The 144,179-nt window shown below is 43.5% G+C and overlaps 1 protein-coding gene and 1 long non-coding RNA gene across 12 annotated transcripts; both read right to left on the bottom strand.

Moving 5' to 3' along the window:
* Positions 1-44,876: 44,876 nt before the first annotated feature.
* On the bottom strand, positions 44,877-131,168 carry FBXW11 (F-box and WD repeat domain containing 11). 11 transcript variants are annotated; one of them, XM_088665534.1, is made up of 15 exons: positions 130,963-131,168; positions 117,833-118,090; positions 103,360-103,461; positions 81,337-81,399; positions 78,537-78,762; positions 69,229-69,415; positions 68,166-68,256; positions 59,476-59,613; positions 57,428-57,546; positions 56,235-56,484; positions 54,954-55,072; positions 53,966-54,076; positions 53,773-53,851; positions 52,792-52,979; positions 44,877-47,364 (listed from the first exon to the last, which is right to left on the bottom strand). In XM_088665534.1, the coding sequence occupies exons 3-14, from the start codon at positions 103,408-103,410 to the stop codon at positions 52,818-52,820; spliced, it is 1,596 nt and encodes a 531-aa protein (XP_088521660.1). In that variant the 5' UTR covers positions 103,411-103,461; positions 117,833-118,090; positions 130,963-131,168; the 3' UTR covers positions 44,877-47,364; positions 52,792-52,817. The 11 variants fall into 11 exon arrangements, with proteins under 11 accessions (XP_088521660.1, XP_034966047.1, XP_088521659.1 ...); XM_035110156.3 differs by having other exon boundaries at positions 117,833-118,077; XM_088665533.1 differs by having other exon boundaries at positions 117,833-117,990.
* On the bottom strand, positions 94,039-97,288 carry LOC148686158 (uncharacterized). The gene is made up of 2 exons (XR_015948845.1): positions 97,163-97,288; positions 94,039-95,767 (listed from the first exon to the last, which is right to left on the bottom strand). It is a non-coding gene; the product is annotated as an uncharacterized LOC148686158 (long non-coding RNA).
* Positions 131,169-144,179: the final 13,011 nt, after the last annotated feature.

The following is a 144,179-nucleotide window of genomic DNA, read 5'->3' as shown; positions in this document are numbered from 1 at the left end:
TTGGAGAGAATGAGATTATTAACATATGTGGTGGAAGTGCAATTTGATAAAGGAATTATGAGGAAAGATTATAGATTTCATATTTTTAAAAAATGGGATATGAAATTACACCTGGAAAAAATTATTAGTAGTATTAATATTATTAAACTCTATGGATGACTTAATAAACAAAGGATGCAGAAAATTATTTTCTTATATACCGTGTTTCTCAAAAAATAAGTCACCGTCTTATATTTATTTTTCCTCAAAAAACAACAACACCGTGGCTTATTTTCAGGGGATGTCTTTTATTATTATTCACTATGGCTTATTTGGGGGGTATGGCTTATTTGGGGGGTATGGCTTATTTTCGGAGAAACATGCAAATATGCAGCAATATGCAGCTTCCACCAGCATATTGCTTGCAAAGAACTGGAGGTCTCAGTGACTGCCAAGTGTTAATGACTGGAGAAAGAAAAGGGGCTTTTGCTTTAATAATCCCACTTACATGGGAACATTCCCCACTGAAATCAGTAGGGTTAGCTTCTAAGTAGACTTGGTTAAGGAGGGATGGGCGAAAACGTCAGTTTCGGTTTCTCTCCGTTTTCATATCGCAAATTCAGATCTCCACATTTCCACATCAGTTTCCCTTTTCTTAGAAAAGTCTCCATGAAAATTCACCAGCATCTGAGTGCAAGTCCAAGGGTATCTCCTAAGATACACATTTTTTGCGTGCAACCTTGCCTAATATACAACATTTTTGCATATTCTTTTTCACCAACGGACGATTTTTTATCCACATCTTCATGCGCGATGCTTGGCTGGAGAAATGCACTGCAGAAAATACAGTGAAGTGAGAATTTCAAAGGAAGGCTATGCTTTGGTTCACGTATTGTTTCGGAAAAACGTGAATTAGGTAAGTACACCTTTAAATGGAACCTGAATCTAATTGCTTTCCCATCCCTACTGGTGAATGATGCTGCGAGTTTAGAGGAATTGAGGTGAGAGATCAAATCAGAAACTAGGATGACTTTTGTAAATCTGGGACTGTCCCTGGAAAATAGGGACACTTAGCACAACTGTCATACTCTCCAACATTTCTTCAATAAAAATAGGGGTGTCCTATTCAATGATGATGATGATGATGATGATGATGATGATGATGATTTATTATATATATAGACATTTAAGAAACTTCCCAATACAGGGCTGACTTTAGATGTTCTTTAAAGGTTGTAAAGTTCCTTATTTCCTTGGCTGGGGGGTTGCAAAACTCCATCCCCTCCAACATTTCTCTGATGAAAATAGGGACGTCCTAGGGAAAAGCGGAACATTCTGGGATCAAATCAGAAACCGGGATGGTTTCTGTAAATCCGGGACTGTCCCTGGAAAATAGGGACACTTGGAGGGTCTGTGGAAAAAGGCCTTTAAGACATGCATTTCATTTGCTAACCTGATCCTGTTTTGCATTGAGTGGAGTGAATACTCACAGAAATCAGGTCTTTGAGTGGTCCAAAGCATAATGAAGATGCTTGTGGGCCTTGCCCTTGTTTCTGTGCAAAGTGTAGCCACCAGATCCAGCATTCCAAAACCGGAATCCTAAACAGGGATGAGTAGAGCAATCCATAAACATTGTTATCAGTGGGAAATTGATGGGTGATTTTAATGTGATGTGGATTCTGCTCAAGCACACAAAAGAGTAACAGACACAGCAGCATTGTAGGAAATCTTGGGACCACAAATGGAAATATTTTTTCAGGCTGCTGGGCCGTAACTCACTGGTAGAGCAACTGCTTTCTCTGCAAAAGGTCCCGAGTTCAACTCCTTCCAGGGCTGAGAAATTGCTGCCAATCAGTGCAGACAATACTGGCCTAGACGAACCCAGCGGCCTGACTCAGAATCAAGCAGCTTCCTAGCTTCCTACTTGTGGCAGAATGGAAATGAAAGAAAGTGGAACGAAGTTGCCGTTCCGTCTGAACCCACATCTATAAATCCAATGTTCTACTGCCGCGAGAACACTTAAGATGCCTCAGGGTGAGTTTTCACATCTTAAGCTTCTATACAAGTGATTATTAACAGCAAATTATGACATTTCTTTTCTGGAGTTTCTTTAAACTGTCGTCTTTTCTGTTTGCTGCTTGCTGTTAAGTGCTGAGTGGTAACTTTTATGACTTTATAGGAACCTGGAGCTCTTTTTTTTTTTTTTGAGCTGGCTGACACATGCCTGGAAAGATTTAAATGTATCAAGCTCTGATCCCACTGCTGGGAGTTTAACAAATTCTTCTCTGACTTAAAAAGGGTCAGAATCGTTGGTATCGTTGTAGTGCCTGATTAAGAAGCAAATATAACCTCTCCCCCCTCCAAAAGAAGATGATTATATGAGACTTTTGGCCTGCAGGTTAGCATTTTCCGCCTCCCCCTCTTAATAATTGTTGTAGAGCTATTATTACATCACTGACATTTGGGCCCTAAGGAAGAATTTGATGTAAATACCTCCAGTCAACAAGCCATTGTGTCATAGGGGACTCTCAAAGATGTTCAGCGCCGTAATTAGCAATGCCAGCCTGGAACAAATGCCCGTGATTTATAAGCGACAACCATGAAGTCTTTAGGAAAAAATGGCAAAGTACTTAATGGGTCACCTTTATTATTTTTCCTACCATAGATACCCTTGACTCGGGAGTTATGTCACTCTGCCCATATGCCTAGGTATTATTTACACGGAATAAAAATGTCACTGTGCCTTTGGCCGACTAGCATTCTTGGATGTGTTTTCTGGTTCTCGGTCTCAGAGGAGGCAAATGGAAGAAGCAACTGGGCAAAAGAAAATTTCAGCAGTGATGAGGGCACCAGAAAGTATTTACTCAAAGGTACCTGGAAACGGATAAAGGTCAAGGGCCAGCCCTTATTCCCTTTGAGGACAATCCAACATTCAGGAGGGATGCATCTTGTAATGTAGTTGTGTGCCTACTCATAAACCAGAAATATACTACAGGTTTGGTTGAGGGAACCTAATATTCGCCAGACATTGAATTCACAGTCACTCAGGCCCAGGGTTAGCAGCTGGCACCATTGAGCCTTAATATAGCACAGGCCACACACACTGTGCTGATGCTTGTCCTGCCCCCACACCGCAGGCCAGGGATCTGGGTCTGCAACCTGTATTTTAAAGTTTCACAAAGTGCTTCTGTTTGCACCCGTGAGGAGCAGTGTTAAAGTTACAAGCTTAATTTTCATAAAATGTAATGTCTGTATGCGCTGAAGTTAAAACTTGTGTACAGGTTTGCATTTGCAAAGCAGAGAAGTTTGTATCGAGAGAGAGGTTCCACTCTAGGTGAAAGCGGAAATCTAGCATTTTTCCATTCCAGAGGTAGGTTTGGTAATATTTCAAAAGCTTGCCGGAACCATTTGACCAGAGGCTATACAGGACAAAGGAGATCTGCATATACCATGCGGCCCTCCAGATGTTTTGGCCTACAACTCCCATGATCCCTCACTAACAGGAGGGATGATGGGAATTGTAGTCCAAAACATCTGGAGGGCCGAAGGTTGGGGATGCCTGCCATGGGGGAAGCAAAGCAGCTCTCAGCTGTCTTAAAAGATTGTCTGTCTCCAGCCTCTTACAAATAAACACCTGTATCAAATATAGGCCACGGATATTTGGCAGAATATTCATGGAATTTCTGCAAATCACTCGTTTAATAAAGTAATCTGCAGTAATCTTTTTTAAAAATAAAATAAAAAGCTCTTACTATGGAAAGATGTAAAGGAAATATGCCCCATGGTGTCCCCCCACCCTATTGGACTGTTTTTCAGACGCGAAGGAAACAGTAAAATGTTAAGCCAATGAACACGAAAAGAAGTGTAGAAGAGTGATGGCAGATGATAATAAATAGCTTTAGGAAAATAAACTAACGACAGCAATCTTTGGGTCTGCTCCATTTTAGAGATTGTTTGCTACAACCCCCCTCATTTTCCTGCTCCCCCTGTTCCAATGTGAGTGGGACAGTCAAAATTGTACATACAGCACACACACCCCAATGTGCCTTTAATGCTGTCACTGGTTGCTTCCTTCCATCGACATGCTTGAACCGCTCCCCACATGCAGCTCACCTGTTGCAGTGTCATCAAAACCCATTGTGACAACTTGCCCCTTCTCAAACAGTTGGAAGTTTTTTAAAAAAAAGAGGTAGCCAACAAGAGGCCATTGAGATGGGTGGCTTGAAGCCATGGCATGCAGCAGTTTGGAAGCCAAGACCAGATCCACATGGACCTGACTTCCAGGTTTTTGCTCTCTTGATTTGCTGTTTAGTCAACCCATCCACTGGAGAACATCCAACCAATCCTCTTGGGCTTCTCCACGTCTCTCTGGCCGTCCTCTTGACAGTCTTAGTGCTAGCAGAGACAGGGAAATGTGGTCAGCCTCAATCACTGTGCTATTGGCAAGTAAGTGACAATACTTACATCACCTCTTCTCTGATTTTTTTTCACTTCCTGTGTTTAGTTTAATGTGACATGTCCAGAGTCCATTTCAGATGAGAAGAACCAACTTTTTACACATTTACTAGTTCTCTCTTTCTCTCCCAATCTCTCCATCTCTCTCTCCTGCCATGACTAGGGATGAGGGAGCAAATTTGATTTAGAAGTCTCATTTGAAGTCAAATCTACCAAATCCACAGTTTCCAAAACAACATATGAACTGAACACACGGCTATCCCTCAAAATGTGTGCACTTTCCCAAATTTTGCTGTTTGGTTTGCCAGTTAAACCATCTTTACAAAAAGAAACCAAGCACAAACAGTTCTTCAGAATTCAGAACATCTCAAAACCATATTACATCTTGGGAAGAAGGATGTTTCTTTTGACCTCAGAATGTATGTCACTAATACTGTTGTCAGACTGTTGTCAGAGTTAGGTTCTGGGCAGCAACTGGAGGTGAGCTGGAAACTGGAAACCACGAGACCAGCCAGTAGTCAGGACTGAAGAGCCAGCCAGGACCAAGGGAGAAGCCAGGAGGCAGGAGAAAGAAGCAAGCCAGGATTCAGGACCCGAGGATAAGCAAGGAACACGACAAAGCTCAGAGATACTTGTTACTTGAGCAAGGTTTGGCTGGGACAGGAAGCCCTCGCATACCGTTCTTGCCTGAGGTCAGGTGGGACGAGTCAGTTTGGGAACTGAATAAATACTTAACCGAGAAGCTTAACCCTGCAGTTCAGTGGTTCTTTTTTGGCGATCGCTTGTCGTATTTCATGAACATAGTTTTAACAGTGAGTCCGTAAGTGACTACGGAGGCCAATTCTGGATCCACACGTCCTTCCAAAGTGGGGACATAGGTTTCCGGGCGGGAGTTGATCATGGCGTGGGTTTGCCAAGCGTGCCTTCCTCTTAGTGCTTTTCCCCCTTTCCTCCTGAGTTCCAGCATCTTCAAAACCCACGACACCTTTGGTAAAGGCTGTTCTCCAATTGGAGAGCTCACAGGCCAGTGTTTCCAAGTTGTCAGTGTTTATACTAAGTAAAGACCCTGATGTTGGGAAAGATGGAGGGCACTAGGAGAAGGGGACAACAGAGGACGAGATGGTTGGCCAGTGTTCTCGAAGCTACGAACATGAGTTTGACCAAACTGCGGGAGGCAGTGGAAGACAGGAGTGCCTGGCGTGCTATGGTCCATGGGGTCACGAAGAGTCGGACACGACTAAACGACTAAACAACAACAACATACTAAGTACATTTTTTAAGATTTGCCTTGAGAGAGTCTTTGAACCCCTCTTGTTGACCACCAGCGTTACGCTTTCCATTTTTAAGTTCGGCGGTGCACTACACTGGGTAGCCACAGAGGGACCCAGCAGTTCCCGACGACAACCTGGGATGGAGAAGTTTGGTGGGGGCCATAGGCAAAAGCTTTTGCCGTGTGACTGCACTCATACGCGCCTGCCATAATACGAGATGCATCTTTGCATAAACAACAAGGTCATGGAATAGCAGAGTGACAGACTGCAAATTCAACACTAATCCTCGACTATTAAAAACACCATTGTGGCATCTATTTGAAACCAGCCTAACATCTGGAGATCAAGTTGTAAGAGAAGCTGTCAGGCTGGTGTCATTTCACAAGGAACAGCTAGGATGGTTGCCAGGTTTTTTTTGTTTTTTGGTTTTTTGGGGTTTTTTGAGGCATTAAAAAGTATTACAGAGTTTGGCCTCTTCCAAGGGGCAGGAAAGTCACTCCCACCTGTCAGCTCCCATTAACCAGGAGTGCAACCTTTCTTCTCCCATCTCTCAGCTATGTGTTCTAGCTGGGTTTCAGGGGACCCCTTGAAATGGTGAGTAATTTGGGAATACTAATCGAAAGCCCACATCTGCCAGCAATTACACTAATTCGCCGAGGCACAGGGAAATTTTGCTAGCTTGCGTAAAAGGGTAAATGCAACATGGCACTGGGAATTGAAGCCTACAGATAAGTCTGTCGTTACTTCAGTCCTGCAATGCGCATTGTCAACGATGTCTGAGCGATCCAGCAGCGTGTTTGCCTCGACGGTGCTCTTTGCTACTTCCCGACGTTCTACCTGCAACTCAGAGGGGGGCCCATTGCTCAGTGGCAGAGAGCACATTCCTTTGCACGCAGAAGATCCCGGGTTCAAGTCCCAGCACATCTTTCAAGGTTCTGTGGTAGCAGAACAGGGAACAGTCTCTGGCTGAGATCACGAAAAGCTGCTCTGAGAGCCGACAGTACTGGGCTATTTTTGTTTTATTTCTCGACTGAGGAAGACTCATATAGCACTTCATCGACAACAAAAAAATCTAAGTAGTTAGCATAAAGCCCACCACTCCCTAGCTGTCACAGGAGTGTGCCAGTCAGTAATCACACAGTTCAGAGTTGGAGCTAACTCTTTATTAACAAAAACATGATCTCCACAGACTTGGTTGTCAGGCCTAATGAGCGGAGCAGCTCATTCCTGGTGGGTCCTACTCCGTGAAAATCAGTTGCCACCTCAGGGCCAAGGAGGGGCAGGAATCCTTGCTCTGACAGAACGATCAAAAGAGTGTTATATTGAATTCCTCCCTTAATGATAAAAGAGAACCAGTTAGAGAGAAGGGCTTTTTCAGCTGCCAATTTCAGAACTGTAGAATGGACTTCTAGAACTTCCAATCTGGCCATTAAAGGTAAAGGTAAAGGGGCCCCTGACCATCAGGTCCAGTCGTGTCCGACTCTGGGGTTGCGGCGCTCATCTCGCTCTATAGGCTGAGGGACCTTCTGATCAGCAAGCCCTAGACCTGGCATCCCCAAACTTCGGCCCTCCAGATGTTTTGGACTACAATTCCCATCATCCCTGACCACTGGTCCTCTTAGCTAGGGATCATGGGAGTTGTAGGCCAAAACATCTGGAGGGCCGCAGTTTGGGGATGCCTGCCCTAGACTCTGTGGTTTAACCCACAGCGCGACCTGGGTCCCATTACATAAAGGCAACTCCCCATCCCATATCAGATGAGCCCTAACACCCAGAAGCATATGCATGTGCAGGGTGTGTGCCAGATGTTCCCAGATACACCCTACTGTTTCCCCAAAAGAAAGGCGGCCAAGGGAAGCAGATGGAGAGAGGCAGAGGCAGCGTAAAAAGACTGGAATGGACCCGCAGCTTCTGCCTGCATCTGTCTCCAGAAGCGACGGTAGGGAGCAGTAAAAGAGAAGGAACACTGGGATGAACTGACCTCCTCAGTTTCATTTGCTTTAAATGCTGCATGTTTCTTATCCTCAGTAGAGGAAACCACACAAGTCTAATGTGATCCAACACAATCACCCAGCGGGTTAAAATGCACGTGTCCATGGATAGGTGAAGATTGCACTCTGCCTGCAAAGGAAGTGCGGAGGGAGTTTCCCGGTGGCCATCAGGCCTCCTTTCATACCTGCCAAGTTGCTGTCAGAGAAATAAGGGAAATAGCAGACCGGAAGTAGCGCTGCCGCCATTTTGGAACTGGGCGGAGCATGCTCAGAAGTGACTTTTGATGCTGCTTTGCCCAGTTCCAAAATGGCCGTCGTGCCAGAAGTCGCACTGCAGCCATTTTGGAACTGGGCAGAGCAGCATCAAAAATCGCTTCTGAGCATGCTCCGCCCAGTTCCAAAATGGCCGTCGTGCCAGAATAAACCAGGGAAAAACAAAAAAATCCATTTTTTCAGCTAGGAACAGCTGGAAAAACGGGGATTTCCCAGGGAAAACTGGAGACTTGGCAGCTATGCCTCCTTTAACAGAAGATCCATCTGCAAAAGGGCACGGGGCAATTCCTGGCTACTCTTTGCCAGCTTCGGCCAAGGAGGGATTAGTCCCACAATGCATTTCATAGAAATGCTAGCTGAGCATTAATAATGTGGCCGAATGAGAAGCACATGTGGCAGGGAAGACGTGTGATATAATTGGCATGACAGAGACTTGATTAAAGCAAGACATTGACTGAGAGATTAAATTACAAGAGTGTCGAGTACGGAGGAGGAACAGAGGAAAGAGCAGGAGGAGGAAAGGGAGAACATTGTGTCAGCAGAAGAAGCAAAACAAGGAAAGCAGAGTCAGCAAAATCTGGGAATATTAAGCAAGGGAGGAATAGTAAGCAAAGGAGGGCTGCATCATACACTTGTAGCTCAGTCAGGATGAAAAAGAGACTGGAGGTGGCAGAATCATTGCAGATCAAGCAGCTTGGCCATCTTCATTTGCAATGTAGACAAACCATTAGGTCCAGTCGTGACCGACTCTGGGGTTGTGCGCTCATCTCGCATTATTGGCCGAGGGAGCCGGCGTATAGCTTCCAGGTCATGTGGCCAGCATGACAAAGCCGCTTCTGGCAAACCAGAGCAGCACATGGAAACACCGTTTACCTTCCCGCTGTAGCGGTTCCTATTTATCTACTTGCATTTTGACGTGCTTTCGAACTGCTAGGTTGGCAGGAGCTGGGACCAAGCAACGGGAGCTCACCCCGTCACAGGGATTCGAACCGCCGACCTTCTGATCAGCAAGCCCTTGGCTCAGTGGTTTAACCCACAGCGCCACCTGGGTCCCCACAAAAGGGAATAGCCACTATCTACTACATAAGGATTTCTGATCATGCAAATGACCATGTATACATTAGGAGAGGATGGCTAGTAAAAAGGAAGCAGCAGCACTCTTTAGGTTTCACAACTCCTTCAATTACGACCCACTTTGTGCTGTATTATTTGTACATGCGCGTGCATGCAAAATTGTTGTGTGTTTTAAGAAATGCTGAGTGGGAAACTCAAATGACCTCAAGAAAACAGAGGGGGAAACCAACTACGGTAGTGCTCTGCCACCATGGGAGTAAATTCCTAGGGGCCAAGATCCCTTTGCCCCCTCCCCCTTATTATTATTATTATTATTATTATTATTTTATTTATACCCCGCTCTTCCCAGTCAAGACCGGGCTCAGGGTGGCTAACAACAAGAATATCAAAGCAAGCATAAAAGAAACAATTCAATTAAAATGCAGATTAAATACAATGTTAAAATTCAATTTTAAAATTAGGAATCTATAAGTGCAACCTCATTTAAATATCCGTAGGATAAAGCCTTAGGGGAGGGGAACACTGGGGTCAGACTGAGTCAGTCCAAAGGCCAAGCGGAACAGCTCTGTCTTGCAGGCCCTACGAAAAGATGACAACTCCTGCTGGGCCCTAGTCTCCTGAGAGAGAGCGTTCCACCAGGTCGGGGCTAATACTGAGAAGGCCCTGGTCCTGGTCAAGGCCAGTCTAACCACCTTGTGACTCGGGATCTCCAGTATGTTATTATTTGTGGACCTTAATGTCCTCTGTAGGGCATACCGGGAGAAGTGGTCCCGTAGGTACGAGGCAATAAAATATTCGAGGAGGTTGGGCCTCAAATATATTTAGAGGAGGGGTGGGAGGAACTAGCTGGGGAACCACCAAGGCAAGAAGGCTCAGTGCCCAGGGAGTGGTGGTGGGACAATGATGAGTGGTCAGAAGGAGAAGAGGGAGAAGACGGGGAGATGTCGGAAGCTGAAGAGGTAACAGGGCTTAGTGAGCTGGGAGAGTCTAAGCCAGGCATAGGCAAACTCCCGCCCTCCAGATGTTTGGGACTACAATTCCCATCATCCCTAGCTAACAGGACCAGGGAGAAGCCCAGAATCAGAGGTAGAAGCTGAAGCAGGAAAGGAGGGAGACCAAGAGGCAGAGATGAGTCAGACTGGTGAAGAGGCACAGGTGTCTCCCCCTCTTGCTGCGACAAGCTTCTCTCCCTGCTGGTCCCAAAACCAGAAGAGGCATGAAAAGGATGGAGGAGAGATTTAGGAGGGGAGTTAGACTGCTCTGGAGAAGCAAGGACCTTCTGTCTCAGCAACTGCTTTATGGGGGCCAGCTATACCAGGGAGGAGATCCTGTCATAGCTGCCAAGTACCCCGTTTTCCCTGGGAAACCCCCGTTTTTACTTACCTTTTCCCGGTGGTCCCCCGTATCACTTCGTCTCCCGTTTTTCTCCGTTATTTTCTCCTGCTGGCTGCCATTTTTTTCCTTTCTGATTTGCCCTTCTATGGGCACAAAAAATGGCCACCGGCGGCTTCAAAAGTCGCATCTACACATGACCGGAAGTGTGTAGACGCGACTTCCGGTGTTGGCGGCAGCCATTTTTGGTGCCCATAGATGGGCGGGGCGACACCGGAAGTTGCATCGACGCACTTCCGGTCATGTGTAGAAGCTACTTTTGAAGCCGGCGGTGGCCATTTTTGGTGCCCATAGAAGGGCAAAGCGACACTGGAAGTTACGTCGACGCAACTTCCGGTGTCACACGGCTGCCGGTCCCAGATTCTGCAGTCCGGGACTTGGAAGGTAAGGTTCCTGTGCTCATTAGGCCTGACAATCAGCAGGTCATGTTTTTGCTAATAAAGAGTTGACTCCAGCTTACTCAGTTTGATGTTCCTGATGCAGCCTAGATTTAAACACCTCTTGGTCTAATAACAGTTGTTGCTTTCCTTCTTGCTTATTTCTTGCTCTCTCTGGGACCAGCATGGCTATGAAGACTTTGATCCTTCAAAGAAATTCTCTTTCTGAAGAATCTCTTACATTTTGTAGCAGTAAAGGGTTACTTCCAGTTCAGGAACCGAGATGGGTGATGTCAGCAGGAGGGGACACCGACATTTGTGCAGTTAGCGGAAATGCAGCACTTAGCAAAGCCAAACCTGTCTTGGCTCACTTAATCATACTCACTGTCAGCATGGCCAAATCCTGCCACCAACGGTATAGACACACAGATCAGATCCTTTGAGTTTAGTTTTTCTAATCTATTAGAGAAATTTTCCTTCCTCGGAACAGGCTCGCTACCATGAACAAATTGTTTGTGCCGCCCGGGTTTGGTTTTTATCGCAAAGGCAAATCAGCACCTTTCTATTTTTCTCTCCCAAACTAGCTGTCTTCATTTAATCTATATAGTTATAAATCAATAGGCTCAGCTGCTAAGTGACAATGATGCATTTACAACGTTCAGGCACTTAAAAGAAAGGAAATGAATAATTACCAGCGTCATCATCAATCTTTCGCAAACCACATAGTAAGTAACAGACTCATTATTCTTAAAACCAAGCGCAAAGGAAGGCCCACTTAGACCATTCCTCTAATGTTGCCCTTGAAAGGTTGTGATCAGCTGATGGTTTGAGTGTAACGCAACCCCTTTGGGACCTTAGCATCCATGGTATCCAACACATTTCTGAACTAACCAATGTGCTGATGCAGGCATCTTATCAAGTTCATGGGCGCACTGGAGGATTTGAGATAGCCAAACATTTTCAAAACAGAGTTTCAACCAATTAGATTTCTGGCGTCATTCAAACTGGGTTCCCTTTGCTCAGGCATCCCCAAACTTCAGCGCTCCAGATGTTTTGGACTACAATTCCCATCTTCCCCAACCACTGGTCCTGTTAGCTAGGGATTATGAGAGTTGTAGGCCAAAACATCTGGAGGGCCGCAGTTTGGGGATGCCTGCCTTTACTTATATCCTCTTTTTTTTAAAAAAAAAGGGAACCCCCCACCCCGGTTATTTCTTGTTTAATAGCACTGGGAGAAATTCAGTGCTGCTCTAGAGGAATTGTTTCATCATTTTGGCTTACAAGGTGGCATGACCCCCCTTGCTTCCCCCCAGCACGATGTCCCAGGAGATCTTCTGACAGACGCACCCGAGCCACTTTGGGGGGGTATGGGAGGGAGGAGGTGGAGGGAAGCCCATTGAGCAAGTGGAAATCCTTGTGCAACCGTAGGTTGGCTCCATGAGCTGAATCCTGTCCATTAAGGTGTAACCAAGTATTGCACTTGTTTGGAGAAGAGCCATAGCTCAGCAGCAGTATGTGCCTTGCAAAGGCCGGAGCTGAGAGTTGCGTTACAGAAGCCAGAAGGCTGCAGGCTGGGCAGATGGGAGACAGAGCCATGCCTGATTTCTGGCTATGGCTATGGGAGAAGCAAGACTATGGGGTATTAGTGCTGTGAGCCCCTCCATTGCAGGCTCAGCTTGTATATATGTGTAAATAAACCATATATCCCAAAGACACCACAGTCTCTGCTGTTCCTCATTCCGAAGAAAACATGAGCCTTGGGTGAATGCCTGGAACCCCTGGAATCTCGCCCTGCTGGAGACTGGAATCGTACAGCAACACTGAGCTTAGATGTCTTGATGGTCCGACGCAGTGCAAGGCAGCCCCCTACGTCCATATGTTAGCAATTCCGGAATGGGTAGCGTACGTTACGTCACCTGAGCTGCTGGGTTTCTTTTGGAAGAAAAGATGCCAAGTATTGAAAAGCTCACCAGAAATCCAAGCGAAAATTGTAGCAGCGAGTGACATGGCAACAGCTGAAGTAATAGAGTGGCTTCATTAAACCAGAGAGAAGGGAAAATGGTAACATGAAGGCAAAAGAGACGTGAATTATTCTATTGAGTCTTACCATAACAAACACCAGTCACGGTATCTTGGCTCTCTAACAGCGCTTAATAAAAACCTTTTTAGCAAAGGGCAGCGGTTGCTTGTTTTTTGCTCCTCGGATTTCTTTTATTTGTTCATGTGACGGGCTCGACAAAGCAGCTCCCATAGCACCAGTTGTTTAGATTACATCTGGAGCGTTAATCCTAAACGGGGCAACTGTCCCAGGATATCTATTCCATTTGCAGATTGCCTCTGCAAGCAGGGATGTTTTCAGCTGCTTTCTGATCTTGTACTTATTCAGCAGTTTCCAGATACAAAGAGAACTTCGCTAAATGCCAAACACTGTCCTCAGCCAGGGAAAAATATACAGCCAATTTGGAGCCCGACACCGTAGCCGATCTCGGTCTCTCTCAGCAACCCTACAGGAGCTTTCCTGGAGCTTTGCCAGGCCTTAGATAGCCAGTGTCACTGACAAAAGAAAACTCTGGAGGACATCGTGCACTTGTGCCTTTTGCCCATTTTTAATTTGGATCACGGCTCAGGCTCAAGACAATCCTTTCTGGATCGACCAGAGCAGACGTAAAAATACACAAACCTTTTGGAGATGAACAGATACAGTAAAAGGAAATAGACACTAAAAATAGCTGGAAACCTGCTCGATCCTAGACGTTATAGATTGCTTTCACTGCAGTTCAGCGTGACAGAAATTAATTATCCGTGTAGTGAGGTTTCTGAGGGAGCAGGCTGACTGGCATCTAAAAGGTGGAATGGTGTGATTTGGGGGTTGCCAACATGGCTGCCAAGAACACAAGGGCATCTTGAGGTCTTCCCCTGCCACTGACGAAGTCTCTGAGCCTTCACACCACACTCCTCATGAAGTGGTGAGGATGGCTGCCATTTTCTCTCTTCACTCGCATCGTTTACCACAGGTGCTACTGCCTGATTTCTTCTCTTCCCTGTGCTTCTCAACCTCCACTGCCCTGGGGAATGCCATGCTTGCTCTGCTAGGAAGCTTTTGCAAACAGGCAGGAGATTCACCAACATTGTTGGCCAGGGCCTTTTCAGTATTGGCCCCAACTTGGTGGAACGCTCTTTCACAGGAGACCAGGGCCCTGCGGGATTTGCCATCTTTCCGCAGGGCCTGCAAGACAGAGCTGTTCCGCCTGGCCTTTGGGTTGGACTCAGTCTGACCCCTGTGTTTTCCTCCCTCATGGTTTGGATTTATGGACGACTTAAAATGAGGCTGCATTTTAAATTTTAATATTGTATTTTAATCTGTATTTTAATTAATTGTTTTCTTTTCTTTTATGTCTTATTGTAATTTTATTGGTGTTAGCCGCCCTGAGCCCGGTTTTGACTGGGCAAGGCGGGGTATAAATAAAATGTTGTTGTTGTTGTTGTTGTTGTTGTTGTTGTTGTTGTTGCCTGCTCAGGCTGCCAACTATTCCCAGTCCCCCATCTTCTGCCAGAGTGCCTAGCTGTCTCCTGCCCATAGCTGCCAAGTTCTCCCTTTTTTTAAGGGAAATTCCCTTGTGCTGAATAGGCTTCCTCGCGAGAAAAGGGAAAACTTGGCAGCTATGCTCCTGCCTGCTTCCCCCCCCCCCAATGGTGATATTAACTCACCATTGCTCACCTCTCTCCCCTCTGTTTTCCCAGGACAACCTCTCCCCACCCTTGCCTTTAGAACCTGGGAAAACAGCCAGTGAAAACAGAGTGACGACAGACTCGTCCAAATATTATATAGACACACACACCAGTTGGCGTGTGCTGGGCTGATGGGAGTTGTAGTGCAAAACATATGGAGGGCACTAGATTGGGGAAACCTGCTAGAAGTATAACTAGATCCACTGTGAGTTAGAAACATGTCATAAATACACTTAAAACAGGAAACTCTTCTGGGCAGTTTACAAAAACACCTGCTGCAAATGTCAGTGCAGGACAGGCTCCTGCGAAGTAAATGAATATAGCAGGTAGCGGGATTGGGGGAAGTCTTCAGAAATGTATAACTGTGAAAATGTGAGCATTAAAATGTCCCTGTTTTCATCCGTAAGATGTAGGAGGGTACGCAATGTTAGGTCATTTAAATTAAGTGACATAATCCTAAATAATAATAATAATTTATTATTTATACCCCGCCCATCTGGCTGGGTTTCCCCAGCCACTCTGGGCAGCTTCCAAGAGAAAAATAAAACACAGTGATCTATTAAACATTAAAAAGCCTCCCTGAACAGGGCTGCCTTCAGATGTCTTCTAAAAGTCTGGTAGTTGTTTTCCTCTTTGACATCTGATGGGAGGGCTTTCCACAGGGCAGGCGCCACTACCAAGAAGGCCCTCTGCCTAGTTCCCTGCAACTTGGCTTCTCGCAATGAGGGAACCGCCAGAAGGCCCTCGGTGCTGGACCTCAGTATCTGGGCAGAACGATGGAGGTGGAGACGCTCCTTCAGGTATAAATGCCGCATCTGATCCCAAAATTAAACAACCAGGGACTGCAATAATCAATCCCCCCCCCCCCCCGCTGACTAACATGCACACACTCCCTCCTTTCGGAACAAAGAGATCTTAGTCAATTATGCATATTATTTTTAATCAACTAATCAGCCAATTAAATCTGCTCAAATCTGAATGAAGAAGGAGAAATCTATACATTGTTTTTCGATTGCCCTGTTGTCTCCCATGTGGAACAGAAGGGAGGGTGTGTGTGTGTGTGTGTGTGTGTGTGTGTGTGTGTGTGTGTGTGTGTTCAGCTACATTTGATGACAAATTTTATTTTAAATTCTCTATACCCTGCTACCCAGTTAGCCAGGTCAGTTATAAGTTTTTTTAATCATAAAAGTAGCTGATGAATTGTCTAAGCATTGCAGCCCTTATTTCAAGGTTTTGGAGGAGCTTCGCCAACTATCTCTGGATCCATCAGTCCTACAGATAGGTCATTGGTCACCAACAGAACACCCGTGGGCACCAAGATGGTCTTGAGGTCTTCACTTGGCACCCACGAAACCTCTGAGCCACCCCACTTTCTGCCCTCTAGTCATCAGCTGGTGTGGGTGATTACTTTTTTATCCCTTGAAAAGTACATATGGCACTCACTCAAAAATCCAAATCTGCCCCTGATCCTAAAGTGTCTGGCAATCTCTGAGGTTGGTACATGCAAGGGTGGCGGAGGAGGCAGGTATCCAAGAAATAACGTAAGCATAAAAGGTGAGACTATGTTTTGCTCTCCCAGCAAGCAAAACATCCCCTTGAAGTTATACTTCCCCAAAAAAATCCCTGCCCAGGGTCAAAATTAGCACATCGTGGGAAAGTCTGCTGCGAACCATGACACTCTAGTTGTCTGCATGCAGGGAGATTCTCATATAAGAAAGCATTCAGATATGTAATCCCCATCTCTGTAGCCTAAAGTGGTACATTCCAGGAAAAAGGACTTGCCACTTGATTCTTCCTGGACTCTGCCAAGTGTTCGGGGGGGGGGGGTTGAACAAGAGGGAAGCCTGCATATAGGGACAGATTCGGGGATACAGGGATATGTATGGAAAAGGGGAAAGTGAAAGGAGACATGATAGCCATCTTCAAATATCTCAAGGGCTGTCACGTGGAAGAGGGAACAAGCTTGTTTTCTCCTGCTCTGGAGGGTAGGACTCAAACCAGTGACTTCAAGTTACAAGAATGGAGACTCCGGCTAAACACCATGAAGAACTTTCTGGCCATAAGAGCTGTTTGAGAGTGGAATGCTCTCCCTCAGGAAGTTGTGGACTCTCCCTCCTTGGAGGTTTTTAAGCAGAGGTTGGATGGCCATCTGTCATGGATAGGGTTGCCAGACTCAATAGAAGACAGGACTTCTGTGCCTTTAATTGCCCTGCTCTCTTTTGAATCTAGAAACCTTAAAGAGAAACCAGCAGACCCTTTGTTTAATTTCCAAGCAAAGGGTCTGCTGGTTTCTCTTTAAGACTTCCAGACTCAAAAGAGAGCAGGGCAATCAAAGGCACAGAAGCCCTGTCCTCTATTGAGTCTGGCAACCCTAGTCATGGATGCTTTAGTTGAGATTCCTGCCTTGCAGAGGGTTGGACGACCCTTGGGGTCCCTTCCAAGTCTATGATTCTATGGAATGGAGGAGACAGTAAGTCACATGCTAGGAAGGAAAAGGGAGAGGATGGAGCATGTTTTCGGAAGGATGAGGAAGGAATACACACACACACACAAAACAAAAAATCTGTTCATCTGGAATCAATAGCCACAGCTGCAGCCGCTCTTAATGCTGGGTTTACACCTGCTGAGGATTTGGGCCAAGTGATAGAACTTCAGTAATGTCAGTACTGCAAACCCCCTTCCCCACCCTAAGCAAACAAGCAGCATAACCTGTTTCCTGAGCTGGCTTCAGCCAAGTGGAAAAGGTGCCAAACACCTGAAAATGCCGTGTGCTAAATACTGAGCTAATAATATGCCTTCGTCAAGCCAAACATATTGCCGGTAAAAATCCCTGGCCCCCTTTCAGTAGCGAAACAATGACATCCAGCGGAGAGTTCTGTTAATCACAGGGGTGTTGCAGAAGGGGGAGGGGGTGTTTGATGAATGCCTTCTAATTATAAAATAAAAAAATAGCCCCACCTAAGCCTGTTCCCGAAAAGGAAGTTTCCACCCATTCCCAGCTCTGCTTCATCCCTTGCAAAACTTTAAGACTTTTGTGCTGCCCGAAGTTGACTCTTTAAGAAACACCTCCCCGCTTTGCCCATTATTATCTTTGTCAGCTGGGTGGTTAACTAGGGAGCACCACTAAACCCACATTTAAAGAGGTCCGTCCTCAGTTGCCGGTTAGCTCCCAGCTGCAATTCTGAGTCTTACTCACCTTAAAGCCTTAAATAGCCAAATTGTCTTGCTGCAAATGACCATGTAGTCCAGCCATCTGTTTCTGATGGTACCCAACTAGGTGCTTCAAGGAAGCCCCAAGCAGGATATGAAAGCAACGGCCTTCCTCCTGCAACTCCTCTTCAGCAGCAAGCCTTCTGGACCCCTGAACACAAAGCTTTTTCATTTAGCTGTCATCATAGTCCTCTATTTCCAATGTTTGGAGGTGAGTGCCATTTCTTACATGGTTAAAACACCACTAGGTAAAGGTAAAGGGACCCCTGACCATTAGGTCCAGTCGTGACCGACTCTGGGGTTGCACGCTCATCTCGCATTATTGGCCGAGGGAGCCGGCGTATAGCTTCCAGGTCATGTGGCCACAGCATGACAAAGCCGCTTCTGGCAAACCAGAGCAGCACACGGAAACACCGTTTACCTTCCCGCTGTAGCGGTTCCTATTTATCTACTTGCATTTTGACATGCTTTCGAACTGCTAGGTTGGCAGGAGCTGGGACCAAGCAACGGGAGCTCACCCCGTCACAGGGATTCGAACCGCCGACCTTCTGATCAGCAAGCCCTAGGCTCAGTGGTTTAACCCACAGCGCCACCCAATAAAACACCACTACTAATGCACAAAAAGTATCAGCAGGCTCAGAAAAAGCAAAACTACAAAAACTAACGCTTTCCGGTGACTAACGCTTTCCGGTTCCTATCTTCATGTCTCCTGCCGTAGAATTCACCAATCATGGAATGCTTACAGGCTAAATCGGAATTTCCCAAACTTGGGTCTGCAGCTGTTTTTGGACTACAACTGCCATAATCCCTGACCACTGGTCCTGATAGCTAGGCGTGATGGGAGTTGTAGTCCAAAAACAGCTGCAGACCCAAGTTTGGGGAACCAAGGACTAAACATTGGATCAGGAATATGAAAAACCGGGTGGTTGTGTTGGAATGACATGGAGTATCCTGCAGGACAGCACGGCTGGCAGACTGGAACAGGGAGCAAGTGCACTCCACGCTGCAACTCTTTGTTGTGGCAGTACATGGAACTCGCTCCCTAGTGACACACATCAGGCCTGTTTTGCATCTGCTTTTAGACATCTGGTAGAGACTTTTAAAACATTGGTTAACTCTACTGTGTGCTGCTGCTGCTGGGCTTATTTCTTATTTCCAGCTTATTTTTTATTTCCAGCTTTTTAATTTTATTGTTCTTTTACACTGATGGTTTAATTGTCCTTCTTGGGGTTCTTTTTCTTTTAATGCTTTAAGTTTATGGTATTTATGGGTATTTTTTATGGAGCAAACAGCCTTGAGGCAGATTCAGAGCAGTGCCAGATTACCAAATAGGCAGGGTAGGCACTGTGCGTTATAGAGCTCCCGTGATAATGGATCAAAACAATATCAATTTGATCTTGAAAGAAAATTGCAATCCAGCTTTCTTAGTTCAATGTTATCCACTAGACCACATGCATGTAGGTGTCCCCGAGATTTTGACTGCTACAGGGTTTAATCCAGCACTGATTCAGGGTTTGTGGAGGGGGACTATGGGTGATCTCCAACATTAGTCAGAGTAGACCTATTGAAATCAATGGTCTTATATAACTCAGCCCCCCCCCAAGTGTCCCTATTTTTCCAGGGACAGTCCTGGATTTACAGAAGCCGTTCCAATTTCTGATCTGATCCTTAGGACATCCCTATTTTTTATCAGAGAAATGTTGGAGGGTATCTGGCCCCCGAGCCATCTGAAGGCAGCCCTGTTTAGGGAAGTTTTTTTAAAAAAAAAAATTTCATGTTTTATTGTTTTTTTACATATGTTAGAAGCCACCCAGAATGGCCGAGGCAACCCAATCAGATGGGCAGGGTATAAATAGTAATTGTTGTTGTTGAATAAAAAGGTAAAGGTCCCCCTGATCGTTACGTCCAGTTGTGGACAACTCTGGGGTTGCGCACTCATCTCGCTCTATAGGCCGGAGGGAGCCGGCGTTTGTCCACAGTCAGCTTCTGGGTCATGTGGCCAGCATGACTAAGCCACTTCTGGCGAACCAGAGCAGCGCACGGAAACGCTGTTTACCTTCTTGCCAGAGCGGTACCTATTTATCTAGTTGCACTTGACGTGCTTTCAAACTGCTAGGTTCGCAGGAGTGTTGTTGAATAGGACACCCCTATTTTTACAGGGGGACATGGGTAGCACTGTGGTCTAAACCACTGAGCCTTGGGCTTGCCGATCAGAAGGTTGGCGGTTCGAATCCCCGCGATGGCGTGAGCTCCCATTGTTCAGTCCCTGCTCCTGCCAAATCCTGGTCTCTAGTGCTCTGCAATTTAAAAGGAACACATCGCAGTAGCACTTTTCTGGAATTTCTCACTGCACAGAAGTCAGGGGCACATGACAGTAGAGGAACGTAATGTGCACAGTGAACACTGAATTGACACCTTCTCATTGCATGAGACTTATTTCAGAGCTGTGATGGGGACCTTAAGAAGATCTCTGGTGTGTCAAACCAAACGCCTGTCTAGCAGCCCGGCCTTCTGTTCTCACAGTGGTCAGCCTATGAGAAGCCCACAAGCAAGATGTGAGTACAATGGCACTCTGCTGCTCATGATCTCCAAAAGGAATCCTGTGGCCCTCCAGATATTGCTGGACTCCCAACTCCCATTAGCCCCAACCAACATGGCTAATAGGGATGATCAGTCTCACAATCCAGCAACAACTGCAGGGTCTCCTCTCCTGGGTTAGAGCTGCCTATCACTCTGAGCTTCCCATTTGAGCAAACAATCACAAGTCACTGTTATATAGCTACATGCACACACACACACCCCAAGTATTATCTGAAGTGTAGGTGGGTTCCTACGAGGCAAGACACAGTGGTAACAGCAAGAACCTTTATTGAACGACATGACTGGGAAACAGGGGCAAAGCAGCTGCTTATATACATTCCTGAAAGCCTGGGCCACTCCCACTCCCAACGTGATTGGCTGTCTAAACTTCCAAGCTGCGAATCATGACTCAGAGTTCAAGGGCCGATGGCAGAGGCCCAAATCCTGAAATGTTCTGTGGTTGGACATCATGTATCGAATCAGAAGACAGGGGCTCAGAATCCCTTAGTCCAGACTCAAGCTCAGGCAAACCCAGACCACTGAATACATAACATTATCCACAACTTCCATGTCATTCCTCCAGAATCCTTGGGTGTACTTTTTCACACAGCACACAGTTGAACTGTGAAATTTGCTCCCACAAGATCTAATGATGGCCATCAATGTAGATGGCTTTAAATGAGAACTAGGTAGATTCATGGAGGGTAAGACTATTGATGGCTGCTAGCCATTGTCCAGTTTCAGAGCAATATGCCTCTGAATACTAGTTGCTGGGAATCACAGATGGGGCAATTAGGTCCTGCTTGATGGCCTCCCAGAAGCACCTAGTTGACCTCTGTGAAAATAGGATGGTGGCCTCTATGGACCTTGGGGCTCCTCTTGTGTACATTATTTGCAGTTGCCTAACTCCTCAGACCCCTTCATGGATCAATGCCTTGTCGTGGTGAAGGGGCTTGAATAACTCAGAGAAGCTATGAGCTATGCCATGCAGGGCCACCCAAGATGGACAGGTCATAGTGGAGAGTTTTGACTAAACGTGATCCACCTGGAGAAGGAACTGACAAGCCACTCCAGTATCCCTGCCAAATATGGTGCTGAATTATGAATTATGGTGCTGGAGGAGACTCTTGAGAGTCCCATGGACTACAAGAAGATCAAACCTATCCATTCTGAAGGAAATCAGCCCTGAGTGCTCACTGGAAGGACAGATTGTGAAGCTGAGGCTCCAATACTTTGGCCACCTCATGAGAAGAGAAGAATCCTTGGAAAAGACCCTGATGTTGGGAAAGATTGAGGGCACTAGGAGAAGGGGACGACAGAGGATGAGATGGTTGGACAGTGTTCTCGAAGCTACGAACATGAGTTTGACCAAACTGCGGGAGGCAGTGGAAGACAGGAGTGCCTGGCGTGCTATGGCCCATGGGGTCACGAAGAGTCGGACACGACTAAACGACTAAACAACAACAAACTCCTCAGACCCCAGTTAATAGGTACAGAAGATGGGGTCTCTTGTCCTTAACTTAAGCACCCCACATATTAGTTCAACCATTCCCCCCCCCAACTTCCTTCCTGACTTGAGAGAGAGCCCATGATGAATTGATGGTGTTGGGTGCCACTTTGGGACAGTTTTAAAACCAAGGGATTTGATGGTTTACACGTTTTCCCTGCTAGCTTTTTAAGCAGTCCATAACTTCCCATCGAAGCCTCTCTCTCTTCCCAAGCAAAACAATCCTTAGCCTCTGCAATTTATCCCCATACATCAACCCCGCCCAGACCTCTAACCATCCTGTGGCAAACTCTTGTCCAATTTCCAAGCCAAGAAAGGTTTCCAGAACAAACCTCCAAAACGTCTGAGGTTTCCCCCATCTCTGCAAAAGCCACTTTCCAAGAGCACACTCCCAGCAATTTTGGACACAGCCTTATAAACTAACCATCATGTAGTCAGGAACATGTCTGGTTATATTTTATAATGAACATCTATGTTCTTGGGAAGTATTAAGCAGTGATGCGCAAACCTCAAACGTATTAGAAGTGCTCTGTTTTGATCTGAAAGGCTGGCAAAATGGCAGCGGGGGGCAATTGCTTCCATGCTGCAACAAGACTTTTTTTATTATTCATTTGACAGTGTTGAAAGCCTCCTCTCAATTAATGCTGCCCACAAGTCTTGTCCTTGGAAGGCTGATACCATTGCTCCAAATGGTACTGTATAAACTGGAACGGAATCCACCAAACCCTTATGTATATTCAGAGGGTGGGGGGTGGGGGTGATGGGAATGGGTGATGGGCTGATGGGAGTGGTAAACCTGTAGATGGCTGTTAACGACTGCTGATGACTGCAATTGGTCCGGGGGGGGGAGCAAGGGCTGAGGCGCTAAAGAAAGCTTGATCATGCATAATGAGATAAGAATCCAATGTCTTTATTCATCCCAGGTGGCTCCATGGTTTTAAGCTTGGTAATGAGTTCCAATTCAGCATTACCAAGCTTAAAACCATGGAGCCACCTGGGATGAATAAAGACATTGGATTCTTATGCATGATCAAGCTTTCTTTAGCGCCTCAGCCCTTGCTTCCCCCCCCCCCAGGACCAATTGCAGACATCAGCAGTCGTTAACAGCCATCTACAGGTTTACCACTCCCATCACCCCTTCACCCATTCCCATCACCCCCACCCCCCACCCTCTGAATATACATAAGGGTTTGGTGGATTCTGTTTCAGTGTATCTGACGAAGTGTGCATGCATACGAAAGCTCATACCAAAATAAAAACTTAGTTAGTCTTTAAGGTGCTACTGAAGGAATTTTTTTTATTTTGCTTCGACTCAGACCAACACGGCTACCTACCTGTATAAACTGGGAAAGAAATACCCCTTGCCATTTTTTCTAAGGGAGCATGTGTGTTTTCCTATACTCAGTAGAAGGTATTCTTGTCACTTGCAACAGTCCCAGAAGATCTCGTGGCTTGGATTTTTGCACAAACATTTCCAGATCTTGTTTCTATATATATACAGTACAGTGGTACCTTGGTTCTCAAACTTAATCCGTTCCGTGAGTCCATTCCAAAACCAAACAGTTCCAAAACCAAGGCGCGCTTTCCCATAAAAAGTAATGCAAATTGGATTCATCTGTTCCAGACTTTTAAAAACAACCCCTAAAACTGCAATTTAACATGGATTTTAAAGGAGACAATTGATCCATAAAATGAAAGCAACAAACAATGAACTGAAGTCACACAGTCAATCAATCAATCAATCAACTGGGTTCCACACAGTTGCACACAAAAAGAGCTGCAAAAACAAAAACGCAAAATAAATAGCAAAGACAGACAGAACTCAGCGTAACACTCAAAACAGAAGTGTGGCACTCAAAACGGAAGCATAACACTAAAAACGGAGCACATTCGGCTTCCGGGAAAAGTTCGCAAACCGGAACTCTTACTTCCAGGTTTGCAGTGTTTGGGTTCCAAGTCGTTTGAGTAAACAAGGGATTGAGAACCAAGGCACCACTGTATATTGTTTGTCTTAAAGATGTGTGCAAACTAAGACATAACTCTGTGTAAGGTTGCCATATTTTGAAGAGCAAAAAAGAGGACCAATTAGCTGACTTCTACGTTTAACTATAGGGACGTGGGTGGCGCTGTGGGTTAAACCTCAGAGCCTAGGGCTTGCCAATCAGAAGGTCAGGGGTTCGAATCCCCGCGACGGGGTGAGCTCCCATTGCTCCGCCCCAGCTCCTGCCAACCTAGCAGTTCGAAAGCACGTCAAAGTGCAAGTAGATAAATAGGTACCGCTACAGCGGGAAGGTAAACGGCGTTTCCGTGTGCTGCTCTGGTTCTCCAGAAGCGGCTTTGTCATGCTGGCTACATGACCTGGAAGCTGTACGCCGGCTCCCTCGGTCAATAGAGCGAGATGAGCTCCACAACTCCAGAGTCGGTCACGACTGGACCTGATGGTCAGGGCTCCCTTTACCTTTACCTTTACTTTATACTATGGATCACTATGATGCCTCTCATTTTGCATTCCCGTGAAAAAGAGGATGTTGTCCTGGAAAAAGAGGGCCTATGGCAACCCTACAGAACCATAGATGGGGCAATTGGGCATAGTGAGTATATATATTTTTTAAAAAAATTACAGAGATGCAGTTACATATAGCAAAGTTTTCAAGAGGAGTCTATATAACTCAACCCCATATTGCTGCTGTCTGAACTTTGACTTTGCAGAGAAACACCATGCTCATTCCTGAAAAGATCCCATATAAAGTTTTGGCACTTTTGGGTTGAGTGAGCAAAAGTACCACGGTACCTGAGATGGATGGGAGTCCAACCCATCTGGAAGGCCAAAGGGTTAACTATCCTGATCCACCTTTTGTCTAACACTTTGCACAGTGTACTTGATACACGCCATTACCTACCAGCAATGCCTTTCTTAATTCATACAACAAACATGCCAGACTCTGTGCACTAGTTGCAAGTTCTGGTTCATCTTCAAGGGTAGTGACATCCAAAGTACACTCTAACCAACCATCCTGGAGGCTACTAGACCATCGATAGCTGTAGGCATGCTATCCCTGTCCAGAAAAGGTTATCGTTTACAAAAAAAAAATGCATTGTCTCTTTTTTCAACTTGTGTTTTCTACAGATCAGTTTCATTTGTTGTAAGACACCTACAGTGTTAGGTTAGGAAGAAAAGGGGGGTCAGATGGTTATGCTTCTGTTCTTCTACCTAGTGTATGTGTGGGGTTTTGTGTCAGCGTTCTTGTGTCAGTGTCTTACTACTCACTACTTGTATTTCCTTGGTGGTGAGAGAGGTTGGGGGTGGCTTAGGGTGTGGTTGGTTGTCTTTGGTTAGCTATAGTGAGAATTGTTTTTGTGTGAGAGCGGGGTGTGTGGGTGTGTGTATTTTTGAATCAGATTAGCCAGATTGATTCGTATGCTGTCGGCAGATTCTTGTCATTGTCTTGTGGGGCTGTGTATGTGATGAAGGGGAGCCATGCCAGGGTGAAGGTGTCTTCTATTTGTCCCCATGTCAGTTTCAGTTCATTGCTTAGTGTTTCTAATAAGGCTCTTTCCCATACTTTTTGATACCACTGGTCCACACTTACTCCTGACAGGTCTCTCCAGTATCTGGCTGTGATATATCTGGCTGCCGACAGTAGGTGGGTTATGAGCTCTTTATGATGTGAGTGGGCATTATTATCTTGGAAGATGTTTAGTAGGGCCACTTCTGGAGAGAAAAAGCTATAGTTGATGCCATAGCTGCCAAGTACCCTGTATTCCCCGGGAAACCCCAGTTTTTCCTTACCATTTCCTGGCGGTCTCCCATTTGAGCTCCTCTCCCGTAAATCTCCCTTAAATACGCTCCTGCCGGCAGCCATTTTTCTGGTGCCGGTTTGCCCATCTATGGGCACCAGAAAATGGCCGTCGCTGGCGCCGGAAATAGCTTCTATGCATGCCCGGTGGCCATCTTAGGGGTGGCCACATGGCGGTGGCCATCTTGGAGGTGGCCGCATGGCACCCCTAAGATGGCCACCGCCATGTGGCCACCCCCAAGATGGCCGCCGGACAACTTCCGGTGCCGCTGCTGCTGCTAATCCCGTATTTTTCTGCGGGAGACTTGGCAGGTATGGTTGATGCACCAATCGAAGACGGACCTAGGCATGCTTCCCCACTTGGGCCATCTGAGCTTCAGGTGATCATGAGGGGTCTAGGAGCACCCCAGAAATACAAACCTGCTCCCTTCAGGCACCAATTTGGGGCCTTCAATGCCTCTCCTGATAAGGATGGAACAAAGAGAGAAAGCTGGGTGTCATCAGCATATTGATGGCCTTTCTTTCCAGAGCCCTGATCCATCTGTATGTACACATAGTCCTGTTTTTAAATCTGTTACCCAGGATCCAGTCTATGAGCAATTTTTACTATCGTGAAGTCCAGCTGAACAATATCTGGTTTCTAATTTTAACTTCTGAGAAGAACTTTTCTGTTTGGCCTGGCCTGGGTGGACAGGCATTGGCCAATGACTGGCGGTGGTGTTAATATGTCAGGAATTTAGGCTGGCATCCCACATCCTCCTGGAGTTGGTGAGGAGATTTATTGCTTCTCGGTGAACTCTCGCTTTTCCTGTCTGCTGCAGAAGATGGTCTGCAAGGAGGTCAGAGAACAGGAGACTTCGAGGGTCAGGGTTTGGAACCATTCCCAAACTATGGGCAACTGGTGAATGAACTTGGTTGCCTGCGATTGAGCCACTTCCCAGTTCTCAGGTGAAGCCAAGGTCATGTTGGAAGACAGCTATCTGGGAAATGTCAGGTTGTTTAATTTTGTGTCAGAGGTCAGGCAAATGTTCATCTGGAACGTTGCAAAACACAAATGGAACTTCTCTTTTCAAGGTATGTGTGTGTGCCAATGGTGAGGGAGAGTTCAGCATCCTTGTTCTGGCTGGGGTGTTTTCTGCCTCAAGGCAGATAAACACAACCACTCCCCCCCCCTTAAACTGTGTTCAGGCAGAAGCATGTCGAGTCCCTTACAAAATCAGAAAGGGTTTGGGGTCTCCTGTATGAAGTTAAATAGAATGGGTGGGAGCAATATTAGATAAAAACCTCAATTGCATGCAAATATCAGTTGCTACAGGATGAGGGCTGCTCTGAGGGACAAAATACTTCCTTTTGTTGATGCACACCTACAAATGGAAATACTGTTTTCCCTAATCATAATGGTTTCAAGCTATTTCTGCTACTTACACTTGCACAGGGGTTAAACAATACATATCTTCTGCCAACCAGTAGAGGTTGCCTGCCTAGGGGGATAGGGGATACAGCCTTACTCTGGCATTTAAAGGGTAACAGAAGATTGTAAGAGATCCAGGCCAGGGGGCTTTATAAAGATTTTTAAAGTCTTGATACTCTAGAAAGTGGTGTGGACATTGATGGTGCTAGGAAATTAATTCTGAAAGGTGCAAGATGGTGAGGCAGTAACAATGGCTTCAGTTGTTTAGTCATTTAGTCGTGTCCGACTCTTCGTGACCCCATGGACCATAGCACGCCAGGCACTCCTGTCTTGCACTGCCTCCCGCAGTTTGGTCAAACTCATGTTCGTAGCTTCGAGAACACTGTCCAACCATCTTGTCCTCTGTCGTCCCCTTCTCCTGGTGCCCTCAATCTTTCCCAACATCAGGGTCTTTTCCAAGGATTCTTCTCTTCTCATGAGGTGGCCAAAGTATTGGAGCCTCAGCTTCACGATCTGTCCTTCCAGGGAGCACTCAGGGCTGATTTCCTTAAGAATGGATAGGTTTGATCTTCTAGCAGTCCATGGGACTCTCAAGAGTCTCCTCCAGCACTGGCAAGTTTGGCCTTGGAGTTCAAAATGAAGCAGGGCAAAGGCTAATGGCTTCAGACACAGTCTGAATTCATCCAACGACTTTCCTCAGCAACTCCACACTTCCCCAGTGGTCCTTCTGCCATTGTTCCCTACTGGAAGACACCTTGTTAAACAACAACAACAACAACATTATTTCATGACAAGTTGACTTTCATTTGCAGGCCTGCCCCGATTTCCTTAGTATATACATCATTAGAGATGACATTTGGGGAGTTCTCTTTCTTTTCTTCCAACAAAGTCTTGATTTAAGTATGCAGAGACACAAATAGAGTGTTCAAATTCCAGTGCAAATGATGATTCTTGGCTACTTTGAGCCACAAATAATTTCACCCTCACTTTCTCAGAAGCTATCTCACAGCATTATCAACAGTCCAGCCCTAAGGTTCTTCTCTCAAAAAAATTTTGCACAATGCCTTTATCTGTAGTGAGACCACACCAAAATGATCAAGGCAATGGAGCAACTCTACAACATGGAAAGGTTGGAACACTTAGGGGTTTGTTTTTTTTGTTTAGAGATAACTAAGTGAGTAAAAGGAAATATAAAAGAGGTGCCTAAAGTTATGCATACAAGTCTTTCTCCCTTTTTCATAACTCTAGATCTTGTGGACATCCAATGATGCTGGACGTTGGGAGATTCAGGACAGATAAAAAAAGAGTAGCGTAGTACCTCTGGTTACGAACTTAATTCGTTCCGGAAGCTCATTCTCAACCTGAAACAGTTCTTAACTAGAGACGTGCTTTTGCTAACGGTGCCTCTTGCTGCCGCTGCACCGCCGGCACACAATTTCTGTTCTCATCCTGGGGCAAAGTTCTCAACTCGAGGTAACTCTTCCACCACCCTTCCCCACCCTTTCTCTACATATAAGCATCTGGGGATTTCTAATTCAGTGTATCTGAAGAAGTGTGCATGCACACGAAAGCTCATACCAAAATAAAAACTTAGTTGGCCTTTAAGGTGCTGCTGGAAGGAATTTTTTTATTTTCTTCCAGGTTAGTGGAGTTTGTAACCTGAAGTGTTTGTAACCTGAGGCATTTGTAACTCGAGGTACCAGTATACATATTCACATGGTGCATAGTTAAATCAGTGCTATTTTTCTATTAAAAGAGGTGCCAGAACTCGCCATCAACAGCTCCCTCGTTGTCTCAGAATGGCAATGGCACCCACCTGAGAGGTGCCGGAACTGATTTCCGCTGAATTCTGGCTGAAAACAAAGCCCTGAGTTAAACTGTGAAATTTGCAATGATGGTCACCAACTTGGATGACTTTAAAAGAGGATTGGGCAATTCATGGAGCAAAAAGCTACTAATGACTTCTAGTAGCCATTAGTAGTCATTCAAAGTGTTGGTGTTGACCAGGCACCCCCAAACTTCAGCCCTCCAGATGTTTTGGACTACAATTCCCATCTTCCCCAACCACTGGTCCTGTTAGCTAGGGATCATGGGAATTGTAGGCCAAAACATCTGGAAGGCCGCAGTTTGGGGGTGCCTGGTGTTGACCTTTAAAGCCCTAAACGGCCTCAGTCCTGTATACCTGAAAGAGCGCCTCCACCCCCATCGTTCAGCCCAGACACTGAGGTCCAGCTCTGAGGGCCTTCTGGCGGTTCCATCCCTGCGAGAAGCAAAGCTACGGGGAACCAGGCAGAGGGCCTTCTCGGTAGTGGCGCCCTGTGGAATGCCTTCCCATCAGATGTCAAGGAAATAAACAACTATCTGACTTTTAGAAGACATCTGAAGGCAGCCCTGTTTAGGGAAGTTTTTAATGTTTGATGTTTTATCGTGTTTTTAATATTCTGTTGGGAGCAGCCCAGAGTGGCTGGGGAAACCTAGCCCGATGCGTGGGGTATAAATTATTATTATTATTATTATTATTATTATTATTATTATTATTGTTGTTGTTATTATTATTATTGCCACAATTGCTATGTTCTGCCTGTACTGTTGGAAGTAGTAGGCCTATGAAGACCAATTGCTGGGACTCTCAGGTGGGGAGAGGGCTGTGAAGCTCAGGTTCTGCTTTCAGGCTTTCCATGGCTATTTGGCTGACTGCTCTGAGACCAGAAGGTGCTGGACCAAATGGGCCTTTGCCCTGATCCAGCAAGCTCTTTTTAAGCTTGTCAATTTAGCAGAGACTCCCTCTTCCCTATCAGCCAGAAACAGAATTCAGAAATGGCATCATAACTTCATTTGTAACGCAGAGGAGCGCCAGATGACTCAGTTGCAATCCTGACTTGGTGCAGTGGGAGGGCAGGATCTTGCAGTTAAATAGAAGCATTTTGCGATCCCCATGTTTCGTTCTTGGAGGTTAGCAGCTCTGCAACGCTCGTTGCACACAAACCCCGGTTGTGGCCATTGTCATCTACAGCTACAGGGAAACTGTCGCTGAATTGCGAAGTTGTGCCAAAAGAGACCAAGGGAACGAAGCATCCAGTTTTTTTTATTAAAAAAAATGTACGGAAACAAGTGGGAAGACCGGTGAGAGCGAGTCGGCAGGAGAAGCAGGTTCTAGAGTGGACAAAGGGGAGTGGGGACGAGGAAACAGGAAGGAAGAAGGAAAGCTCCCACTATGGTTTCTCGCAACACGCCCCACAAGAAACGCTTGCCATGTTTCCCTTGTGGTATTCTAGCCACCATTAACACAGTCCTGGAACTGCATCTGCCATTCTGAGCCGAGAGACTGCAATGGATCCAGGAAATATTAAATCCAACTGCTGTGGAGAAAATGTGTTTTATCAACAAAACCTTTTTACAAAAAAACCCATTTGATTTATCGTCTAGACTCACAGCTCAGACGAAGGCACTAAGCTGTGCTATCTCATGTGGTCAGACATGGACTTCTGTCTGGGCATTAGTCACTGTGTTTACTTTTCCCCCCTTCCACCGCCTTACTCATGTGACCCCTCCCTCCTCATTATTGCTTTAGTCTACTTGATAGATCATAATTTATGTATTATGGGGTGAGGCTTTCATGCCTTTGTCTGTAACCTGAGCTGAGGAATAGAGTTGTGTTTTTTCTTTCTTTCCATTTTTTTTTTGCCTGTCCCTCCTTGCCCGTCTGGTGCTCCCATCAGCTGGAATCTTAACGTACATTTAGAACGTTACAGCCGCAAAGCCAACGCCAATAGCTAAGCAGGGCCATTTAATCATCGGCTTCACTTCCTCCCATTGACAAAGTGTGAATGTGTTAGTGTTGGATCTGTCTCATCGGCATGACTTAGCAACTCCCATCCAGGAGAGAGGGGAGGGTGCACCCGTCTGTGAAATGTGCGGAGTTGCACGCGCACACACACACACACCAAAAAATAACTCTGTAACTCTAGGTGCAGACTGTGTACAAAGCACACACCATACCTACCAAGTTGCTGTCGGAGAAATAAGGGACCGGGCCGGAAATAGCAGACCGGAAGTAGCGCTGTCGCCATTTTGGAACTGGGCGGAGCATGCTCAGAAGTGACTTTTGATGCTGCTTTGCCCAGTTCCAAAATGGCCACCGCGCCAGAATAAACCGGGGGGAAACAAAAAAATCAGTTTTTTCAGCTAGGAACAGCTGGAAAAACGGGGATTTCCCGGGGAAAACGGGAGACTTGGCAGCTATGGCACACACTGAAAGCACATGGCTTCCTCTGAAGAACCCTGGAAACTGTAGTTTGTTGAGGGTGCTTGGAATTGTAGCTTGGTAATTTACAGGCCTCTGGATTCTTGTTGGGGTGGGCGGGGGAGATTGACTCAGTACCATTGTCTTCACTGTCTGGCTTCATAGAACTGTAGAGTTGGGGGGGGGGACCCCAAGGGTCAACATGTCCAACCCCTGCAATGCAGGAATCTCAACTAAACCATCCATTGAACAGATGCCTCTGCTTGAAAACCTCCTAGGATGGAGATTCCCTCACCTCCCAAGGAAGTCTGTTCCACTGTCAAACAGCTCTTACTGTCAGAAGGTTCTTTCTGAGTGGGAATCCTTTCTTGTAACTTGAAGCCATTGGTTCAGGTCCTAGCCTCTGGAGCAGGAGAAAAAGCAGCTTGCTCCATCCTCCATGTGACAGCCCTTGAGATATTTGAAGATAGAATCATAGAATCATAGAGTTGGAAGAGACCACAAGGGCCATCCAGTCCAACCCCCTGCCAAGCAGGAAACACCATCAAAGCATTCTTGACATATGGCTGTCAAGCCTCTGCTTAAAGACCTCCAAAGAAGGAGACTCCACCACACTTCTTGGCAGCAAATTCCACTGTCGAACAGGTCTTACTGTCAGGAAGTTCTTCCTAATGTTTAGGTGGAATCTTCTTTCTTGTAGTTTGAATCCATTGCTCCGTGTCCGCTTCTCTGGAGCAGCAGAAAACAACCTTTCACCCTCCTCTATATGGCATCCTTTAATATATTTGAACATGGCTATCATATCACCCCCTTAACCTTCTCTTCTCCAGACTAAACATACCCAGCTCCCTAAGCCGTTCCTCATAAGGCATTGTTTCCAGGCCTTTGACCATTTTGGTTGCCCTCCTCTGGACACGTTCCAGCTTGTCAGTATCCTTCTTGAACTGTGGTGTCCAGAACTGGACACAGTACTCCAGGTGAGGTCTGACCAGAGCGGAATAGAGTGGTAATATTCTGCAGAATACAGAATATGATGGCTATCATATCATATCTCCTCTCCGTCTCCTCTTTCCCAGGCTAAGCATACCCAACTGGGACCTTCTCCAAGCAAAGCAGATGCTGTACGTCACTGAATCACAACCCTTCCTCAACACACTGCGTAGACAAAACTGAATCGATGGGAGAGAGTCAACATGGTGAGCTGGCAGTCGTTCTGTTAGTGAGCTTGCCCGATGGAACAATCCCTCCTCTCCTTTCCCCCACAGGCTGTCGTGTTCTCCTGACCCTCCCCAAGCCAATTGGGCAGGTACAGAACATACCATGCAACTGTCCTCTTTTAAGCAGGACATCCCAGGTTGACAGGAACCACCGCAGCTTCTGATCCCAATCCTGGATGTTCTGTTTTGGGACCAAAAGATGGGCATTTGACCCTTTAGCTGATTTGTAAATTAATGAATTGTTTATTGGTTGATTATTAAGCCGTGTTTGTCACTTCTTACCCCAAGGTCTCCAAGTGACTTACAACACATTTTGAAATGTAAGCAGGGTTCATTTAACCAGCCCCATCACTGGAAGCTCTGCATAAGAACTGGCTCTTGTGGAATGGAGCTTTCTCCGGTCTCCTTCACCTGTGACCATAGCTGCCAAGTCTCCCGTTTTCCCCGGGAAATCCCCGTTTTTCCAGCTGTTCCAGTTCCATTTTGGAACTGGGCAAAGCAGCATTAAAAGTCACTTCTGAGCATGCTCCGCCCAGTTCCAAAATGGCGGCAGCGCTACTTCCAGTCTGCTATTTCCAGCCCGGTCCCTTATTTCTCTGACAGCAACTTGGCATGTATGCCTGTGACCCCCCAAAATAGGCTGGCATGATAGGAGAACCCCTAGAACAACATACAGGGGGATGGGAGATTGTTCCATCTGGGAGGATAAACTCAAGTAATATGCAACCCAGTCATTTAAGGAAAATCTGCTTTACATCTGATGAAATTGATTTGTCAATGTTAGAGTTTGTATGGATGGTTTCATTTTTAGAGTTTGATGAATTTTGTTTTTAGAACTTTCCTTTGAGCATTTGAATTGTGTGCATCCATTCAATAGCTTTATGCTCTGAAGCAGCCTATAAAATTATTATTATTATTATTATTATTATTATTGACAACACTAATAGTTAATTACCATTAGCACCACCCAGCATATGGCCTTTGAGCAACCTGTGGAGAATTAAATAGATATTTTTTTATTAATACCCTGTGGCTGAAAATTGCTTCAGCCTAAAAAGACACACAGATAATGCTTCCTGCTTGAAAATAACAATGATGTTGAAATTTACACAAAAGTGTTCCGTTTTAAAGTTCTCTCTCCTGAGGAAAAACCTCACACATGTTTTTTTCACTCGGAAGAGGAAAACTAGCTTTCCCATTGCTAATATCCAGATTCCTTTAAAAAGAAAGAAAGAAAGAAAGAAAGAAAGAAAGAAAGAAAGAAAGAAAGAAAGAAAGAAAGAAAGAAAGAAAGAAAGAAAGAAAGAAAGAAAGAAAGGGAGACTCTCCACATTATGGAAATCCCGTGCAAACTCTAGATTCTTCTGCAGAATGAATATTTCTTCTCATGGATAAGTCACAAACAAGCAAGCACAGCTTTTTCTATGCTTCTAACGATGCTGCCTTTTCTGTTCCAAGGCACACAGAATAAAGAGAGGCATGCGGAACAGAACTAGATACAGTGACAGACCCGTGCTAAAATGCTCTCTAATCCATCTCAACACTGGTAACAGAAGCAACAGCAAAACACCTCCACAAACAGCAGATACAACTCAGGGTATGTGTGCCAAAACAGATTGCAAAATACTGCAGTACAATCCTGAACATGTTTACTTGGAAGTAGACCCCTCTGTGTGTAAGATCACAGCATTAAGCACTGCAGGCAGGAGAAAAGGGGGGTAGATTAAGCAGCCATCCCATGGGATGCTATTATTTTACTACATCACAGCTGAAAACATCCCTCCAGGCACATGGTTTTTCACAGACAGCACATCAGCTGGCAAAGAGCTTATTAGTAGGGCCCCAGTGAAGATGTTGAGCTTGTTCCTATAGAACAGGGGTGGCCAACTCCCAAGAGACTGCGATCTACTCACAGAGTTAAAAACTGGCAGTGATCTACCCCCTTTTGGGGGGTTCAGGTCAAGGTTGTTGACCTTTTTCTATGAAGGAAAGCCCTGTTTTTTGGGGTTCAGGTTGAAGTTGTTGAGCTTTTTAGGGAGGAGGAAAGCCCTGTTTTGGGGGGTTTAGGTCAAAGTTGTTGACCTTCTTTTAGGGAAGAGGAAAGCCACATTTTTGGGGGGTGCAGGGCAAAACTGTTGAGCTTTTTTTTAGGGGAGCTAAAGTTGTTGAGCTGCTTTGGGGGGGAGCCAGTGATCTACCACAGACGTCCAGTGATCTACTGGTAGATAACGATCTACCTGTTGGACGTGCCTGCTATAGAAGGCAGGAATCCTAGAGATCGCCTAGTCCCAAGCCATTTTAAGGCTTTGGCATTCAGAGCTCTAGGGCGCTCTCCTGAAAAGGGCACCTGAGCACAAGACAATTGACCACACAACCCCACCCTCGCTAGTTCAGTGGGGGATTCTGCAAGATGTGACGGGCACCAGTTAAGATGGCTTTAAAAGGGGGGTTGGACAAAGTCAGGTGCATCCTAACACCAGTCACTGAGGATCTTGAGCAGGAAAGGGCTCCTGTGCTCTATTCCTTTATTCACTATTCATCTGAATATTGATATACCATCTGTTTACGTTATGGTACCGTATATTCCAGCGTATAAGGCGACTGGGCGTGTTATGTACTGATCTGAATCATAGAACAATAGGATCCAGAATCAGCAGTCTGATTGGTCCGCCTGCAGGAGCAGCCAATCAGGCTGCTGGCAGAAGTCAATCCACAAACTGATTGGCCCCCAGGTGTAGCCCTGAAGTAGCCAATCAGGCAAAGCCCATTGTGTAAATAATGTATATAAGCAGACGGTTTTGGGAAAAGGGGATTCTTCTCTTCTTCTCCTTGATGACTACGAGCTGAATAAAGAGCATGAAATTCACTCTCGACTCCGAGTATATTTCAGGGCATATAAGACACCCCCACCCCCACTTTTCAAGTTAAAATATAGGGTTTGGGACATACTCTATATTTTATGTACTTGCAGCCGCAGACAAGCCCCGGCTGACTCTCTGGCAAGCGAACGGCTCCTGAGCAACAGCACCGGCAAAGCTGCTCCTCTCCCTCCTCCCCGGCTCGCTGTCAAACCTCGCTGTGTCTTGATCTCCCTTTCCTCTGCGATTTCGGGGACTCGCCGACCACCAGAAATCGCTTCTGCGGAGCCGCGGATGCGATTCCGGCGCCGCTTGGCGAGTCCCCGCACCAGTTTAGCGCAGCACGCAGGGGACTTGCCGAGCGGGCAGCTGAGTTCACGGACTGGCGGGGCAGTACCCGGCGTATAAGACGACCCCCGACTTTGGAGAAGATTTTCGGGGGTTAGAAAGTCATCTTATACGTCGGAATATGCGGTACATCTGCAGCAGCATAATTGGGTGCCTTCATCTGCCCCACCTGCAACAAAACATGTCTCTCCTGTGTCAGTCTCTTCAGCCACAGCAGGTGCTGTAAGCTTCCCACAGTTTGACTTCACCCCCGAAGGCGCACTCGTCCATTGTCTCCCGAGAAAAGACGGGTGCCAACTTTATGGTCACAGGGCAGTGTAGAAAAATAAAACAAGTACACTCTTGATAAAAAGCTACAAAAATTTAGGTAAAACTGCAGGAACGAAAAAAGAGCAAAATCCAATCCAAACCAAAACAGGACAACAGAGGGAGATGCATCATAATCTTCCAACCCACCCTAAATTCTTTTGAAAAATTATTTGAAAAATTATTTGAAAAAAATCTGTCTGTCTGTCTATCATCTATCTTACCCATCCTTTACCATAAGGTCCCAAAGCAGACTGTAACAATTTTAAAAAATAAAATATTAAACTAGTTAAATTAAAATCAAGAGTATAGGGTCTCAACCACCAGAATTAAGAGGCACGTCTTCATCATATGATGAAAACTCCATTATGAAGGTGCCACATGCACGTCTGTGGTGATGTGTGTCTGAGAATGAGGTGTGCCCTCTCTAGGCTTGTCATCAACCCACTCTGAAGTTTTTTTAAAAAAATAATAATTAAGGATTTTCTTGGCTTACATAGGTACATGCATCGTTTCTACTGATTAGTTACATTCAATGTGAGACATTGATGTTGTATACAGTATAAGGCTGGGGAATAATAATAATAATAATAATAATAATAATAATAATAATAATAAATTTATTATTTATACCCCACCCATCTGGCTGGGTTTCTCTAGCCACTCTGGGTGGCTCCCAACCAAATATTAAAAACACAATACAGCATTAAATATTATAGGTAAAGGGACCCCTGACCATTAGGTCCAGTCGTGACCGACTCTGGGGTTGCGCGCTCATCTCGCATTATTGGCCGACGGAGCCGGCGTACAGCTTCCAGGTCATGTGGCCAGCATGACAAAGCCGCTTCTGGCAAACCAGAGCAGCACATGGAAATGCCATTTACCTTCCCGCTGTAGCGGTTCCTATTTATCTACTTGCATTTTGACGTGCTTTCGAACTGCTAGGTTGGCAGGAGCTGGGACCGAGCAACGGGAGCTCACCCCGTCACAGGGATTCGAACCGCCGACCTTCTGATCAGCAAGCCCTAGGGCTCAGTGGTTTAACCACAGCACCACCTGGGTCCCTATTAAACATTATAAACTTCCCTAAACAGGGCTGCCTTCAGATGTCTTCTAAAAGTAAGGTAGTTGCTTATTTCCTTGACATCTGATGGGAGGGTGTTCCACAGGGCAGGCGCCACTACCAAGAAGGCCCTCTGCCTGGGGAAGGGGAGAGGGGAGTGAGGTGGTGAACTTGCATCCATTTACTTAGGGGGGCTTTGTGTCAGTGTCACTTGGGTAGGTTCTCTTTCTATTCGTTTATTATATTTCCTTGGTGATAAGAGAGGTTGGGAGGGCAGGGTGTGGTTGGCTGGAACCCACTCTGAAACTTACCTACAGGTGGTACCTAACGCTACGGAAACTAGCACTGATACACCCAGGAACCTCACCTAAATGCTGGAGAGGATGCACCTCTACAGGCACATACATCCCCATGTGGTGGGAATGCCCCCCGAATCCAACCCTTTTGGACAGCAGTCCTACAAGATATAAGCAACATAACTAAACAGGTATTTGGGAGTCACCCTAGCACTGGCGCTGGAGTTCTGGGGAGAGTGGAACTACCAAGAGGGCCCCAAGAAGATGTAGGGAAGGTGGTGGTTTTTGAAAGACACACCTCAGTAGGGAAGGTGTTCCATATGCAGGGAGCCACCAATGAAAAAGGTCCTCCTTGTGGGTACCCCATTTAGCACAAGAGCTGGGGAACTTGGGATCTTGCACTAGATTGGGCTTGGGTCTGATTCCCCAGAGCTCTTCATAAATGTGCATTTGACTGCAGCCTTGTTGTTGTTGAGTCGTTTAGTCGTGTCCGACTCTTCGTGACCCCATGGATCAGAGCACGCCAGGCACTCCTGTCTTCCACTGCCTCCCACAGTTTGGTCAAACTCATGTTCGTAGCTTCGAGAACACTGTCCAACCATCTCGTCCTCTGTCGCCCCCTTCTCCTAGTGCCCTCAATCTTTCCCAACATCAGGGTCTTTTCCAGGGAGTCTTCTCTTCTCATGAGGTGGCCAAAGTATTGGAGCCTCACTTTCAGGATCTGTCCATTTGACTGCAGCCTTGTTGTTTAGTCGTTTAGTCATGTCCGACTCTTCGTGGCCCCATGGACCAGAGCACGCCAGGCACTCCTGTCTTGCACTGCCTTCCGCAGTTTGGTCAAACTCATGTTCGTAGCTTCGAGAACACTGTCCAACCATCTCGTCCTCTGTCGCCCCCTTCTCCTAGTGCCCTCAATCTTTCCCAAAATCAGGGTCTTTTCCAAGGATTCTTCTCTTCTCATGAGGTGGCCAAAGTATTGGAGCCTCAGCTTCACGATCTGTCCTTCCAGTGAGCACTCAGGGCTGATTTCCTTCAGAATGGATAGGTTTGATCTTCTTGCAGTCCATGGGACTCTCAAGAGTCTCCTCCAGCACCATAATTCAAAAGCATCAATTCTTCGGCGATCAGCCTTCTTTATGGTCCAGCTCTCACTTCCATACATCACTACTGGGAAAACCATAGCTTTAACTATACGGACCTTTGTAGGCAAGACTGCAGCCTTAATCCAAGCTAAATCCCTGAGCTCCTGATTCAGAATGCAAGAGGACCCTGGTTCTGCCTGAATATCTGGTAGCAGGAGAACACTATAAACTACACATCCTACTTGTGTGATTCCTATAAGCGTCTGACTAACCTATGTGGGAAACAGGATGCGAGACCAGATAGACCCTTTGTCTGATCTAGCATGGTTTTGCTTATGTTTTGCAGTTCAAGGTTTTTTCAGTTCAAGGTTTTTTGCTTATGTTCATGGTTTTGCTTATGTTTTTCAGTTCAAGGTTTTTTCAGTACAAGGTTTTTTACTTTATAAAAGGCCACCATTTCTTATAAAAGGCTAAATCTTTGGGAGGGTTTAAAACAAAATTGCAAGGGGGTGGGGATTGTGAACATTTTGTTTAACTCCTATATATGTGCATTTGTTCATTTGTTGGAGCATTTCACTTTTAAGACTGAAAGCCTGGTATGTGTTCTTGAAAATATTTCCATATGCTAAAGGTATGCAAGCTTTTGCCAAAAAAGCTGGCTATTAGAACAGCAGGCCAGAGTGGTGCTCTCTCTCTCTCTCTCTCTCTCAAATGGGGGAACTGCTGCAGAGACTAGGTATTCACAGAGGAACTAAACCAACCCTAACTACAGTCACCTCGAGATGACCTACAACTCCTCAGATTACAAAAATGAAAAGGTTGTTAGTAAATCTGAGGCCAATTAGGGGTTCTTTTTCCTGGAGACATGATGAAATTTCCTGAAACAAAAAACTTTTTGCAAACTCTATAAAATATTTCTAACTTTGGTGGAAAAATAAATAATCTCCCTTTTTATCTTCTCATTCCTGAGGTGCAAAGCTAGCCCGTTTCTGTTTGTGCAGATGGAGGGGAAACACCCCAAGAAAGAGCCAAACGACGAGGTTCTTGGCAGGAGGGAATCGAAATGTGAGTCTCGCTTTTTCTTTTCTTTCTGGCTGTCCATTTGTCACTGAAGCAGGAACCATTAAACTATGCATTATGTGGGTGCTATTGGAAGAAACCAACAGGATGAGATGGGAACATTACATGAACGCAAAGTTTCTTAGGGTTGGAGGTTCCTCAAGTCCAACTCTCGCCCTCATCCCCTTTTGCCAGTAAGCCACACTTCTCCTGAACTTGCTTCATTCTCACAACCTGTGAGAGTAGGTTGGGTCTATAGCAGACATAGGCAAACTCAGCCCTCCAGGTGTTTTGGGACTACAACTCCCATCATCCCTAGCTAAGAGGGCCAGTGGTCAGGGATGATGGGAATTGTAGTCTCAGAACATCTGGAGGGCCGTGTTTGCCTATGCCTGGTCTGTAGTGATTGACTCAAGCTCACCCGATCACTTTTTTGGGGCAGAATGGGGATTTAAGCCTAGATCTCCTCAGCTCTCGCCTGGCACCCAGGTTCTCAGTGGTGCCACCAGGACAAGGCTTTGGGGGCAAACATCAGGGGACCCACTCAGAATGAAGCGGACGGGCCCCAAATGCAGCAGGGCTGGCTTACCACATTGTGAAGAGCCAGCCAAACAGTGCCCCTCATTCATTCCCCGCCCCCGCCCCCCACAGAGGACCAGGAAGTCCAGTGTCTATCATGGTCTTATTAAACTGAAAACTATGGAGAGACCTGGTCTGAATAGAGATTGCATTCTTTTCTCATTACATAAAGGTAAAGGTAAAAAGACCCCTGACCGTTAGGTCCAGTCGAGGACGACTCTGGGGTTGCAGCACTCATCTTGCTTTATTGGGCGAGGGAGCCGGCGTACAGCTTCTGGGTCATGTGGCCAGCATGACTAAGCTTCTTCTGGCATAACCAGAGCAGCATACGGAAACGCCATTTACCTTCACGCCGGAGCGGTACCTATTTATCGACTTGCACTTTGATGTGCTTTTGAACTGCTAGGTTGGCAGGAGCAGGGACTGAGCAGCGGGAGCTCACCCCGTCGCAGGGATTCGAACCGCCGACATTCTGATCGGCAAGCCCTAGGCTCTGTGGTTTAACCCACAGCACCACCAGCGTCCTGTATCATTACATATGCTAAAGCTATTTTTTGTCATCTATCCCTTGCTTTTTCCTGTAGGACTAATTGCAGTTGTTAACAGTCGTCAACAGGTTCACCATACCCTTTGAGTCCACCACCCATCTCCTACTTCCCTTGTGAGAAAAAACCCACCCCACCCTCTCACTATATCTAAGGGTCTGGTGATTTCTGTTTCAGTGTATCTGAAGAAGTGTGCATGCACATGAAAGCATATACCCAGAACAAACTTAGTTGGTCTCTAAGGTGCTACTGGGCAATTTTTTATTTAGCATGGTCTAGTTATAGTACTAGGGACCCAGGTGGCGCTGTGGTTGAACCACTGAGCCTAGGGCTTGCTGATCAGAAGGTCGGTGGTTCGAATCCCTGTGATGGGGTGAGCTCCCGTTGCTTGGTCCCAGCTCCTGCCAACCTAGCAGTTCGAAAGCACGTCAAAATGCAAGTGAATAGGAAACGCTACAGCGGGAAGGTAAACAGCGTTTCCATGTGCTGCTCTGGTTTGCCAGAAGCGGCTTTGTCATGCCGGCCACATGACCTGGAAGCTGTACGACAGCTCCCTCGGGCAATAATACGAGATGAGCGCGCAACCACAGAGTCGGTCACGACTGGACCTAATGGTCAGGGGTCCCTTTACATTTACCTATAGTACTGCTGGATCTCCCGCCATATTTATCACAGACCATCCCACAAACACACACCAACCATAGCCCAGGAGTGCCACAAGAGGCGTCAGGGGGGAAAGGTTCCTTGTTTCGGCTGTTAAGTCACGCTAGCCTGCTTGGCATGGTGTCTGTCAATGACGAACTAAACGCCCTAAGAAAAAGCCCAACCAGGTGAAGACAATGTAGCCATCAGATATCAAACAAACAATTTCACAACGTTCTGAAGGTAGCCCTTTATTGGGGAGTTTTTTTAATATTGGATGTCTCACTGTGTTTTTATATTGTGTTGTGAGCTACCCAGAGTGGCTGGGGCAAATCAGTCGAATGGGCGGCACCTCTCAAAGGCACCTCTTCTGGCACCTCTCAAAGGGCAGCATTGTGGGCCAGAGCTCCCATCCTCCCCAGCCACTGGCTGAGAAAATGGGAGTTGTGGTTCAACACCTGAAGAACCAACTGGAGAGCACTGCTCTAATACCCACTGCCTGTTCACTTAACCCTCTCTATCCAACTTTCTACCTTTGACAAGGCAGGTCATCCAATGGGGGAGGAGGGGTTGATTCTTTTTGGGGCTCAACTGTGATTAAAGCTGTCCCTGGTTTGGTTCCACTTGAAGCCCATTAAGGTTGGATAAGTCTATCCGGCAGGTGTGCCATATTTTGCCATGCCAGTAACATATTACTTTGCTGCTCACCGATATCCAAGGGCTTTTGCTGGACCAGCTGTGCTGATGAAGGAACAATGCAAAGAAACTTAAAAGTGCTTCTCGCTGGATGTTTAGTTCCCTGCAAAACATTTACTGTTGTGAAAGACCAAGTGCCCCCAGGTGCCTTTCTTAGCACCCACAGGGTCCTTCCTCCTGCTGAAATTAGGCTTTAAAGAAACATTAAATTGTACCCAGTATAAAAGCAATGACAAACCTAGACAGCATCTTAAAAAGCAGAGACATCACCTTGCCTACAAAGGTCCGTATAGTTAAAGCTATGGTTTTCCCAGTAGTGATGTATGGAAGTGAGAGCTGGACCATAAAGAAGGCTGATCGCCGAAGAATTGATGCTTTTGAATTATGGTGCTGGAGGAGACTCTTGAGTCCCATGGACTGCAAGAAGATCAAACCTATCCATTCTGAAGGAAATCAGCCCTGAGTGCTCACTGGAAGGACAGATCCTGAAGCTGAGACTCCAATACTTTGGCCACCTCATGAGAAGAGAAGACTCCCTGGAAAAGACCCTGGTGTTGGGAAAGATTGGGGGCACAAGGAGAAGGGGACGACAGAGGACGAGATGGTTGGACAGTGTTCTCGAAGCTACGAACATGAGTTTGACCAAACTGCAGGAGGCAGTGCAAGACAGGAGTGCCTGGCGTGCTATGGTCCATGGTGTCACGAAGAGTCGGACACGACTAAACGACTAAACAACAACAAGTATAACAGGTTGCAGCGTGAGTTTGGTTGCATAGTATGTGGTGCCCACAACAGCTTCTCTGGTTTGTATATACAATGGTACCTTGGTTCTCTAACGCTGAAAACGCAGAAGTGTTCCGGTTTTCGAACATTTTTTTCAGAAGCCGAGCATCTGATGCGGCTGTTGGCTGTTGTTTCTGGGGTACCTGCACCAATCAGAAGCTGTGCCTTGGTTTTCGAACATTTCGGAAGTCAAACGGACTTCCGGAATGGATTAAGTTGGCGCTTTTGTTTTTGCTATTTGTGTTTTTGAGGCTTTTTCACTTAATTTGTATTTGTGACTGTGTGGAACCCAGTTCAGCTACTGATTGTGTGACTGCGGACATGGATAAAAGCCCCCCATCCAAACAATGACTATCATCAGTGCAGTAAGGATTTTTTAAATATATTATTTATCATCTACAATACTGCCTTACTCATTTCATAGTACAGTACATTGATTATTGCTTTCATTTTATGGGTCAATGGTCTCGTTAGATAGTAAAATTAATGTTAAATTGCTGTTTTAGGGGTTAAATCTGGAATGGATTAATCCATTTTGCATTACTTTCTATGGGAAAGTGCGCCTTGGTTTTGGAACAGACTTCCGGAATGGATTAAGTTTGAGAACCAAGGTACCACTGTATGCCCAAAGGCCCCCTAAAGTCTCATAACTTGTAGGAAAGCACTTTCTAAAATTATTGTTCAGACCCGTCACATGGACACTTTTTGTAAACAGTAACTTCGAATTTAATACAACCCCCATGAAAAATGAAGATAATCGTTTTAGCAATGCTTCAGTGCATGTGGGATTGTGAAGTTGCCATTTGGCTCAGATCTACCAATGTTTTATAACTCTACTTTTACTATCATTTGTGTATATTGGACATGGTAGGATTGATGACAGAAGCCCATTCAAAACTACACAGGAAACACAAATACCTTATTTAAGCCATTCAGAATAATAATAATAATAATAATAATAATAATAATAATAATAATTTATTTATACCCCGCCCATCTGGCTGGGTTTCCCCAGCCACTCTGGGCGGCTTCCAACCGAATATTAAAAATAGTACAGCATCAAACATTAAAAACTTCCCTAAACAGGTCCGTCTTCAATTGTCTTCTAAAGTAAAATAGTTACTTATTGCATTGACATCTGCTGGGAGGGCGTTCCACAGGGCGGGTGCCACCACCAAGAAGACCCTCTGTCTGGTTCCTTGCAACTTGGCTTCTCGCAACGAGGGAACCGCCAGAAGGCCCTCGGTGCTGGATCTCAGTGTCCGGGCTGAATGGTGGGGGTGGAGACGCTCCTTCAGGTATACAGGATCAAGGCCGTTTAGGGCTTTAAAGGTCAGCACCAACACTTTGAATTGTGCTCGGAAACGTACTGGGAGCCAGTGTAGATCTCTCAGGACCAGTGTTATGTGGTCCCGGCGGCCGCTCCCAGTCACTAGTCTAGCTGCCGCATTCTGGATGAATTGCAGTTTCCGGGTCACCTTCAAAAGTAGCCCCATGTAGAGCGCATTGCAGTAGTCCAAGCGGGAGATAACTAGAGCATGCACCACTCTGGTGAGACAGTCTGCGGGCAGGTAGGGTCTCAGCCTGCGTACCAGATGGAGCTGGTAGACACCCGCCCAGAATTAACCTGTGCCTCCATGGACAACTGTGAGTCCAAAATGACTCCCAGGCTGCGCACCTGGTCCTTCAGGGGCAGTTACCCCATTCAATACCAGGGAGTCCTCCACACCTGCCCGCCTCTTGTCCCCCACAAACAGTACAGCGGTACCTCTACTTACGAATTTAATGCGTTCCAAACGCACATTCGTAAGTAAAAAAAAAAAAGTAAGTCGAATCCCATAGGAATGCATTGGGAGAAAAAATTCGTAAGTAGAAGCAACCCTATCTAAAAGTTCGTAAGTAGAAAAAATCCTATCTAAACCGCATCCTGGATGGCGGACGGAGCTCCATTCGTAAGTAGAGGTACCACTGTATTTCTGTCTTGTCAGGATTCAACTTCAATCCATTAGCCGCCATCTTCAATCCATTAGCCGCCAACTTCAATCCATTAGCCGCCAGAATTAGAACTTGGTTAAAGTATAATAATGCTGGGTTAGTAATATGGACAAAAAGGTGTTTAGAATTTTTTTATTAAGCACATTCCACAGTACAAAGCCTTATATCATGAACAATATCTGTACAATTCAACAGTTGTCCAATAAGCTGTTCATACACAAACTTTCCAAACAGGTAACTGGCAAACATAATTACAAGTTAGAATAAGACTATCCCAGTGCTTTGAAACATTAATCTAGCAGTAACATACAGCTGCTCAGTAATGATTAGCGAAACAAAGTCCAGAATACAGCCAGGATCACTATCATTAAATCCCAGGAGCCAAGCTCCTTGGGTGCCAGTCACAAACTCCACAGCTATGTTACACCAAGCACAATCAAAAGTAGTTTAGGCTGAATCTTCAAATACCATTATTTCCCATGGAAAAAAAACCCCATGAATATCATCTTACACATGCATTAAAAAAGGATAGTTTTCCATAAATACCTTTTTACTTCAGGGCTGCAATAGAAAGTCGTTCACATGACAGCCATTCAATGACATCGGGGGCGGGGGGGAAGGGTCATTCATATTACAGCTATCAAGACAGTTGTGTGACTGTCAACCATATTAAAAACAGAGAACATGGGAAAGGCATCCTCTGATGGATTTGATCATATCCATGTCTTAAGTCTTTGAAGCAGTGCTCCGAGGGGGGAATTCATGAATGCAAAAGCAGTTGATTTGTAACACCTAGGGAGGCAAAGAGTGGAATACCAGAAGCAGCTCAAAAAGTTGCGCCTTTTGTTCACATCTCACGTGTGCTTTCTTTTGACTGACAAGCTGGCAGGTGTGCAAGTGAAATATCCAGCCATAGCTGTTCCACTAAAATAAGCAATATTCATTCATTGGTCTTTTTTTTTTTAATATTGGTTATCAACATTCCTTGACCCCTCAACCAAAAGAAAAAAAGGGAGAGGGAAAGAGAAAAATCAGGAGTGGCAGCAAAGGGGGAAAAAAACAAATACAAAACCATATGACTAAGGAATGACAGTATCCATATCCATGCCAACTACACAGTTCTTAGACCATCCAGTATTATGTTTTATTAGTTAATAATTTTCAAAACTAGCATTAAGAAGAAGCCACTAAACAATATTGCCCAGCAATAACTTAAAAAGATGAGAGAGACTAGGAAGTTTGCTTTTGTACAGGGAAGCGTACGACTAACTGCCACCACCAGTCATACTTTTAAAGGAGAAGATATTCCAATGATGCGATGCCATAATCCGCCAGGTTTTCTCAGCAAAACTGTTAAGGAACACAAACCATCTCTCTTACAAGATCACAGTGGAATTGCAGTTTCTGCTTCAGTTCAACAAATAAGCACGGTAGGATCAAGGACTATCTGAATGGATTGTTATAAAGTTGTTTCCAGGTATGCAACTTTGGCCAACGGCTTAAGATGGTTTGCAAATATTGCGGCGTGGAAAATCAGAACCACTTTTAACTTTTAATTTTATTTTATTTTCTTGAATAATAAAAAAAAGTTCGGAGTTTTAAAATTAAGATGTTTCACCTCATTTTTCTTTTTCTTTTTTAAAAAAATCCCAATGGATACCAAAATCCTCCTATTCACAGAGAAGTATTTCTAAAGCAATTCGTCCCAACCCCATTATGGTGCCAGTAGTAAGAATGCCTTTGCTGCTTAAAAACTTATGCCTTGGCATCTGCATACAGTATCAGGAGACCCTGACTCCCAGCACTTGGAGGTTACAATGTTTATGTACAATATATCTACATGCTTATACAGCTACGGGTATTGGAAATTATGAGGCAAGCACACATGGAGGATTCGACTATACCAAACATGAGGAGGAGGAGGAGGAGGACGGCTGTAGTACAAAGCACAATTAAAAGAAAGGACAGTGCTGTACACCTAGTTTAGATACTCTAACCCAATTTACAATCGTTAAATTAAAAGCAAATTACTGTTGCAGAAATAAGTAAACAATCATCCAAAATATTACTGATCCATTCAGAAATATCTCTATCAGTCCAATTGATACTCCTAGCCAACAGAACGGGATCCGCATCAGTCGTGAAACGTAAAGTCTACAGGAGGAGGGTGGCTTTGTGAGCAAAGCCCTGTACATTCTGGGTATGTTTGGCACCCACATTTCACCGAGAATGTTTTTCTTCTTCAGAGTCAGATAAAAGTGCAAAGCAAATATAAATTAGGTCAAGTCCTTCCTTGACATCTGATTTACTCCTGGAAAAACAAGCCATCAGTTCAGTGTACATGGGCAATTTACTCATGAAGCTTTGGGTCTTGCGTTGCCGTGAAGGACAGACTGAATTTCTTCTAGCTGGACTCGGCGAATTCCTAGTCAATTTCTCAGCGGAAACCAGACTGAGTGAAGGAGGACTGGAAAAGGTAAGTTTAGATATAGACTTGTGCTGCTTTGCATCTACACAGCATCTAGAACCACTTCTGACTTTAGCGGTGGCTGATGTCTTCAAGTGCGTAATTGCCAAATGTCCAGTAGTTCAAAGACTGTGGAATCCTGAAAAGAAGAAGTCTGAATTAATTTCAACAGTCTATAGTTGCTTACTGTCAGATTTTAGGCAACGGTGCACACAAACACCAGTGGTCACAGTTGTCATTTAGGGAACTCTTGGCTACGGATGTTCTGCTTTTTCAGAGGTATTTCACCATTCTTCAAAGACATAGTTTGTCAAGAGTGAGGGGTACAGATAACAAATGATATATGAGAGTCAAGTATAAAATCAACAGTAATAGCCTCTATGGATCTAAGACTCTAAGACTTATCCAACAGAAAATAATATTCAGGGTCCACTGGACTCCGTCAAAACTACACCAGAAGAAAATAACAAGTGCAGACAATTGCTGGAGATGTGGAAGTAAAAATGCTAACTTAATACATATGTTGATTAACTGCCCGATGATAAGATTATTTTGGTGAGGATATTTATAGCAAGAGTAATAAAAATAAACTGTTATTTAGGGGAACTGAATTTAATTCTAAATTATATTCCGGAAACGTGGGAGATTTCGGGGGGGGGGTGGATGTACCGTGGTATATTAGAAGCAAAAAAACTTGTTTTGATTAATTGGAAGAGCCGCAAAAAGATTCCATTGAGCACATGGATTGATAACATGGACAGATTAGCTTCATACGAACGAATTGCATGTCAATGCAAAATAAGAATGGATAAATATGAAGTAATCTGGAATGAATATTTAAGTGATAAGGCGGATAGTGGTGCAAAGTAGAGGGAGGAGAGAGAGGTGGGGAAATATTGTTTGAAAAAGGTGTAGTCATAGGTATATCAGTGTATCCAAATCTGAATTGTCAAATTGTGTTATTACTGTCATTATGGTTTTTGTTGTATGTGTCTTTTGTGGTTGATGTTTGTATCGAAAAATCGATTAAATAGTTTTTTTTAAAAAAGACATAGTTTGTCTGGCAAGTATTTTTAAATTCCCTGGGGCTGGCTTGTTTTTGGTACTTTATTTGGTTATTTGCCATTCTGTTCACTTCCAACCAATACATTCTGTGGCTGATATTTGGCTGGTGAGATGGTTTCTTTCCCCGCCCTCCAGCCATGCTCACCTGCCCTGCAACTGATGTCGTATGACGTCAGGTGTGAGCCAGGTAAAGCTGTGGCTGCAAAGCAACAATGTGCTCCCAATTTTTCCTCTGCAAGCCTAGCAGGGACCAGCTCCCCTTGGCAGCTCCTGAGCGGAGCCAATCCCTGTCAAAAGCAGGAATGGTGTGTGATGAGGAACAAAAAGCTACAGTGGAAGGGGGAAGTCAGGAGACATCTATTGGGCTATCTTGTATAAAGGTATCTTTGTGTCCGCCCAAGACAGCTCTGGATCTAGGGCATTATCAAGAAAGATTCAACTTATTTAAAGGAAGACCTTTTAATGCAGGCAAGAGTTAAGTTCTCTCTGCAATATTACAGTTATACAAGTGCAGTGCTTTATCGGCTCTCCTAAAACTAATGCAACTTTTACTGCAATTAAGCACAAAGTAATTAAACCTAATCTTCTATTTCTTTCTTCCCAAGAGAGGCACGCTCTGGTGCTCAGTTTTGGACATGGGAGTTTTGCCGCTATGAGGCTAAAACATTTTTTATTTTATTTTCCACTAAAGTGTTTAAATAGCGGATTATATTAAGATTATCATATGGTAACAATTTTGATCCTGTTACAATAAAAAAGGAATTCAACAGAAGGCAGTAAAATTCTCTTATGGCCAAGAGCGCCAGGGTTGTCAGAAATGATCGACTTTAAAAGGCATATTCATTTGGGACACTGAGAAGGGAAAAGGTGCAGGATTTGGTTAAAAAGTTAGAAACCTCCATTACTTGAGCAGAGCACATAAAACGGCTCCTCTATCATTAGTAATATATTTGTTATTTTACAGCTTTATAAAACGGAGCAACATTTCTGCCCTGTGATGTGGGAAACACTGCAGAGTATAGGAAGCTGCTTTAAACAGAGCCTGATCACTGGCAGTCCGGCACAATCCATTTGGATTGGCAGTGGCTCTTCCCTCCAGGGTGGGGAAACCTGTGACCCTCCAAATGTTTTTGGACTCTAACTTCCATCAGCGCCAGCTAGCATGGACAGCAGGCAAGAATGGTTTGTTTTTATTTATTTCTATACAACCCTTCATCTGAGGATCACAGAGAAGTTTACAATATAATAACACAAAAGTAGGTAATATATAATAACATATTATAACATAATAGCATAAAAGTAGGGACCCAGGTGGCGCTGTGGGTTAAACCACAGAGTCTAGGGCTTGCTGATCAGAAGGTCGGCGGTTCGAATCCCTGCAACGGGGTGAGCTCCCGTTGCTCGGTCCCAGCTCCTGCCCACCTAGCAGTTCGAAAACACATCAAAGTGCAAGTAGATAAATAGGGACCGCTCCGGCGGGAAGGTAAACGGCGTTTCCGTGCGCTGCTCTGGTTCGCCAGAAGCAGCTTTGTCATGCTGGCCGCATGGCCCGGAAGCTGTCTGTGGACAAACGCCGGCTCCCTCGGCCTATAGAGTGAGATGAGCGCCGCAACCCCAGAGTCGGACATGACTGGACCCGATGGTCAGGGGCCCCCTTTTAGGTAAGATGTTAACAAGCAAAAACATTACCCCCACCCCAACAGTTTTAAAGACCATAGACTGTTTAATTAGCCAAAAGCCTGGGAGAAGGGGAATGTTTTTGCCTGGCACCCATTGGAAGTTACAGTCCGACATCTGAAGGGTCAGTTTCTCCTCCTCTACTAAGTGAAGATGCCAAGGATCAGAAACTGAAACCTCCAGCTTCCAGGGGACGTTGTTTTGCTACAGGGTTTTGCACTTTTCAGATAGCTATTCAATGACTTGCCTACCTCTCTCTCTACTTAAGGGAGACACGGCTTTATGTTTCCAGGGCAACTCAAGCGTAAGCTAGGGTTTGGAAATTGTCCAAGGCCTGTAACAGCAAAGAGGTATTGCCTACAACTGCCCACCCCCATTCACAATTATCTCCTGTTGTACGTGATCCCCACAATCATGGCAGATCACGCCTCTCAGCTGACTGGTGCCCAATAGCAAAGCATGGGAATTAAATCCCTTCACTGGTGATTGCTCCCTCCTCCAACACGTGCCTCTAGCCCATGGGTAGGCAAACTAAGGCCTGGGGACCGGATCCGGCCCAATCGCCTTCTAAATCTGGCCCGCGGACAGTCTGGGAAACATTGTGTTTTTACATGAGTAGAATGTGTCCTTTTATTTAAAATGCATCTCTGGGTTATTTGTGGGGCCTGCCTGATGTTTATACGTGAGTAGAATGTGTGCTTCTATTTAAAGTGCACCTCTGGGTTATTTGTGGGGCATGGGAATTCGTTCTCTTCCCCCCCCCAAAAAATAATATAGTCTGCCCCCCCCAAGGTCTGAGGGACAGTGGACCGGACCCCTGCTGAAAATGTTTGCTGACCCCTGCTCTAGCCAAATAGCACACTGTCTCAAGGAGCCTAGGAAGGGAGCATTAGATCCCCATTCCTTACAATTACTGTCCTCAAAGAAGTATGCCTCTCATTTGAGGCATATACTCCTCTTTGGTGAAAGGTGGGGTAGAGAGAAGGAGAGTTGTGTTTATCACTCACAAGTTTTTTTGCTTTGCCCTAGGGACAGTGCCTATTCAAGTTATGCTGGTGGTGAGTGAAGTTGCAATTATCGTGGATAATCTGCTTCCAGCCACTACTTTATAAAAAATGGTTGTGGAAACACCAGCCAAAGGTGGCCTACCCACAGCACGGAATGCATCAAACAAGCAAGCAGCACTTTAGAGAACAGAAATGGCGCCATGATGATGGTTTTCCAGTTGTCCATCTCAGCCTTCCCCAAGCTGGAGTGCCCCAGATGTTAGGACAAACAGCCAGAATCTCCACCCATTGGGAATAGTAGGGCACAGAGGACAAAAAAACAGAAAATCAGAAAGAGGAAAAGACTGCCTCTTTTAGAAAGACCACTGCTTCAGGTATCTTTTGGGTAAATGAGGGGGGAAAGGTTTATTTAAAAAATATGGAGTGACTGCTGTTATCCAATATAATAATAATAATTTATTATTTATACCCCGCCCATCTGGCTGAGTCTCCCCACCACTCTGGGGACAATATATTAATTATTATTATTTATTAATTTATGCCTCACAATTCCACAAAAGTATATCCAGAGACTTGCATGAAACTGGGAACAAGTCACATTAAGCCTATTTCCTTTCTCTTCCTTAACAGAACTAGATTAGCAGATAAAATGAATGCAAATACACTAATCATACCTGCCAAGTTGCTGTCAGAGAAATAAGGGACCGGGCCAGAAATAGCAGACCGGAAGTAGCGCTGCCGCCATTTTGGAACTGGGCGGAGCATGCTCAGAAGTGACTTTTGATGCTGCTTTGCCCAGTTCCAAAATGGCCGCCGTGCCAGAAGTCGCACTGCAGTCATTTTGGAACTGGGCAGAGCAGCATCAAAAGTCGCTTCTGAGCATGCTCCACCCAGTTCCAAAATGGCCGCCGCGCCAGAATAACCCGGGGGGAAACAAAAAATCCGTTTTTTCAGCTAGAAACAGCTGGAAAAACGGGATTTCCCGGGGAAAACGGGAGACTTGGCAGCTATGACACCAATTTTATCTGCCATGCTTAGCTAGTGCAAAACATTCTCATGAGCATACTTATAACAACTGGAAGATGTGTGAAATTGTTTGTGCACAATAGCATCAGTGGCAACCCTTGAAGACCTAACTTGAGAAATATCAATATAACTCTGACTGTATAAGCATTTTCACAGCACATACCTGGAAAATCGCTAACACAAATATTTACATGTGCCTATCTAAAGATGCAGGTAGGTAGCCATGTTGGCATGACGCAGTCGAAATATATCTATAATTTTCCAATAGCACCTTACAGACAAACTAAGTTTGTTCTTGGTATAAGCTTTCGTGTCCAGGAGAGACCTGGTCTTAATAGAGATGTTGGATTCCTGTCTCATTATATATGTTAATCATCTGTATACTACCCTTGCTTTTTCCTGTAGGACTAATTGTGTAGGACTAATTGCAGTAGTTAACAGTCATCAACAGGTTTACCATACCCATTGAGTCAATCACCCACCTCCTACTACCCTCCTGAGAAACACACACACACACACCCCACTATACAGTATATAAGGGTCTGGTGACTTCTGTTTCGGTGTATCTGAAGAAGTGTTCATGCACACGAAAGCTTATACCCAGAACAAACTTAGTTGGTCTCTGAGGTGCTACTGGACAATTTTTTTATATATATTTTTTCAATCTAAAGATGGTTTGCACTTGTTCTACTGAAAAATCTCACTGAAAGCATGAACTTTTGCCAGGCCCACTACCAGGGATGGTGGTATAGTGGATACAAAAAGGGCATCCTTAAGATAGCAAGGCTTACCTTGGAGAGCAGTACATTGCAGACTGTTATCTGGAGATGTAAGTGTATGTTCTTGATGGAGAGCGGGTCTCATTTTGTGCATTGGGGGGCACATTTAAAAAATCCCAAATCAAAATGGTATCATCATGGGAACTACTAATGATCTGAAATTCATCAAATTGGAGTCTAAACACACGTCCTGAGTGTTCCTGAAAAGAATGGCAAAAGAGTTTGCGGTTAGGAGGGCAAAAGACTTTGTTCATACTTGCACTCAAATATTCATTTCTACTCGTAGCTGGAAGGAAATATGAATGTGACAATCATGAGTTTTATAAAATGTTAGTCAAACTCAGAGAAGGCTCCATTGAATTTAATGTTAAGTTAGTCACATTCATTCCTGCACTGCAGGGGGTTGGACAAGGTGACCCGGAGGGTCCCAATTCTACAATTAATTTCAATGGGTCTACTCTGGGTTTGACCAACGTCAGAAAGAGCCCCGTGTCGTGAAGGATTTCTTAAAGGAAGCATGTAGATCATCATTCAAAAGACAAAGGAACTGGAGTAATTTAGCACAATAGTGACACCTTGGGACGTTTTAGAAACTAATTAGGAAGAGCTGAATTTCACACGGACAACATGCCAAATATTTGCTTTCAACAATTACTGCGTCCATTTAATTAGTTTATTTAATTTGTGTACCACCCTGCATGTGAAGATCACAGGGCAGTTCACGATCTAAAATGATAACAAAAATGCACAATAAATGCCTGCCTACAAAACATGTTTTAAAGGGTTTAAAAGGTGAGTCTCCCCGGAGAGGGAATTAAAGAAAACAGAGAGCCACCACAGAAAAGGCCCATTCTGGTGTTGCCATCTTCTGGCAAAAAAACCCACCAAATTTCCACTCCATTACAAGTTAGTAGATTAAGAAACAAGCAGACAAAAGTATGGTCAACATGTACTACTGTTGTACGATAATATCTGTATAGTTAATGTACATACCACCAATGTACGTAAGCATAGTGTACTTGCTGGGGCACGGGGGTCAAGAGCAGCTTGCAAGTCCCAAACTTTGATTTTGCTATGAAGCGGAGAGAGAAAAGGCAATGAGAAAACTACAACACCCTCCGAGTACTAAGAACCACAGAAAACCAACCTCCTGAGTGAAAACAGAACTTCGCTTTCAAGCACATACCCATCATAGGCTCCGCTTACAATCCTCTTGTTATCAAATCTGATGCACCTAACCAGTTCTTCGTGTCCTTCTAGCACTCTTAAACAGGCTCCGCATTCGATATCCCAAAGCCTGAAAGAAGGAACACATACAACTTTTTTCCCAAAAAATAAATAAAAGCAACAACGCATGTATTCCTTCTTATATACCTTTTGCAATTTCCATCACAGCTTGACCTAATTATTTCTGAAAAGTCTATATAGTCAACACAATATTGGTTGTGGATGCTGAATCCCTTGGGGGCCATGCTGGACAGATCCAGCATGCTTGATTACTTGGCTCAAAATAATTTAATGTACTAAGCAGAGCTTGCATTAAGACCATTTTTCAAAACGGTAAGCAAGTTTCCATACAGCGTTTCCCTGTCCCAATTGCTTTTGACCCTAGCCTAGCACAGTCTCCCCTCCGAGCTTATGCTGCTGGGGAAACCCAGCCAGATGGACAGGGTATAAATAAATTTGTTGTTGCTGCTGTTATCATGATTATTATTTGGCTGAACTCTGTGCAACACTGGCCATACGCAACAGGCCAGCAGGTTTGTGCATGTGCAATGGCATCTTCCTCTTCTAGAAGCTCACCTGCGGCCAACTGCTACTTGCACCAAGGGATCAAGTTTGTGACAAACAGCTAACCGAACTAAGAATGGCCGAGAAAAGCACACAGATCCCTGGGGGTGGTCTGAAGGCATGTGAGGCTGCTGCCTAGTTTAAGCTAAGCATTTCTGGGTCTGATCAGTGCCCTCCTGGGAACTAGATGTGTATCACCTAGGTTCCACAACGGAAGAAAGATAGGACAATACATAAAAAACAAAACTTTTTTTTTAATGAAATCCAGAAAGATAAGACGACAAAAAAACTGGAACCTGGTGCTTGGGCAGTCAAATGAAAAAGGGATTGGAATGAAACAATACTGTTTCCATTTATCTTCACAGATTCTATCCTCCCCTTACCTAATGGTATTGTCTGATGATCCACTGACAACAAGCCGATCCCTATATTGCAGGCAGGCAATGCCTCGCTTGTGCCCATTAAGAGTGCGAACAAATTCACATGTGCTCGTGCTCCAGACCTAAGTGGAAAATAAATATTTAACTACAAAAGATATCATGGCAATTTGGCACATTTTGAAATTCTGCATTAAAAGAGAGAGAGGAAATAAGATGAAGACACAATACAGTTTTCATTCTGAAAGCCTTCCCTTTTTTCCAACTATAGATCACATTCCCCCCCAGGGAACATTGGAGCAGGGGGCACATATGCCAATGGTGGGCTTGGTCAGAGGCCAAAGTAATGGATGTGACTCAAACCTTTGTTAAAGGTAAAGGTAAATGGACCCCTTACCGTTAGGTCCAGTCATGGACGACTCTGGGGTTGCGGCGCTCATCTCGCTTTACTGGCCGAGGGAGCCGGCGTACAGCTTCCAGGTCATGTGGCCAGCATGACTAAGCCGCTTCTGGCGAACCAGAGCAGCGCACGAAAACACGGTTTACCTTCCCGCCGGAGCGGTACCTATTTATCTACTTGCACTTCATGCTTTAGAATTGCTAGGTTGGCAGGAGCAGAGGCGGAGCAACGGGAGCTCACCCCGTCGTGGGGATTCGAACCACCGACCTTCTGATCGGCAAGCCCTAGGCTCTGTGGTTTAGACCACAGCGCCACCTGCGTCCCTTCAAACCTTTGTACAGTGGGCTATATTTCAGCTTTGCAACACCCTGCCCGCAATCTCCCCATCCTTCATCTAGGTATATACCAGCCAAGCAAAAGTCCTTGAAGAGAGGATGTGCTTGGGGAGAATCTCAAGGGCTAGGCAGAGAGAGCTGGAAGGTCACATTCTGCCCCTGGGCAAGAATAAGGTTTTCCCCACTCCCACTTAAATTGCTCTACTTAACCTCATGACAACAGTGTGCTACAAAGGGAAATATCTATATATAAAAAAGCTTAAAGCCATTAAAGCAGCCTTTCTCAACAGGGAGTTCCCAGATGTTCTTGAACTATAACTCCCATCATTACTGGCAAAGCCGGCTAGGGATGATGGGAGGGATGTAGTCCAACAAGATCTAGGGGCCGCTGGTTGAGAAAGGCTGCATTAGGGGAATATGCCAGACATACAACCACAATCTTTAGAAACTACTTTAATGGGTGTTTCAGCAACATGTTACTCAGAGACCAAACTTATTCTCCCATAACTCCTTTCTGAATTTGCAATTCTGAGGAACTGGTTGTCCACTTACTTTAATGGTCCTATCACCAGAAGCAGATACAATATACTTGTCATCGAAGTCAACAACGTTAACAGCCGCCCGGTGGCCAACTAGTACACGGCGCAGAGTGATGTCAGTCGGTGAGGCCATATCCCAGACAGCAATAGATCTGTCCTTTGAACAGGTCACCATTAAGCCATTGCTGAAACGCAAGTGAAGCACAGCCTCGTTGTGATGAATCAGTGTGTTGAGGACTTCACCTGTGTTCACATCCCAAACTCTGCAAAAGCACATATGCACACGTCAAATCATTTGGGATCAAATGCTATGCAATCAAAAGCTCATAGGTGGTGGTAGTGGTGAGCCTTTAATTGTTTCAAACCACAAACTGCCAATGTCACACTATTCCTGAACACCTATTTTCTAACCTATAACAATTGAATATCATCAGTAGTAGGGCATCATTCTTGCAAAAACGTACCACCGTCCATCTCCATGTCCAAGCGCTCAGAAAGCCCTGTCCACTTTCGGTGGTTAAGCCCCATTTGTTGTTTGAAGTCACTTTTACAGGGCTGCTAGGAGACAAAACCGCACGACTAGGGGCAGACCCAGGTCTTGAAAGCAATGTTGCTCTCAAACTGCTGTAAGGCAGCAGTAGTGTGTGGGAGAGGCTGCTTAGCCCTTCCTCTACTGAGCTTCTGTAACTGTCTTCCCAAGGTCTCCCCCAAATTCAACATATTGGCCATATTATTGGGAAATGTGGCTGGCAGAAGAGAGTTACGTCTTTTCCTCGTGCCAACCCATTATCCACTGCCAACTGTCCCCATCCAAACATCATTTTAGGTGTCGCACAGAGACCGAAGTGTTTCTGCAATCGTAACGACAGAAGCCATAATTCACAGTATTTAATTAATCTGTTCTGGGGTTTTCCCCAACCCTCCAAAACAGATTTATGGGGTCAGGCAAGGAGATGAGGAGGGCGGTGCCGTTCCACTGCACAGCTAAAACTCCTTGTGCTGGCAGAACTGCTTAGTTGGGATACAGTCCTTAATTGGCCTGTAAACTCAAGACTGACTACTACCAGGAACATGGGAGAATCTAGAGAATTCCAGATTTAGGTGGGTGACCCCTCTTTTCTCAAGAAAGGTTGTACCTTTCACTGGCTGTGAATTTTCCCTTTGTATCATCCTTCTCACCAGTTTTGCAGCTACAAAAATGCTCACCTCACAGTGGAGTCAGAAGATCCAGTTACAATTACTCTTTCATCATATTGCAGGCAGAGAACGGAGCCAGTATGTCCTGTTAATACTTTCAAACATTCCAATCCTGTTTTATCCCAGATCTGCCAAACAGAAACACAGGAGAATTATATGACTGCAGAATCACTATCTGTAAAGCCATGTCGAAATGAGTCCACAGTCCCTTCTGTCAGGAGAGAGCATGGGTTTCCCCACTTGTTTCTTCTATACCTTCTATGCCTTTCCGGAAACACAGAAATACATAATTCACCTGAGTATCTGAATTATAGTGTTGTGCAGAGGGAGGGTTTTTTTAAAATTAAAAAAAATCACAGAATCCTGACTGCCATTATTCCTTAATACCCCAGCATTACAACATTTTAAAGAAACATTATATTCTGGCTCCCCTGGTTACCAATAAGCTTGAAAATGCATGTGTGGTTTTTGCAGAAGCATCAGAAACTAGAACTGGATAAGACGGTGCAAAAGTGACTTCATTTAGATCTATGGTCCTCTAATGTCCCACAGTCCCCAAACCTCTTTTCTCCTCCTTCCCAAACACTGTTCATGTGTTTTCCTTCACACATTCCCAACTGGATGGGGAGCGTGCTTGTTTGCCTTGCCTCTTCTGCCACATTCCTAGCAGCTTGGCAATGCCACCCTCCCCATGTTGAGGCTCAACGCCCGCAGAAAGGAGGCATTCACTATACTCTCATAGGGTGCCCATGTCGCTTAGAACCCTGAACAGTATGGGGAGTCTATATGAACCTCCCCACTGTAGAGTTTCAGCCTTAGCACATAGAGGGGCTGTAGAGACAGGCCGCCAGAACACGATGAAAGGGACAGTGCCAATGAGCACGTTCTTATTCTCCTCTCTTGTTAATTCAAGGAAATGAGGCAGACTACAAGCACTGTCTGTATCATGTTAGAATATATACAACTGGCCAAGCTTACTGACTCAGTAAGAGGTTCGTCAACACAAAAAGTATCCAAAGAGTGGAATGTTTACAAAAAAGTATCTAAAAGTGTATTACCCTAATAATTCCATATTGGCAGATATAGAATAACGTTTGTAATATAAAAATGAGATTAAGAAAAAACAGAGAGGAAAGGAAGAAAATTATAACGAAGACCCGTGGAAAATAAAGAATTTGAAATTGTAATATTAGAAGGACAGGAAGTGTCTAAGAGGGAAGAAATAGGATGTAATATAAGGATGGTATACTATTCACATTGCGAAGAATTTATTTTGAATTCTGAATTATGTATTTAGTTTTTTGTATTTATCTTTTTTGTATGAGATACGATGAGAAGGAAATTTTCATTGTATTTATATCATGCATATGTTACATTTTGCGCTATTTTAAACAATAAAGTCTTAATTTAAAAAAAGCACTGTATGTGTGTGGCTGTGTGTGGTTTTTTTTAAGGTATATATTGTATTCATCTATGTTATGCTCTGGCATGCTCTAATACTGTGATAGCTGTCTTCTCTTTTAAATTCTCTTTTAAATTGAGTAACAGGGTTCAATACATGCTTAATCAATAATAAATACATAAACCTCTGGAACAGAAGATAAATCTTAAGAATTACATCCTGCTTTTCAAATCTGCTCCTCCTCCTCCTCCTCCTCCTCCTCCTCCTCCTCCTCCTCCTCCTCCTCCTCCTCCTCCTCCTCCTCCTCCTCCTCCTCCTCCTCCTCCTCCTCCTCCTCCTCCTCCTCCTCCTCCTCCTCCTCCTCCTCCTCCTCCTCCTTCTTCTTCTTCTTCTTCTTCTTCTTCTTCTTCTTCTTCTTCTTCTTCTTCTTCTTCTTCTTCTTCTTCTTCTTCTTCCAAAAAGCAGAATGTAGCAGAGGTTCAATGGGCAGCATGTTGTATTCCAGACTATTAGTAAGGGCTCAAGACTTCTTCAGCTTCAATCAAGCAATATTCTACTTTTGTGCAGCATTGAATCATAGAATTGTAGAGTTCAGACGTGAACAAATTATCTCACCAGAAACAAGACAAAAAGTAGTCAAGAAAAGCCTTTTTACCTTAATGGAGTTGTCCCTTAAGCCACTGATAATCTTCTCATCATCATACTGTAAACAGTAAACACCTTTACTGTTTTCAGAACGGCACTGAATTCTTTGCAAGTTGTGCCTTCCACATCGCCAGTTAGACTCTATAGTCTAAAAGAGACCAAAAAAGGGGTGGGTGGGTGGGTGATGTAGTATCCCGACACGTTTTCATATCACAGATGTTTGAGACTACATTGCAATCCTATACCCACTTACCTGGAAGGAAGCGCCACTGAACATAATGGAACATGAGTAGACATGTCTATGAGTAGACATGAAGAACATTGTGCTAAATTATCCCAAGCCTTCCCTTAACCTCTCCCAGAGTTGTCATATCAGGTAGAAAGCAGCACCTGAGTTAATAAACATAGAATTCTGTGGCAAAGGACGATTCAGTCTGCAAACCCAGTTTGTTCAAAGGAAAATCACATGTCTACATGCAAGTCACTGCAGTGTGAGATACCTAAATGCCAGAATTAACCTGGAAAGAGGATTTATGTGTTAATTTGAACAGATTCACTATTACAGCAACCTGAGAGGTAGGAGGGATTTTTATATTGGGAATCCAAACCAGTCAGTTTTTGCCCAATCTCTAACTTGGAATATTAACAGTGAGCTACCCTGCCGCTGCAATACTGGGACAGTGCAATGAATGTTCTTAGGAATCTGCATAATCAGGACTATTTTTTAAATGTGTCTGTTTTAAATAAAAACTGAGTTAGAAAGCGCTCAACTCTTCTTTTTGCTGCTATATTTTGGAGGCTGGCCAATCTTGGGTTATGCTAAAAATCTTGAATTTCTCCCCCAATTTCAATAGGCAAATCTCACTTCCATTCCTGGGGACATTTAAAAATAATTTCAGGGCTGTATTCAACACTGCAGCTGGGCTTGCACAAGAGACATCTGTGCACCCAATAAAACTTGCTCTTCTTCTCAAGTCCCCTTCACCACCCTAAAAGTAAAGGGACCCCTGACCATTAGGTCCAGTTGTGACCGACTCTGGGGTTGCAGCGCTCATCTCGCATTATTGGTACAGCTTCCAGGTCATGTGGCCAGCATGACAAAGCCGCTTCTGGCGAACCAGAGCAGCGCACGGAAACGCTGTTTACCTTCCCACTGTAGCGGTACCTATTTATCTACTTGCACTTTGACGTGCTTTCAAACTGCTAGGTTGGCAGGAGCTGGGACCACCCTACATGCCTTCAAAATAAAGTCAAGGGGGTGTTGAGGACTGCTCCAGAGCAGATTTTGGGAGTGTGCAGGGCAGGGAAGAGGGGAAGTTCCACTTGTGCAATGGACTTCCCCATTGCACAAGTGGAACTCTGTCTTATTGCAAAAGAATTTCAGAAATAGACTAGAAAGAGAAGTTGCTGAACTGCAACTTATTACCAAGCTTAAAACCATGGAGAGACCGGTCTGAATAAAGACATTGGATTCTTATCTCATTATACATGATAAAGCTATCTTTAGCCACCTCACCCCTTGTTTTTTCCTGTAAGACCAATTGCAGTCGTTAACAGTCGTCAACAGCTATCAGTCAGTCAATCACCCATTTCCACCACCCTTCTGAGTAATACCCCTCCCCACCCTCTCACTATATATAAGGGTCTGGTGACTTCTGTTTCAGTGTATCTGAAGAAGTGTGCATGCACACGAAAGCTCATACCAATGACAAACTTAGTTGGTCTCCAAGGTGCTGCTGGAAGGAATTTTTTTTATTTTGTTTCTGCTTGCACAGTGTTTCACGCAACCCTTACTATTTATTTATGCATCACCCATCCAGTTTGCTGGGAGGTTCACACAGACACATAAATAACTCCCAGGTGTGAACTATGAAATGGTTCTCTGTACCTTTTTTATATCTATGTGTCTCTTTTGTCATCCTCTTTTGCTCAATTCCCTGGGAGGGAGAAAGAGAAGGGGAGTAATGGAGCACAATTCAATGGAGGAAGAGGCATAGAGAAATAACTGCCTCCTGTACCCCTCTGCACCCCTTGCCCTGAGTCTTCACTAGCCTCTTCTGCCTGCCAAGTAATCAATAGCATTATGTTGTGCCATGGCCACATCATCATCTTCTTCTTCATCAGTAACTTCCCACAAGACCGCTAATTCCTCTCCTCCCCCAATTACCTGGTTTTCTTTTCCGTCTAACTCACTGTTCTGTGTCTTGGACTGTTTTGTGGGCTTTGCAACTCCCTACAGAGGTTTTTCACCCCACAAAAAAGGGATTTTGTAAACATTACAGTATCCCCCAAGCCTACTTATACCTCTCTCAGGTGCAGCAGTGGTGCAGTTTTGGCAACAAAAAAGATTTCAACTCCTCTCCAAACTTTGCAAATAGAGGGAATAGAGGTCAGAGCTTTCCAAACTGTGTGTCGCGACACATTAGTGCGTTGACTGCAGTGTATACCGGTAGATGGGTCTGCAAATTCTCCCTACGCTCCTCCCAGGGCCGGAAAGGGGTTAGTTTAACCTCTGGCTTACTAAGTAAAACAGAATTACTGTGTCACGAAATGATGCATGTCTAAAAAGTGTGTCACCAACATGAAAAGTTTGGAAAGCTCTGCAGTAGGTTATATATTTACTAGTGTGGCAAACAGCCAAACAGTGTGGACATTTACTTTCCCTCTCATGGGGAAACACTGTTTTGCCCTGTAGCTAATCACCCATAATTCCAGGTTGTGCACGCCTAGCTTTGTCTTAAAACAAGTGACACTGCATTGTTTTCTGCATGAGAACACACAGCCAAGGAGAAATCTGTAAATTTCACAGTTGCTCCTCTTTGTCTACACCACAACTGGGTTGTACAAAAGGTACAGGAATTGCATGACCACAAGTTCTGGATTGTACTCTTAGGTGGTATAAACACTTCCAGGAAATGCATTTATTACAAAATGGGAAACTTGATATAAACCTGTCTCTTCTCCCTTTCAAACAACTGACTGAAACAGATTTAAAATTCAGTCTGTGTTGGATGGGCATAAAATAGCCCTGCAAGACTCAGGTTGTACTCAACACAGAAACCCAGTTGATTAGTATTAACTGGCTAATTCATATGGTTAGACATATGTGCTTCAGTTGTTTATGGTTCCCCACACCAGCCATGTGGCCACCACTTGAATCGGTCACATATTTTGGCATGCCACTGATTCTTGAGACATTGCACATAAGCGCCTGTTCACCAAATAAAACACCAGTCAAAACAATTCTACCTAAGGGTTTAGGGAGAAACATGCTTTCCCATTTTGTGCAATTTTCAGATTTTTAAAAAGCTCCTTTATAAAGTTACCAGAAGTCAATGTGGGCTGCAAATCAAAGCAACTGGAGCGTGTTATTCATCCTCAGGCCAGAGAGCTGTGAATCAGTAAGATCCATGCAGGTGCACAGTTTAATTCTATGAGTAGATGTGATTTCAGAGACACATTAATGTGGTGTTGCTACTGTGGGAAAATATTTTGTATTTTTGAGAATTTGTAAAATCCCCTTTGCCGTGTCAGTTGCCAGTATACTGGGAAAGTGGCCACAATACACAAAAAGTATACAGCTGCACAGAAATTGGCAGGAGTAGAAACATATGCGACTACAAAGCAGAAGGATTCGAGAGAACTAAATATAGCTGAGTGGGTGGGCCCTTTGAGGACCATCAGGAAAAGGCCCTGCTGAATGCAGCCCTCTGTAAGCAGGCACATTGGAGGCTGTGGGTATGAAACGTATTTCTAATATATGCAGATCTGATGCAGGCATAACAGGCCAATCACAAAACCAAGAACCAGTCACACTGGTGACTGATGCCTTGTGATGCCTCATGGATGGTTTCAACATACCCTAATTGAGGTTGCCCTTGAAGACTGTACAGATAGATCCTCCAGTCATTTCTGAATCCTGATGCCTGGCCTTTAGCAGGAGTTGGGCTCAGGTGGGGGTGTATTAAGTCATCTTCTTGCTGATCTGGCTAAGCTCTGGTGTCATTCCAAGGCTCTGGGTGCGATCTACGGAGACCTAAATGGTGACGGCCTTAGGGAGCACCTTTTCGCCCACGAGTCTTCCCCTCTCGTTAAGATGTGCATTAAGATTTCAGCATCCTCCATATTGAAAATGGCAGAATTGTGGAGGGAAATTATGCAACGCTTTCAGACATTATATGGATTATGGAATCCAGCTTTTCTTAGTACAGGATTTGAACTGCCTGATTGCTTATTTTATTTATTTCAGTATTGAGTGCATGCAGTCCTAGCATCAGCTGTGGAAAGTGACGGTTGGTATTTCCAATTTATCAGTCTTGTAATTTACAACTGCTTTCAGGAGTCTAGGGCCACTGCAAAACTGGTACTTGCTGTACTATGACAGTTACACATGGGTTTTCTTTTCTTTCTTTCTTTCTTTTTTAAAGGCTTCTAGCCAGACATGTATAATTCTTACTAAAGTAGGAAGTCTGCGTGTCTGGACCGTACTGTTTCAGTGCAATTGAGGGTTAATATGACATCATGCTCTTACCAACAAAACAAATTAAAACCTTCCACAGAGAAGCAAGCATATTAAGTGAGAGAAAAATCCAGCCTAACCTTCTCTTTGATATTCTCACTTTCTTCACTGAGCTTGTTTTATGTATGGACAAATGGTCAAGTCATTATGTGCCTGTCCTGCAGTTGGTGAGTGGTGTCACCTGGACAACAGATCTACTAACTCAGTGGGGAGAACTAAGTCTTAGAGCTATTGCCATCAGCCTATGATGCCTTTCTGCACATTCCTAGCACCATACTACATAAAGAGAATACGGCCATAGAAACTGCATGAGTGGCTCTCGATCTTCGTTCTAAGCCTTAATAGCTACTGTCACCTTGATTAGAAGGAAGAATGAGAGGGGCAGGAATAACAATCTGCGTAACGCAAGGCAGCACTAAGGAGGTTGCATGTGTGCAGCTCTTAACTTTCATTTTTGGTCCCTGCCCTAGATAGCACCTGAAATAGCTCCACAGCAGCTATGAGAGTGTCTGTGTCGCAGTGGTGGAAAGAGGAGGAACTACGGGCAAGTCGGGCAGAGATTCTCCAATCAAGTGTTCACAGGGCAGCAATTCCACTTATTCCAAGGAAGCATATTGCCCATGGTGTTATCCTTCCGGCATGGCTGGAAATACAGTATGCTGAAAATCAAGCAATAGATTTGCCCAGAAGTCCTTGTAGTGGATAATGCTTCAATTTCTTGGTCACTTCTGGATGGATATATATCCATTCTTCTCTCTTGTCTCAGGGGACGGAGGGAATGTAGGTGGATATTTTAACCATTCCTTCCTTGGAGCCAATAGGTGGAATCTTTTTAATAGTCTAGCCACATTATCTATCCCCATTTCAAAATATTGCAGGGGAGGGGAGAAACAAGGAGCTTCCATATGTCACAAGGCAGGAGAGCAAAAAAATAGTGTTTGTAACTGCTCATGAGGAATAAATTATATCTGTACTAATTCTAAAGGAATAATGAAGAATTTGGCCCAGCATCATGGATAATATGGAAAAGGCCCAGGGATTTAGAATTGGGAGATCAACAGTACACCTGGCAATCTGCCTATTAACACAGTCTGCTAATAAGAGTCAAATTGTACTACAATATTTTGGGACTGTGTCCAAGTACATGATTAACTGAACCAAGTCAGATTTCCACAAAAACAAGTTTTGCATACCTAAATAAAATTTCCTGGGAAGAACCCAAAACTAGTCTTCCCTTTAAGGGAGTTCCTAAAACAGTTAAATCTGGCAGGTCAGCACAATGGATCCAGGCAGTACCAGAAGTTATTGGACCACCCTGAATGCAAGAAAGCCTCTTCACGAAACTATTGCCCTCAACTGCCTGCCATTGTGGAAGCAGGTAAATCATTTACCTATTTCCCATAATCGCCCCCTCCCAAACACAATGGAATGTTGTGTGTTTTAGGCGCAACACTGTGTTCTTATAAGACTTTTGCTGGGGATTAAACACACATTGATGTCAAGTCTACAATGTCACCTGCCAACTCCTAGTTGCAGCTGCATGTATTTCTGGCCCCAAATTTAAAGAGGGGTCAAAAAGGCCAGGTTACAACTCTGCTATGCATAATTCCTCACTGCCATTGAGTTTAACAGTTTCCTTTTAAACTGAATCAGTGCACTGATGTAGCTAATCACAATAAATTAAACAGTTTTCCCGCTCACATTAGTAGCAAGGAAAATTATGTGCCTCAGATCTCTGTGTCCCTCTAGAAATAGCTGCTCCACGGTAGTGTAATTTTTGCTCCTTGGTGATCTGTTGACATCCAAGCCTAAGCATCTTTTGAAAAACTTTCTTTTTGTTAGCTTCTAGCAACAGGAGGAGAGAGGCTAGGAAAGGTTCTTAGCATTTTTCATGTCTGATTTACTTCTATTAACATTTTTTTAATGAATGAGTGGCCCCAACCTTTTGGAAACTGTGCAGGTTGCAAATTTAAACAAATTAAAAAAAGACTGACTGCTGGGAAAGAACAAATATAATAAAACTATTTGTATTATGTTGTACCTTAATGACTTTTTTTTTTTTACTGTAACCACTAAACAGTAGGGCTGGGCAATACCAGCTTTTCAACATCACGGTGTATTGCCAACCATACATTGCGGTTTGGCTATATAAATGTGTTCTTTTGTTTGGGGGGGGGGATTGGGTTGTTTTTATTTTTATTTTGTGGTTTTATATCTTGAATTTATTCTGTGAACCGCCCTGAGACCCCTGGCTATAGGGCGGTATATTAATAATAATACGGTAATAATAATAATAATAATAATAATAATAATAATAATAATATACCGCAATGTTGAAAAAACAAGATGCCTTGGCCTCTGCTCGCAAGACACTGGGTGAAACTGCCCCAGCTCTCACCGTGGGACAATGCAACTTCTTTGCACAGCTCAGCTGGGTATAGAGAAGCTGAGACAGCCCAGGTCCATTTCACGCAAGTGGGTGGAACACTGGGGCTCCTTTAACTGCTCGCTGCGGGGAGCCGCAACCGTGCTCCCCTCAGCTGAGCAGTTTCAGGGAACCCCCACCCTGCCAGAGCCAGCGTTGGAGACTCCTTTAACTGCTCGGCTGAGGCACAGTTTAAAGATGCACAGGGAGGCCTCGCTGGTACAACTTGTTTCTCCCTCTGCATCATATGAGGGCAGAGTGGGATGGCAATATATCGCTGGTGAAACCGCCGCCGGTCCCGAGTCCCTCCGCTAGCACTACCTGCTAGAAGAAGGAACTGTTGACTCCCTCCAGCGGACGCTGCTAGCAGAGGGACTCAGGAATTGTGGCGGTTTCACCAGCAATATACTGCTGAGTGAAGCCGACATTGAGGTCTGCTTCTCATACTGGTCCTGGGAGATACAGCAATATATTGCCCAGGCCTACTAAAAACGTATACTCTCCTTTTACTCATAAACAAAGATCTCTGAAGAGAGCCTTCCCTTCAAAGAAGAAATCAAATCCTCTATCAATATTTTCCCTGGGGGAGGGAAATCAAACCGTCTCCCGGAACGGATTACGTTCGAAAACCGAGGTACCCCTGTATGACTATTCTGAGAGTGGGTAGGGTACAAAAATGTTCTTTCTACTGAAGTCTGGGAGCATGCTGAAAAGTTGCAGGGTGCATTATCCAATCAATCATTATCAGCACCTTGTCTTTAATTAATTTAATTTGTAAGTTGTAATGTAATGTTCACTTATACTATATAAATTTATTTATTTATTATAGCTGGGTAAGTAACAAAGAGCAGAGGTTGCCAATCATTTTTTCCCTCTCACCCCAGCAATTTAAGCACCCATTTGGAACACGTCAAAAATAATAAACCTCATCTTCCAGTTTCGGAACCACTGCACTCTCCCTTGCTTTCACCAGCATAAAAGCACAAAGCACAAAAGTTAGATAGAACAGAAATTCTCATGATAATAAAGCTTTGAGACCTATGTACTCCAATTATCATCAGGCTTGCGATATGCTATTAGAAAGAAACCCCTAAGGAGAAATTTGATGATCTAAACTTATATTTCTAATACTTTTATTTTTTTAAAAAAAGCTGAAATAGTTACTTGGCCCTATTCTAGTGACAGGGCAGGATTAGTGGCTAAGCTAAATTCTCCTGTGCTCTATTTGAGTAACTGTAACTGAGTAAAGAGATTTGCAAATATTGGAAGCTTTGCTCTGTTCAGCTTTTGGTAAGGCCAAGAGCCCTGATCCTCTGGGCACAGAAATGCTGACGTATATACACCAAACTCAGAGAGAACAAAAGAACGCACACATGGATCTTTTGCCTCTGCTGTAATAAATGGAGTGGCCGCCATCTGCAGACCAGCTCCATGTGCACAGAAAACCTGGATCAGAATACATTATCTTCTTCCCCTGCAACTCACTAAGTTATTGTGAGTTTATCACATCAACTTACTTACTCTGCTTTGATACCTTCACATTTCTCAATTCCTTACTTTACGGTAACACTTCTTAAATCCATAATTCTTTAAATCCGCGGCTGCTCGTTCTCATAATTCTTTTTAAAATACTTTTTACCGAAGATCCTTATAACACTGAAACACATTTCTAAAAAAGCATGGCAAAAGAATGAAGTTTCATGAAAACGCAGCTTCAAACTCAGTACAGTTTAAAACAAGGTTTCCGAAAACATACCTCTATATCTTGTATTATCTTTGGGTACAGTGACCTGTAAAATGAATTAGGAGGGCCATCTGTGGGTCTGTTTTTAAACAGGTACTGATCCCTATAATAATAAAAAAGAGAGAGGTGAAATTTTGTGTTTAGAAACAACAAGCCTTGCAAAATGCACTAAGGGTAAAAGGCAAGAGCAGCTGCAGCCCTTAAAGCTGCCTACTTGACACGAGCGGAGGGTGTCCAGTTGTATTTGCCCGTCTTTCCTTACACCCCACCAACTCACACCCCTGCTCATAACCTGAGTTGGGGGGTGAGAGTACATACAACTGCAGTGACACGGACAAAGATGGGCCTGCGTAGCTCTTGCATACCTCCCGTTTTGCTTTTCCTATAGTAGCAGAGCAGCCGGACCCACCTCAACTTGCCGAGCAAGACAAAAGGGCAGGAGTCACAAACCCTGCCAGCTGAAGACCTGTGCGAAGGCTTCCACTTGCGCAACAGGCCTCTCCCCCCCCCCCCGGTGTGTCCCCCTTTAAATTGGCTCGGGATTTGTGTCAGGAGAGCATCCAGAAAAGCAGGTGGGGGAAGGTAAGGGGGGAATTGTTCTGCCTGGCAAGCTAATATGCTTGTGCAGACAGAATGTTTATAATAGTACAATGTTAAATTCCACCCAAGGAATAGTGGGGCCTAGAGCATCTATGGCTTGCATGGTCCCTCCTGTATCTGGATGACGCAGGAGAGCATGCGCGGGTATGGATGTAATTCTGGGAGACCACTCTCAGCATTTCTGCTGCATACAAGTTACATTGCTCATATAGAGTTTAACATACTCTACCACCTCATAGAAATGCACACTTAAGGTGGCTGGCATAATGGCTATTTACAGCACAAAGGTAGTCGAGAAGCAAGAAGGCTGGAGACCAAAAAAGGGGGAAGTAAGAGCACACAAGTACCAATTTTTGAAGTCATTTATTGTCATGTAATCTTTTTACTAAGAGTTTGAGTCGACTAGCTGTGCCTAGTGTGTCTTGGCATTGTTTCTGTTCTAAAGCAAAGGAGCAAATTTTGCACAGATACTTACCAGCCCCTTCTTTCCGAGAGCCCCTTCCAAAGTGGATCGGTTCGTACCATTCTTTCAATGAGCTTCTTCCATAGCATTCCTTCTGAAATAACTCGCTGCCATTCCTTACACACCAGCTCTGCTGCACAGAGTGACCTGGCATCAAGGTAGGAGAGGATATTTTCTGCTATGTGATCTAAGCCTTGCTCTAGCAAAAGAGAAAAAAGAAAGAAAAAGAAAGCGCCGTCAGTCTTTTCATAGCCAATGACTCTCTTGCCTGCAAATGTACTGCGCGTGCTATGAAGCTGTACTGCCTCAGGGGGAAAGTCACACACAACAGATTTAGCCTTTTTTCACATATTTATTACTGCACAATTTTGGATAAATGCAATGTAACACTAACTATATAGCAAATTGCACAGCACTGTGATAGACTTTGAGGAGCTCTTAGGCCTATGGGACAAAGTGCCTATGGATCCAAATGATGTTATCTGAAAAAAATGCCTGGGCTGGGATCCAAAGAACTACTTTAAGCATGCCCAAAGGCTCACTTGCTCCCAGTGAAGTTTTTACAATTCCCCCCCCCCCCCCAAGAACAGATCCCACCACCCCCCGGAAACTGTTTTGAAAGCAGCTCGCCATATGGCTAGGAGCCTGCCATTCCAGTTCAAAGCTCCATACTGCTCTGGATCATGGCCTTCATTCTTTACCAGGCTTCTAAAAAACCATTTTATCAAAGGCATGCCCACAAGCAGAGGGTGGATCAAACCAGCATCTACATTCAACCAGAAGTCTCAAGCCATTTTCTCTTCAGAGAATTTGTCTAAAGTAAAATAACTGGGCATCCACACACATGAGATCCACATACATTACATACTTCTTGGTCTTTTCTTACGTGTCTAACCTTCAGTCTAACACATTAGTATATTTGCCTGGAAGAGTCAACATGGTTGAATTAACCACCACATGGACTGCCTGTGTTTGATTTTTAACAACCCTCTTCCCACAAACCTAGTGAGTTATGGATAGAACTTGGCAAGCTTATTATTTTCTTGGCTTTTCAAACTCCATTACTGGTTATCTAAAAAACATAGTATTTTAGTAGTTAGAACACTGAAATGCTGGTTGGCCAACAAATTGAAAAGCCATCCAAATTGTAGAACAGAGACCCAAGCCTCTTTTTGGGGGGAGGGGAGCCCCAAGGTTCTCCCATATCCTACAGATAACTATTTTGGGGGGTGGGGAGCCCCCAAGCACTGTTCCAGCAAGAAGTCCTGGGATAAATTCTTTGGGTCAGGGAAATGTCATGGTCTTCTCCAGAAGAATTAGGAGACAATTGTCCAAAAAGATTAAACTGTTCTTGATATTTTATTAACAATTTAACATAGTACTAGGTAAGGCAGGTGATAGACAGTCGTGGTCTTTCATTCCTGACACATTTTTAGGGTAACATTGAGAAAATGTGGAGGTGGATGTAAAGGGAAAGTATTCTCCTGATCCCCTGAAAGAGATTCGGAGCTCTTTGGAGCATTTGTTCTTGACGCATTTTCTTCTGTCTCGGCACTGCTTGGCTGGAAACTGATTTCGGGAGCAGGGGACGCCATGCTTGCAGTAACAGCTCAGTAGCTGGTGCTACCATCCTGAACTAGACACGCTGCTCTAAAGTTTCAACATGTACAAGCCTAGCAACCAATAATATGTACTTTCTATGCCAGCAAAGGAAAACCACCACATAATTTGGCATTGGCTGCCGAATTCAGTAGCCTGAGAATCCCGGCTTTGATGTTTAAAGAAGTCTCAAGCCGTTACGGCTGCAAAGACAAGCTTGGTAAAGTAAAGTGTGGCGAATGCCCCATTGGAAGCCAGAAAAGAAGCTAAGTATGATTTGCAGTGGTCAGTGAAGAGGCTTCAGAACTATAACCCGTTCCAAGCTTTGAAGTGTCCGAATAAAGCAAGGAAGGCATGAGCCATGTCTGTTCAATGCCTGGCCAGTCAATTTTCCTTGATGCACAGAGTACCCACAACCCTGTGTCAATACTATTCTGGCATCTGATGAGGAAACTATTGTGCTCTTGCACATTATATAGTTCAGGGGCAGCTGAAATCAAAGGGCAAAGCTTCCTCCTCAACACAGATGGAAGACAAAAACAAAAGTGCCAACCACAAAAGCTATTCATAATGAAGTGCACCAGCGGCATCTAACTATGGTGTCTTTATTAGATGGTAAGACGGAAGTGGCAATGAGCTTTTGAGAGATGACAGAAAAATTTTAAAAATGTTAACAGCTTGTGCATTTCAAAAACAGTTTAATTTCCTTCAGACTTCACAAGCATCCTCTCTCTTGTGGTAAAGCAGAATTGGCAAGGAGCAGGTCAAAACAATTCTATAATCCAAAGTTAATGGATGAAACTAAGACTTTATAATGGAAGCTAGCAGCAGCTCACTTTCCAATAGCAACATTCAACCTTTGGACACTTTGGTTGCTTATATAGGCTGAGATTGCAGTTTATGAGTAATCAGAGCCCAAATTAAAAATCTAAACACTTCAGTTTCTACAGTTCAAGGTAGACCAATCCATCCTCCTATAGATATTGACCAGCTGTTATAATGTATGGGGGTCTACCTATTCTGGCCAGTAAGAGGCAGACCTGCCAGAATCCTCACAGAAAAAGACTAAGGAGCATACTTTATCACCAGTTTATTCTCTGCGTAAAGGTAAAGGTACCCCCAACCATTAGGTCCAGTCGTGACCGACTCTGGGGTTGCGGCACTCATCTCGTGTTATTGGCCAAGGGAGCCGGCGTACAGCTTCCAGGTCATGTGGCCAGCATGACTAAGCCGCTTCTACCGAACCAGAGCAGCACACGGAAATGCTGTTTACCTTCCCGCTGTAGCGGTACCTATTTATCTACTTGCACTTTGATGTGCTTTCGAACTGCTAGGTTGGCAGGAGCTGGGACCAAGCAACGGGAGCTCACCCCGTCACAGGGATTCGAACTGCCGACCTTCTGATCAGCAAGCCCTAGGCTCAGTGGCTTAACCCACAGCGCCTCCTGCGTCCCTCTGCATACAGGAAGGTAAAACTGCAACAGATGCTATAGCCTGCATGAACAGTTGTATCAAAAGGATCCAACAGATCAAAGTGGTAGTGAGCTAAGTTCCCAACTCTAGCAGACTTGAGGGACAAGATAATAAACATTAATTAAAATGGTATAATACTCAGTTTATGTTTCATCCACTATAGTGTAGCCATGCAGATGTATTCAGAAGTTGAGTGACAGCTCAAGGCAGCTTTCCCCAACCTTGGGTTCTGCAGATATTGTTGGACTTCATCTCCCATCATATGAAGCCAGCATGGACAATAGTCAGAAATGGTGGAACATGTGGTCCAGAAAAGCTAGCAGCAAGAGATTTTAAATGCCATCAAAGGTGAAACTAATCTCAAAAGCTAAGAGAGCCTTTTCAGGATTGGTCTCATGCTGGTGAAATTCTCTTTCATCTGACACACACTTGAGCAAGGTCCTTGTTAGCATGCTTGTAAGTTATCCATTATATCTGGCTACACTCACTTTTTATTTATTTCATTTTTGTATTGATTTTAATTTTAGTTTGGTATGGATTGCATAGCATTGCGTGGTTATTTTTTGGATGTTCCTGCTCTGGGAACTTTTGGAAATTGAAGAGCCAGTTATAAAATCTCCACATAAAGTATTGTTGATCAGATTTAGTTATATCCTTTCCTGCTTTCTTCTCCATGTTTTATGTTAACAAAATCGTTTTTAAAACAAAAGTTAATGAACGATCCCCTGTGGGAAAGAACCAATCAGAACAAATATGGTACATCCTGATGACTGATCTAGTGTGGTGATTTATCCCATGTGGAACAGAACTAAAGGATGTATTTTTACTGAATATAGTATTCACAGACAAGTGTTCGCCTGGTTTGCTGTACTACTGGAAAAAAGAACACACACTGCTGGTGACATGGCTGGCTTATGACAATATTTCATATATTATACTTAGTATTACATATAGAAACAGAAAACAGTATTCCATACCTAAAATTACTGGGTTTTTCCCTTAAATATAACTTACTTTAGTTTATTAGAATTATTGATTTACCTTATATGCTCAATAACTTTTTCCTAAGGCCACAAAAGACCATCACTGTTTGAAAGTTAAAAGGTAAAGGGACCCCTGACCATTAGGTCCAGTCGTGACCGACTCTGGGGTTGCGCACTCATCTCGCATTATTGGCCGAGGGAGCCGGCGTATAGCTTCCAGGTCATGTGGCCAGCATGACAAAGCCACTTCTGGCAAACAAGAGCAGCACATGGAAACGCCGTTTACCTTCCCGCTGTAGTGGTCCCTATTTATCTACTTGCATTTTGACGTGCTTTCGAACTGCTAGGTTGGCAGGAGCTGGGACCAAGCAACGGTAGCTCACCCCGTCACAGGGATTCAAACCGCCGACCTTCTGATCAGCAAGCTCTAGGCTCAGTGGTTTAACCACAGCACCACCTGGGTCCCCTGTTTACTCAATACGAAAACAGATAAAAGCTAAACAGGACAACTGGAAAGTCATCAAAGTTAACTATGCAGGTTATATATAGCCCCAGGTCAGTTTTGCTCCTTAAACATAAGGATTTTTTAATCCTTCTGGTTCAGTGTTAGAAACTCAGATATATAAGCTAGGTGCCAAATACCGGTAGCTTTTTAAACCAGGGTAAAAGTCATCAAAACAGAATGTCTAGTTGCCATTTTGGGGCCAGACGGCTCTAAAGTCATATTTTTTTTCACTGCTGTATGACTTTTTGGCTCCTCAAATTCATTCTGATTGTGCAGATAAAATATCATAGACAGAATTCTACAAGGCGTGCTGCTAGTATATGAAAACAGTCAAGCTCCAAGGATCCACAGGCATGCATCTCCAGATGGTGGCGACATCAAGTGCCACCCGGGGATCTTCACTTGATCACAAGTGGTTGATAGCCAGGTGCAAAATGTGCCTGGTGAATTTCGAACACTGTCCTGGTTATAAAGCAAGGGTGGGTAACTTACAGCCATCCTGATGTTGTTGGGACTTCAACTTCCATTACCCCTACCCACTAGGAATGCTGGCTGGCCAATGGGAATCTGGAGTCCAACACAATCATCTACTATGGTAAAGGAAAGAATTGCCTAGTGGCAGATATCTCAAACCATTAACTTACACCCTGGTGTATAACAAAGGGTACACTTGGGTCACCTAGTGCTCTCTCAGGAACTCAAGGGCTAAGAGCTAACTCAATGAACAAAATGGTCTTTTCGATCCAAGCCTGCTAGGTGCAAAGAGAGACTTAACTGTTGCAGCAAAGTGCCTTTTCATAGAACAAACTAAGCAGTGGAGAACAGCTAAAAATGCAAAAGGCTACAGTTATTCAGGCTGCAGCACTCCTTCTCCACAAGACCTTGTTTCTGTCTAATGTTTTATGAAAAAGTACACTGCAGCAAAACTTTCAAGAAAATATAACCCAGCAGTAAGAAAAGTTGAGGCTATCTAAACACAACACCTGCAGGTTCAATTCCAGGCTCTATTTCAACAACATCTTATTCACAGCATGACAATACATCTTGCCTCGTTTGAAGCATACGCCTTCATTGCTAACCACAAACTAACTTGACAAGAACAGACTATGCAAACTAAACATTCTACCACCATTTTTTGAAAGTTCATATCATAATTATCACTTTTTCCACTCCAAGGAAGCCAGAGACCACAACTATTTTCCATCTTGTCTGCATGCGGACAGGTGCAAAATCCAGAATGGATGGTAGCAAGCGAGAGCAACTTGAGCATTATTTAAGTTTATACGAGACTATCTTTTTCAGAACATTTTATTTTAATGTGGCATTAGCCAATTATGGGATTAATTCAGAACAGCTGACAGGATAAACGGCCAAGGCCATGTGTGTGCCATAATCAAGACTATGCAAACATCTTTTTCCCCCCTCTTGATTTGTAAGATTTTAAGATTGCCCCAGAACACAAATCTTTCGATGCCACTTGGTGCTTGCTCACAGTGCCAGTAATACAACACCATCCTTACAATCGCAAACTAACCAAACATGTCACAGGAAATGGAAACTGCTCTTCATACAGAATGCACAATTTGTATCACATACCAAGGTTTCATGCAGCCCAAATGACAGGCATTTCATTGCTCAGTGAAGATAAACCAAACAAAACATTTGCAGAAAGTATATTGAAAGGCCAATGGGCAGGTGTTAGAAGATCAAAATCAGGCATCCCCAAACTGCGGCCCTCCAGATGTTTTGGCCTACAACTCCCATGATCCCTAGCTAACAGGACCAGTGGTCGGGGAGAATGGGAGGGCCGAAGTTTTGGGATGCCTGATCAAAATCCTAGTATCTTCCCTCCCCGAAATGGGCAATCGAAATTTTCTAAAGCACATGACTAAAGATTCTAGATACTGCAATGTGAAATTAAGGCATTTAATATTTAATCAAAGCTGGCACATGTTAGATGGTAAAATATCGCCAGAGATCAATGGTGTTCCATCAATTCCAAGCGCCTTTTGCTATGGATCAGGGGTCAGCAAGGTTTACCTCACCTGGGCTGGTTCACTCCTGCGGAGATCGCTCCATGAGCCGGATCACGTCTGTGCAGACACGATTTCCGGCGCCACGGAAGCGAGTCCCTGCTCCATGCCGGTTTAGCGCAGTGCGTGGGGACTCGCCGAGTGGGCGGCTCGGTTCAGGGGCAGCTCATGGGCCGTTTAAACGACCCCTGTGGGCTGCTTGTGGACCATGGACCACAGGTTGCCGACCTCCCTGCCATGGATGGTCTAAAATTTCCATACAAAAGACTGTGGAAAACAGCAGGGAAGGAGAACAAATATTACAGCTGGCTTTAAAAGGGCGTAAGGTTTCAGGACTACATGCAAGGCCCATGCAGCCAGGAAACAGGCATAGGCCAGCCTTGTAAATAAGCCCACAGAAGTATTAGCCTGCAAAAAGCCCCTCCCACCTTCTTACCAAAGATGGGAAAGTGCCAACTAGGATTTGGGAAGGAAATGGGGGGTGGGGGCTATAGGTCCTTGTCAGAGCCTTCATGCCTCCTTCTCAAAGCCCAGGGTCTCGCTTGCTTGGCGTTGGGAAGGCAGCATGAGGGAGGGAGGGAGGGAGGGAGGGAGGGAGGGAGGGTGTTAAATGCTGCCGAGGGCAGCTAGAAAAGGCCTTGAGGGCCACATGCATCCGCCAGGCTGCTTGTTGGACTGCCCTGGCTTAGGGTGAGAGCTAGATCCAGGCTATGGAAAGAGCATGGAAAAAACTATGGAATCAGGAGTGAGGAAAAGTGACAAAGAAGGCTAACAGCAGGTACCTTTATGTATAGCAGAGAGAAGAAGGAAAGGTCCAAAAATTCATTTCTTCAAGTAAGCCCATTATCACTCCTACAGAGCTGTGCTTGACTAAACGTTTTAGAAAGGTATACTAGAAACAGATCTCTCAGGATGCCTCTGGAGGACGCACAACATTGTTTAAGGGAACATTTATTATGTTCACTCTCTCTCTTTACAACATCTCTGTAGGTAAATAATAGCTCCTACAATTTTGAGAAAGGCATGCAGAGGTTTCGGGTGAACAAAGCAAAGCAACTTCCTCAAGGTCACATAGGGAGTTTCTGCAGACTCAGTATGCCAGCCCGTTGCCAACCACAAGGCTACCTTTAAAAAGAAAGAAAGAAAATACCTGTCTGGTGAGCCTAATGCTGATGAGACTAACCGCTTACCCATTTATACAGCTTTGACCTTCTGCTTGTTTTTAGATTCAGAATCTGCTTGCTTGCTGCATCAACCTGCCACTCTCAGATAGCAGCCCATGTAGCACTTGTCACCTATCCTTTTCACTTATTCCATGCCATAGAGCAGTGGTGTCCAAACTTTTTTCAAAGAGGGCCAGATTTGGTGAAGTGAAGGGCCGTGAGGGGCGACCAAAGTTGTTGACCTTTTTTGAGAGTTTTGCTATCCATTATAGCAGTGTTTCCCAACCTTGTGCCTCCAGATGTTTTGTGACTACAATTCTCATCATTCCTGACCACTGGTCTTGCTAGCTAGGGATGATGGGAGTTGTAGTCCAAAAACAGCTGGAGGCACAAGGTTGGGAAACACTGCATTATAGGCTCAGAGGCAGATCCTCAAGCTTTTGGTGCAACAGTATCACCTCCCCAAATCCCACACTTCTCCCCATACCATAAAAAGCTCTCTGTCCTACAGCATCCTGCTAGGTTACGGGGTCCTTCCTCATGAGTCAAGGCCGTGAGATACGCAGCCAGTTTCTCATGCCTGTTTTGTATTACAGTTTCCAACTAGCTGGGACGTGTGGGCAAAACTCACAGGAATCATTACTCATATGTCATTTATGAGTGCCCCTGGCCCGTGTCTGGGATGAGAGGATTGCCTGGGCACCTCCCTGAGCAGGATAGAAACAGACAGTATGCTCAGACGCCAGAACGGCAGGAAAGTTAATTTAATGCACTCATTGCACAATGGTCATAAAAGTCTTCAAGTTTACAAAAGGAAGCCAAGCATCACTGCAGAAGTCCATTCCTTGCTCCCTTTTTATCTAGGGTTTTATAATCTTCAAAGACATCCATATCAAGATTATACTATGCATGAAACACTGAACATATCTAATCAATATGATGGGGAATAGGAAGGCCCATATCAGCAAAAATAAGTCTAAAACTAATTACAATCCAAGTCCTGATGGCTGTCAAAGGAAGTCACAACTTCTTCAGTGAGCTTATTGGTCTAGGATCAATGAGGCGTTTTACATCTAGCACAATAATACTGAGTCTCATATTGAGCAAGTGTATGAAGCATTTTCTTTAACTACCCATCCAGTTTTGAAACAAAACTTTTAGAAAGAAAAGCTACCAGGCTAGCTTTAATACAATGCACCTGGTACATGAAAACCAAAATAACTAGGCTGGTTGAAAACGTATGAACCTTGTTTTACCTCTGAGACAGTTTCTAACAGTAGCTAGGAAACACAGCGTTGAAAAACGCAGCACAAGCCTTGCATGTAAGTTTGAGAAGTTTAAAATACAGTTTGCACTTCAGATAAAATCCCATTTACAGACAAACAGGGCACATTCTATGTTTAGATGGAACAATACTGGCATCCAGTGGCCACTGCAATTATTCAGACAGAGCTGACTGTTTATTGAAATATGCACCGTACTGACTCCATTAACAAGAAATGATATTAGATCATAGCACACACCCATTTTGTATATTCCTTCTTTTAAATGTGATGCAGCTTACCTGGTAAAGCAGTGATGAAATCCCTTTGCAACATAGGCTTTAGGTAAGAATTAATATGTCCATGCTGATAATGACACATTCGTGAAATAAGGTGTTCCACAAATTCAACCTGATCCGATTCAGACCACTGGTCAAAATATTTAATACACAAGTCTTTTTCCTTTTCGTAGTTTCCTTCAGATGGTCGTTTCCTTGAGACTATCACAGATGAAGTTCCATTGCTTATCTGTTTTTTAAGAATACAAAATTAAACCATATCAGCATTTCAAATTCCACTGTTTGGGAAAAAGGTGAGACATAACTAAAATTAATGACAACAACAACAAAAACAACAAAATAGCTATTGGAAAACCTTTTTTGCACTCTGGACCAGAATTTTCCCATCAAATATTAGTCTGCACACATTTGGTACATTCTTTTGACATTTCATTTCCAATGTGGGTACTATTATGGATTTCAGCATCTGAATTACTGTCAGTGGATCTCCCCCCTGCCCTGTAAAGGAATAAGTTGTGCACATCATTCCAGCAGTTGTTTATGATCAGTTTATTGAAAAAAACAATACTTTTGATTGACGTTTGTATACACAGGGATAATGACAAACTAGCTAGTTAAGTGGCTAGATAAAGATAAGCTTGCTGTCTTTAAGATGTACAGCACGAACAAGGCACAAGAGTTTTGACAACAGCTTGATCCAGTTTCATAAACTGAAACTGTTGCAAGAGCTACAGTCTGACATAACGAGTGTGGTTTCACGTAAAGCCAACCTGAACAAATTGGGTGAGCTACTAAATCAAATATCTAAGTGCATTTGGAAATTGCACCAGGCCAGGCACCTATCCTAACTAGACTGTATTCTGTGAAAAATGTTCTAATCTCTACAAATTGTCCACAAAATAAAGTAAGATCCAGCAAAGACAGGAGAGCTGTTAGGGTTATTTCCACAGGTATTAATCTTAGGACACTAAAAGCAGCATGTCAGCTATATTCCTAATCTCTGATGAGAATCTCAATCACTGCACTCACAGCACCACCTAGTGACTGCAAAAGGCAAAACAGATGCCCAGAATGTGTGAACAAGGAATCCCAAATTCATGATCCACAGAGAAAAAGATTAATTCACAGTACCATGTATAAAGGCACTAGACAAAGTCCATTAATTGTTGAAAACTCTGAAAACTTGGGCAATAGCCCACAGGGGGCCTCAGACATCAAGCAAGAACATTGACAGTCCACCTTAGAACTCAGAAAAAGCCTCCTGGAACTTATAAATATGAACCTTACAGCCGCTCCTTGACCCCTTATTCAAGGGTTGTTAAAAAGTAGAACAAACATTAGGGGAAACAGATAACATCCTTGTAATTTACATTTGCCTAGAATGAGTAGCAATTCCTGATATACATGCATGGATAACCAAGTGGCAAACTGAGCCTGCCACTTTTCCATAACCACACAGCAATATACTACATTTCTTGGCCAAGAAAATACAATCCATCAGCTTGCAGCTCTGAGTTGTATCCAACACTACCATTCCAGTTCTGCACAACAGAACTTCTTTCTCCTCTGGCACCCCCTGAACACACTCCAAAAATCTGCATGCAGGGAGAGGAAGAGAAAGCTCTGCAGCACAAGTGGAACAGTCCTTGTGCGTTGTTGCATACAACCCAAGGCCTTTGAGCCTTAAAGAGTTAGGGTGGTGTGTTAAAAGTGCAGTTGCTATAGCTCTGCACGCTCTGTGCTGTTCCGCTTTCCATCTTATAGCCAGAACAGCTAGTCTCACACAACCACTACTACACCCCTTCAAGCTCACCCAATGATAAATGCCAAGTGACAGTGGCATGTTGAATGTACCCATTTCCAAAACGGCTGCATTTGTAGCTGAGAAAAGTGCCATTTGAGATTAGGGAGCCCCAAGCAAAGAAAATAAGGATTTTGGCCAACAGAGCAGTGATGCTGTGATTATTAAAAGCTCCAGGAGCAAACCCTCCAAAAGTGAAGATGAAGCTTAAAAGTAATTATATTATCCATCTGCGATTCTGTAACTGTCACCTGTTGTAGACCACCAAAACCCCCAAAAGTTGAATTACTGTATTTTTTCGTGCATAAGACTAGGTTTTTTTCCTTAAAAATACAGTGGTACCTCTACTTACGAATAACTCTACTTACGAATGGAGCTCCGTCCGCCATCTTGGATGCGGTTTAGATAGGATTTTTTCTACTTATGAATTTTTTCCTCCCAATGCATTCCTATGGGATTCGACTTACAATTTTTTTCGACTTACAAATGTGCATTCGGAATGCATTAAATTCGTAAGTAGAGGTACCACTGTAATGTCCAAATTTGGGGGGCGTCTTATACATGGGGGCCATCTCCCCCCATTTTCTTAAATCAGAGCCGACAAAATAGGGGGCATCTTATACAGGAAGATATGGTATATCCAAGCCATAACTTCAAATTATTATTATTATTATTATTATTATTATTATTATTATTATTATTATTATATACCGCCCTATACCTGTAGATCTCAGGGTGGTTCACAACATGAAGCATTCCTGGAATGGAGATACAGCCCTGAATTTTGTCTGGTAGCTCTTGCATATGCCAACCTTAAGAGCATACCAATAGCATCTGAAGACACTATGGCTGGGGAAATGCCAAAGGTAATCCCAAAACAATAATAAAAGAAAAAGAAGAGAAAGGTGACATCAATTTGCTGCATTTTAAAGAAAATAATATATACTATTTAAAGAAATAGTATTTGGGGGAGGGATCAGGAAGAAAAGCAGAGAGGCCTACCTGCCACAGTGTGTTTTTCTTTGGAGACTCATCTTCATTCTGATCCTCCATTACTGATGTGTTCTAGGAAAAGAATACACATATAAACTAAATAGACATATAAACTGTATTTTCTTCTGCATTATTATGAAAATTTTACACCAATTTCAGAAAGCAAATTCAGAACACTATACCATCATACTCGTAGTTATAAGATACATGCAACAGTTGTGTTTCTAGATACTGATACCCAGCTATGTAGATTCACCATGAGCTATGTAGATTCACCATGAGCCCGCAACTTACACATATTTAATTTGTGTGCATTTAGCAATCTGCATGTGGCAAAAAATTAAAAGGGGGCCAGAAAGGAGGTAGGGTTCCAGGAAAAATGACTTTGGCAATCCCACCCACCACAGTTCTCAATGTGTTTTGACAATATGCGGTTTTTGGCTTTAGGCGCAACCCCCAAAATGTAACCCCCACGTAAGTTGCAGGCTTAGTGTTTTAGTAAACCAAAGAGTAAGAAAGTAAGAGAAATAGAATTTCTTTGATCACTTCTCATTTGGTTTTTTAGTTGAAACAGTCCGTTTTAGGCTTCAGTTTCTCATCTGAGAATAATGAAAAAAAATGTTAAGTGACGCACTTCCTTGTATGAAAACAAAGGTCTTTTAAAAAACTTTGAACCTATAATAAAAAGTTATTGAACTCTAAGCCTTTGTGTATATAGTACTACTTCCTTCCTACATATCAGATTCTTTGACCTATGCATATTTCAGGTAAGAAGATAAATGTAACTGTGAGTTGCATCCACTACTACTACCACCAGAGATGCACTCCATTATCTTTCAAGATAGACGAATGCCAACAATGACTGCAGTTCCAACTCATGAAGCAGGATTTCTCTTTCTACTCCTCATCGGTGAAGCCCTCTGCACCACCACCCACATCTTCTTTCAAGGGTCCTCCAACCCTCTAGAGCTGATTCTGGGGGCATGTGGCAGCGGGGGCTGTAGGGGAGAGGAGAAGCAGAAATCCTGCTGCGTGGGCAGGAATCTGTTGTGCCTTACCCAACAACACTGTCCCAAAGCCAGATTCTTCTCTCCCAGATCTCCTTCCCAGGCACTACTTTGCCAAAGATCTCCTCCCAACCATTGGCTATGAGATCTCATAATGCATTATTGCAGAGCAGCAGACCAATGATGGAAAGGCAATAGCAGGGTGCTAAGGGTGCCTGGGACGCAGGTGGCGCTGTGGGTTAAACCACTGAGTCTAGGGCTTGCCGATCAGAAGGTCAGCGGTTCGAATCCCTGCGACGGGGTGAGCTCCCGTTGCTCAGTCCCAGCTCCTGCCAACCTAGCAGTTCAAAAGCACATCAAAATGCAAGTAGATACCTACAGCGGGAAGGTAAACGACGTTTCCGTGCACTGCTCTGGTTCACCAGAAGCGGCTTTGTCATGCTGGCCACATGACCCGGAAGCTGTACGCCGGCTCCCTCGGCCAATAATGCAAGATGAGCGCAGCAACCCCAGAGTCGATCACGACTGGACCTAATGGTCAGGGGTCCCTTTACCTTTACCTTTACGGGTCAAACTACATGTGAAGTTAGTCATGTGCTTAAAACAAGTGTGCTTCTTTATTGTCTACATGTGTACAGTGGCCCACAGCACATGTTCTCCGCATGACTCACAAAATAAACAAACAAACCACAACATTGAAAATACAAAACAACAAAAGCTGCACCAAAACTGGTACTTTCTGGCAGATATACAATAAAACATGAGTCATAAACTGGGAAACTCAGATTTGAAAAAACACTCAAGTTGGAATATAAAGGTCCTCAGCTTGGACAGAAAAGATACTTAAACCTTTTTGGAGAAAAAGCAGCTGCAGGGCTGCAATCCAGAACATGCTCCTGACTGGGGTGCTCTGTTGGTTTTCTAATGAAAACCACTCATTCCTGACTGTTCTTTTGCTCCCCAAGAGTACTGTTTAATGCAAACAACACCTTTTGGGGCAAAAAGCAGTCAGGTTAGGAAGGGCGGAGGCTTCAGCAGAAAACTGGTGTGGGGCCTAATTTGAACCCTGTAGCTGCTTTTTCTTCAAAATAACAACAGCTAGGTTAAGCATAGGGGCGCGGGTGGCATTGTGGTCTAAACCACAGAACCTAGGGATTGCCAATCTGAAGGTTGGCAGTTCGAATCCCCGTAACGGGGTGAGCTCCCGTTGTTCGGTCCCAGCTCTTGCCAACCTAGCAGTTCGGTGGGAAGGTAAATGGCGTTTCCGTGCGCTGCTCTGGTTCTGGTTCGCCAGAAGTGGATTAGTCATGCTGGCCGCTGTCTGCAGACAAACGGCGGCTTCCTCAGCCTATAGAGTGAGATTAGCGCACAACCCTAGAGTCATCGGCGACTGGACCTAACGGTCAAGGGTACATTTACCTTTAGGTTAAGCATGCTTGATGAAACAAGACTAGCATCTTATGTAATTTGGCTGTAAGAGGGTTCCTTAAAGCCAAACCAGAATCACAGTCCCAAATGGAGATAACTTTCTGTGGAAGTGTTATGGTTGATTCCCCAACACATTTCTTCCTCTCATCAACAGTTGTGGGCTCTGTTCTTGCAACACCAGCAATCTACAGGAAATATTGGCCTATTTAGGAAAACCAGCTTTATAGGCACCCACTCAAAATTTACCACTCTGCCCAAATATAGCTTATGTGTATAGCCGACTATGTCCAAAAAGAAATAAATTATTCTGCTCCAAAGATAACCCACATTCTGCAAAAGGCGGCTCAATCATGAAAATAAAGCAACTTTTATTCTTTATTTACCCATCCATCTATTACTGCAATCTAAAAGGACACTGTTCCTTCCTTTGGGAGGAAGGGTGGAATAGAAATTTAATTTAAAAAGATAAATAAAAAGAGTGCATTATTTATTTGCCGTACTACCCAGAAGGGTATACCTGAGCTAAATCAATTAAGAGCAAAATGAAAGTACTCCACAGTTCTTTGGAAGAACTTTTCATCATACCAGGGCTTTTACGTTGACCCCTTCTGTTTCCATATGTTGAGATCAAGGTGTGTTTAAAGCACTGGTTCTTGGGGGGGAAATATTCTATGGCCCACACTTTCAGAATAAAAATTTGCTTGCACCACACTAGCCAAACCCTGGAACTATAATGTGCTAGCCAAACCCTGGAACTATAATGGATGTTAGGCATTGACATTCTGCAGAAAGCGGTGGGGGGTGTTCTGGCAGGCGCATAGAGTCCTTCCACACCCTCCCCAAACCTAGTTGGTGCTTTCCCAGCTTTGGGAAGGAAGTAGGAAGGCTCTAGGACCCTGCCAGAGCCTCATGCCTCCTACCCAAAGCCTTGCTTGACCAGTTTTGGGAAGACAGCATGAGGGCTTGGTGGGGGTGGGCATCAATTTTTGAGCTTGCTCTCCACACACACACCCTACACACCACATGCGCAAGACAAGGCAGTGTGCAGCCTGCAAGTTTCATGTCCAAATACTCTTGTGGCCCACTTGGTATGAAAAGTTGGGCTGCCCTGGTATACTGCAGGCTAGAGAGAATAAAAGAATCAGGCAAAACTGGTTAGAGAGACTGGGCGTTTATTCCATGTTGAGAGTAAAAAAGGAAATTATACATTTCCACAGCCTAAAGAATTATGGCTACAATGCACTGATTTATGCTCATTTAAAAAACTGTCTAAATACAAGCTTATGTTTTACTGAGATATTCATGATTGCTCTGTTTTGTTTTTAAGCATGGCTTTGCCTGGACTAGTTAAGCTTTTAAGGACAACAAGGAAGGTTCAATTACAGTAACACAGAAGACAATGGAAATGAGATTGGTTATAAAACTAGCTGTTTGTTCATTCATAAGGAAGCACTTTCCTGAAGAACACAATTGATGTGGAGAGGGGCACTGCTAAGGCAGAAGAGCATGGGAATAGTGAAGTACAGCACACACACACTTATACTGTAATTAATTTAAAAATAATTAAAATGTCAAACATGCTGTTATGTACAGAATTTTAAGGCATACAGTACAAATTTAAATGCCAGTCTTGCAAGCAATTATTTGGAGCCGTAAGGCCTGAACTCCTTGACTGCCTGACCCTCTTGCTCCAATGACCCTAGCTTTGCCTCCTTTCCTCCTCTTCCAAGTAAACTTCTCTATCCCCAAACTCCATGTCTCCCACACCCCACATGAATTCTGCTGAATAGGGCTTCTACATTGGACAGGACACCATATTGATTGCAAATATGGCTGACACCTCCCTTTCTAAGATACTAAGAGCTTCTGGCTCGTGGTCATGACAAAGAAAGTAACCAATCCCCACCATGCACATGTCCAGCGCAAGGGCAGTACATGATCCGGATGAATGCAGAGGTTTACTTTCCCTAAATGGGCCAGACTGCTCCCCCAAGAGTGCCCGCTAAGTGGGAACAAGACACATTCCCCACACTTAAGAGATATACGCTCCACAACTGGAAGGAAGAAATCCCAAGGCTGCCATTGTTTACATGTGAGGCTTTTCTGATTCCCTTCAGCATTTTAGCATGTGGCCCTTTAAGGCAAGGAGGGAGAAAACCGTACTGTATGATCAATACTGACGCAACACAACTTGGGGAAAAACACAGGGGCAACAGCCAGGAGACTGCATGCACATGAATCTATCCATACATCAAGGATGTAATTTTAAATCTCCCTAGGCCAGGCATGTCCAAAGTCCGTTTTGTGGTCCTAATGAGGCCCCCCGGCTGGTTTTATCCGGCCCCTGTGGCAGTTTAATCCTTTAAAAAAAGCTCAATAATTTTTTGGGGAAATGCCCCAAAAAGCTCAACAACTTCAATCCTAATCTGGCCCTCTTTGAAAAAAGTTTGGGCACCCCCCGGCATAGGCGATCTGACGAATGCCATTTGTAAGTCCATGGAATGCCACAAGAAATTATGAAATTCTTACTTTCTGTGGCCAGCACAGCACCAGCACCAGTTGATGTAACAAAAGGAAGTAAAAGGCATGAAGGCCTCTGGAAAGTGAAATAACGAAGGATCCTTGTCAAACTACCATGAAAAATATAGAAGTGAGAAAAGGGAAGCAAACCAAGGGTACTAACTATTCATATTTTGTGGTTAACAACAGAACTGTATAGTCTAAAAACTATTTAACACATTTGTGAATGTTAAGCATGTTTTCTATTAAATGTTTTATGTGACTAGCTACAGAGACCATCAGTTATTGTACTATCTTATGATAAGGAATACAACTGAAGAGTGGCATGGTATCTATGATTACCTCATCTAATCTAGAACTGGCTCAACTAAGCAGGGAAACCATATTATAGATTAAAATTTAACATGTCAAAATCAATAACCAGGCCTCAGTTAAGATCTACCATTTTCAGGTATCAATAAGCACCAATAAGCATACCTCCTCCAAACTAGTCTACCTGTAAAGAACAAGAGCTGGGATCCCGAGTCTACATACCAGGCCAAGGGCTCTCCTCAGATGGTGCATCCAAAGACTAAATTGAGAATATACTTCTCAAAATTTACCAGACACTCTATTTTCCTCCCTCCACTGACACCCACTATTTCTTGTTTTCTCTGCACTTTCAATAGAAAATAAATCTTTCCTCACTTTGTCTTCTATCTAAATTTGCTCTGGATTATTTTCCTTTTCTCTCCAAACCTCTGGCTCTGTATTCAAAGAACAGCCACCTAACTATTGCAAAAGTTACCATATTTTTCTGTGTATAAGATGCCCCCATGTATAAAATTCTGTTTGAAGCAAAAATTTAAAAATGAAATTTTCTTGAGTTGGTAAGCTTTTTGGGGGGGGGGGAGATTGCCCTTGAACATTTTCTGCAGAGATCACCCAAAGTTGTTAAGCTTTTTAGGGTGGAGTTGTTTGGCTTTTGTGGGAGATTTCACCGCCGCAACAAAACATCATCTTGGACCTGGAAAATGGTACTCGTTTCTTTTAGGCCACAACCTCCTACTGAACCACAATGGGAATATGTGGGCTCATATCCTATAGTTATTTGCAAAGCTGCACTAAGAAATACTGTATTTGGATCTGCAGACTGCCTAAAATATGTAGTGCAAGAATTGGAGCGGGGGGGACGACGACACACCCATTATTACTACAACCACATTGTTTCTAAGTCCAAATATTGAAACATGTGCTGTGTTGCTAATCTCTATTCAGCTAGGTTCTTGATGTCCTTTCCCTTTACAGTGGTGCCTCGCTAGACGAATTTAATTCGTTCCACAGGTCTTTTCTTATAACGAAAAAATTCGTCTAGCGAATCCCATAGGAATGCATTGGATTTTTTTGGATTTTTTTTTGCCCATAGGGACGCATTAATTGAATTTCAATACATTCCTATGGGAAACCGCGATTCGCTAGACGAAAACGAATTCGTCTAGCGAGGCAACCTCCGCTAGAAAAAACCTTTCGTTAAGCCAAAATTTCGTTAAGCAGGGCATTCGTTAAGCGAGGCACCACTGTATTCTTCTCTTCCTCAGTGGCAGGCACTGCGATCTGCAAATCCTAATTTTTTACAATCTTTATCAATAGGGCGGAGATATAGATAGAAGTATGCCAAGGAAGCTTAATCAATAAACTTAAGCACTTGTTTCGGCCCCACAACCTGAAAATCTGAACGATTTGTGAACATAATATACTTTCCCATGCAGTGTTTTGATTTCATTCCTTCTCATAATTCTTGTACACAACAGCTCCCTAAGGCTTTGAAGCAAAATAAACAACTGCTTTCAAAGGCTACTGTCCAACACTATTTACTGGTCCACAGTAAACACAAAATCTGCCATTTTGTATGCACCAGGCTGCCTATAAACACACATTTAATTATATACCGGAGTAGCAGCTCTTCCTATCTATGCAATTAGTCTCCAAAGGCACTTTTTACCAGACGAGCTACTGCCATCAAGAGAGAGAATGGGTGGAATCCAAACACCTGCTAGTTGTGCATGGGGGGGGGGTGATTTTCCACCTGGTTCCTTGGGCAAACGTCCCCAAGGGTGATGACCCCCTGAAGTAGCACCTCTGAGGGTGACACTGCCACTCTTATGTCCATGAAGTGGAAGCACTTTCCCCAAATGCATGAAGTTTGAATAAGTGAAAATTGAACCCAAGACTGAGGATTAAAGCCCTAGCTAACAGGACCAGAGGTCAGGGATGATGGGAATTGTAGTCCCAAAACAGCTGGAGGGCCAGGTTTGGCCGTGCCTGCCCTAAGGCTTGCAAAATACTTTTAACGTGTGAAGTGCAATTGAAACATAATGTTGGAAAGCTTCCAGTCAATGGGCCTGATCTCTGCAACAGCACGTGGACGAGAATTCATTCTTTTGTGCTACAAGCACAAGTCATATAGACAACTGTGACAAATATTGCAGACTGGAAGTGCGAGGGATAGAACTTATTTTCCTCAATTGATTTTGTAGCTCCATGTCAATGGGGCTTTAGACCTGGTTTTGGCACAGAAACTGCTTTGATCGCCCAGTAGAGGCTTGCCTGGCGACTCCATTACATATCTTTAGGCACCAGGTGAAAACAACAGAGGGGAGGGGAAATATTTTATTTATTTTTATTTAAAACATTAATAAACGGTATAATGTTTTTTAAAAAAATATCTCAATACTGTACAACACAAAACTGCAAAGAATATAATTAAAACAATATACAACATAAAACTAGCAAAATAGTAGTATAAAGGCATATAAGAACACAAACAAGAATTCAGGGAATTTATAGAGACAAAAATAGGGTCTGATCTTATAGGTCAGGGAAAGCTTGGGCAATAGCATGTATCTTTACAAGAAATGTGCCTTTTAGAACTGCACCTTACTGTTTTTTAAACAATTCCTACAACATGCAGGAAAAACAAAATCCAGGATGTCATGACCTTTTCAAAACCAGATTCCCTGCAATTAAAAATGTGATGTAAGTGCTGAATAATCTTAATTTTTGGTGCATGACTATAAGAGAAAGAACGGTGTGGACATGCCTAACTGCGAGTTTTACTCACTCTATGCAGTCTTTCCTAGCAAACAGGAATAAAGGGTCTCTTGAGAATTATAACTACTAACTCAGTAAAGCAACACAAATCCCATAAGCATAAGTAACACTTTTAGCCATTTATATTAAATCCAACAGATATAGTTAAATACGTTTTATAAATATTAACCCTAACCAGTCTTCAAAGTACAGAAGATTGCAACCTCAAACCTTTTTGCATATGAGTATTATTTTTGAACGCAGAAGACAGGATTGACAGACATGAGAATTCAAATGCAGGTAGAAGAGAAAGAATTAAATTCAAGTTTTCTGGGTTGTATCCAACTGTGTCCTACCATTGATGAAAGGTGCTTTGATCAATTAGAGGCGCCTGTGAGCAATTGGGGGGGGGGGGTGTTTTCACAAATTCCCTCTTTTCTCCTGCAGGCCCTTGCATCACATCTCATTGCTGTTCCAAAGGGCCCCCCAACCCTCTGGAACATATTGGCATGGCACAGGGGGAGCTGCAAGAGGGAAGGTGGGTTCAGAGAAAATTGCCTGTACCCACCCCGCTTTCCATTCACTGAAGCCTCTGTTGGTTGAAAGAGTATTCTGTCACAACTGATAAGAGGACACAAATGGATACAATTTTCTGTATACAGTATATATCATGTTTGCTTGCAAACTAGCAGTAAAAGGTGGCAAATTTGTAGTTGAGAAATGGGGACGGGGTAGAGGTCTAAAAGTCCCCTATCCAATAAAAGTACATATTCGATTGCAATCAATCCCATTATATCTGAATCACACCCAAGCTTTTACCAGTATGACTTCAGGGCAACATATACCAGGCTCTTTCATTTGATCTTCAGACTGAAAGGCAATGGTGAAATGACTTAGTGGAGATTTCATCCCCATGTTTCCCGAATCGAAGTCCAACACTACCCATTATATCACAGTGGCCAAAACCAGTGCAATAAAAGGTGCTATGCACAAAACTGACCTTTTCCCCTAAAACAAATTTACTTCTTTCCTAATCTTTATCATCGGCCTACAGTTGATTTTATCTTCCTAAATTTTACATTTCTTCAACCTTCCATTTTAATTCGGGGAGCAAGCGCCAAACAAACACAGAAACACAAAGTGCAAAGAGAATTGTCGGCCTAAACAACACTGTACTGAAGGGCCCCTCACCACCGTATCAAAGCCTCTGGGGTGGGGACTGCACATTCATTCATCCAGGGTCTCGCATGAGCGAGCGAGAAGCATGAATGAATCATATAAAAGCATGCTTCCTGCCCAAACAGTCAGCCAAATGGGGCAGACATAACAGCAGTTCAGTTTTGTTCGGCATAATATGGTCAGTCCAGATACCGTTGCAATAATTTAAAGTGAGAGACTTTTCACCACTTTGGGGAACAAAATGCGACCTTGGCCAATCAAAGTTTGACCCTGGCTTTTTAAGAAAAACACTGTTAAAAGAAATACATTCTCACAAAACTCCACATACACAATGTACCTAACTTAGATTAAGACTAATTATCTTGCCTGAGCACCTATAAAATACTCTTTTGTTTTTCAGTGCACAGAGATTTCTATTCATCTGCTTACTGTCATCTTCCTCTCTGTTGTATTTGAAACTTAAGGAAAGCAACACACCTCTTTCCCAAATGGGACAAAACCTAGGAACTGAAACTGAAGTTGACCTAGTTTTGTCACGCAAGGGCTGAGGCAAATGTAGGTCAGTAGAACATCAAGTAAGCTACAAGGTAGAATACCAGGTTATCGCTCAGCACCTCCCAACTTTACTCACACACACACCTTGAAACCAAGGATAAAAACTACTTGCTTTGGATTTAATTCCTGTATTTCTTTGCTGTGTATAGCACTTTACTATTTTAAAATATTTATGTGTCATCACAGAACCAAGCTGGATTCCGATTAAATCTCACATAGATGTTTCTAATGCACCCCATTGCCATTTAGGCTGGATCCAGAGACGTCAAATAAGTGATTCAGTTAAACACGTTGTAAACTCATACAGGGAAATCCGTAGGGAAAGACAGGATTCCATAGCGGCATCTGGTGTCACAGTGTTATATCGCATATACAACGCATATACAGTGGTACCTCTATTTAAGTACACAACTGGTTCCGGAAGTCTGTACTTAACCTGAAGCGTACTTAACCTGAAGTGAACTTTCCCATTGAAAGTAATGGAAAGTGGATTAATCTGTTCCAGACGGGTCCACAGAGTACTCAACCTAAAGCGTACTTATGAGTGTAATTGGTTCTGGAAGTCTGTACTTAACCTGAAGCGAACTTTCCCATTGAAAGTAATGGAAAGTGGATTAATCCATTCAAGACAGGTCCGCGGAGTACTTAAACTGAAAGTACTGAAACCGAGGCGTACTTAAACCGAGGTATGACTGTAAAACACTTTATTTACCAATCTGGCCGAGTCCTTAGTTCATTGGCCAACGTCTGCTCAGCAGAAACTGCTGAAGTCAGATTCACCAATGACTTCTCTCTCTTTTTCTTTTTAAAAGTACCGTATTGCTGAGCAGCAGTGTGCATGACCTATTGAACAGGAAAAACAAAATCTTCAAATAATATTTATTCATTTTCAAACACTACAAAATACAAAAAATCACAAACAACAAAAACAAAAAGAGAACATAAAAAAGAAAAGCATATCAATTCTAACATTTTTACTTGACATTGTGGACTTCCTCAATTCCCCCCACACTGGGCCCATTTTTAAATTCAGATTAGGCAATTTTTCATATTATAACTTAAATCATTTTAGACATTTTTTCATTATCTCTCAACAATTTCTATTCTAAAAAGATCAACTAACCTAAACCTATAATTCATCCATTAATCCAAATCTAAATTTATTTTCCCATCCATCTATCTTGTATTTCCCCCCTTAGCCTGAAATTTATTCCCAAAAACTTTCCATAAATATTACTTCTTGTATCTTATTAACATTTAAACACTTAAATCTAATTCAGCCCCCCCTCCCCCGGACTCAGGGTCTCCCAGATGAATCAGCCACCTGCAGTTCCAAGCAGCTTCAATTGTGGCAGAAGAAACTGGAACTGATGCAACTGACAAGTGACAAGGTTTTCCAACCGCACGTCAATAGAAGTTTTAAAAGTGCAAGAGACCATTCCCAAATGTATACAACTCTATGAGGAAATGGTGGGTGGGCTAAAATGTGCTTAAGATATTCATTGCAGGTAATACCTGCAATTGTATATCCGTCTTCCAGTATGGCCCCAAAAGCAAATTTTTAAAAGAGCTACGCATTTAAAATTGCATCTCTGTTTTTGACATAGGCACATTACAGCACGGGAAATAAATGTAACTATTCAGTCCCGATCAAAGAGTGTGAAAACAGCACTGCAATTAGCTTCTGATGTGAAGTACCACCCAAACTGATCACCTTAAGACCCTATGACAAGGGTCTTAAGACCCTATGATTTGTTTTGGAGGAGGAGGAATGTTTCTTCGCAAGACTGCCTTATATTTGAGGGCTAAGAGCTCAGAGACAACACAGACATAGTAACAAATCTAGTACAGAGATTAATAGCCATCAGGACTTGCAACAGGTCTGTAGAATGCTATAAAACGAGCTTCCCATTAGAAATCACCCAACAATACACTGAAGCTCAGAAGTTGGCACTTTTGACTACCACAGCTAACAACCCCTAAATAAAGCTACTCTCTAGCCATACAGGACACCATTCACCAGTGGAGACACCAAACCACTGCTCCTATTCACCACTGGGCTTCTCACGCCTGTCATCATAGAGCTATTAAAAATAGGCACATACTTTTTATTTATCTAAATATCTGTAGCCTGCTCTTCAGTGTCGAAGCCTTCCCAAGGCAGCTCATGTTATAGCAAGGCAATATAGAAATACAGTACCCACTGAAACTGAAAACTAAACACATAACTGAACGGAAAACACCCAAATGAATGGACAGAGCCAGAGCAAGTTAGCACGGTCATACCTCGTGTTGCGTTAGGTTCATGTTGCATCTTTTCGGCTTGTGAACGCGGCACCCCCGGAAGTGTATACTGTACTTCCGGGTTTCGACGCATGCACAGAAGCATTCTGTGTGCTTTGCACATGCGCAGAAGCGCTCTATTGCGCTCCGCGCTTGCGCAGAAGCGCCGATCTAGTTGCAGACTTTTCGGGGTGTGAACGGCCCACTCCGGAACGGATTGTGTCCGCAACTAGAGGTACCAATGTATGTGGAAGAAGGTGCATCTCTGCCAGCAGGCAGGAGCTTCACCAGTGGGTGGGCAATGCCCACTGCAAAGGCCCCTGGTATGCCCGTGGAACGGCCCTCAAACAGAGTGTTTTGGGAGGCAGGGATGGATCAATGGTGGCTTGAGGTGCAAAGCTTCTTTGTACTTCCAAGAGGCCCCAGGATTAGGCTAATCAATTCCCCCCCCCTTATTACAATGGAGGTAAATTCTTACAAAATGGAAGCGTGGTTGATATGCCCCTCCTGACTCCCCACTGGACTGGACTGTTACATAACAAAAGAATAAAAGAATAAAACCTAGTACTTGACCCCCAGCAGAACACAAGTTTAAGAGGAAGTTAATCTAAGCTGTTCCACTGTGCCAGAGACAGTTGGTTCTGACAGAATGAACACCAGAACCGATACATTTTCTTTTCTTTTAAGATAAATTTTATTGTTTAAAAGCACGATGAATAAAAACACAAATATACATAAGAAAAATACAAAAAGTTACAAATACAGAAAAGGGGGGGGGAGAAAAAAGAAAAAAGCTAGAAAGCCTTATCTAAAAAAAACATTCCAACCAAGTCTATCCTCTAGAAAAAAAGAAAAGATACAGAATATATAACTCTCTACTCATGGATATTGAATGATGTTTGAGAAAATTAGAAATGATTGGAATGGATAAGAAAAGGAAAAAAGGATACTGTTAGTAAGAACCTGTGAAAGACAAGATAGATAAAAATGTATAACAAAAGGGATGGGAAGTATCTGTGTACAGAACTGATACATTTTCTTAGTGCTGCATTCAAGTGCTAGCATGTTTTTAAAAATTAAAAAAAAAACCACCTAAAGCCACAGAAACAGAGCCATGGGGACTGGCTGGTAGCGGACGAATGAAAGAACAATAAATGAGGGAAAAGCAAGAAGGAAACTGGTTGCTTCCAGATTAACAGAGTTTATAACTTTTATGTATTTATATAACATTTTTAGTTGCTAATGTCTACCATAGCTTCCTGTGACAGTGAAGAATTGCATTTTGCTGCTCAATCTGCAGTAAGACAATTCTTGCGGATAACCCTGGATCCTTGCATTTTGCATCCTTGCAATTTGAGGTAACAACTCTCCCACACAATTTTATAAGCATCTACTACATCCTCAAAAGCAAATTTATCACATTTTAAGCTTTTCTCCATTATAAATTGGTCATCATTTTAACTTGCCTTTCTTAAACATAATTTTCCCAATTATATGATATACTGTTTGAGGTAAAGCAATGTCAACTAAATGCAGGTACAGTGGTCCTCGCTTAACGAATGCCCTGCTTAACGAAATTTCCGCTTAACGAAAGGATTTTTCGAGCGGAGGTTGCCTCGCTAGACGAATTCGTTTTATGAAAAATTCGTCTAGCAAATCGCGGTTTCCCATAGGAATGCATTGAAATTCAATTAATGCGTTCCTATGGGCCAAAAACAATCAATGCATTCCTATGGGATTCGCTAGATGATTTTTTCATTATAAGAAAAGACCCGTGGAACGAATTAAATTCGTCTAGCGAGGCACCACTGTACTGTATATGTAGCTAAATTGTACCTACGATTCTAATAATCTACAACTAAGATGGCAATTGCTTGCTTTTTATCTGTTCTTAAATTCTTTATATTACATTTGCTTTCCTCATTATCACACTGCTCAAAAGTTGACATTTTCAAGTGACTGCAAAGTATTTATCAAATTAAGTCAATTAAGATATCTGTGTGTGCACTTGGGGGTGAATGTATAGGAATAATGGTTCCAAATGCCATTTATTTACAGGTGAAATTCGGAAAATTAGAATATCGTCGAAAAGTGCATTTATTTCAGTAATGCAACTTTTAAAAATTCATTTTATAATAAGACATACAAGAAAAACAAAAACAATACAGAACAAAATACAAACAAACATATCAATATTTCTTAACCTCATATTTTGCTTAACATTGTCTTGAGGACTTCCTCAAATCCCACTCATCTGATTTTCATTTTAAATTGTTTTTATCCTTAGCAGTTTTCATATATCCAAATTTCATCCATCATCATCTACGCCAATTCTTATTTTAAGCTATTCATATTTCTAAAACATTCTTCTCTTTTTTTCTTTTTAACTTATTGTCCACCTTCTCAATTTCAATTTCAATTTCAACACCTTTATTGGCATATATATAAAATATAAAAACAAAGACAAAACATATAAAACATATAGGTCATTAGTATAAATAGTAACTCTACATCATACAGAAATAATGGTGAGCAGGAGGAGGAAGAGGCACACAAGGGATCCTCAGCTATCATTGTTGAAGGCTAGATGTACTGATTTTAATTACATAAATTCTGGACAAGTAGTGGGCCATAATTCTGGTAATTTCGGGGAAGTCATCCCTCAGCAAGAGCTGGACCACTGTTTCCTTGTTGGGGAGGGTTCCAGGTCTCATAAAGGATAAGAGGGGGCCAAAATAAAAGAAATTAGAAAGGGGACAGTCCAGAATCATGTGAGCCATAGAGTCTACCTCTTTCTGGCCACAAGGGCATAATCTATTCCAGTAGGGGATGCCTTTGAGTCTTCCGGCTAACACAGAGGATGGAAAAGCATTTAGACGGGCCAACATAAATACTCTGCGATAAAAAGGAGATACCAGGTCATATAAATAATTAGGTATCAATCCTTGGTGCGGCGGCAGCCCCAGGAAGGCAGGCGAGCATACTAGAGGTTGGGCAGGATGAAGTTTCTGGAATTCAATATCAAGCAGTCTCTGCTTAATAAGAGTAAAGATATATGAGTCCTCATATGTCAAGAGGGAATCCACTGAAAGGCCTAGTTGCCTAAGTTTGTTGGAAATATTAGAGAACCATGTAAAGCTGTGGCTATCTTTCAGAAGATAGGATATCAGGCTATCTGGATCGGTATTAAAATGAATTTTTAGCCAATATTTAAAAGTAATGATCCACCCTCTTGTCTCAAGAAGGTGTTGGCCCAATTCTGCACAGATAGCCAGGTATGGCACACATTTTGGTACTCCAAGGATTTGCCGAAAGAAGGATGATTGGACTCCTTCTACTTTGTTGTTAAAGCTGGATATCCATAAGGGGATCCCGTATAGAAGCTGGGAGGCGGATTTTGCCTTATAGGCAGCAATTGCTGCAGGTACAAATTGATTCCCACCAAGAAAATGAAAGCGCTTGATTTGTGCAACCAAGCATCTTGCTAAATTAATTGTTCTGTTGCGATGGGTCACCCATTTTAAGTTATAGTGAAAGGTGACACCCAAGTATTTATAGCATTTAACTTGCTCCATTTTTTGGGTTCCAATCGACCAATTGAATGGACACCAACTTTTAGAAAAAACAAGAATCTTTGACGTGGAGTAGTTAATTGCTAGGTGATTCACTTCACAGTAATTGGAGAATGCTCTTAAATATCTTTGTAGCCCAACTCTGGAATAGGAGAGGAGAGCAGTATCGTCTGCGTACAAGAGGGTAGGGATTGCTTTGGTATCTAATCTGGGAGGATCCACCTTCTCCTATCCCCCCCCCATTCCCAGGCCTCCTGCCACGAGAAGGTCCCAGAGTGAACGGACAGTCGGAGGTGTTCCATTTTATAATTAGAATTCTCCCTACCTTCCCCCCTTCCCCCCCAGAACCCCCCCTGCCACCTAGAGGCTCCAAAATGGAGAGGAAGAACAGAGGCAGCGAGCCGCCCAACCATCTATTTCTATTTAGCTATCCTAAAGCTATTTCTCAATTTCTCATATTTCTAAACCTATTTATCACATACATATCATACTTTTCCTACCCTAGCCTAATATTTCCGCCAAGAAAACTTCATACAATTACTCATTCCTTTAATTTCACATATAACTTTTACCGTTTTATTTTTCCCATCTATTTTCTGCCTCTTCCTCCCCACCTCACCCCCCGGTCTCTTTCCCCCAATCGATACAGCAAGTTCCATAATATAGCCCAAGTTCAAATCCCATTTTTATCCAGTCCTATAAAAACCAATTTCCTTTTTCACCCCACTCCCAATCTCACGATTTAAAACCCACCTTTTTGTCCACCCCTCCCTCTGCCCCCCCAATTCCATAGAATCTCTCCCTTACCAAGCCCAAGTCATCACATTTCCCCTAATTTCCCATAAATTCAATCCCCAAAATAGTTCTTGTTTTTCCCTTCCTGAGATGGCATAGTTCCATGGGACATCTTGATGAGTTTTCTCTCCCTGTCTAACTTTTTCTTCTTCCTCTTCTTTGGATTCTTTCCCTTTGTCCTCAGGAACTGGTTCTTCATTTTTTTTTCTCTCATCCACTATAGTTTCGTTAATTTCCAATCCTTCTTCCTCTTCCTCCAGTGATTTATTACTCCTTTCTAAGTCCAAACTGATCTGGTGCTGCCCAATTGTGGGTTCCCACAACAATTTTAGTACTGTCTGTTGAAAACCAGGTGCACCTCCAGATGTTGACATTCTTTCCAGCTTCAAGGGCAGAGTCGAGATTAGAGAACAAGGAATAATGGGGTTTCAATCTTGTAAAGCAAAGTTATATCCAAATTGGCTAAAAAAGTTTCCATAGACATTATATTCCAAAACACAGAGTTCTTTTTAACCATTCAGTCAAAGAACGGTTGCAATTTTTAATGACAGCTGTCAAACATATCCATTCTCTTCATTGCAACAGTTCACATCCCCTTAGCAAAAAACACACTCCATTCCTTTATGATGTCTTCATAAAGTCCCACTGATTCTCCTGGGGTGCCGATTCCAGGGTTAAGAAAGGCTTTTCTCCTTCCCAATTACTGACTTTTGCAGGGATTTTGGTTAAAAAGAAGACTCTCCCCCCCCCTTTACCCTGCCTTCAGAGGGGAAAATAGGTTCATTTCTTGGAGGTTTAAACCACTCCAAATTTCTTTCCGGCTTTGGGGAATGTTAATGTCTCTTAGTGGATAGAGATGGAGTCCCTTTTTGGGGGGATCTCTCTCCCGTGACCAGATTTTCCAAATTTAAATCCAATGGATCAGATTACTCACGGTCTGTTCTTTTTGTAGAATTTTTTTTCCTTTGGAAGAATTGACCGCTGCTGTCTTCCAGTCATGCAGCTTCATGCTGTCAGAGTTAGCGATCTTTGTCTGTGCGCCGCGGCTCTACCTCCTCACTTTCGGGGGCTCAAAACAGAGCCGATCTGGGGAGGGAGGAGCCCGCGAATGGCGCCTGCCAGACGTTCTGTCCCCAAAACGCTTGATTTGGGGCTTTTTAGGGGGGTCCGCTGCGCTGGAGCGGTTTCCCCCCCCCCACCTCTGAAGCGCCGAGGTCCGCTCCGCTGAACAGACCTATGACTGGAGAAGATGGTGTGGTCAACCAGAAGTGCAACTTATTATTATTATTTTTCTTTTAATTTTTACAAATGCTTTCTTTTGGAAATTCCACAGTAATAAAACAAATAGTTACAATCATACAAAAATAAACATCGCTATTACATTTTCATTAATTACATTCCATTTCTAATTGACCCGCCTAATGACAAATAATTACAATTACAACAAATAAAAGCTTGACATATCTTGCTTTGCATGTCATGCATCTATATCATATATTGGTTTCACCTTTTAAGTTGTGTTACTGAAATAAATGCACTTTTTGACGATATTCTAATTTTCCGAGTTTCACCTGTATGATCAGCACTGAATTTTATTTTGTATTCTCTTGCCTAATTTCGAAAGGGGAATAATCTTCTTTGAATTTTACTATTCTGAATAGCTGGTCACCTTCACAATTTACTCCACTCTGCAGATTTGTGTTTAAAAACACACACAGAAAAGGTCTCAAAACACTTCCATGTTACACCACAGAGAATGACACCATAAAATCTCTGATTCTGTAGTTTTCTCTCAGTCAAATGACACCTTCCTTGTTATGTACAGAGCGTCAAGATCATTTTATTTAATACACAAATATGACATAAGCTCACAGATAAGAGTGATGATGAGAGCTAAGGCTTAGATACATAGCTATAATAAAAATATAATAAAAAGATAATCATTTACAAAGAAGGAGAATGATAATAGAAGATTGCTTTTCATGCATACAATCTCACATTGCTAAGCAGTCCTGTATTGTCATCCATAGCATCCCAAACTCTAAAGCATGCTTGCAAAAGACTCCCACCAAATAACATAGCCATACATATTTCAAGGGCAGGCTCATGCATTTTCAGGTAATGATCAAGGGTGGATTTATCATGTGTGGTCCAACACATATCATATTTAATCATAATAATAATAACAACAAATTTATTATTTATACCCCACCCATCTGGCTGGGTTTCCTCAGCCACTCTGGGTGGCTTACAGCTTATCTAAAAACGTAATAAAAACTTCAAGCATTCAAAACTTCCCGAAACAGGACTGCCTTCAGATGTCTTCTAAAAGTTGTGTAATTCTTTATCTCCTTGACATCTGAAGGGAGGGTGTTTCACAGGGAGGGTGCCCCTATGGAGAAGGCCCTCTGCCTGGTTCCCTGTAACTGCCTGGTATGCATTAATTCAATTTTTGAGGTTTGCTGAATTTATGGTAGTAAGGAAATTAACATACAAGGAAAGCCTCCCATACACTAGCAGAAGAAGTCTTCAAGATTTGGCCATCCAATGGATAAAAGTTCTGCTGGTCAACCCCAAAATTGATATTTAGATTACTATTTCCTTTGTAATGACTGAAAATAGAGACTATTTCCCCCCGTGAAATGTAACAAGTTTATTATCTGATATTTAACACAGCTAGAAGGTTCAAAAATATACCATCAGTTATTTACTCCTGTGCCACTATTGTCTATACATAGTGCACATTTTTAATAACATGTACTTTTCACTGCAGGCTACCAGTGCTACAAAGCAGATTCAAACATTATCTTGTACACTTACTTTCAGGAGATAGTGTGGTATTATATTTATACCATATCAAGATACCAAATAATGGATTATATTTGCATTTCTCTAACACATAATTTGGGGGACGCAGGTGGTGCTGTAGTCTAAACCACTGAGCCTAGGGCTTGCCGATCAGAAGGTCAGCAGTTTGAATCCCTGCGACAGGGTAAGCTCCCGTTGCTCGGTCCCAGCTCCTGTCAACCTAGCAGTTCGAAAGTACATCAAAGTGCAAGTAGATAAATAGGTACCGCTGCGGCGGGAAGGTAAACGGCGTTTCCATGCGCTGCTCTGGTTTGCCAGAAGCAGCTTAGTCATGCTGGCCACATGACCTGGAAGCTGTCTGCGGGCAAACGCCGGCTCCCTCGGCCTATAGAGCGAGATGAGTGCCGCAACCCCAGAGTCGTCCGCAACTGGACCTAACTGTCAGGGGTACCTTTACCTTTACCACATAATTTAATTGCTGATAAGCACTTTTTTGCAACATGAATCATAGAGTTAGAAGGAACAACAACGGTCATTGTCCAACCCCCTGCGATGCAGGAATCTATTTACCCAATGTGGGACTGAAACCATGACCCCCAGATTAAAAGTCTCATGATCTACTATCTCAGCTATCCCAGTGATGTTAAGAATGACAATCGGACAGCTTTCTGGCTGCATTAACATTTCGATAAGCTTACTGAAGAAGAGAGCCATCTGAAGAGAGACTATACAGAAGGAAATCTATTTTATTTACATAGAATATGATAACTAAATAAAATACAGTGGTACCTCGGTTTAAGAACAGCCCTGTTTACGAACGATTCGGTTCATGAACTCCGCAAAACCAGAAGTAGTGTCCCGGTTTGCGAACTTTACATCAGTCTAAGTACGGAAGCCAAATGGTGGAAGGGCACCGGCGGCAGGAGGCCCCATTAGGGAAAGTGCGCCACGGTTTAAGAATGGTTTCAGTTTAAGAATGGACTTCCGGAATGGGTTAGGTTCGTAAACCAAGGTACCACTGTATAAGGGTCAATAGCTGTACAGTGGTACCTTGGTTTGCATATGTTTTGGATTACAAACACGTCAAAGACAGAAGTGTGTGGCCTGGTTTGCAAACGTTTTTTGGATTACAACCCATTTTGGGGGGGGATTACGGACACATTTTTTTGGAGGCCCCATTGGCGAAAACACGCCTTGGCTTACAACCTGTTTTGGTTTACAAACGGACCTCCGAAACGGATTATGGTTGTAAACCAAGGTACCACTGTATTTTAAAGGTTTTAGTTCTGCCACTATCCAGGGAGGTCATATAACACGGGGTGTCTGAGATATGGGTCCTAAGGCATGACACTGGTGGAACCATCCACAAAAAACAACAATTTTCTTGTTGTTTTGTATTGTTTTTTTAGTAGTCTCATATCAACAACCTAGATGCAAATAAGCTAGAGAGAAAGAAAACTAATGTTAGCATTTCGTTGTGCTCTGGTTAACAATTTAGACTGGAAATCTATTTGATTTCTTTATCTCACTATACTGTATGACTCATGGAAGAAGGAGGGCTGTATCCTTACATTCCCAGGAAAGCCTCCATACAACACACCCAATCCCCATGTCAAATCCAGCACGTCACATACAATTTGCATCCAACACAGAGAATTGCAGATTTACATTATGATCAACATTCCACTATTCTCTGTGGGCATAGAGGACTCATGTTTCAGAAGACTTTGGGCAACTTATATTTATGAGGTTTTTTTAGGGTCAACAGAAAACAACAACCCTAAAAACACTAATTATTCTCCCTGTGCATTTTGAGGTGCAGGGGTTGGGGAGGGAAGAGACAGAGAGAGAGAGAATGGGGCTGCCTCAAATCTCAAAGCACAAATATAAGTCCCACCCACCTGCTGCATGGCCTGTGGCCTAACTTAGGTGAAAGTTCTTTTTCATACTTTTGTCATACCAATTAAGCCCACACAGTGAAATCCTTGAAAGCGAGAAGTGCACAAAGGTACTGGTGGGTAAGCCACTGAGTTTGGCCACTAGAGACAATATAAAATGATCCCAATGGCCCAAATAGATTACTAATCATTTGCCATACTTAGTTCAGTATATTTCCACAAATAAAGCCCTCAAGAAGAAACACCACTACCATATGCTATTATTTAGCAATACCTATATACAAAACTAAATGTACCACTGTGAAGAGAAATCAAAGCTGGTGATCTTGCTATTTACACATGTTCTCAAGCTCCACAATCAAAAAGAAATAAATTCATTCATTTGAAAGAAACTCAAGCCATTTAACTGGGTTCCATGCTAGCACTATTCTAAGAATGTTAACACTGGCACAAAAGAGCCCCTGATTTCTTCCATCTAAAATCTCTTCTCTCTGAACATTACAAAAACTTTCTCAGGAACATTTGCTGTATACACAGAGGATTCAACGTAGTCGAGAAAGGAATTAAACTGATGTATCAATGTATTTGCTTGGCGGATTGATTGATTTTGTATTTTCACACCACCCTTCATCAATCATTCCAATGATTTTAGTGTGGAAACTCACAAACAAAAACAGGCAGCATGCAAGCCTTATTTGCATCGCAACTGGAGGCAACAGGTAGAGCAAAATGCGTACTACTTTCAAATTAGGAGTTTTTATCATGCAGAGCCCTCTTAAGGAGGGCTCCTACAAAAACTGAAGAGGATCATACAGAAAACATTCAGAAGACTAAAATATTTATATTGAACCCAGCGAGATTTTAACAATGACCACAGCATAAGCATAACACATTTACAACAAGAAAAAAGAAAGGCACCTGGAGACATCTGACACTGGGCATGCTCTGCAGGCATCTCAGTGCGCACATGCTCTCTACCAGGTTGGAGCAGCCTAGCCACAAAGACCTTGGCACAGAACACTGCAGGGTGACAAAAAGGAAGGAAGAGAAGAAGCAGTTAGATGCCACAAGTTACTGAACGCAGGTAACTTATTAGTATGTTAAAGTGGATAACCAAAAACATCTACTAATCCCATTCCAAACTGCTTAGCCAGATCATCAATCAAGGGCTGAATCCACCAAATGCTACAATTGCATACATAACCTATGCTATCTGAAGCATAAATTGGGTTGAATTCACACCATCAGATTGTCCACATTTGAGCATTAATTAGCTGTCAATCTGCTTTTTCTCCACTCACATTAGGCTAGTGTGGTCCACAGATTTGAATCTGTGCATGAGAAACAACTACGGTAATAGGTGTTCCCTTTTGGGTGTGTCCCTACCTTCTAATTTGTTGGTTCTTTTATGCCAATGCATGTGCACAGACAGCTTTTGTGTTTTTTTGTTTTGTTTTTTTAAAAAACCCACTTATGAAGTGGGCAAGTCAAGCAACTGTAAATTTGCTTGTGCAGTCTTCTGGTTTTCTGCAAATCATGAGGGATCAAAGGCCGGGGTGGAGGGGAGAACCTCCATTCAGGAGCTCACAGGAAATAGTTACGAGCACAGGCAGAAAGAAATGAGAGCGTCAAGGAAGTAGTGGGCACGGACAGGGGAAAGGTAGAAAGTGAAAATTGAGTCACCCAGCCAAAAACACCCAAATAAAATCATCTGTGACCGTGAGGAGAGTGGTTTAGAACCCAATTTCCCTCAGTTTTTCAGACTATCTCCATATCAGGTAAGCATTGAGGCAAGTGTTGTTTGAGGGCATTGCTTGTGGACTATGCAAATTAAAATATAATACAACCACACAGTAAGCTCTGGTGTGGACAATCCCCAAGTTAGTTACTCTTGAATCTCACTAATGTAAACGGATCCTAAATTTGTCAAACTAGTTGATTTCTTACGGGACCAAAATGCAACTACTTTCATCCGCCAATCTACTGGAGTTTTCAACAACCCCAATGAAATGCAGCTTGCAGAGTAGCAATTCTTAGTGCTGCAATTATCTAGTAACATTCATTTATGAGCTCCAAAAGGAAATAAATGAGTCCTTGAAAGTGGAGCCCAGAGTACTCTTGAGTGTTAATCGCTTTTTGTACAAAGCCACTCCCAATACACTACCCAAAAAAGATAATCACAAATCTGGCACTGGGATACAAGTGAGGAACTTGATGCAGCGTTTCATGCATAAGTTTCTCACTGCTGAGTCTGAAAAAACTTGCTGATCTATTGTGCATAACTTGTTGTTGGATCAATTAGTTTCTCTGCAACTATTTCTAATGATTCCTTCCAAGTCTCATATACTTAACTTGGATTGAAAATAAGTTAAATAGTGCAGGCTGTTATGATGAGCCTATTACATAGCTCTTCGGTTATTGTGGACAGAAAGTGTTACTGTTTAAAGAAAAATAGAAGTTTGTCAAAGTTGATTATGAGGACTGAGCCCTACTAAGGAATTATTAACTTGTACTGCACATAATCCCAATCAGTTGTTAATGAGCCAAACAATTTAACATCAGATTACATAATTTGGCAGGCCAAGTAAGTCTACCCAGGTCACAAATACTTAACAGAGAGGCAATTTAAGGATAATTCATCCTGGTCATAAACTAAATGAGTTTAACATCAAGACTTTAAAGACTCAAAATGGATCATATGCTTTAAAATAAATCTAAAACCACCACCACCACCACCCCAGTAATAAACACCAGGGAAGCTCTGAGCATCAAGTGCCCTGCCTTTAATTTAAACAGGCATATTTACTTATAGTAAATTTTACATTAGCAAATACCGTATGTAAAAGTTAAGGCTATAATACAGAAATCTACCTTACCCTTGACAAAATGCATTGAATGAGGTAGCTCTTTTGCATTGCAAAGAACAAACCAATACCATAAGTTGCTTTTGAAACTCCCAAGTTTCAAAAGCAGTTCATTGTACTAGAAGAAACTGGGGCTGCAGTTTGAGAAATGCAAATCTAAAGTTGATGGGAGTGGTCATTGGGAGTTTTGAGGCAAGGTGCCATCGGTATGCTGATGACACTCAGCTCTATCTCTCAATTACATCTGGATTGGGAGAAGACATGGAGTCCCTGGATTGGTGCCTGGAAGCAATGTTGAGATGGATGAAGAAAAACAAGCTGAACTTGAATCCTGGTAAGACAAAGGTACTGTGTGTGAGTGGCTCCTGTGTCTGTGAAACTGGTCAATTTTTTACCCTGGATGGGTCAAATAATGCTATTCCTTTATACAAGAATGCTTGTATTTTAAAATACTGCAAATAAGTACTGATGACTCCTATCAAGTACTGTACAGTGGTACCTCGGTTTATGAACACAATTGGTTCCAGAAGTCTGTTCATAAACTGAAGCGTTCATAAACTGAAGCAAACTTTCCTATTGAAAGTAATGGAAAGTGGATTAATCCATTCCAGACAGGTCCGCGGAGTACTCAACCTGAAGCGTACTTAACCCGAGGTATGAGTGTAATTGGTTCCGGAAGTCTGTTCATAAACTGAAGCGTTCATAAACTGAAGCGAACTTTCCCATTGAAAGTAATGGAAAGTGAATTAATCCATTCCAGATGGGTCCGCGGCATTCGTAAACCGAAAATTTGTAAACCGAGGTGTTCCTAAACCGAGGTTCCACTCTACTTGTATTTCAATCAATAAGAGGGCAATAGCTTCAGGAACAAAATCTGGCTTTTAAGTCCCTACACAACTTTGGTAAATTGGTAAATTGCTTCTTAATTAAAGTGCTAACCCATGCAGGGGGGGGGGGCAGGGATGTTGCTATCACATCTGTTTTTAAATGAGCCAAAGAATTAACTTTGGAAGGGTTCAAAGACTTATCTTATCTACTCAAAACAGACAATCCTTTCCCCCCAATTAGTCCAGATCACAGTGGGCCACAAGACAAAGATGGTTCTTACACAGATGTCAATGCAATAAAGACAAACCAAGCTTCACTATAGCACAGGAAAGCAAAAAGGCCATCACACCCCCCATCAGTATTGCTGGTCAATCTTTCCTGGAAAACCATGTCTTCCCAGACCAACATATGCTGGCCAGCTAGCACTTACAGTGGTGCCTCGCTGAACGAATGCCCTGCTTAACGAAATTTCCGCTTAACGAAATGATTTTTCGAGCGGAGGTTACCTCGCTAGACAAATGCGTTTTACGAAAAATTCGTCTAGCGAATCGCGGTTTCCCATAGGAATGCATTGAAATTCAATTAATGTGTTTCTATGGGCAAAAAAATCCAAAAAAAATCAATGCATTCCTATGGGATTCGCTAGACGAATTTTTCGCTATAAGAAAAGACCCGTGGAACGAATTAATTTCATCTAGCGAGGCACCACTGTACTTATTTAAGCAACTACTGGCATTCATTTCCCCATATTGCACACCATAGAGAACTGGTGCTTCATGTGCTAGTCAGCATTCTTGGCTAAGTAAATCTAATCACTGCAGCCCTTTCAGTATGGGGGGGAAACATAGGGTAGATCAACTTTCAGTAAATTTTGCATTGAACAGCAGGAAGCAAACATGTTAAAGGTAACACAGTTCAACAGCAAACTAAACTAATTTAGCTGTAAACATTAAACATGATCATTTCATGCTACATTTATGGAACATGTAAACTCTCTGAAAAGTGATCTAAATGTGATTACATAATTTAGGGAATTTGTTATTGCAATTACAATATATTGCCATAAACTGGACATGCTTAAAGTGGTGATAGGTGCACAACCTGATGCATTCCTATCAGTACAGCTCAACCTGTTTTTGACTATGCGATTAGCAACTTTCTTCAAATCAAGTCAAAATGGTTTTTTTAAAATAAAACCCAACACAGAGCAATGGTTTTGCTTTCCAATAATCCACTCATGGGCTGACATTTTCTAAAACATTAAGGTAATTTTTGCCTCCGTGTACTTTGGTGTGCTACTAACACTAACCTTCTGCATCTTTTTAGACTGACAGGATTATTTCATTGTGATATAGGCAGTTCATTTGTAGGCAGCAGACACACTACTTCAAGCTAGAGCATTTTGGCATTTAAGCTTGGCAAACACTTTGAATAGTAGCGCTCCTGTAAAAATCAAACACCTGAAGATGCCTTACAGTTAAGCAGACCACTGGCCCATCAAGACCAGTACTGCCAACTCAGTTGGCAAACCCCTCAGGCAACCTTCTATATTCTGCTCTCCAAGATCATTTAGTTCACAGGTGGACTCCCAATTCCCATCAGTCCCATCTAGCAATGGTCAGGGAGGGCAGCAGTTGAAGTCCATTATCATGTGGAAAGCCACAGGTTTCCTGCTCTAACTGGAGATGTTGGGCACTGAAGCTGACAGCAGCTACCTGCTAACCAGGTTCTCTATCAGTGAGCAATGGGTCCCCCTCCCCCTTGCAAAATGAAAAAAAGGAGGGAGGGAGAAAGCACAAACCTTAAATTTGAAAACAGAGAATTGGAAGCATTTAACAACTTGCACAGCTCTGATGGAAGTCGAGTAACATAACATCAAGCCATTGCATTCCTTCACAACTTTAACAATATGCTAAGATTCTTCTGGTCTGATGCCACCCCCTCCCCATTTGTCTCTAGGATGAGACTGGAAAAAAGTCTTTGGGCAGGGAGAAATGAACAGGTGAGCAAGAAGAATCCTGTGGTCATTTGATCAGGCGCCTCCTTTTACCTAGAGAGAATTAACCCTCCTTAAGGATAATGTCCAGGGAGGTTTTTGTTTAGCCTTACATGGCTGATTTTTGTCTGCTTGGTTTTTAAGTTTTAGTTGAGGCCCTCAATTTCACTTGACAGAAGTTGCCAGTGGTTCATTAGAGTGCTGTTATTAGGAGGCAACACACTCTCAGCACTGCATCATTTACATACTACTATTAGTGTATATCTCCTCTGCAGAACAACTAACAAAAAGAGACATATTTTTGCCCATAGGACAAAATCACCTAACTTTTGACATTGAGGAAGGCAACAAAGAGAGACAGCTGCAAACAAGGGATGAATGCAAACAGTATGAATGCATCATGTAAATACACACACTTGTCCACTGGGGGATAAGGACTGAAGAGAAATTAAGCTGGAAGCTTCATAGGAAAAGTGGGTTTTGAGGAGGGATTTGAAGAAGGGAAAAGAGTTGGCATCACACAGGCATTCTGAAAGGATGTTCCATACACAGCGGAGCAGCAAGAGGATGAGCAAAGACAATACGTATTTTACACACATATTTTACATGTGTGCAATTCACATTTTACACACACACACGGTGTCCCAGTCAAAAACGAAGTTTCACTTAACCAGTAGTAGAACTTAACCCACTCTAAAGAAAATTCACCTTGAAAATGAGGGAGGGGGGAAATGATGGATTGCTGCCGGTCACATCAGTGGCAACTTCTGAGTTCATACCATTACGGCCATTTTACAGGGGCTGTATTTATTGCTTCATGGCAGGAAGGAAAATTGCTCTAAAAGTGAGAGCAGTAACAGATGTGGCTGCAAGATGGCTGCATCATCAATAGTTTTATAAAAACCCAACAAGATATAAAAATCAAATATTTCTTAAAACATCACCAAGGACTTAAGCAGCAAGGAGTGCTGGTTCCTTTTATGGGTGACAGCATATGCACCCTTTTTCCAGTCTACTAAGAAAGCACCGTTCAATTTGAGAGGTCTCAACCCTTGGCTCTTATGGACCGGTCTTGTAGCAACAGCAACAGACTGCATCTTGCAGGGAACAGGGCTGCTGGCTGAGATCTAAAGAGTTGCTTAGACTCACAGAATGGGCTTGCATGAAACTGTAGGCTTCTCGTTCTTCTTTGAAAACAGCTGACACACACACACCCCACATCATGTGACAGAGTGCTTTTGAAATCCTTCATAGTTTTCAAAAACTCAGTTTGCCAGGCACAACAGCAAACTGCTGTTAAGAGAGAAAGTGTAAAGCCCTCTTGGGCTCATGGAATTGATCCCACAATTCCTTGGATCCCTGCCCACAGCCTCTGCTTCCTAAGGAGCCTCTTCCAGTTACAACGCAGTTGTTACAGGGAAGAGATTAAGAAAGGCCTAACCCAGTGTAAAGCACCATCACTGCTGATGGTGACAATACATTTCTGGGCATAGAACCCCTGATGTAACACACTTACATGCCTTGCTCTCCATCGCCTTTTTCAGGCATTCTCCCTTCCATGTGTTAACAAATGAGCAAGGGGGAGAGCAGGTCTGAACTTGCTAGCCCTGCTGCCATGTACTCACAGGCGCCACTCCCATAATCCACATGGAGGGAGGGACATCTGAAGTGAGTGGCCTGCTGTATACTTATAGGCTTTCCTTATGGCGTTGTGGTGTAAACCACTGAGCCTAGGGCTTGCCGATCGGAAGGTCAGCAGTTCAAATCCCCGTGACGGGGTGAGCTCCCGTTGCTCACTTCCAGCTCCTGCCAACCTAGCAGTTCGAAAGCACGTCAAAGAGCAAGTAGATAAATAAGTACTGCTCCGGTGGGAAGGTAAACAGCATTTCCGTGCGCTGCTCTGGTTTCGCCAGAAGTGGCTTAGTCATGCTGGCCACATGACCCGGAAAAACTGTCTGCGGACAAACGTCAGCTCCCTCGGCCAGTAAAGCGAGATGAGCGCCGCAACTCCAGAGTCATTCGTGACTGGACTTAACTGTCAGGGGTCCTTTACCTTTACAATCTCTAATCCTGCAAACCAGAGCTGTAAATTGTGTGGGTAGCCTACATGCATGCAGCAGACTCTCCTGCTTCCAACCTCCCCCAATGCATGACTGGCAAGGGCAAGGGAGCGAATGCAGTCCCATTCTTCCCCTTCCGTGATTGCAAATGCACAAGGGCAAAATGCTTGGAAAGCGCCACTAAAGTTCAATACGTTTCCCCACCCCCCCACCCCGACAGCTGAGATGGCCGCAGGCAGATGCAGTCCCCTAATAATTCTAACTGCTAACTGGCCCCTGGTGACCCCAGGAAGTTTTTGGCAAGGTGTGAATTTTGTATACAAATGCAGGTATTTTGTAAGTTATGCTACTGTGAAGCCTTGACTGCTAAATAATGATAATCTTGTTATGGGGGCTGACCACTCATGGGAGAGCTTATTTCTAATCCCACCTCTCATACTGGAGGCAGCTCATAACGATTAAAAACAAAAACCATCATAAAACCTTGGAAAACCAGCAGTAAAAAATACAAACACACATAAAACATCCCAATTATAGCAACAGCAATTTTATTTCATTGGTCTATGTAGGAAAACATGCTTCTGGAACCCACACCACTATCCCAATAAAAGTGACTCCGTTCTGCTCCAACTCAAGGCCAAGGAATACCACACCAGAAGTCATGCGTGAAACATGGGAAAAGAAGTACCAGACTCATTTTGCATATATGATAAGCATATGCTCTTTGACACTTCTGCCATACTACATCAATTCTATTTTCATTTGTAGACAAGTCACAAGAGTGCAGAAGGTTAAGTATGGTACTTAGCCACATTGTTCTCAGGTCACAAAGGGCAGTTTTGTTCTTCAACATGAGGCTGTTGTTTTCTTCCAACATGAGCATCACTTAGTAGACAAATACCAGGAAACTATAGCAAGTAAGCAGAACCAGCTTGGGTTTTCCTCTTTAGCTTCCAGCCAACTTCACTGAATCCAGGATAGTGATTTAACACTGAGTGAAATCCTCTGCGCATCTACTCAGAAGTAAGCCCCACTGAGTTCAATAGGGCTTGCCCCCAGGTAGATAGATCTAGGATTGCAGCATATGGGTCAGTTCAACTTCAGCATCTATATGTATTCATTAATCCTTTCATGCAACAATGAACCAGTCAGTTCAACTAATGGTCCTATGTTGTGTTCATTGGGGCACAATAGCAGGGGAAATAATATGTTTTTTATTTTGTTTACTTGGGTTTCGAGTCCACCCTATCCCTCCTGTTAATGGGACAGGAGATCAACACTTCCTTCTTCTGTGCAATCTGTTTTTTTAACAAAACAAAGACCTTTGTGCTGGAACTCCCTGTCAGTCTCGTGTAGTGACCTGTTGAGCCCTGACAGAAATTCATGTGTGCATGTGCCACACTTGCAGATCATGCAGTTAATGTACCGATGAGCCAGACCCAGTCGCAGGTATTACACATTGCAAATAAGTAACTTGTAATCTTGCTCCCATACAAACTAGAATTTGAAAGCCCACTTTAAACCCTGCTTTAGTTAAACTCCTTGGTTTGGAAGCCACAACCCAGGATGATAGGCTTGCACATTATGATAAGCCATTGCTTACTGCAGTGGTTTTCAACCAGTGTGCCGTGGCACCCTGGGGTGCCTTGAATGATGGTCAGGGGTGCCAAAGGCTGTGTCCTTCTTTCCTTCCCTCCCTCACCTGATACCCTCTCAGGTCTCTGCCTCCCAAAGGCTTGCACAGCTGTTTGTTGCAGCAGCTCTGGCTACAAGCTCCCCAGGCGAATGGTGCCTCTGGTGCTGGCTAGGGGGTACTTCCCAGGCCCCGGTTGGGCAGTATGAGAAGGCATCTCTCTTTGGGGTGGGGGTGGGGGGCAGCTCAGAGACCAGTGGTGGCAGCTGTGGCTGCCCAGAGGACTCCCAAGGAGAGGGGAGAAGAGAGGCGGCCGAAGGAACACTCCACAAAGGAGGGTGTTCAAAAAGGGGTGGCTCTGCAGGCAAGGGGTGACATAATGGGCTCCTGAGCCCCACAGGGGTGCCGCAGAAAGAATGTAGTTGATCAAGGGAGCCATGAACTCCTAAAGGTTGAAAACCTCTGGCTTATTTGTTAGTCTGAGCTGCTCACACAAAGCATGAGAGACCAGCAGGTTGCTCACTCACAGTATGCCAGGATAAGCCAGGAATACTGGATTTACCTTGATATGCATACATGGACATGGTATATTTCCAGGCCACCTAGAACACCAAAATATCATTACAGAATATGAGACCCTGCAGTCAAAATCTCTGTTAAGCTATTATTTGCTTTCCCTCTAAAGTGCAGAGAAGCTTCACAAGAATCAATTTATACCTGCTGCTCTAAGGAATTCAATATGAAAGGTTTTAGACTATTTATTCAAGTAGGTATTTCAAGAACTATATTTCAAGACTACTCTTCAGTCAATAAAAAGTCAAGAAGTGATGGTCTTAGCAGCAATATGCCAACAACCCCAAAATAAAAGTTGGTGTTCAAGGTCAACTATGTTCATCAGCTTTAAGGCACATGTTTTTGTCTTTCTAGAGCGTTATTACTAAGGATGTTTCTATTATTAGCTATTCAACACAGGAAGGTACAAACTGACAGCAAGGTACTCAATGAAATTTCATTGTTTTCAAAGTGCTCCTTCTAAATTGAGGATAGGCAGTGTGGTTACTTCCAGATGTCTGGACTAAAACTCCCATAATCCTGGCCATCTTTGCTAGAGCTGATGGGAGCTTGAGTCCAATAACATATGAAGTGTACCATGTTGCCTACCTGGGTTCTAGTTTCATTTGCAAATCCAAGGCAACAAAGAAACAAAAGTCTATGTATATAAGAAGAATGGAAACTGTAAAATTGTCTGAGTTGATAAAGTATTTGCATTAAAACTTTAACTTTGCAAATCACCTAACGCAGTAACGTTTCAAAGTTTAAAATGATATTAAAACATATGTTATTTGCAAAGGGTCATCGTGAGCAATAAGGGACCAGCAGCAGGAGGCATATTGCCTCCAGAAGCTGTCAGTCAGGAGTTATGCTACCAAAATCTAGGAACAGCTCAAACAACAATGGGTACAGGTAACATTTCTTTCCTTGATGCAGCTCAACACTCTGTAGTATGGAAAAACTAGAACAAGCTGAGAAAGGCACTGTAACCCCTAAACCTCTTACTCGGTAGCTCTTAAGCATGGCTAGTAACCCAGTTTTTACATCACATGAAATCATATGCTAATGCTTTATCATGAATACTAATGTCATTCCCACTTTGCTCCTCCTCTAGTGCAAGTGAAACCAGTAATTGCTTGGCTTGCTGTGTCTGAACCAAGAATTCTGGTTTAGTTTGATCAAACAAAACATGAACAGGAAGCCAAGAGCAACCCTTGGCTTGTTTGGAACAATGCAAGCCGTGATCCCTGGTGTGAACATAATGCTAAGCCAGTGTTGGTGGTTTGCTCCTCTCACATGCAACAACTGAATGGACTGTTCATTTCTGTCATATAGTCTCCAAAACTAGGCTCCCAGGGCTTCCTTACAGGTCAAATGGCACACACAACAGTAGCTGATTCATTTGTTTAAATGCAGGCCACACCCCTACAGAGCATTTCAAAGGAAAATGGGGCAAACAGGTGAGGAAAGTGGCCCACAACAGTCAATCATCTCTCCATACCCTCTCCTCTCAAATGCTTTCCTCCTAGCTGAGCTTGCTGGTTTTCAGCCAAGCTCTGGCACTGAAGAGTACCCAAGAGAGACAGATTGCAGAGAGGTAAGTCATAGGCCTGTCACCATCATGTCTATTTTGGCCCCAAGCCCAGACTCATCTGTGCATTCTTTCCCATGTCTGTCTCCTGCTGTCACTATACTGTATGTATGTGTGTGTTTGTGTGTGTGCAAGCATGCACAGCTGGACAATGTAAAACCACACCTGGCAGATCACTCCCAAAGACACAAGAGACACTCCATCCATCCCCAGACTGCATGTGACCAACTTAAGAGCAGCCTCTGATGTTTTACTTCTACTTTAGTGTTTAAATAAGTGTAATAAGTGTAAATAGAGTGTAATAAGGACTGAGAGATTGTGGGGGGGGGCTCGTTTAATCTCACTGTAAACAAGTGGTACAGTGACAATAAAGTATTTCCTATTTCTATATTTCTGTATTTGCAATATGAAAAATGATTCAGCATGTACAAGTAAACAGACATTCTTTGTGACTCAACAATGTTACAAGAAATGTGGTGTATAATTGTCAAGGAATCTATTTTGCCCACAGCTGTATTTCACCTGATTTGATGGTTCTGTGCTAGAATGTTTCCATGATTGTCAATTAAAAACAAACAAACCTGACTTGTTTAATCCTGTCTAATTGGCATGTATGCATTACCAGGCTCAGATTTTTAAGAGCACTAATTCCATAAAATTTAAAATCTAAACTGAACGTACAAACAATTAACCCTGAGCCATCAGATGCTGGCTCTAACAACAATAGAGTCATTTATATAACATACATGCTACTATAATCATGACAATAATTCTGTAAGATAAGCCACTGTCATTATTCCCATTCTGCCAGGAGTGGGGCAGAAGGAGGGAACCGTCTGAATATACAGATCCTTGTATCTATAAGGTATACGTAAATTTCTTTTCTCCAGTGAATCAACTAAGTGTGTTTTCTTTAAGCATGCAAGTATATTTTCTTCATCAAGAAAAAGCTAGTTCCACAGGTTGCAAAGTGAAGATCTGGGTTAAATAAACCTTGGAAATTTAGAGATCAGGGTCGGGAACCTCGGACCTGGTGATTGAATATGGTCCTCCTGGAGTCTCTATCTGGCCCTCTTGAGTTTCTCCAACTGCACATGCTCTTCCCAGGCCACACCTCTCACTCATCGCTCTTCCCTGCCTCACACCCTATCCAAATGTTTTTGCCTGGTTAGAATGTGTGCTTTCAATTGACTCTTGCTTGCCTGGATGGAGGATAAAGAGGAGTGTGGGTGGGTGTGTAGAAACTAGCCTATTGTACAAAGGTAAAATTTATACACATTGCTCTGCTCACATTTGCCTCTGATCCCACTCTCTCACATGTGCCAGGAAAGCTTGCCCAGAAGGCAATGCAGTCCTGAGGCTGAAAAATGTTCCCACTCCTGCTAGACCTTCATGCAAAAGCATGCTTATCTAAGAAGCATAGCTTCCTCCACTTCAGGAATTAGTTTGGGGATGATGGGAGTTGTAATCCAAAAACAGAACCAAGTTTGGGAAACTCTGATCTAGAGTACAGGTAAGCTGCCGTTTTAGACAACAATTTGACTGGATTTGATTCTGGAAATGCTTGGGATGTAGCAAATAAATGACAATCTTAGAAATAAGAGTGTTCAAAACAGGTATGGAGAACCTTTGGCTCTCCTGATGTTGCTGACTACAACTCCCATCATCCCTGACCACTGGCATGTTGGCTGGGGCTGATGGGAGTTCTAGTCCAACAACACCTGGAGGGCCATAGGTTCCCCAGCCCTGTCTAGAAGTAAGCAAACAGAAAGGGATGGCTTCAAGCACTTGAATACATTCAATGCCAGTAGTGACTTTAGCATGCTCAAGGCTAACACAACTGCAAAAAATGCTGCTGTAAACATGGACCATTCAGATGGGAAATGGACTAGGAGTACTACAGATAAACAGGGATTCCTCAATGATGATGATGCCTACTATGGGCAGCTTCCAACACATATAAAAACATAATAAAATGTCTATCAAGAGAAGAAATCTGAACAAGTTGTGTTAGGAACAAAACTCATAGCACAGCCAAGAGTTTAGAGTCTACAAAAACACAGCTAGTAAGCAGCAGTTTTTATGCAGCCTCGTGGTTCATGCTATAGAAGGAAGAGGGGTGGAGGAAATCAGTGAATCAGCAATTTTGTCCAGCTGCCACAGCAAAAGAGAAAAGCAGAAAAGCACTAAGCACTTGGAATGGAGGAAAGCAGATTTTCTGGGATCAGGAGATTTCTCATCCTATGTAAGAACATGCATCTAAGAATGACCTTAGGCAAAAGCCTATCATGCTCTAAAATGGGAATGGGGCAAATGATTCCAAAATACTGTTCCTTTTGAAAATTAAGAGTCAAATGCAAAAATAGCTTTTAAAGTAAATATATAGAATAGATTTCTGCAACCCCTATTGGAATTTTCAATTTCTTTTGCAGAGTGACCTTTAGAGGCTTCACCCCAAAATACACTATGCAATTTGCTCCCCCCCCCCCGTGGGGTTGTCTATAAAACTGCAAAAGGTATTTCAAAACTCACCTAGAGGCAATCATCAGATACTTAAAAGTGCCAGCACAGGTCCATTTTCCAAACGCTTTGTTTGGCTTGGCATCTGAATCAAGCTTTTCTGTGTTTTAGAAGAAAAGCTTGTTCACTCAATTCATCACCTTATCAAATGGAGTTACTTATATATATGAGGATCAGTGTCAAATAGAGACCAGTGGAGAAAGCATATGTGGCTCAGAGAGCAGGAAATCAGAACGGTATTGTAAGCCAGTTCTCAAATAACAATGGCTGGCTTGGGGGGGGGGGTAATCAATAACTGTTCTTTCTTAGACCTCTTTCAGTACCAGTAGTAAGGATTGGCCTGGAGGCAGGGGAATGATTTTGTATGAAACAACTTCCAGAGTAGTAACCGCTGGAAGTGAAAACAAATCATTTCAAGTTGCCACACTATTATATTGTGCAACTGACTTATTGTAGTGAAAAATGAACTCAGTGCAGCAGATTTTACCACATGCATTTCACATAAATAGGGCCAAATTTCAAACACGAGTGGGAGCACATAAAAAACTAATAAAACGCCTGGGAAAATGTTTCACTACAACTGAGTAGTTTTTAAAAATGGTGAACTAGCAATTTTTGTGAATCTGCAATGCTAAATCTTTAAAGGAATACATTTTCTCACTTTCTTCAGCCCAGGCTAGAGAATCATGCAACACTAAATTCAAAGTTTTAAAAATGTTTCCAAAATGAAAACTTGGTCACTGCTACCAGAAAACAAGGGTTACACAAGTTAGGCCTGTCTAAACAGCTTTAAAAATAGAGCTGCAATCTTAAATACACATACTGGGAAGTAAATTTCACTTTAGAGAGATGGGCTTACTTCTGAGCAAACATGCATAGGATTACACTGTTGGTGACTGGTAAGCTTGCCAAAGTTGTTCCCAACTCTCCAAAGGTAAGACAAAACATGTCATACCAATGTACTTAAAAATCAAGCTGCTTTCATTTGGCTAAAAGCTGTTTTTGTACGCCATGAACTACCAAGTTTATGAACACTTTACAACCAGCTGTTCAAATTAAAATGATAGTAAAATCCAGCCCTCAGACTACAAAGTCGTAAACTAGATCTCAGCAGACTTTCCCTATTTATTTAAGAGAATCACGTTTTACTCAGATCTACCAATGACATTTCATTGGAGATAAATGATTTAGAAATATTATCCATGAGGAAAGCGGTATAGTGAAAGAAATACAGTGAACAGACCTGCAATCATATAAGGCTTAAATGTTTTTGTAAACTCTATGCAGCCAGTTTTGGTTAACCAAACTCTGCATTTGTAACACTATTGAGTACAGGGAATTTCTTACCTGAAACTCTGTTTCTGTGCTTCAGATCCACCAATCCAGAATGAATGGAAATTCGAATGGGGTTTCCTTTTCACACTTGTCTGTCAAAAGAGAGCAGCCAATCATCTTCAGCTTGGTGTATCTACTTCTTTTCTTGAACGAAATCCCAATATGCACTCCTAATGTTGTTAGAAAGACAAGGAAACCTGTACAGCTAGCAGGGTTCCGGCAGCCATTAAATCAGATGGGTCACCGGATTGGTGGATCTAAGGCAAGAAACTACATTAAAGACAAGAAATTGTACTTCCTCATACTTGAGACAAATGATCCAGAGCATACGGTTATGCACTATGCATACAGCTATGACATCTCAAACAACAGTACAGGCCTAAGGAAAGCAGTATCTTCAATTTCAATAGGATAAAAAATGTTATTTCTCCTTAAAATATAAAGTACCTATGGATAATCTATGCCAGACCCACAAACTATAGCCAGCAATAAAAGAGTTAACCTGAGTGTGCTTATGAACATTGGTGTGAAAAGTAGGGTTTTTTTTATTTTTCTTCTTTGAAAGGGCATTCCTCCATGCCATATCACAAACAACTCCTGAAATTTCCTTCTGTTTCCCAATAGGCATTCTATATAGCACTGCAGAAGATAGGGGCTACTGTTCAAGATACGCCAGCCCAAACCTCCCTTGGGCTCATGGAACCAGTTTCTATGTTCTTTGGATCATAGCCAATGCACAATTTGTTACGTCTTTCTTATCACAATGTCATGTATGTACCCAAGGTGCTTGTATTAACCAGTAACGCCTAGGACTGCATTAAGACATTGTGCCCAATGATTGTGTCTAAAAACAGCTTAAGTAAAAGTGGCAACACTTATCTCTGGAAATTTAAAAAGGGAACAAAATGGCACCTTCAATAGAGAATGCAATCATTATACACTGTTATACATGGTAATAATGAAGGAAGCAGTCCTATTGTATTTCTGTTTAAACTATAAACTTTAATTATATCATTTCCCAGTTTGCATGCCTTGCTACCTGCCCTTGACAAACCTTCTGATGCCTATTTTTTTCTTACTGCCAATACAAACCTTGCTTTAGATCAGGTGTGGGGGAACTTTGACCCTCCAGATGTTGCTGATCTACAACTGCCATTAGCTACAGCAAGCATGACAAATGGCATGGGATAATGGAAGTTGTAGTTTGGCAATTTCTGGAGGGCCAAAGGTTCTCCAAACCTGGTGTAACTGAAACACACACACACACCTCAAGGCTACATTTCAACACAATGTAGGGTCAGCAGCTCTGAGTGCACTAGAAACTTACTGGTACAGCACAGGTCCTTGACAACAGTATCAGATTTAGCTCCCTTGTCAGATGCTGCTCAGATTGTCCAGATATAAATGTTCACCAAATGCTTGTTAGTGTGCTGCCCATGAGGATGACAAATGAAGCCTCATAGAAACTCCTTTGTCAGATACATCAACTCAGGATGAAGAAAAAACACTGAAAAATACCAGCTGCCACTCATTGCACTCTATGCATAATCAATCATTTAGATACTCCTTAGCGATTAGGACAAAAGCCTGGTGTTTACATTCCCTCGTAACAAGAGAACACTTGCAATGGAATATTTACAACAGAAGTACCATAGCAGATGCATTTGCACAACTAGTCCCTCGTAATCAACCAATATATGTGGGTTGGTTTAAGTCACTAGTAAGATTATGATAGAGCAGCTAAAGCTAACACACAAGACTGCATGGATGTTACATCACCAGAGGAGCTGTTTAACCACATGATACATTTATCATCAAAATTAAATACAGTTAGGAAACATGTTATGTCTTTGTTTTCTTCTTCCCACTATAAACTGCAGAGCGTCAAAAGCTCCACATTAAGTATGAAGATGTGGAAAGAACAGCAGCCCATCCACTCCCATACATTTGCCAAGAAAGGAGAATGAAAACACATGGTTTTAGTATATATTCCTCAATTTCTCAGTTAAGGATACTGCAATTGAAACTTCCACATTTTATAACCTTTTGCCCTATAAATAAGCCTTGCTGGAAGGCATCTCATGACACACCAAGAAGAGATATTCATTCAATTCTGCTGCAGATTCTCCACAAACCCCATCAAGTCAAAATATGCAGTGTCTGCAAAAGTACAGCACTGCTGAATCAGACCAATGGTCTACATCCCGTCATCCTTTTTCTTACACAGGTCACCCATCAGTAGGGCCTGAAAGCAGCAGGTCTCCCCTGCTGTTGCCTCTTAGCAACTGGTTTCATTTGCAATTCTTGGCAAATAAGAACAACCCTGCTGGATCAAGCCAAAGCCCCATGAGGACCTGAGTGCAATAGCACTCTCCCCACTTACAATTTCTACCAAATGGTATTCAGAGATATACTGCCTAAGATGCCTTTCATATGTGCTGTGTCAGGAAGATCTGGGGCATCACATGGCAGGACAGAGTCTCAAACAAAGATATGCTCTCCCAAGCACACATTCCTTGCATGTTTGCACTCCTGTCCCAGTGACATCTACGCTGGTTTGGTCATGTGCACAGAATGGAAGATGGCAGGATCCCCAAGGACATGCTCTACAGCAGTGGTCCTCAACCCCCGGGCCACAGACCGGAACCGGTCCGTGGATCAATTGGTACCGGGCCGCCCAAGGAACATTTAAATACAATTAAATTAAAATTATTAAATCAAAACAATCTAAATAAAATATAAACAATCAACGTTCCCCCCTCAGCGGGCCGTGGTAAAATTATCAAACGTTGACTGGTCCGCGGCGATAAAAAGGTTGGGGAGCACTGCTCTACAGGCAGCTGGCTTCAGTCACTAGGCCTGTGGCAGACCAACTCCTATAAAGGTGTCTGCAAACTTGACATGAAGGCCGGCAGCATTAACCCCGCCATGTGGGAATCCCTTGCTGATTGCAGTGCCTGGAGACAGGCAGTCAGGTCATGCATCCACAGAAGTCACCAAAGGAGGAATAACCACTGGAAGGAGCACAGACAGAAGGAATGCCATGGTGCACCTGTAGGAGGTAAACCAAAACGCTTTCATCTGCCTCAATTGGTCTCTACAGTCACAACATGTGCTAAAACTCTTCATCGGCACTCTTCCATTGTATCCCGAGACAGATGCCAACTCATTCACTCAATGCCTCTGATACTGGTAGTACACAGACATCATGATTAGCAGCAATGAATAGTCTTAAACTTCATGAACTTGTCTAATCCCCTTTAAAAGCTGTTCAAGTTGATGGCCACCACTACATATTGTGGGTGCAAATTCTATAGTTTAACTTTGTGCTGTGTGAAGAACTTCCTTTTATCGGTCCTGAATTTTCCAACATTCAGCTTCATTGGATAACCCTGGGTTCAAATATTTTGAAAGTAAGAGGGAAACATCTGCATATCAACCTTCTCCACTCTGGGCTGAATTTTATATACCTCTATCACACTCTTTCCTTCTACACCTTTTAAAAAAAATCCCCAAATGATGCAGATAGCCTTCCATTATGAAAAAACTGCTCCAGCCCTTGATCATTTTGGTTACCTTCTTATGAATATTTTCTGGCTCTACAATAACCTTATTGAGAATGGTGGCGACATCTGTGCAGAGTATTTCAAGTGTGGCTGTGCCACAGATTTGTATATTATTATATTGGCAAAATTATTTTCAATCCCTTTTCTCATGAACTCAAACATTCACCCTTTTCACAGCTGCCATACACCAAGTCCACATTTTCATTAAACTATCCACCATGGCTCCAATATCTCTTTCCTGGTCAGTCACTGCCAGCTCAGACCACTGGCATACATGTGAAGTTAGAACTTTTTGATCCAATGAACATCACATTATTCTTTCTTACAGTGAACCATATCTGCCATTTTAATGCCCACTCACCCAGTATGAAGAAGTCCTTTTGGAGCAGCTCATAGCCCTTTTTCATTTTAAACACCTAAAAGGCACCAGTCACACTACAAATCCTTGGGAGATCTCACTTCTTACATCATTCCATTGTGAGAACATTCTGTTTATACCTACTCTCTGCATCTTGGTCTTTTAAAAGATCTTCCCGAGACGGTCTTTATAATGACTGCTAAACTTAGTCAAGAGTCTTTGGAGCAGAACTTTATCAAAAGTTCTTTATCACAATGTCTACTAATTATTCACATGTTCTTGACACTCTCCAATAAAAATTTAGATACAACGTACCTTTGTGGAAGCCACACTCCTTCTTCTTCAGCAAGACTTGTTCTTCTGTATGCTTGGTAATCTTAACTTTAATAATGATTTCCACCAGTTTTCCTGGAACAAATGTTAACCTAACCAGTCTCTAAATACCCAAATCTTTTTTAAAAAAAACAAACAAATGGTGTTACACTGCTCAATAGCAGTTATTAACCTAAGCTGTTTTTAATGTGACTAAAGCTCATGGCACTCATCAAATTTTGTAACAGGAAATTCTGTAAAGCTAATTAGTTATTCTGTGAAGCACTTGCTTTTTCCAATCCTGAATCTACTATCAATTAATCTCATTGGCTGACCCCAAATTTATGTGTTACGACAAGGAGAGAAATTCTCTCTATCCTCTTTTTCCACATGATGCACAATTTTGTAAGACAGCCATCCCCAACCCAGTGTCTTCCAGAATATTTGGACTACAACTCACATCAGTTCCCTTATTTTGTTCTACTTCTTAAACTGTAAATAATGTGAGGTACTGAAGCTTTAAGAACCAAATGTATAAAGAAACAGTACTTCTTAGGGAAGTACTGAAAAAAAGTTAGAGCTTTGATTTTAGATCACCAAATATTATTGGTATTGTACACATTCATAATTTTACTAATTAATTTCATAAAACCATGCATATCTACAAATGGTAAAATTTCAGTGGAGAAGCAAGTGCAGCAGAAAATTTTCATTCCCACGTCACTGGTTATGACCAAGCATCCCAGTGCTAAAACACATTCAACTGTTAAGTAAATCTCATTGATTTCACTGAAATATACTTTCAGTAAGCATGCCTATGATTGTAGGCTAACCTGAACTTATACTCACCTCCAAAGCTCCACCAACCCTTTGCAACAAGGAGTCTGCCGAGGTGCATTGAAGTGCAGCATCTATAATTTGCAATGTAACAAGTAACATGTTGCTACTTGATCAAGCAAGGAAAGTGTTTGAGCAGAGAAATGCCAAACACCATAAAGTTGACTGGCAGTAGGTTCAGGACAGACAAGTGGCATTTCGTTGAATTTAACTTGCAGAACTCACTAACACCAAGTGCAATTAGGCTGCAATCATAATTCCACTTACCTGGGACTTGCTTCTGAGTGGATGCAGTGAGGATTGCACTGATAGACAACTTTAAAATACAGATCATGGAGGATAGCCATTGTGCTACTAGCTGATAGAATTAATCAGAACATCCAAAACAGTGACAGTATACACCTAAACACTAGAGGCAGGGAACAAACAGAAGCAGTCTATCACCCTCATGCCTCCTCGAGGACTCCCTGAAAGGAGACTGATCTTTGGCCTGATCCAGAATGGCACTTCTGTTTGAGATATAAAAATTACCGGTATAATTTCCAGCTCAGATACATATAACAGTGAGACTATTTTGCCCATCATATCTGCAGTGATTACTAAAACAACAACAACCAGGTACTACTGTAAACCACAGGTGCCTAATACACAGACGAACAGCTTTGTTTGAGCAATCCAGTCATAATTTTAAAAGCAAAAGTATTTCTGAACAGTGCATTTTTAAATTTATCTCACTCCGTGGCATGCATGGTCACCGTCAAAATTATTATTAAAATACACCACTTTCCCCCATAGATTTCTGTGATACTTTGTATTTCTATATCAGGCTGTCCTGCCTATTGCAGCATCCATAGGTCCTGAAGGAGTCTCAATAAGTCTCACTTTCATTTCCTTATACTACTGCATATTACTCCAACTTACCGTAAGTTGTTTTATGTCTGAGCAAGAGTTAAGCTGAATTTGTAATTATAACAAAACAAAAAATGAAACATGGACTAAGTTGCCATATCACATAACTTTAAATGTGGTCATCATAGGTGTGGTTAAGTTTTGCTGTAATACAAAACCTGAATTAGAACTTACTAGGACGTACACATATATCACCACCACCCTCATTAAACTTTTAACAGAGACCAAGAAAATTAAGCCACTGATGCAACATTATGCCACTCGCAACATTGTTTTGTCTAGAAATTCAAGTAATAGCTTGTCACATCTACTTATCCAAAATAGAGATACTGTAGCAATGAAAGAAGATCCATCCTTACTCTCAGGTACACATCAGGATTAACATCAATTATCTTTGTATTAGACTACCTGCAAACCCCACATGGGATTAGCTGTAACAGCCAATCATTAAAAAATTGGTACAGAATGCTGTAGCCAGCTTTTTGCTAGCACATTGTAAAAAGGCAACACTGTTCCCAGAATTTCAGAAACCCACAAAATGGCAGACTAGCTGTAAATTGTTTTTTGCAATTACTGTATCAGCTCTTTCTGATAGTTTTTAACGAGGCTGCTATTCACTGGCATACAATGTACAAGAACAAAGTATTACAAAGGTTAGGTCTTTGAAAGTAACTCCTTTCTGGTTACTGGCAAAACAATTTTCCCGCCAATGCTGGACAGACAGAAAGAGGATGGAGACGGGTACATGGAGGAAGGCATTTCAGTTATGGTTCTTCATTTGTTTAAACATTTGTTAATTACACTCTTGCTGGGCAAAAACCTTCAACTGTTTTAGAGACACACAGAAGTAAGAACTTCATATAATGTTCATTTTACATATATTCCCAAAGCTCTCCTTCTCCCCAACCTTATTTTATACCGATAGCAAGACGTTCAAGATAGCAAAGACTTGCGAAACATACAGAAAAACTAAGGTCATAATATTACTGTCATTTAATTCTGCTGAATTTCAGTCCTGAGAAAATGGAAATATGCTCTGCTACAGTTTGTTTATTTTCGCTATTTGCTAAAGTATATATTAATGCAAATTATGAAATTGCAATGTAATCTTCAACAAGTGCACTTCTGTTCACGCAATGGGACTTTTTCTTCCTCTACCCCATCACGCAACCCCCACATCTCCTTCAGATCTGCTCCAGAGGGCTGGGGGACCATTCAGAGCAGATTCAGGGTAGAGAGGGCTTCAGAGAGAAGACGTCCCATGTAGAAATTGCAACTTTGTTCTGCTTATGCACAGACAATGGGTAAAAACCAGTACATTTTCTTGCTACAGTTAGAGGACCTTCATGCAGAATTGCAACCTAACAGAATATGGAGGGAAATTTAAAATTAATGGAAATATATAGGCTACTGCAAGCTATGACAAATATAAAAGTGAAAAACAATATTGCATAGGATTTGCCAAATGACAACAAAAACTGAATATGGTACAGCCATTGATTAAAGACCTGGAAACAAGAAAATGATCAAAATGAAAAAGAATGCTTAGCAGAAATCAAGACCAACGTCATAACATCAACTACTCAGTTCATTAAACATATGAAAAGAAATACTTGCCCTGTTTTAAGTACAGACAACTCCCACTTTACACGCATTCAAGACACGCATGACACATGCACCGTTTTTGGCCCTCTGCTGGGATTAAGAGGAGTGCAAGATCAGGAAATGGGAAGTAGCCCAAGCGTTGGTCGTGGGGATCTCTAGGACAAACTCTTTTTGATAGGAAGGGCATCAGTGACAAAGGAGCAAAACTCACTCACCCAGCTCACATTTTCCAACTGGAAGGGCTCTAGGCAGTGAATGGGATTCACTTGGATAAGAAGACTACAGAAACGCAATTCTTAAGAAATATGTGAAAGAGAGGGGGAGAAAGCAAGATTAAGGTTTAAGCAAATCTTCTGTTCTTTATTGGTAGACCGGGAGGGCAGGCAAAAGAGAAGCTGCATGCATAGGACCAGCCACAGTTGAAAACACTAATGTTTGGTGGTCCACTTAGGTGGTTCATATGCTTGATTTTGCAGGTCAGATGGAATTTCCATGTATATTTGCATTATACCTCTTATATATAATAAAAGTTTTTAAAAGTCTAAAAACCATTAATCTAAAAAAACCTTCAGAGGTTTCCTTCCTTTGCTTTGCTAGAAAGTAAGCCTAAGAACAAAAATAATGTCAATTTTAATTACAAACATCTGTAAAAGTAATTAATCAAGAGTCATCCCCCTCTCTCCCCCAAAAAGCTTTCACCTTAAAGTCAGGACAGTCAATAAGCAAATGTACTATAAATAAGCTGGTATAGAAGCTGTATGAACATCAAGTTCAAAAGGCTTGTTTTTCACCTTTCTAAAATCCAAAGACAGTAAAACAATAGTTGATATCTAACATTAATCACAGAATAGGGCCACTGAAATTAATGGACTTCAGATTATGTCCATCGAGTTCTTTGAATTTATTCCTAGCATGAAAATATTGGGGATCACCACAAGCCCATAATTTTTGGCACTTTTAGAATAGTAACTTAAATTCTTAAGATTAACAATGGCAAAATTAAGCCACCTGGAATTGGCTGCTTGATTCATCATACCTGTCTATGCTAATTTTACAGTGTATGTTTTCACAGAGGAGCTTTTTAGAAAAAGTACTGCTACGTTATCAAAACTGCAGACCAGCAGTCAACACCAACACCACACTGTCAAAGTTCAAACACTTCCACAAATTATTCTTCATATTGGTGATTCAATTACTGAAAGGAAATGCTACAGCCATCTGACAAACTCACTGAAGACTGAAAAAAACGATGCCTTGATCCAGTGTCACATTTCATATTACAAAAAGAGCTTTCGACTTGCCGTCCAAGACAAATGCAGAGTCTGCTTGAGTACCTTACCTATCTTAATGTTTTCTTTCACTGTTCTGATTTTGAACTCCCACACCAAATATCTAGTCAAGAGCTGAAAGCAATCATACCAAAAAGAAGCAAGTGGGGAAAATGTGCTCCAAGAACAAATGTGGCTGTGCTGACAGGCAATATCTATGTAGCGCAAGTTTGAGCCGCACCACAAAACAGCATCCTACCCTAAAATTCAGTTCACTTATTTTGAATCTGCAATGCTGTTTGTGAGAACTTATTTTACACATTTTTTTTCTTTGAGTTGTCAAACAGCTATGACTTCCCGGATATAATGTGCAGAAAAGACTATTAAGGTTTTCAGAGCAGGACAGAGAACTTCCTCCTCCCTGTGGCACTGTCATGACTCACTTACTGGGATTTCCTCATTCTCCTAACATTTAATAGCATATCTGGATGGGGTGGGGGTTGCGCCAATACATAATTTATTGCAAGTGGGGGGAAAGCTATTACCCAGCAATCAAACCCAGTTTGCCCAATTGGTTTCCAGGCTGCTCCAGGTGGGAGGGTTGCTGTCCAGCAAACAGACTGGACCATATAAGGTAACTACTGCAAGTTGCTGCACTACCGTAGTACACTGATCCCAATGGGTGAGAAAGGCCAGGATAAAAAAAGTCACCTGTATTAGGATTCAGTCCCTCCCGCCCACCTTGTCACAGCCTTCTGGAAGGGAAAAGCGCTAGCTTGCTTCACTCGTCACATAAGAGGGCATAGTTTAAGAGCAGCTATCCAAAGTATTAAGGTATAGATCAGGCACCCCCAAACTTCGGCCCTCCAGATGTTTTGGACTACAATTCCCATCTTCCCCAACCACTGGTGCTGTTAGCTAGGGATCATGGGAGTTGTAGGCCAAAACATCTGGAGGGCCACAGTTTGGGGGTGCCTGGTATAGATCTTTCCTAGTCCTAAAATCATTTGAATAATGATGCCAGACACTGAATCTGGTACTCTGTTGGTGCAAAGCAAGTGCTCTACTGCTACTATATCATAGTGACCAGCACTAATGGATTAAGAAATGCAAGAACACACAACCATAACATTACTGTAATGTTTGGCCACAATTAGAATTCTTAAGACAGAGATTACATGTTTCGTAAAACTAGCAGTTTGCTTGTCAGCTTAAATAGATCCCAACTGCTGTCAAAACCCAACTGTAGCAAAGTGCAGTGTTTAGTGTCAACAAGTCAGTAAAATGTTCATTACAGAGAAGGCTACATAAAATATACATATAATTCAAAGCACTCTCCTGATCATTGCCAAGTCACTTCACCCCATTCATATTTTAAAAAATGCTTCTACATAACCACATTTTACTATTGGGCCTTTGGGTTTGTTACAGCAATGTTACCCTCTTCATTTTCCCTTTGGCCATTTTATCTGCTATGTGCTTTTCCAACAAGGTAGAATTCAGCAGTCTTGCCCTTGCACTTCACTAAATTATATTGCTTCTGTAAAACGCATGGTTCTACTGAGGAAAATCAGCACATTAATGTAAAATGAAGATAAACAAATTTAACATTCTACATTTATTCTGCACACTTTCTGAAGTCCATAAAAGGAGCTTCTGCTTTAGTATTGACACACAAAAGGAAACAAAATTTCCAAGAAAAAATAAACAAATAAGCACATTCTTCACATTATCAACCATCTACATATATATATATATATATATATATAAATGTAAACTGGCCATGTCCGTTAGTATCCACGTTTCACCAAAACCGCTTGACCGATTGCGTTCAAATTTTCACACAAGCCTATACTGTTTTCAAAGACAGATGTCACACCTGTGCCACGTAAAACCCTCAAAACCCTGTCTTTCAAAACACACCACTCAGACGAAAATGCATTCTGGGAAAAGAACCAGGTTGCAAACCAGTGCCCTCTAGCGGCGGCTACACTGGTAACTACACCTATAGAACCTTCCCTCTCAACAGCACCTCAGCTGCCGTTTACATACTCGGCCGAAGCCTTTACAGACTAGGCTGAATGGAGGTACTGACTCGCCAGGGTGGGGGTTGGGGGGAGGAGGGGACAGGATAGGTCAGGACACGGTGGGGCCAGTCACAGGGATGACCTGGGGGTGGGGGGGAAGAGGGAGCGTGATACGTCATGGGACAGGGCAGGTTGGGGGGAATCACAGGGAGTAGCCATGGCAACGTGTGGCAGGCCAGCTAGTGTTTGTATATATGACAACAGGAAAGTGACTAAAAATGTAATAATCAGGTACTGGCCCCAGTTTAATAGCTCCAGAACATATGTGAAGGATTGTCCCCATCACAGAGACAAATGGAATGTTTCTTTACACATTATATGATACGTTTCCCTGACAAAGAATGAATGCAACTAAGGACTTCTTTGGTAGTGATCCACACTTGAACTCACAAAACCCGAACTGATCTCCAGGGAATCTCCAACAGCAAAGGCAGATTTGTAAGATGTCAAATATCATTGTTTTGTATAAACTTTATTCCATTCAAAACAGATTTCTTTTAAAGCCCTTTCTTTATGATGTTGATTGTAAAACAAAATGAACAAAAAGCCCTTTATGATATTCATTGTAAAACAAAACGAACAAAAAACCTCCAACTTCTTCAATGTTCAGAAAGTGTATAGCTGACATTAAGGATTCATATTTAGAAGGATCTGAGCATAACTAACCACCTTCTGTGTCCACCTCTGGACATAGAAATGTTGCAGGAGGGCTGGGAGTGTGCTCCATAGTATGTTGAGCACGCCACATTTCAGACCACTGCATATTGTGCATATACAACACAGCTCCACAATAACCCCATGACAGACATTTCCCTTTTTCAGCTAAAACTGTCAAAGTGTTGCTTGCTGACGAGTCTTTTACATTAAAAAACAAACAAACTCAAAGTACCAAAAGAAATAAATAAGTACGTAAGTAAGAAGAACACTAGCTTGCTATCTTTCTACAGTGGTAGAGCACAGTTCAGTAGTCATCCAAGACAAATGTACCCAAAGAGAACTAAGGCTATCAACTGATACAAAGGGTTTAAAATCAATTAAGCATCACCATCTTAATATTTATATGATGACCAATTTTAATTAACGATTAAAATTGCAAGTGCACACAATCAACAACATTCAATAAAGGTACTCTAAAGGAAGAGGTCAGCATCTCTTGAAGATGGTCACTTATGATTATGAAACCTTAAGTTACCACACTGCAAGGAGGGGGGAGGCACACCCGCCATTTTTTAACCAGCACATCTGTGCAAGCCTCTCTGCATGGCAAGTAGGCCACTTAGCCTGTCGTCCACCTCAACAACGATCTTTTTTGGGGGGGTGAGGGGTGAGAGAACGGGCCGAACCTAACCCGCTAGCTGTTCAATCGCCCTGATTGATCGATCAAAGCTTTGCAGTCCTAAAGAGCCTGGAAGCTGAAATCTACACACAGCAGCAGCACAAGCACATCGCCCCTTGCTTTGTGAAACTGGGCTCTTATGGTGCGAGAGACTACCGGTACTTGGCTCGCAAATGTCACCTTCAGCATATTCCCTACCCAGAGGCCTTTCACCTGCGTGGATGCCCAACGCCTTGTGTGGCTTTTGTCCTGGTTGCTTGGGACAGTAATAATAATTTTTATTATTTGTACCCCCGCCCATCTGACTGGGTTGCCCCCAACCACTCTGTGTGGCTTACAACGGGGGGGGGGAACACCCTGGGTGTAGAGGTCGGGGTGGTGGGGGAAAGAAGGGAGGCAAAAAGCAGTCGATCGCTCCCCACCCCACCCCCACCCCTCTTTCCCAGCTGACACATAACGGGCAGCGGCGAAAGGCGGCTTTTCGAGGAGGCCGGCGACCGCTTTGCGAATGAAAGAGCAGGAGAGAAAGAAACCTGGCCTAGAAGTGCGAGGCCGGCCAGCCGGCCCGCCCCCTCCTCCTCCTCCCCCCGCTCCCCACTGCGGGGACGGAAGAAAAGGAAGGAGGGAGCGGAGGATGCGCAGGCGACTCCGCCGAAATCCGAGGCCTACAAAGACCAGCTCTCACCGCGCCGACGCCTCCCGTTCCTTCTCTTTTTTCTCTCTCTCTCTCCCGGTTCCCACCTCCTCCCCCCCCCCGCCCGGTTGCGGCGTCTCCTGTCCTCGCGAGGCCTCGCCCGCCTCTCTCGGGCCTGAGGGAAGAAGGCAGAAAGGGATCCGGCGTCGGTTTCGGCCCCTCATACTTACCATCAACTCGATGGTCTTGTCCTCGATCACCGACTCCGGCTCCATCGCGGCGGCGGGTATGGTGGCGGCGGCGGCTCCTCCTCGGCGGCGGAGGAGAGAAAAGCCCGTATCGAACCCCCCTCCTTTTTTTTTCCTTTTCCCTCAGAGAAGGAGGCCGGCTGCCGATAGATCGACCGACTGACCCGCCGCCGCCTCCACGGCCGCGCGCCCGGAAGAGGAAGTGACGCGGCTGGCCGACGCGGCGCGCGGGAGGACGAACGGGCAGGCGGTTGGCAACGGCGGCGGCCGTTTCCCTCTCAGCAGCCGCGTCGGAACGGCCGTCGCGACCAAGGGTGGGGGAGGAGGAGAGGCACTACGGCTCCCAACAGGCTTTGCGCCGGTCGGCGGGAAAAAGAACCACAATGCCCGGCATGCATGGCGCCGAGAGGGGGTGCTTCGCTCTCCTCGCGGCGGAGGTGCTAAAGGGACTACGTTTCCCGGCATGCAACGCGGTGTCGGGGAGGTTTTTTTTCCCCAACAGCGGATTTTTTTTTAAGAACTTGCTCGAAGAAACGGGCTGTGCCTTTGCTTCCTCCCAGCTGCCTGTGTCGAGGCCCTTTTTTGAGGTCCCGGTTGCGAAGCTTGCTGCCGGCGTCGGGGAAAGCTTGCTGCTAGGCCGCAGGCGCCGAGAACGCAGGCGCAGTGGAGCTGCCTCATGGCGCCTCAGGCCGCGGTTTCCTCACAAAAGGCTCCGTCGTGGGTGCCTTTACCTCAGGCGTGAGGGCGCCGAGGGCCCCACGTTCGTGTATGGAAGCGCTAGAGAGTGGAGGCGGCTATTCCCTTCAGTATTATTGCTATTATTGTTTATTACATTGGTATACCGCCCATTTTCCGTAATTCACCGTAAATCTCGGGGCGGTTCTCAGCATAATACTTCTGACAGTATGTTTATTGGTTCGCTTATTTCATTTATATTCACCCTCACAGGACTGTGTGGGGATAGTTATTCTCCCATGAAAAACAGGGACATCCTATTCCATAATTTCTTTAAAAAATTCCTACACAGGGCTGCATTCAGACATCTTCTAAAGGTTTTATAGTTCCTTATCTCCTTGGCTCAACAGTTGCATAACTGCAGAATAATCTTATTTGCATTAGCCACTAGCCATAGCAATAAAATAAAAAATAATACTGAAGATAGAGGTAAAAACTTAACTATAGAAAATACATTTGGGGGGTTTACATCAATAATCAAATAACAGATCTTATTTGCAGCAGTTTTTGCTGTCACCTGATCATCTTGATGTGCTTAAAGAAAGACAGTAGCAATGGTTGAGCAACCCGTCATGGACAATAGAGGGGTAATAACCTCACTCCTCAAATCCTTATAAAGAGTGCAAGCACATGAGCCACAGACTCAATCCTGCCATCTCCACGTGGATGTAACCGTTTTTCCAGTGGAATTTTTTGAAATCGACCCTCAAGTACAGCCTCAATCTTGCGAAAGTGAAAGTGTGTCTGCATTTTGCGAATAGGGTGCCAAAGTGTCAAAATGACCAGGTGGAAAATAATCAAGCCATGGACAAAATTTCCTTATTGTGGCCAGATTATTCTGTCGCTCAATATCATATAGGTGCTGTCTAATTCAATTATTTGCTTTAGACTCCGATGAAAATATGGATGTCCTAAGGGAAAGCGGAACTGAGACGGCTTCTGTAAATATGGAGCTGTCCCTGGAAAATAGGGACACTTGGGAGGGTCTGGAAGTGGCCCAGGGTGGGTTGCTCCACACTAAGAGTTGAGTATATGCCATTTGTACATTACTGTACCTTCATTAATCAAATTTAAATACTGCTCTTCAGCACAGGTTCACAGGGCGGTTTACAGGGCGTAAAAATCTGAAATGAAAATATCCAATGCATAACACAATGGCAACATAAAACAACAGCCATTCCAATCCTGTTTTACAGGCCCCAGAAGAACCGAAAAAGAGCCCCAGTGGATCAGGGCATATTCCAGCAGCATGTTCTCAACAGCAGCCAGCCAGAGTCTGTCCGCATAGCTTACAAAAAATAAAATAAAAAGACGTCACAACTGAAATTGGCACAGCTATCAAAAAGAAGGAATTACATCTACTAAAACACTGGTTTTCAACTGGGTGGGCTGTCCTGATCCAAGATGGGTCGCAACTGGAGCACTACCAAATGGTAGACGATTAATATATGGGTCTCCAAATACATATTTGGGTTAAAAGCGAGTTCTGGGTCTGAAAATATCTGTTCTAAAAAACGGGCTGAAGTCGCAATCAATATAGCTCTGAAAATTATTTCTTAAACATTTACTTTTCCAGAGCTGTATATGCATTGAAGCATAATTTTTGTCAACTCATTTATTTGCTCAGATTTCATGAACACCCAGTTTCCTCCAGATTTCTAATGGGGCATTTAGGAGCGCTCTGGAATCTGAACCATTCACCAGGCTAGCCCAGTGCACTGTAAACAGTCAACTTGCATTGACTTTAGTGTGACAAGAAAAATGCTGCGGAAATCTCCATATTGGGAAGAAGAAGAAAAAGCAGCCTAGCCCTCTCCTGCTGAAAATGGATTTATCAAAAGAGGAAGTGACCTGGACGTGTTGTCCTCTTAACATGGAGTGCAAAAGCAGCACTATCGCCATTAAATGTATGGTATTAAAAAAAAAAAAAAAGGGTCTCAATATTTGTGCTAAATGTCAGGTCCAGGGTTTTAAAAGGTTGAAGGTGACTGGCATGAGTCAAGCTTCTTAAGGTCTTTGGCAGGAGGAACTTCAGAGATGCCACACTAGAAATGTGTTCCCTTCGCACTATAAAGGAGCAAGGGGAGGAGTCTCACATTTTATTAAGTAGTCTTATGTTACCTGGTCCAATTATGATACACATACACACTTGAGATGAAGCAAGAAAAGAGTATTGTCATCTACTACCATACAGGAAAGTTGTCTTTCACTTGTGCTTCTGCATTAATAATACAAGCTTTGTTGTTGTTTAATCGTGTACGACTCTTTGTGACCCCATGGACCAGAGCACGCCAGGCACTCCTGTCTTCCACTGAATATCAAGCTATAGACTGCTAAAATGTTGGTCCACAAAGAAGCCATTCTGGGGCATGGATCCGCCCACAAGTGACAGCCACATCTCACATTACAAGTTTTTCTCGAAACGGTCACTGAAAGTAAAACTACCATGTCTGACTCATCCTTAGTCTGCAAAAACAACAGAACCACCTTACAGGGAGGCAGTTCCCAGCATCATCTGTCCATAACAGAGCTGGAATTTAAACCTGGGTAGCCACATTTCCCATATCTGCTTCTCACATCACCCTGCCTGTATCCTATGATCTGATGGAGGGCATTTGTTTGTCTCTGCACAAAAGAAGCAATTGAGGTTCCTTTGCTCCTCCCCAGATCATTTTGCTATTGTGCAGTACTGAGCTAAGCTATGGTTTGGCTTAGTGTGTCATTCAAGCCCAGGCTCATGCTTGGCTCTCCTAGACAACTACCATGGGAGAAGCCTTGGTTACAGCCCACATTCAGATGACACTCTTAAGCAAAACCATGTCTTGGTTCAGTACAGAACAGAAGCAGAATGAGCTAGGAAGAGCAAAGCAGCAAAACTGCTATTTTTCTAGAAAAAGAGGTGGCAAAACCCACGTTCTCTTAGAATGGCAATGGCGCCCACCTGAGAGGTGCCAGAACTGCGTTCCGCTGAGTTCCAGCTGAACAAAAACCCTGCTCCTAACTTTAGGCGGTTATTCCCCCCCCCCCCCAGACATTGTGATTAATATGGTTATTGCTTGTTCATCGTTTATGTATAGAATATTTTTTGTTTCAGGGCATCTGCACACAATAAGGAGACAATTGCATTATGGACAGAGTTCGTTGGTATTTTAAGACAGAATCACATGATTGAGTAAACTTAAATCAGTTCTCCCTTCAGTTTCAAAAGAAGGTGCTTTTTCCAAAGCAAAAGCAAAAACAACCCTCAAGGCAACAAAGAGTAACAGTAAGCATGCTTTTAAAAATGGAGAACCAATATAGGTAAACAGTTTTGTGTAAATATAATAACTAAAATGCCATATCTACTCCGGCAATTGAAATGTTTTGGGTCCCTATTCAACAACTATTTGAAATTAACCACCCGTTTTTAAACTTCACATTTAATCTAAACTAAAACATTTTTAGATATCCACTGCTATTCTTAGTTGCACTAAATCCCTAAAATGTACATTATGTTTTGTTCCCTGACATAGTCAATGGCTGAACTACCCCCCAATTTGCCATTATAAGCCTGTGATCCTGTGCACACTTAAAGGTAAAGGGACCCCTGACCATTAGGTCCAGTCGTGACCGACTCTGGGGTTGTGGCGCTCATCTCGCGTTATTGGCTGAGGGAGCCGGCGTATAGCTTCCAGGTCATGTGGCCACAGCATGACAAAGCCGCTTCTGGCAAACCAGAGCAGCACATGGAAACGCCGTTTACCTTCCCGCCAGAGCGGTACCTATTTATCTACTTGCACTTTGACATGCTTTTGAACTGCTAGGTTGGCAGGAGCTGGGACCAAGCAACGGGAGCTCACCCCGTCACAGGGATTCGAACTGCCGACCTTCTGAACAGCAAGCCCTAGGTTCAGTGGTTTAAGCCACAGCGCCACCTGGGCACACTTAGGTGGGAGTAAATCCCACTTAATTCAATGTAGCCTGCTTCTGAGAAGACGTGCACAGGATGGCACTATGGAAAGAGAAGACTGAGCTCCACGTCATAAAAATATTTCATGTTATGAAGGAATTCTAGTTGTACTCTGTGGAATATTATTGTCTACAGAATATTATTCTACAGTTGTAGTATATTATTGTCTAGTAGTATAACATGAACATCACAGCTGCTGTGATCTGGTTCAGAACAGAGGGAGGGGAGAGCTTTCTATAGAAAAAAAATGTAGGTTAGAATTTAATTAACATCCTTTTATGATTTTTGCCAAGTGTAAATGGTTCTTCCTGGTTATTACAATGACTCCTTTGCCCAAATCAATGGCCCATCAAATTCAGATCCCTTCCTTTGTGTAAGTCTTGGTTGCTAAACCTGCCACCCAGAGTGTTCCTGCTTATTTCTTTGTTAGAGATGTAATCCTATTACCTATGAAGTTCCTGCAGGAAATTACTTCCAGAGGCGTAACCATGTTAGTCTGTTATAGCAGAAAGAAAAGAGAGCTACCTTAAAGACTAAAAAATTATTATGGTGCCATAAGCTTTCATGGACCAGAGACCCCTTCAGATGCAACAGACAATAGCTTATGCCACAATAAATTCATTAGTCTTTAAGGTACCACAAGGCTCTTCATTGTTCGAGAAATTACTTTACATCTTAGACGATCAAGTAACGCCGGGGCTCCCTGAGAAATGAGGTCTGGAGTTAGCTAAAAATTATGTCACCCGTCCCTTATTTAATCTTTTTCTTTCTTTCAAGTTTGTCCCATGACTTTGGGCTTTGATCTGTTTAGTTTTTTTGTTTTGTTTTTTAATTTGCTTTTGACTAGTCTAGAATTTCTCTAATCCCAGGTGTCCATTTTGAATGTGTAGCTCAGAGAGTCCCAGCTCTGCTTCTGTCTGGAGAAAGCTAATTCTTACTAGATTGTTTGATTTGAATTCTTTTATGAAAGCAACTAAAGGTCTTTGCAGCTTGCCTGTGCACTGACTACCATCAGTACTCAGGCAAAGTTTTGCTTTGTTTTGCAAGCCTTTCTGTTTTCTGAGTGTCTGAATTCTGCACTGATACCGAATTTGTTTAAAAAAGATTCCACTGGTGGTTATAACTTTAGCAACATTAACCTTTACGTTCAGTGATGTTCCATCTGTCAGTACATTTAAAATATTGTGCGGATAATAATAACAACTGCAGTGAATTTACACAGCACACTCATCCATCCTATACAGTGGTACCTCGGTTTATGAACACAATTGGTTCCGGACGTCTGTTCATAAACTGAAGCATTCATAAACTGAAGCGAACTTTCCCATTGAAAGTAATGGAAAGTGGATTAATCTGTTCCAGACGGTCCGCGGAGTACTTAAACTGAAGTGTTCATAAACTGAAGCGAACTTTCCCATTGAAACTAATGGAAAGTGGATTAATCTGTTCCAGACGGGTCCGCGGAGTACTCAACCTAAAGCGTACTTAACCCGAAGCATGGGTGTAATTGGTTCCGGAAGTCTGTTCATAAACTGAAGCGTTCATAAACTGGAGCGAACTTTCCCATTGAAAGTAATGGAAAGTGAATTAATCCGTTCCAGATGGGTCCGCGGCGTTTATAAACTGAAAATTCATAAACCGAGGTGTTCATAAACCGAGGTTCCACTGTATATCTGTTCTCCATGCTTCGCCAAGGTTCGGATGAAAATGGGGGTTTTCACCACTGAGCTTGTGGGCAGGGTTGCCAACCAAATCTTCAACATCTCCATGGTAGACTAGAGCAGGGGTCCCCAAACTACGGCCCCCGGGCCGGATGCGGCCCAATCGGCCTTCCAATCCGGCCCGCGACGACTCCCGCCGCCCGCTGCCGCCGCCCGCTCTCACGGCGCGCGGCGCAGCGACGATCTAAAAAATCGGCAAAAAATCGCCGAAAATCCTTTGTGCGCATGCGTATGGGCCTCTCCCGACCCGGAAGAGGTCATTTCTGGTGCACTTCCGGGTCGGGGGAGGCCCATACGCATGCGCACAAGCGATTTTTGGCGATTTTCCCCCGCCCGTGTGCGCATGCGCACGGGCGCGCACTCCCCCGCCCTCCGGCCCGCTGCGCGCACACTCCCCTGCCCTCCGGCCCACCGCGCGGTCGGCGCGGCGGGCACCGGCCCGCCGCGCAGAAAGTCTGGGGACCCCTGGACTAGAGAGACCACTTGCCAGTCTCTCAATATGATTGCTGGTGACCTCTTATGAGCTACCCTCTCCCACAGAGTTGGTAAAGGAATGGGATTCCCCAGGAGAATTCAGACCAGTGGTTTTAAATAGCCCTAGCGTAGATCTGGTCTATGCATGTAGCATAATGAGGCGGTAGAAACCTGAGGGGTCTGTACCATGGACGGTGCCACTATGCATGGGGTGCCTTTATTGGTTGTAAAATCCTTCCCACCAAAGAGGGGTGGGGGAAAGAACCCTAGCCTGGCATATCAGGGAGAAAGGCTCAAATCCTGCTCAATCTCTGTGCTGTGCTAATTTGATACTTACAGAAATTGAGTGGTTCCCCCCTCCCCCAAATTGTTTACATAAGGGAACATTCAGAAACCCTCCAGTAGAGATGGGGAAGAAATCAATCCACTTTGTATTTAAAGGTGAACATACCTAGTTCACATTTTCTGAAAAAGCACGTGAATCGAAACACAGCCAGCCTTCAAAATTTGCACACTTTCAAAATTTGCAATGCAATTCTCTCCCCCGCAATGAATGTGCACAGAAGAGCATATACTAAAGTGTGCGTGTAAATTATTGTCATTATTGACATCTATATACCGCCTTTATCTTCCAAGGAGCTAAAGGTGTTGCACATGGTTCTTCTCCCCATTTCATCCCCACAACAACCATGTGAGGTAGGTTAGGCTAAGAGATAGTGACTGACCCAAGGTCACTCCTGGTGGGCTTTCATGGCTGAGTGGGAATTTGAACCCTTCTCTCCCAGGTCCTAGTCCAGGCATCCCCAAACTGCAGCCCTCCAGACGTTTTGGCCTACAACTCCCACCCTAGCTAACAGGACCAGTGGTCGGGGAAGATGGGAGTTGTAGTCCAAAACATCTGGAGGGCCGAAGTTTGGGGGTGCCTGTCCTAGTCCACACCACAATGGCTTGTGAAAGTAACATACTAGTGAAACATTTTAGGGAAAGCAACATACAAAACATGCTTCATGGATTGGTTTGCAAAGGCAAAACTGCAGACAAAAACGTATATATTAATAGGAATTCACACTAAGAGGTTTATGAGGATGGTTTTTTTTAAAAAAAAAAAATCACAAATGAATATGGAGCACTGACTTTGGCTGGTAAAATTAGAAACTTGGAGGAACTGAAAACAACAGATTCTCTCATCCCTAACCTCCAGAGCCCAGCAGTGGGACAGTCCATTCTAACACCTCATTTTGCTAATGAAAGCCCATGCCAAGGGCACCAGAAACTTGCTTCCCTTGGCACTCAGGAGTTTCATAGAGATCTTTTCATTCTTGGTTAAATATCGATGGAATACTCCTGGATGAAAGAGGAAAGGACCCATGAACAAAGCACACTCACCAGGAAATTCTGACACACAGATTGACAGCAGGGTTGTGGCAGGCGGGCCCCACCTGATCTCGAGAGCTGCAAAGTGCATTGTTAGCAGAGACTTGTTTTCCCAAACGCCCGTCAGCTAACATAGCTGTCGGCTCCTGCTCCCAGCCTGCTAGTCACGATCCTTTATCCGTTCCATCAGTGTGATGTAGGCTGACAGCTTGAACTTGCTCTCCGATGGGCCCTGGCAACGAGAGAAGCTGTTGGATGGATTGAATCATAGAATCATAGAGTTGGAAGAGACCACAAGGGCCATCCAGTCCAACCCCCTGCCAAGCAGGAAACACCATCAAAGCATTCTTGACATATGCCCGTCAAGCCTCTGCTTAAAGACCTCCAAAGAAGGAGACTCCACCACACTTCTTGGCAGCAAATTCCACTGTCGAACAGCTCTTACTGTCAGGAAGTTCTTCCTAATGTTTAGGATTGGTGCATTCAAAAGCATAGGGAGAGAAGCTGATGGCAATTAAAAGTTCAGGTGCTACTATGAACGGCCAGGGTCACTCAGGAGGAAATGTGGTGACATTGACATAGCAAGTGCTGATCGCCTCAAGAATTGCCAGAGATTGCTAGCAGGTATTGCTCTGAGCTAGCCACCCAGGGACGGACACTTGCTAAGCACTTCTTTTAAAGTAGGTTTTTTTTAGTCGCCATTCAGCAGTGAGGATCATGGGCCAACCTTAGGGCGAGTCGCTATCCTTCTGTCTGGTCTGCCTCACAGGGTTGTTGTGAGGATAAGATGGGAGAAGAATGTTGCATCCACCATCTGAGAGCAGACAGTTGGCTTTAGGGGCACACACATGACACACACACACACACCCCACAGCTCTGTCACAACCATTCCCCATCCCCTCAGTATCACCTGCTGTGCCTGTCTCTACCTAATAGCCTTGACCCCAAACTATTCCGGCACTATTTATCCATATCTGGGTAATGAGAAAGAAATGAAAAACCAAGCAAATATTATGAAATGTGTCTAAATTCAGCCTTCTTTCCAGTAAGTAAGCCAGATGACTCAAAACACATCTTACTCTTTCTTCTGGGAGATTTGTCTACGACCTCTGAGCTACTTTGTGTCCTAAAAAAACAGGCTTTGTTGTCAGATCAGTCTCTTCTATTTTGTGTCATCTATTTTGCCTGAGGAATGTGTCGACTTCAGACAACAACAACAACACATTTCAGCAGCTAAGTTTGGTACAAAAGCAATAATAATAATAATAATCCTCTATAATAAAGTCCAAGTGTCTCTGCGTCCAGTTCCTGTGTCCGTGGGATTGCGCTACTGTGCATGTGCCCAGGGCCGGCCCTATGGCCAGGCTGGGTGGCGCAGGGCACCACAGTGCCGGCCTGCCAGGAGGGCGCCGTGAGCTGCGCCCGCCTGCTGGCCGGCCGGTCTGCCTCGCAGCTGCACCCACAGCAACCGCGCTGTGCCTGCCCGCCCGCCCGCCCGCCGCACAGCAGCGCCTGTGGCAGTTGCGCTGCGCACTGCGCTCACCCGCCCACTGCGCTGGGAAACGGTCGGGAGGGCGTCGGAGGGATCCGGCGCACCACAGCGCCAGGGGCGCTTAAGATGGCCCTGCATGTGCCCCACGGACAGCCATTGGGACTTGGAACGCAGAGACACTTCAGAGAGGGGAGCTTGGTTCCTGCTCGGCCCGGCAGGGAGACGAGCCAGGTTGAGGCGGCGAGGTGGGCACGAGGACCGCCTGTTCCCCTTCGCTGGGCGCTGCTGCTTCTTCTTCTTCTTTGTAGGCCCTGATTGGAGAGGCAGGCCCGGTCTCCTCGGGGTGCGGCGGCTCATCCGCGCGAGGAGTGACACAGGCGGGAGAGAGAATGAGGTGGGCAGGCCGCTGCGGCGCTCGAGCCGGGCTGAATTAGGAGGTCCGGGAAGGGAATTCGTAGGGCTGCTTGCTGGCCTCGGTGGAGGAGGAAAGAAAGTGAGGCCTTCTGCTAACTCCCACCCCATCGGGTCAGTTCTATCCGTTCGGACTTGGAGCGCAGACTTCATCAGCTCTGCATATGTCCCTGAGGTTGCTAGAGCAACAGGTCTGCTCTAGCACCCATTATTTTAACAGGCTTCATGATACTAGTAATAATAATAATCAAGCATCGTATAAACCTTCAGAAAACCACCAGTGCTGTCCTTTGCATATCCACTCACTGAACTCAGAATGGTAGCCCAATTTCCTGATTTTAAACCTAAAACAACAGTGGGTGTGATTTCTAAGGTTGCATGTGAACTTTGTGTATCAATCAACTTCAGCCTCTGAAAACTAGAATGGGGAAAACTAGCAATGCCCGTTAGGAAACTACCATAGAAATAAAAGACAAGCAGGTGGAACAGTTATAGAAGAGCCCGCCTTGTGGACTTGCATAATACCCAAAGAACTGCATTGCTACCATTTAATGAAGAAGAATAAAAAATCATCATGCAAATCATAGGATTGTAGAGTTGGAAGGGACCTAAAGGGTCATCTAGTGCAACCCCCTGCAATGCAGGAATCACAGCTCAAGAACCCCAAAGTTCTTTGCTGGAAAAGTCTGAGCATACAGCTGCACAATTGTGGACGAGAACCCCACCAGAATTATAGCACACTGCAGATTTAAGGCCTCCAACCAACCCAATTCTACCTTCTAGCAGATTTAGCTTTAAAGAATCATAGAGTTGGAAGAGACCACAAGGGCCATCCAGTCCAACCCCCTGCCAAGCAGGAAACACCACCAAAGCATTCCTGACAGATGGCTGTCAATAGGTTATTGATCCTTGCATCAGATCTCGGGGGAACCATTTCTTACATGGATCCTTATTCCGGATTCAGTGGCTAGTGTCAGAAACCGAGGGCAGACCATGCCTTTCTGAAAACTGATTCAAACACCACCCAAGCCCAACCCGCCGAGTCCTTACCCCAGAAAGATCTACCCAGCCTTAGTGTAACAACCGGGCCCCTTCCTTCAGAAAGCGCTCAGAACCACTGAGCAAGAGGAGAGGTTGCCTTCCATCACAAGCCGCCCACTGTGACATCACCAGACTTCAACTTGGAGGGGAAGAAGGGAGTCAGATGTGAGCTTTGCTTTTAAATTTTGCCTAGAATGGAAGGGATAGGGCAAACAGCTGGGTGGTGAACATCAAGTTGTTAACCTGCCTGTGGTTGCTCAGCCCTGCCTTCTCACAGGTTGCCAGGAAAAAAATAACCTCTCTCACTGGAAACAACAGGAGACTTATTTACATCTAGTGTGCATGTTTTGAATTATGGTGCTGGAGGAGACTCTTGAGAGTCCCATGGACTGCAAGAAGATCAAACCTCTCCATTCTGAAGGAAATCAGCCCTGAGTGCTCAACTGGAAGGACAGATCGTGAAGCTGAGGCTCCAATACTTTGGCCACCTCATGAGAACAGAAGACTCCCTGGAAAATACCCTGATGTTGGGAAAGATTGAGGGTACTAGGAGAAGGGGACAACAGAGGACGAGGTGGTTGGACAGTGTTCTCGAAGCTACGAACATGAATTTGACCAAACTGCGGGAGGCAGTGCAAGACAGGAGTGCCTGGCGTGCTCTGGTCCATGGGGTCACGAATAGTTGGACACGACTAAACGACTAAACAACAACAACAGTGTGCATGTTTATATGTATGCATGCAGGAGGGGTGGGTGTTAGAGGAGAGGTAGTACCCCCCCTGGGGTAGTTTGTCCACCTTTGGTCCCCACCCTGCACTCAGCTCTTAGAAGCTTTCAACATGCAACAGTGGCCACAGCCCAGGAAATGGCTTTGAATGGAAAGCTGAACCGGGTGAGGGTAGCTGATGGTTCTCAAACCCTCGGTGAGTTGGGGACTTCCCCGGCATACGAAGAAGGCTCCGGTGGATTGAGCGCACGAGAACAATTTTGTGGGTCCTACGGTTAATAAGGCAGTTTTTGTACCTGCTGTAGAGGGAAGTGAGGGGCATATAGAGCTCGGCAACCAGGAAAGGTAGCCCATCTAGGAGAAGGAAAACTCTGATCCTAAACCTCCCACTGCTTTGGGGGATATCTTCGGGAGAAGGAAAGGTTAAGGAGTAAACCCTACACAAATCTGGAGTGGAGTCCCTGCGACAATTGGATGGCTGGTAAACAGCTCCTGCAGCCAAGTTGGTGCCAAACATATTGGGTCTGTTTTCCTTTGGACCACACAAGTGAGGCCGTGTGTGTGTGTGTTTGTGTGTGTGTGTGTGTGTGTGTGTGTGTGTCTTGTGGTCTGAGCAGCCCAGGACCCTCATACACACTGCCCAGGCTCGCACCCCGGGGAGGTCACTTCGGTGCTGCTAAGGCAGCAGATTGACTTCACCCCCGGAGACGCACTCCACTGTCTCTCGAGACAGATGGATGCCAACAACATGCATGCAGGAACGCTCTTTTCCCATGGGGGGAAAACCAGCCAAATGTGGGGGGAGCTGCATTCTTCCTTTGGTGTACACCAGGCACATCCAATAGGTAGATCGTGATCTACCAGTAGATCACTGGTCGTCTGTGGTAGATCACTGGTAGATCAGTGGCTCCCCCCCAAAGAAGCTGAACAACTTTGGCTCCCCTAAAAAAAGCTTAACATTTTTGCTCTGTACCCCTAAAAACAGGACTTCATCCTGTCTTTGACTTGCACCCCCCAAAATAGGCCTTTTCTTGCTTAAAAGGAAAGCTCAACAACTTTGACCTGAAACCCCCCCCCAAAAAAAGTGGGTAGATCACTGCCAGTTTTTAATTCTGTGAGTAGATCACAGACTCTTTGGAGTTGGACACCCCTGGTGTACACACATACACCTGCATGAACACTGGCACCAAATAGCCACCCATTTACTCGTTCACAACTTGCAGCTAGCAAAGCTGGTGGCCTGGACCCAGATTAGGAGTGACAATATTCACCATA

This window comes from Zootoca vivipara, chromosome 3, assembly GCF_965207765.1.
Source record: "Zootoca vivipara chromosome 3, rZooViv2.hap1.1, whole genome shotgun sequence".
In the NCBI taxonomy this organism is placed as follows: Eukaryota; Metazoa; Chordata; class Lepidosauria; order Squamata; family Lacertidae; genus Zootoca; species Zootoca vivipara.
The sequence above is the reverse complement of the archived record's forward strand: the minus strand, read 5'-3'. Positions and strand labels throughout refer to the sequence as shown.

Bases quoted from the DNA above. Each gene is read 5' to 3' on its own strand.
- FBXW11 (XM_035110154.3), bottom strand. From the start codon at position 131,007: ATGGAGCCGGAGTCGGTGATCGAGGACAAGACCATCGAGTTGATG. The intron at 59,614-68,165 runs GTATGTTTTCGG...GGTCTCTTTTAG, and splicing joins AGATAATACAAGATATAGAG to ACTATAGAGTCTAACTGGCG. The intron at 55,073-56,234 runs GTAAGTGGACAA...TTTTCCACTTAG, and splicing joins CTGGTGATAGGACCATTAAA to GTCTGGAGCACGAGCACATG.